We start from the raw sequence: 144,179 nt of genomic DNA, 5'->3' as shown, positions 1-144,179 counted from the left end.
CACTGTCCCTTTAGGAGGACATAACTCTGGAACGCTTCCATGGATCCCGGTGATTCTCACACTGTTTTCTCATGACATATTGTACTTCATGATGGTGGTAACATTTCTTTGATACGACTTGCATTTATGTGTGAGAAAAAAAAACTTGAGAAAAAAAAACAAAAATTTGCCGAAAATTTCACAATTTTCCAACTTTGAATTTTCATGCCCTTAAATCACAGAGGCAGGTCACACAAAATACTTAAGTAACATTTCCCACAAGTCTACTTTATATCAGCACAATTTTGGAACCCATTTTTTTTTAGGTTATAAGAAAAAGTTATAAGGGTAAAGGTTGACCAGCGATTTCTCATTTTTACAACACCTTTTTTTTTTTAGGGACCGCATCACATTTGAAGTCACTATGACGGGTCTATATAATAGAAGACACCCAAAAGTGACACCATTCTAAAAACTGCACCCCTCAAGGTGCTGAAAACCACATTCAAGAAGTTTATTAACCCTTCAGGTGCTTCACAGGAATTTTTGGAATATGGAAAAAAAAAATAATATTTACCATATTTTTCAGATTATAAGTCGCTCCAGATTATAAGACGCACCCCAAATTTTGAGGAGAAAAATAGGAATTTTTTTTTTTTTTAATAAAATGGTGGTGCTTCTTATAATCAATGCATCTTATTGCTTACCGGGGGTGGTGGCTGCGGTGAAGCGGGGACCCAGAGTCACTGCTGTAGGTGGCAGGAGTGGGGTGATGCTGCAGGCCGGGAATATGGGGTGTTCCGATGTGCAACGCGCCGGCTGCGGGTGTCCAGTGTTGCTGCGGGTGCCCAGCGGTGCTACAGGGGTGTCCAGCAGTGCTGCTGCGGGTGTCTCCGATGCTGCGGGTGCCTGGCGGTGCTACAGGGGTGTCCGGCGCTGCTGCTCCGTGCTGCTGCAAGTGTGTCCAGTGCTGCCGGGGTTCAGCTGACAGGCCAGAGCCACGGCAGTTCCATGGTTTCCTGTGCGGTGGACTCCGGGAAAATGGCCGCCAGGGGGTGGCACGTGCGCAGATGGAGATCTCGTGAGAGGAGATCACTTTGATACCTTACAAAATTTTTGTGCAATGAGGAGTTGCACAAAGACTATGATTTTGGCGTTTTCATGCCAGTTTGAAGAACCTCTGTCTTAATGGGAGGAGATGGGGAGGAGCCATGAAGGAAAGATGGCTACACCTGTCCATTCATTAATGCTGCCAACGTTTGTTAAGCCAGAAATGATACTCCAGTCCCTTACTAGAGTAACACTTCTAGCGTGGCTTGTGCTTCCTGATTTTGGCACATCTTATTCCTGCACAGCCCTCATTAACACTGGTGTATGAAATGCCAATCCTTATGAATCAGGGACATAGTGTTGCACAGTGACTAGATAATTAGGGTCATTCAGTGCCAAAATGAATAATATTATTAATCTCTGCAAATAAAAATAATAAATATTGTGAACTCGAAAAGGGTCATGCCAAATAAATAGGATCTGATATATCGTATCATACCGAACACAAATATTACATCTCGATTGTGCAAAGTCCATATTACTGGTGTCATCCAGTGCCAACCTAATGCTGCTGTACAGTGACCGATGAGCTCTATATACAGTGTCTGATAAGCACTATATCCTGTGAGTGATGAGCATTACATACAGTGACTGATGAGCACTATATACAGTGTCTGATAAGCACTATGTCCTGTGAGTGATGAGCACTACATACGGTGACTGATGAGCACTATATACAGTGACCGATGAGCACTATATACAGTGACCGATGAGCACTATATACAGTGACCGATGAGCACTATATACAGTGACCGATGAGCACTATATACAGTGACCGATGAGCACTATATACAGTGACCGATGAGCACTATATACAGTGACCGATGAGCACTAAATACAGTGACCGATGAGCACTATATACAGTGACCGATGAGCACTATATACAGTGACCGATGAGCACTATATACAGTGACCGATGAGCACTATATACAGTGACCGATGAGCACTAAATACAGTGACCGATGAGCACTATATACAGTGACCGATGAGCACTATATACAGTGACCGATGAGCACTATATACAGTGACCGATGAGCACTATATACAGTGACTGATGAGTGCTATATATAGTGACTGATGAACACTATATACAGTGTCTGATAAGCACCATATCCTGTGAGTGATGAGCATTATATACAGTGACCGATGAGCACTATATACAGTGTCTGATGAGCACTATATACAGTGTCTGATAAGCACTATATCCTGTGAGTGATGAGCATTATATAGAGTGACTGATGAGCACTACATACAGTGACTGATGAGCACTACATACAGTGACTGATGAGCACTATATACAGTGACTGATGAGCACTATACACAGTGACCGATGAGCACTATATACAGTGACGGATGAGCACTATATACAGTGACGGATGAGCACTATATACAGTGACCGATGAACACTATACACAGTGACCGATGAGCACTATATACAGTGACCGATGACCACTATATACTGTGACCGATGAGCACTTCATACAGTGACCGATGAGCACTATATACAGTGACTGATGAGCACTATATACAGTGTCTGATGAGCACTATATCCTGTGACTGATGAGCACTATATACAGTGTCTGATAAGCACTATATACAGTGACCGATGAGCACTATATACTGTGACTGATGAGCACTATATACAGTGACTGATGAGCACTATACACAGTGACCGATGAGCACTATATACAGTGACGGATGAGCACTATATACAGAGACGGATGAGCACTATATACAGTGACCGATGAACACTATACACAGTGACCGATGAGCACTATATACAGTGACCGATGACAACTATATACTGTGACCGATGAGCACTTCATACAGTGACCGATGAGCACTATATAAGTGACCGATGAGCACTATATACAGTGTCTGATGAGCACTATATACAGTGTCTGATGAGCACTATATACAGTGACGGATGAGCACTATATACAGTGACGGATGAGCACTACATACAGTGTCTGATAAGCACTATATCCTGTGAGTGATGAGCACTACATACAGTGACTGATGAGCACTATATACAGTGACTGATGAGCACTATATACAGTGACCGATGAGCACTATATACAGTGACCGATGAGCACTATATACAGTGACCGATGAGCACTATATACAGTGACCGATGAGCACTATATACAGTGACCGATGAGCACTATATACTGTGACCGATGAGCACTATATACAGTGACCGATGAGCACTATATACAGTGACCGATGAGCACTATATACAGTGACTGATGAGTGCTATATATAGTGACTGATGAGCACTACATACAGTGACTGATGAGCACTACATACAGTGACTGATGAGCACTATATACAGTGACCGATGAGCACTATACACAGTGACCGATGAGCACTATATACAGTGACGGATGAGCACTATATACAGTGACGGATGAGCACTATATACAGTGACCGATGAACACTATACACAGTGACCGATGAACACTATACACAGTGACCGATGACCACTATATACTGTGACCGATGAGCACTTCATACAGTGACCGATGAGCACTATATACAGTGACTGATGAGCACTATATACAGTGTCTGATGAGCACTATATCCTGTGACTGATGAGCACTATATACAGTGTCTGATAAGCACTATATACAGTGACCGATGAGCACTATATACTGTGACTGATGAGCACTATATACAGTGACTGATGAGCACTATACACAGTGACCGATGAGCACTATATACAGTGACGGATGAGCACTATATACAGTGACGGATGAGCACTATATACAGAGACGGATGAGCACTATATACAATGACCGATGAACACTATACACAGTGACCGATGAGCACTATATACTGTGACCGATGAGCACTATATACAGTGACCGATGAGCACTATATACAGTGACTGATGAGCACTATATACAGTGACTGATGAGTGCTATATATAGTGACTGATGAACACTATATACAGTGTCTGATAAGCACCATATCCTGTGAGTGATGAGCATTATATACAGTGACCGATGAGCACTATATACAGTGTCTGATGAGCACTATATACAGTGTCTGATAAGCACTATATCCTGTGAGTGATGAGCATTATATAGAGTGACTGATGAGCACTACATACAGTGACTGATGAGCACTATATACAGTGACTGATGAGCACTATACACAGTGACCGATGAGCACTATATACAGTGACCGATGAGCACTATATACAGTGACGGATGAGCACTATATACAGTGACCGATGAACACTATACACAGTGACTGATGAGCACTATATACAGTGTCTGATGAGCACTATATCCTGTGAGTGATGAGCATTATATACAGTGACGGATGAGCACTATATACAGTGACGGATGAGCACTATATACAGTGACCGATGAGCACTATATACAGTGTCTGATAAGCACTATATCCTGTGAGTGATGAGCATTATATAAAGTGACCGATGAGCACTATATACAGTGTCTGATAAGCACTATATCCTGTGAGTGATGAGCATTATATACAGTGACTGATGAGCACTACATACAGTGACCGATGAGCACTATATACAGTGACGGATGAGCACTATATACAGTGACGGATGAGCACTATATACAGTGACCGATGAACACTATACACAGTGACCGATGAGCACTATATACAGTGACCGATGACCACTATATACTGTGACCGATGAGCACTTCATACAGTGACCGATGAGCACTATATACAGTGTCTGATGAGCACTATATCCTGTGACTGATGAGCACTATATACAGTGTCTGATAAGCACTATATACAGTGACCGATGAGCACTATATACAGTGACTGATGAGCACTATACACAGTGACCGATGAGCACTATATACAGTGACCGATGAGCACTATATACAGTGACGGATGAGCACTATATACAGTGACGGATGAGCACTATATACAGTGACGGATGAGCACTATATACAGTGACAGATGAACACTATACACAGTGACCGATGAGCACTATATACAGTGACCGATGACCACTATATACTGTGACCGATGAGCACTTCATACAGTGACCGATGAGCACTATATAGTGACTGATGAGCACTATATACAGTGTCTGATGAGCACTATATACAGTGTCTGATGAGCACTATATCCTGTGAGTGATGAGCATTATATACAGTGACTGATGAGCACTACATACAGTGACCGATGAGCACTACATACAGTGACTGATGAGCACTATATACAGTGACTGATGAGCACTATATACAGTGACTGATGAGCACTATATACAGTGACGGATGAGCACTATATACAGTGACGGATGAACACTATACACAGTGACCGATGAGCACTATATACAGTGACCGATGACCACTATATACTGTGACCGATGAGCACTTCATACAGTGACCGATGAGCACTATATACAGTGACTGATGAGCACTATATACAGTGTCTGATGAGCACTATATCCTGTGAGTGATGAGCACTACATACAGTGTCTGATAAGCACTATATCCTGTGAGTGATGAGCACTACATACAGTGACTGATGAGCACTATATACAGTGACTGATGAGCACTATATACAGTGACCGATGAGCACTATATACAGTGACTGATGAGCACTATATACAGTGTCTGATGAGTGCTATATACAGTGACTGATGAACACTATATACAGTGTCTGATAAGCACTATATCCTGTGAGTGATGAGCATTATATACAGTGTCTGATGAGCACTATATCCTGTGACTGATGAGCACTACATACAGTGACTAATGAGCACTATATACAGTGACTGATGAGTGCTATAGTGACTGATGAACACTATATACAGTGTCTGATAAGCACTATATCCTGTGAGTGATGAGCATTATATACAGTGACGGATGAGCACTATATACAGTGACGGATGAGCACTATATACAGTGACCGATGAGCACTATATACAGTGACTGATGAGCACTATACACAGTGACCGATGAGCACTATATACAGTGACGGATGAGCACTATATACAGTGACCGATGAGCACTATATACAGTGACCGATGAACACTATACACAGTGACCGATGAGCACTATATACAGTGACGGATGAGCACTATATACAGTGACGGATGAGCACTATATACAGTGACCGATGAACACTATACACAGTGACCGATGAGCACTATATACAGTGACCGATGACCACTATATACTGTGACCGATGAGCACTTCATACAGTGACCGATGAGCACTATATACAGTGACTGATGAGCACTATATACAGTGACCGATGAGCACTATATACAGTGTCTGATGAGCACTATATACAGTGACTGATGAGCACTATATACAGTGACCGATGAGCACTATATACAGTGTCTAATGAGCACTATATACTGTGACCGATGAGCACTATATACAGTGACCGATGACCACTATATACTGTGACCGATGAGCACTTCATACAGTGACTGATGAGCACTATATACAGTGTCTGATGAGCACTATATACAGTGTCTGATGAGCACTATATCCTGTGAGTGATGAGCATTATATACAGTGACTGATGAGCACTATATACAGTGGCTGATGAGCACTATATCCTGTGAGTGATGAGCATTATATACAGTGACTGATAAGCACTATATACAGTGACTGATGAGCACTACATACAGTGACTGATGAGCACTATATACAGTGACTGATGAGCACTATACACAGTGACCGATGAGCACTATATACAGTGACGGATGAGCACTATATACAGTGACCGATGAGCACTATATACAGTGACCGATGAACACTATACACAGTGACCGATGAGCACTATATACAGTGACCGATGACCACTATATACTGTGACCGATGAGCACTTCATACAGTGACCGATGAGCACTATATACAGTGACTGATGAGCACTATATACAGTGACTGATGAGCACTATATCCTGTGACCGATGAGCACTATATACAGTGTCTGATGAGCACTATATACAGTGACTGATGAGCACTATATACAGTGACCGATGAGCACTATATACAGTGTCTAATGAGCACTATATACTGTGACCGATGAGCACTATATACAGTGACTGATGAGCACTATATACAGTGTCTGATGAGCACTATATCCTGTGACTGATGAGCACTATATACAGTGACTGATGAGCACTATATACAGTGTCTGATGAGCACTATATCCTGTGAGTGATGAGCACTACATACAGTGTCTGATAAGCACTATATCCTGTGAGTGATGAGCACTATATACAGTGACTGATGAGCACTATATACAGTGACCGATGAGCACTATATACAGTGACTGATGAGCACTATATACAGTGTCTGATGAGTGCTATATACAGTGACTGATGAGCACTATATACAGTGTCTGATGAGCACTATATCCTGTGAGTGATGAGCACTACATACAGTGTCTGATAAGCACTATATCCTGTGACTGATGAGCACTATATACAGTGACTGATGAGCACTATATACAGTGACCGATGAGCACTATATACAGTGACTGATGAGCACTATATACAGTGACTGATGAGCACTATATACAGTGACTGATGAGCACTATATACAGTGTCTGATAAGCACTATATCCTGTGAGTGATGAGCACTACATACAGTGACTGATGAGCACTAAATACAGTGACTGATGAGCACTATATACAGTGACCGATGAGCACTATATACAGTGACCGATGAGCACTATATACAGTGTCTGATGAGTGCTATATACAGTGACTGATGAACACTATATACAGTGTCTGATAAGCACTATATCCTGTGAGTGATGAGCATTATATACAGTGACTGATGAGCACTACATACAGTGACTGATGAGCACTATACACAGTGACCGATGAGCACTATATACAGTGACTGATGAGCACTACATACAGTGACGGATGAGCACTATAAACAGTGACGGATGAGCACTATATACAGTGACGGATGAGCACTATATACAGTGACGGATGAGCACTATATACAGTGACGGATGAGCACCATATACAGTGACCGAAGAACACTATATACAGTGACCGATGAGCACTATATACAGTGACCAATGAGCACTATATACAGTGTCTGATAAGCACTATATCCTGTGAGTGATGAGCACTATATACACTGACTGATGAGCACTATATACAGTGACTGATAAGCACTATATACAGTGACTGATGAGCACTATATACAGTGACTGATGAGCGCTATATACAGTGACTGATGAGCGCTATATACAGTGACTGATGAGTGCTATATATAGTGACTGATGAACACTATATACAGTGTCTGATAAGCACTATATCCTGTGAGTGATGAGCGCTATAAACAGTGACGGATGAGCACTATATACAGTGACCGAAGAACACTATATACAGTGAACGATGAGCACTATATACTGTGACTGATGAGCACTATATACAGTGAGTGATGAGCACTATACACAGTGACCGATGAGCACTATATACAGTGACCGATGAGAACTATATACAGTGATCGATGAGCACTATATACAGTGACTGATGAGCACTATATACTGTGACCGATGAGCCCTATATACAGTGATCGATGAGCACTATATACAGTGACTGATGAGCACTATATAAAGTGACCCATGAGCACTATATACAGTGACTGATGAGCACTATATAAAGTGACTGATGAACACTATATACAGTGTCTGATAAGCACTATATCCTGTGAGTGATGAGCATTATATACAGTGACTGATGAGCACTATATACAGTGACCGATGAGCACTATATACAGTGACTGATGAGCACTACATACAGTGACTGATGAGCACTATACACAGTGACCGATGAGCACTATATACAGTGACGGATGAGCACTATATACAGTGACGGATGAGCACTATATACAGTGACGGATGAGCACTATATACAGTGACCGATGAACACTATACACAGTGACCGATGAGCACTATATACAGTGTCTGATAAGCACTATATCCTGTGAGTGATGAGCATTATATACAGTGACTGATGAGCACTATATACAGTGACTGATGAGCACTACATACAGTGACTGATGAGCACTATACACAGTGACCGATGAGCACTATATACAGTGACGGATGAGCACTATATACAGTGACGGATGAGCACTATATACAGTGACCGATGACTATATACTGTGACCGATGAGCACTTCATACAGTGACCGATGAGCACTATATAGTGACTGATGAGCACTATATACAGTGTCTGATGAGTGCTATATATAGTGACTGATGAACACTATATCCTGTGAGTGATGAGCATTATATACAGTGACGGATGAGCACTATATACAGTGACGGATGAGCACTATATACAGTGACCGAAGAACACTATATACAGTGACCGATGAGCACTATATACAGTGACCGATGAACACTATATACAGTGTCTGATAAGAACTACATCCTGTGAGTGATGAGCACTACATACAGTGACGGATGAGCACTATATACAGTGACCGATGAACACTATTTACAGTGTCTGATAAGCACTATATACAGTGACTGATGAGCACTATATACAGTGACCGATGAGCACTATATACAGTGTCTGATAAGCACTATATCCTGTGAGTGATGAGCATTATATACAGTGACTGATGAGCACTATATACAGTGACTGATGAGCACTATATACAGTGTCTGATGAGTGCTATATACAGTGACTGATGAGCACTATATACGGTGTCTGATGAGCACTATATCCTGTGACTGATGAGCACTACATACAGTGACTGATGAGCACTATATACAGTGACTAATGAGCACTATATACAGTGACTAATGAGCACTATATACAGTGACTGATGAGTGCTATATATAGTGACTGATGAACACTATATACAGTGTCTAATAAGCACTATATCCTGTGAGTGATGAGCATTATATACAGTGACGGATGAGTACTATATACAGTGACCGATGAGCACTATATACAGTGACCGATGAGCACTATATACAGTGACCGATGAGCACTATATACAGTGTCTGATAAGCACTATATCCTGTGAGTGATGAGCATTATATACAGTGACGGATGAGCACTATATACAGTGACTGATGAACACTATATACAGTGACTGATGAACACTATATACAGTGACTGATGAGCACTACATACAGTGACTGATGAGCGCTATATACAGTGATTGATGAGCGCTATATACAGTGACTGATGAGCACTATATACAGTGACTGATGAGCACTATATACAGTGATTGATGAGCGCTATATACAGTGACTGATGAGCACTATATACGGTGTCTGATAAGCACTATATCCTGTGAGTGATGAGCATTATATACAGTGACTGATGAGCACTACATACAGTGACTGATGAGCGCTATATACAGTGACTGATGATTACTATATACAGTGACTGATGAGCACTATATACAGTGACTGATGAGCACTATATACAGTGATTGATGAGCACTATATAGTGACTGATGAGCACTATATACGGTGTCTGATGAGCACTATATACAGTGACTGATGAGCACTATATACAGTGATTGATGAGCACTATATAGTGACTGATGAGCACTATATACGGTGTCTGATAAGCACTATATCCTGTGAGTGATGAGCATTATATACAGTGACTGATGAGCACTATATACAGTGTCTGATGAGCACTATATACAGTGTGTGATAAGCACTATATCCTGTGAGTGATGAGCATTATATACAGTGACTGATGATTGTCTATGGAACTGATGGAAATAGCCAAGCACAGCAGCTCTATAGATAATGAAGAGAGCAGAGGCCAGGCATGCACAACTCTGCTCCATTCAGGTCCAGACTGCAGACCTCAGAATCTCTGGGGGTGGGGATAGTGGTTGGATCCTATGGATCGGAGAGAACCTAATTATTTGGTGAATAACCTTTTAAAGAGCCAGGTTGATTTTCCTATTCTTCACAATTACAGTATCATACATGAACCAAGAACTAATATGTTTACATACATATATATATACAGGCTCAGTCTGGCCCACTGGAGAACCGGAGGATTCTCCGGTGGGCCCAGGCACTGACACCTGCTGGCATACTGGTGAGCAGCTGCCTAGGGCCCCCACTGTTGAGGGGCCTCCAGCCAGTGGCTATGGGGCCCCTGAGTCAAGGGGGCACACCCTGTGCCAGGGTAGCAGCAGCTGGAGACAGGATCCTGTCCCTGCTGCTAAAGCGAAATGAATATTCACGCTTCCCCACGCCCCTATGGAGGTGATGGCCAATGATAGTGGTGGGAGAGGCAATGATGGTGGAGGGGGAGGCAATGATGGAAGTGATAGCAATGATGGTGGGGGGAGGCAATGATGGAGGTGATGGGCAATGATGGTGGTGGGGGGAAGGCAATAATGGAGGTGATGGGCAACGATGGCGGTGAGGGAGGCAATGATGGAGTTGATGGGCAATGATGGTGGTGGGGGGGCAATGATGGAGGTGGGCAATTATGGCGGTGGGGGAGGCAATGATGGAGGTGATGGACAATGATCATGGGGGGAGGCAATGATGGAGGTGATGGGCAATGATGGAGTTGATGGGCAATGATAGTGGTGGGGGCAATAATGGAGGTCATGAAATAAACAATGATGGTGGTGGGGGAGGAGGCAATGATTGAAATGGTGGAATGGGCAGTGATGAGGTGGTGGGGGAGACGTTAATGATGGAGGTGGTGATGAGGACAATGATGGGGTGGAGAAGGGCTGCATTATACTTTATGAGGGGGCTACACTATATTCTGTGGGGGGACTGCATTATTCTCAGGGGACTACATTATATTCTGGGGGGCTGCATTTTATTCTGTGGTGGGGCTGCATTATTCTCTCAGGGGACTACATTATATTTGGGGGGGGCAGCATTATGCCCTATGAGGGGGCTACTTTCTTTCTTTATTTTTTTATATAGCGCTAACATATTCCGCAGCGCTTTACAGTTTGCACACATTATCAAACTGTATACTCCATGGGGGGTTCATTATATTCTGTGGTGGGGCTGTATAATAATAATAAATTTTATTTCTATAGCGCCGACATTTTCCGCAGCACTTTACATTTCAGAGGGGACTTGTACAGACGATAGACATTACAGCATAACAATAATCACATAGATCATAACAGATACCAAGAGGAATTAGGGCCCTGCTCGCAAGCTTACAATCTATGAGGGAAAAAGGGGAGACACGAAAGGTGGGTGGTAACAGTTGCCCTGATTGTATGGACCAGCCATAATGTTAGGTGTGTAACAGTACAGACACAGAGGGCTAATAGATGCATAAAGCATGTGGGAACATGATACGGGGAACCTGGTTATGGTAAAACTTTTGACTGTGCCACACAGGGATAGTTAGGTTAATGTGTTGAGGCGGTAGGCCAGTCTGAATAAATGAGTTTTCAGGGCACGCTTAAAATTGTAGGGATTGGGGACTAATCGTATTGACCTGGGAAGTGCATTCCAAAGAATTGGCGCAGCACGTGTATAGTCTTGGAGACAGGAGTAGGAGGTTCTGATTATCGAGGATGCTAACCTCAGGTCATCAGCAGAACGGAGGGCGCGGGTAGGGTGGTAGACTGAAACAAGGGAGATGTAGGGTGGTGCTGAGCCATGGAGTGCTTTGTGGGTGAGGGCAATAAGTTTGTACTGGATTCTGGAGTGGATGGGTAGCCAGTGTAATGACTGGCACAAGGTAGAGGCATCGGTGTAACGATTGGTGAGGAATATGATCCTGGCTGCAGCATTCAAGACAGATTGGAGGGGGGAAAGTCTGGTAAGAGGGAGACCGATTAGAAGAGAGTACAATAGTTACAATAGTCCAGACGAGAATGAATAAGAGAAACAATAAGAATTTTTGCAGAGTCAAAGGTAAGAAAAGGTCGAATTCTAGAAATGTTTTTGAGATGCAGATAACAAAGCGAGCCAGTGATTGGATGTGGGGGGTGAATGAAAGCTCGGAGTGTCGGGTATAGGTACATTAGTAGCGGGAGGAAACACAAGGAGTTCAGTCTTTGACAGGTTCAGTTTCGATAGAGGGAGGACATGATGTTAGACACAGCGTTTAGACAATCGCCGGTGTTTTCTAGAAAGGCTGGCGTGAGTGATGTCAGGAGAAGCGTATAATTGGGTGTCATCAGCATAGAGATGGTACTGGAAACCAAATCTACTGATTGTTTGACCAATAGGGGCAGCGTACAAGGAGAAGAGGAGGGGGCCTAGAACCGACCCTTGCGGAACCCCAACAGTAAGAGGAAGATGAGAGGAGGAGGAGCCAGGAAAAGATACAGTAAAGGAGCGGTCAGAGAGATAGGAGGAGAACCAGGAGAGAACGGTGTCCTTGAGGCCGATGGAGCGGAGCATATATGAGGTTCTGCATTATACCCTATGAGGGTGCTACATTATATTCTATGGTGGGGACTGTGTTATATCTTATGAGGGGGCTGCATTATATTTTATGAGGGGGGGCTACATTATTTTCTATGAGGAGGCTACCCCTCTATGATTCTATCCCAACCCCTGCTACATAATTAAGACGTGTACTTTTTTTTATATCATACCCGGATATTAGCGTGTTTTACCACACAATTGGTGGTCTTGTATTTATTTCTATGTAGCTACATAGTGGGCCCCAATAATGATTTTCTCTGGTGGGCCCAAGGTGCTCCAGTCCAACTCTGTATATAAATACTTACACACACACATACACTCATAGATAGGCATGTACAGATACACACACACATGCATAAACACACACATAAGCCACTGTGGGGGATGGGGACAGAGCAGAGAGAACTGATATCAGCCCCCTCCCCTGACCTACTCTGTGATGCTGCTGGGAATGTAACAGTGGAGGGAGAAGACACAATGTAAGTCCTGCTCTTCCTCCACTATTGTCCCCTGTGTGCTGTGTGGTCTGGACTCCCTGACTACAGGTGATCACTCACCATTGTTGCACACCATGCAGGAAGCCAGAGCAGCAGCCAGTGAGAGCTTTCATCTGTCAGGCTGGGAAGGCGTTCATTGGCCAGTGTCTCTCTCTTCCTAAATGACACGCCCTCTTTTTTTTACTGGAAGCAGAGGGAGAGAGGAGGGAGACAGTGGGGCCCTGGTGTCATGCAGCACTGGACCCCTTGACCGAGTGGCTGCTCCTGTGGACAGTACACCTCTGCCTGCAAGTGCCCCCATCCTCCTCCGGCCCGGTATGGCTGCCCCTGTGCGTGTGTGTGTGTGTGTATATATATATATATATAATGTGTGTCTGTACGTATGTTTTATGCATTCCTTCACACAAATATACATTATATATGCTTATGTACATACATACACACACATATCGCTCTGTATATATAACAAATATACTGCACATATGAGGTTCTGCAGCAGCTGTGTATTGTGAGGTCCTGCAGCTGCTGAGGTGTGTATTGTGAGGTTCTGCAGCAGCTGAGGTGTGTATTCTGAGGTTCTGCAGCAGCTGAGGTTTGTATTGTGAGGTTCTGCAGCTGCTGAGGTGTGTATTGTGAGGTTTTGCAGCAGCTGAGGTGTGTATTGTGAGGTTCTGCAGCAGCTGAGGTGTGTATTGTGAGGTTCTGCAGCAGCTGAGGTGTGTATTGTGAGGTCCTGCAGCTGCTGAGGTGTGTATTGTGAGGTCCTGCAGCTGCTGAGGTGTGTATTGTGAGGTTCTGCAGCAGCTGAGGTGTGTATTGTGAGGTCCTGCAGCTGCTGAGGTGTGTATTGTGAGGTTCTGCAGCAGCTGAGGTGTGTATTGTGAGGTTCTGCAGCAGCTGAGGTGTGTATTGTGAGGTCCTGCAGCTGCTGAGGTGTGTATTGTGAGGTTCTGCAGCAGCTGAGGTGTGTATTGTGAGGTTCTGCAGCAGCTGAGGTGTGTATTGTGAGGTTCTGCAGCAGCGGAGGTGTGTATTGTGAGGTCCTGCAGCTGCTGAGGTGTGTATTGTGAGGTTCTGCAGCAGCTGAGGTGTGTATTGTGAGGTTCTGCAGCAGCTGAGGTGTGTATTGTGAGGTTCTGCAGCAGCTGAGGTGTGTATTGTGAGGTCCTGCAGCTGCTGAGGTGTGTATTGTGAGGTTCTGCAGCAGCTGAGGTGTGTATTGTGAGGTCCTGCAGCTGCTGAGGTGTGTATTGTGAGGTTCTGCAGCAGCTGAGGTGTGTATTGTGAGGTCCTGCAGCTGCTGAGGTGTGTATTGTGAGGTTCTGCAGCAGCTGAGGTGTGTATTGTGAGGTTCTGCAGCAGCTGAGGTGTGTATTGTGAGGTCCTGCAGCTGCTGAGGTGTGTATTGTGAGGTCCTGCAGCTGCTGAGGTGTGTATTGTGAGGTTCTGCAGCAGCTGAGGTGTGTATTGTGAGGTCCTGCAGCTGCTCAGGTGTGTATTGTGAGGTTCTGCAGCAGCTGAGGTGTATTAGGTACAATGTATTGTATCTTTTTCAGAGGATTTCAAAATCCTTGACTTTTTTTTTCTTTTCATAACTCACAAGAAAATCAGCTGAAAATCTGTTCCAATATCCACGATTCACCGTGGATTTTACAGATTTCCCACCATGCTATCTTGCAGCATACCAAACTGGTGTGAGCCCAGACTGATTAGTAGAGTTATTCGGGATTAATATGGCGGTATTCTGTCCTCATGTAGTGTATGTGGTGCTGCACCTCTGTCCTGTTCAGGTCACTGGAGCTGAGAGGCAGCAGTGGGTATAATCCAAGGATGCTTTATGATTCAAGAAAGCAGAGATTTTTTTTTCAAATAAAAAATGGAATAAAACGCAATCAAAAAGACCAATCTAAATAAAAATGGTAGCTCTGAAAACGTCATCTTGTCCCACAAAAACCAAAGCACCATACAGCGCCATTAGCGGGAAAATAAAGTTATAGCTCTCAGAATAAAGCAATGCAAAAATAAATTATTTTTTCTATAAAATAGTTTTGTGTAAATGAGCCAAAACATAAAAAAAGATATAAAAATAGCAAGTCCCACATAGTTCCGTCATCTGTTAACAGAAATATAGGGGCTTCCACGTTTCTGGTAGTACAAAGACTCTGAAAAAGAGCTATAGCTCCTCGCCCCCAAAAGAAATTCAGCAAATTCTGCACTTCCAAATCCAAATCTCCCCTCCCTTCTGAGCCCCAGTGTGCTTAATCCACATTTAGCGCCCACGTTTGGCATTTCTATAGTGATGAGAGCCCATCTAATTTACAGGTGCGTGTTTCCAGAAGCTCGGGCTGGGCATAATGTACTGGTGGTGACTGCAACATAGTAAGGACTAAAACGTATGGGCACCACAATGGCAGTTAGCAATTTTCACTCAGCAACATCCACTGTTGCTTGATTTTGGAAAACACCCAGAGTCTAAATCGTCCCCACACCTGTAGATAAATTTCCAAATGGAGTCACTTGAGGGGGGATTCTGCTCTTCTACCACCTAGGGGATCTGTATATGGAGTCTGCAGACTATTCTAGGAAAATCTGTGTTCTAGGCGGAAAATAGCACTCCGTCCCTCCTCGAGTCTCGCCGTATGACTAAGGCTACTTTCAGACTAGCGTACTGAGGCGCAGGGCCGCCGCTAAGCCCCGCCTCCTCTGGTCAGCTCCTATGATCGCATGATGCTGCATGCGATCAGCATACCCTATATTTAGCATTGGGTACGCTGGCTGTGCGCTGGTATGATTTTGCCGGCGCTTGCGCACTTTTGGCGCTGCGCCAAGCACACAAAAATGCAGCAGAGTGCGTTTTTGTGCGCTTGGCACCGTGCCAAAAGGGTGCAAGCGCCGGTAAAATTATGCCAGCGCACGACCAGCGTACCCAACGCTAAATATAGGGTACACTGCATACAGCTCAGCCTGAGGTGAGGGGTGGTGTGGAGACGCGGCACCGGAGCGCTGAGCGGCCTCGTGGAGAGTGCTGCGGCGCTGGAGGAAGACGGGCGCCATCTTTATATATCCCCCTGAGTACAAGACCCGGAGATCCGGACCGCAGGAGGCCCTTGGTGGAGGTGTGAGACCGCAGAGCAGGGAGCGGTCTCGCCTGTTGGAGCACAAGGCGGTGAGAGGAAACCCCCGGTGTGCTGTCTGTGTGGCCTACGGGGATTGCTGTCGCTGCATGAGCTGCATGAGGGGGAGGAGGGTGCTGGCTCTGGGCCAGACAGGTTGTTGACGGCCCCCGGCGTTGCTGAGACTTTCTGCAAGGCCTGAGCGGGGGATATCGCTCCCCCCACATAGAAGTGCTGCTGTCTGCTGATATAAACGCAGCAGTGGAGAGTTGGCGCTACCCTGTCTCTGCCGGCTCCAGCGGATCCCCGCGGATGTTTCCAATTTTTAACCCCTCACCCTCCAAGTTACATGGGGTTATTTTTATATAGCAAAATGCTGTACTAGACTTTTCTTGACGCACGGGTGGTAAATTTTAGGCACGCTTCAATTGAGCAAAATGGTCAAAACTAATAAAGAGCGTGCAAAACCGCTGACTGCGGAGGCGCATCGAAGCAAACAAGGTGAAATGGATAAATTTTTGAAAAACAAATCTGCTACGTCTAAGCCTAATGCTAAAAGGCTCCCTGTAGAAGTTGTGGAGGAGGAGCATGCCGAGGACTCAGATTCCAGTGACGATGCTTCTGGCAGCGATGTCACTCAATCAGACTCTGGGAAACTTTCTAGATCGTTTTTTAAAAAATTATTAGCACAGGCTATGAAACCATTGGTTAATGAAATATCTGGTATGAGAGCGGACTTGTTACACATTGGTAATAGAGTGGAGTCTTTGGAGTCCTCTCAGTCCTCTATCATTAGCCACTCCAATGCTATGAGAGAACATCTAGATTATCACAGAATACAGCTTAACAACTCTTTTCTGGCCCTTGAGGATCAGGAAAATCGGAGTCGCAGAAAGAACATACGGATAAAAGGCTTGCCTGAAAGTGTTTCCACAGAGATATTGGAAAAAGCTACTAAGGAGATCTTTGCCCTCTTAATTCCACAAGAAACATGTGACCGAATTGTAATAGAAAGGGTGCATAGATCTCTTAGACCAAAGCCGAAACCAACGGAACCTCCGAGGGATGTGATTTGCGGCCTACTGAGCTATTTGGATACCAATGCTATTTTGTCCGCTTCAAGAGACATTAAAAATCTTTCTTATGAGGGATCTGCTATTCATCTTTATCAGGATGTTGCGCCGTCGACCCTTGCAAAAAGAAGAGTCCTAAGGCCCCTCCTGGAGGTGTTACGCTCGCGTAAAATCTTATATAAATGGCTGTTTCCGTTTGGTATATCTATACAAGGAGATGGTAGGCAAATAATGGTTCGGACCCCTGAAGATTTACCCAAAATATGGGACGCTTTTGGCATTGCCCCTATGGACATTCCTTCCTGGCTTCCTCTAGACATGGATCATCGTACGCCTCCCCCTGTTCATGCTTTTACTGGAGGACAGGGGGACTGGGTCTTGGGAAAGAGACGCTCGACTCCCAAAAGAGGGAAATCTGGAACGGAAAAGGAGATACCCCCCTGAGCTTTCTTGTGCTTCTCCCGGTTGTATTTGTTTTTTCCACACTGGAGCCGGACCCCTCGGCCCGTTCGGACATGCTTTATCCTATTTTAGCTTGCTAAGTTTGACATTTATTCAGGTGTTGATATCATTCAATTGCCGTATAAGTTAACATATGCCACTCGTGTGTCAGAAATGTTTTTTCCTGTTCTGTTATGGGAGGTATTTTTGACCCCCTGCCTCTGCCACAGACAGGTAGTTGGTTCTTGTTGTATTTCTCATGTTTTATCTTAATAATTTTTAGGTTTTTTGTTATTTTTCTTATCTCTTTGTTTTTTTCTTTTAATTTCTGTGGTTTGATGACGGAGGAATCCTTTTTATTACCTTCTTTAACAAATTATGGGTGATAAGGTGAACTTAGCCACTATAACTGTGGCCTCGTATAATGTAAAGGGCTTACGCTCTCCGAATAAGAGAAGCCAAGTGATGAATCTTTTGCACTCAAAGAAATCTAGTATAGTTTTCCTGCAGGAGACACATTTTAAAAAAGGGAGAGTCCCAGATATGTCTAGATCTCGCTACCCGACCTGGTATCACAGTACGGGCGGTTCAGCGTCGGGTGGAGTGAGTATTGCTATAAAGAAAAATGTTCCTTTTATTTTGAGCGATTGTTTATCTGATTCAGAAGGCAGGTACATTATAATTAAGGGCTTTTTGGCTAACACTATTACCTTGTGTAACTTATATGCCCCAAATAGGAACCAGATAGGTTGGCTGTGTAAAACATTGAATGTTCTGGAACTTTTTACTGAGGGTCTGTTGTTGGTGGGAGGGGATTTTAATGTATCTTTGAACCCAGCCTTAGATACTTCAACGGGCAGATCGGCTCTTTCTCAGAGGGCGCTGAGACGATTACACCTTTCATTACAAAAATTGCATCTGATAGACCCTTGGAGAACGCTTTTTCCTCCGGGCAGAGATTACACTTTTTATTCCCATCCGAATAATAGCTATCACAGAATTGATTACCTACTGGTACAAACAGCTAATCTCCAATTAGTTAGAAAAGCTAATATAGATATCATCTCTCTCTCGGACCACGCTCCCATTTTTTTTGACATAGAGATAAAAACTCTACCACGGCCGGCTGGGTCGTGGTCACTGAATGAAACTCTTTTGGACTCGGATTCTCACATTGAAAAACTGACAAGTACTCTTGACTTCTTTTTTCAGAATAATTTGCACTCAGGCCCGCCCTTGCCTATGGTGTGGGAATCTCATAAAGCAGTAATGAGAGGGGAATTTATAGCCCTAGGCTCCTGTTTGAAAAAGGAGCGATCAAAAAAGGTTGTGTCTATTCTACATCAAATCAGTTCCTTCGAGAGGTTACATAAGAGATCTCAGGTAAATAAAATATTGTCAGAACTGACAGATCTGAGAACCTCATTAAAAAACCTTTTAAACATTAAATCAGCAAAAATTTATATGAGAAGTAGACAGAAGTTTTATCTCCATGGCAATAAGAGTAGTAAGCTTATGACATCCATACTTAAGAAACAAAAGGAAAAGACGTTTATTAGACAACTTAGAGCTTTAGATGGCTCTTCAATTCTCGGGACTGCAGATATTGCCAGGGAGTTTAAAGACTTTTATGAAAATTTATACAATTTAAATACACCTGATAGCATGCAGGAGCCAGTCACAGCCTTAGCAAAAATGAAAGAATTTTTGACCTCGTTACATCTCCCTAAAATAACTCTTGAAGGTCAGTCCTTATTGACTGCCCCAGTTACCCCTACAGAGATTTTAGACATTCTTTCTACTATTCCGAACGGAAAGGCACCGGGCCCAGATGGTCTTCCCATTATCTATTATAAAAAGTTTATAAAACCACTGTTACCTCACCTAGTGTCTTTGTTTAATTCCTATTTAGCAGGCCAGCTCCCCCCTAGACAATCCTTGGAGGCATACATCACAGTCCTCCCTAAGGAGGGTAAAGATCCCAATCTGTGCACTAGCTACAGACCAATATCACTGCTTAATGCAGATATCAAGATGTGGGCTAAAATATTAGTGGGCAGATTAAGCAATTTCTTACCTAAGCTAATTTATGCAGACCAAGTAGGCTTTGTAAGAGGCAGGGAGGGGAAGGATAATTCTACTAAAGTCATTCAGTCTATAATGTTTGCTAAGACTCGGGGTATGCCCTTGATGCTCTTGTCGACGGATGCTGAGAAGGCTTTCGATAGAGTGAGCTGGAGGTTTATGGAACAAGTAATGATTAAGTTTGGCTTCCCTCCTCAATATATAACAGCAGTCCTCTCGCTTTATTCACAACCGACGGCCAAGGTCAGAGTCAACGGCACCCTGTCAGATAGTTTTGGGATTAGCAACGGGACTAGACAGGGTTGCCCCTTGTCGCCTTCTTTGTTCATTTTAGTTATAGAAACTTTGATACAAAGCATCAGACAAGATCAACGTATAGAGGGGTTGACGGTGGGTCAGAGGTCACTTAAGACTCTAGCTTTCGCAGACGATTTGCTTTTCCTTATCTCCAATCCATCCCAGGCCTTTCCAATTATTCTTCAAGCCTTTCATCATTTTGGTCTCCTTTCTAATTTCAAAATCAATTTGTCAAAATCTGAAGTGTTAAACATTGGTCTCCCTCACTCTCAGACCTCCACCATTCGTACGCAGATTCCATTCTCTTGGGCCACTAATTCTATTAGATATTTGGGAATAATGATAACTAGAGACCCCACTAACCTATTCCATGATAATTACACTCCTTTAATTCAAAAGGTCAAAAACCTGATGCAGAAGTATAGCTTACCCACTTTATCCTGGATGGGTCGTATTAATGTGTTTAAGGCATATATAATGCCCATTATACTATATACCATGAACATGGTTCCGATTCGGATTCCCCTGACATTTTTTGGAACATTAAAATCCCTTATTGGAAAATTTATATGGAAAAATAAAAGGGCTAGGTTACCTTATAAGTTTCTTTCTCGTCCTCTCTCTTTTGGAGGGTTAGGGGTTCCAGACCTTCTTTTATATTATAAGGCTATCCATCTCAGTAGATGGTTAAAGGTGGTGTCCTGTGCTGAAAGGGAGGAGGGGGATAGTGTTGACTGGGCTTTACTGGGCCCGAGAGGTTTGCCGTATCTCTGGACTAGGGCTAAGCCGCCGGCCTCTCTTAGGTTGGATGATGTAACTACAACTACGTTGCGTATTAAAAGATTGGTAATGGGAGAGTTCCCGGAAGATACTTTCCCCTCCACATTGACACCGATTGGCTCAATTCCCTATTTGTTAGAGCAAGACTTTCAGGATCCATACAATTTATGGTCCAACCTCCCTAGAGAAACGTTAAATAGTTTTTATAGTAATAACACTTTGCGGGAGGGATCTTGGCCACAGGGGGCATCGGTCCAACCAACAAATTTTCTCCAGAAACAACACATCAAACGCATACTTTTACAGTTTGGAAGGAGATTCCCGTCTAAATCTAATTGGTCCTGGCTAGATATTATGATTAAACTTCCATCCCCACGGCAGAAAATTATATCCCGCATTTACTCACATCTCATCTCTCCGAATGTACATTCTAAACCCTCATTTATACACTCGTGGGAAATTGAACTTAATATCACGTTTACAGAAGATCAAATATCTAAAATGCTGTCAAATGCTAGGGGTTTTTCTAGATGTGTACTTTTGCAGGAGAATTCTTATAAAATATTAACTAGGTGGCATTTAACTCCAGCTAAGTTGTTCCAGTTAGGCCTCGTGGATAATGATGATTGCTGGCGATGCCTCAATCCTAGAGGACATCATACGCATATATTCTGGGAATGTCCTAGATTGCGAATTTTTTGGGAGGGAGTTGAGTTAGTTCTCAAAAAATTAGGATTAATAAAGGTGGATCTTGGAGCCACGGAAGCTCTCCTTTCATGCCCGTCAAAAGATTTTTTACCAAAAAAACATGGGCTTCTTCCACTGATGTTGAGTGCGGCGAGACAGTTGATAGCTACCCATTGGAAGGATGTAGCTCCTCCCACGTTGGGAGAATGGTATACGAAAATAAATCAGATTTATCGTTTAGAGGAGCTGTCTAGCTGGGAAATTTATAATCATAAAGCTTTCGTGTCGACTTGGGCCCCTTGGAATAGGTACTTAGAAGACAATCCACTTTAGGAACATTCTGGAGTTTTTTGTTTTGTTAGGCTCTACTGAATTGGGTGGCTTCTGCTTTGGGGCTCCTGGCCTTACTACCCCATATTAGATAGCTCAATTGTAATACATGGAGAAGCGTTATTTTTTGAAGTGCACCCATGCAATGATTGTGCTCATGTTGTCAACCACATGTTGTTATTGTTAATGTTGTTGATATTGTATATGAATATGTTCCCTTTTCCCCTTCCCTTTCTTTTTTCCTTTCCTCCCCTACCTATTTTTTCCTTATTTTCTCCTCCCTTCCCGCCCTAAACCAGACACTATTTAATATGTCGCCAACTGTACCTGAGAATTGGTGTTGTGTTTAATGGTGATGTTCAAAAACTTAAAAAATTCTAAAATAAAGAATTTACAAAAAAAAAAAATATAGGGTACACTGATCACATGCAGCGTCATGCGATCATAGGAGCTGACCGGAGGAGGCGTGGCCGGGAGCGGGGCTTTGCGGTGGCCCTGCGCTTCAGTACGCTAGTCTGAAAGTAGCCTAAGCAATACTTGTACAACCACATATAGGGTGTTTCCACATTCGGCAAAAAGTATGGGACAACATTTGGTGCCATTTTTACCTCTTTCCCAGTGTGAAAATGTGAAATCTGGGGCTAAAACAATTTTGGTAGTAAAAATATTTTTTTTCTTCACTGCTTAATGGTATAAAATTCTGTGACACACCCGTGGTGTCAATATGATCACTGAACCCATAGATGAATTCATTAAGAGGTGTAGTTTGTAAAATGGGGGTCACTTAGGCTACTTTCACACCAGCGTCAGTACGGGCCCGTCGCTATGCGTCGGGCCGACGTACTGACGCACGTTGTGAAAGCTTTGCAAAACGGGGGCGGCGGATGCAGTTTTTCAACGCATCCGCTGCCCCATTGTAATGTCCGGGGAGGAGGGGGCGGAGTTTCGGCCGCGCATGCGCTGTCGAAAATGGCGGACACGACGCACCAAAAAACGTTACATGTAACGTTTCTTTGTGCGTCGCAGCCGCCAAAACCCGACGCATCCGTCACAAGACGGATGCGACGTGTGGCCATATGTCGCAATGCGTCGCTAATGCAAGTCTATGGAGAAAAAACGCATCCTGCAGGCAACTTTCCAGGATGCGTTTTTTCTCCAAAACGACACATTGCAACGTACGTCACACAATGCTAGTGTGGAAATAGCCTTATGGGGGAGTTCTTCTATTCTGGCAATTGAGGGACTTTGCCAATGTGACATGGCAACCTCAAACTAGTACAGCAAAATCTGAACTCCAATTCTTTTCTTCTCAGATTTGCACTGTGCCTTAAAAGTAGTTTTCAGCCACATGTGTGGTATTGGTATACTCATGAGTAGAGATGAGCGACTTTGACTCCGGGAGGGTCGAGTCGGGTTTTGGACCACCTGACTTTACCAAAAGTCGAGTCGAACGAAATCGGCCGACTATCGGCAAAAGTCGGAGTTCCAACCGAAACCCAACCCCAATGCAAGTCAATGAGGAAAAAAGTCGGCAGTGAGTGGAGGACAGTAAACGCACCTACAGTGCCCATTTCAATGGCAATAACATCAGTTCTTATTACTTAAGCTTGTCAACCTTAATTTACTTTATACTAATTGTAACGCATTGAAAACTGGGGGTTATTTGGCTAAAGTTGAGGGGGGGGTACAGCCCAGTTAGGGAGGTGGAAAAACTGGCATATGTTGAGGTGTAGGCTGGACGTTCAGCAGCTGCAAATGGTGGAATTGGAGAAGTCCGAGGAAGGGGAGGACAAAGCGAGCCATTTTTCTATCAACTTATGTGTCATCAGGGGAAGGTGGGACAAAATCCTTTGAAACCCATGCATGGTTCATTTCAATGAAGGTTAGATCATCAACATGTTGGGTCGACAGACGGGTCCTTTTTTCTGTCAGGATTGATCCAGCAGCACTGATGACTCTTTCTGATAGCACACTACCAGCAGGGAAAGCGAGCTCCTGTAAGGCATATTGTGCCAATTCAGGCCAGGTGTCAAGTTTAGAGGCCCAATATTCAAAGGGGAATGACCTGTGAGGGAGAACATCGATAGGGGAGGAGAGGTAATTTTGAACCATAGTTGATAACTGCTGTCTCCTGTCTGTTGCAATCGATTCAGTATTACCAGTCGTATGAGCGGTACTCGAGAAATCAGTCCACAACATGGTCATGAAACCCCTGTCTCCAACGCCACTTCGGCTGTGTGCACCACGAACACCTCTTTTATGTTGCCCAGTACGACTCGTGGTAGAACCTGCACAGCTGCTGTGTGCTGGGAATGCCTCTAACAAACGGTTTACCAGAGTTGCTTGTTTGTTCGCCAATATTAGCTCTAGGTTCTCCTGTGGCATGACGTTCTGTAATTTGCCTTTATAGCGTGGATCGAGGATGCTGGCCAACCAGTAGTCATCATCCTTCATAATTTTTGCAATGTGGGGGTCCCGTTTTAGGATCCGCAAGAGATAATCACACATGTGGGCAAATGTTCCAGGTGTCAATGATGCACTGCCAGTGGTGGGTGGAGGAGCACTTCCTGCCAAATTCACATACCTCCAGTCACACACAAACCCTGTACCTGACCTTGGCAAGCCAACAATTTCTCTTGCCCCCTGAGAAGCATCCTCCTCCCCAAAATAATCATCCCCCTCATCCTCCTCTTCCTCCACCTTGTCTGCTCAGGGAACGGTCCTGGACAATGCCTGTCATCAAGGCTTCCCTCCTCCTCCGCTGCAGACGCCTGCTCCTTAATGTGCGTCAAAGTTTGCATGAGCAGACGCATAAGTGGTATGCTCATGCTTATGATGGCGTCGTCTGCGCTTACCAGCTGAGTGCATTCCTCAAAACACTGAAGGACTTTACAGAGGTCTTTCAGCTTTGACCACTGCACACCCGACAACTCCATGTCTGCCCTCAAACTGCCTGCCCGTGTATCCTCCCACAAATGCATTACAGTCTGCCTCTGTTCGCACAGCCTCTCAACCATGTGCATGGTGGAGTTCCACCTTGTTGCAACGTCTATGAATAGGCGGTGCTTGGGGAGGTGGAGCCTCTGGATACGGCTGGGACTGGAGTCTACGGGCGAGTGACGGATATGCACAGTCTTTGCACCTTATGGAGCAGGGCTGGTAACTCCGGATAATTATTTATGAAGCACTGCACCACCAGGTTCCAGGTGTGAGCCAGGCAAGGTATGTGTCTGAGTTTTGCCAGGGATATGGCCGCCACAAAATTACGTCCGTTATCCCTGACTACCTTGCCTGGCTCAAGATGTAGACTGCCCAGCCATGACTCAGTTTCTCGCTGCAAGTAGTCGGCCAGTACCTCCACGTAGTGTCTGTTGTCGCCCAAAGACATCATCTTTAAAACAGCCTGCTGACGCTTACCACTAGCTGTTCGACAGTGGGACACCTCGTGTGTAACACTGGCAGCTGCGGATGGAGTGCTCGTGCGACAGCGCTCTGTCGACGAGCTTTCGCTTCTGGAGGAGGAGGAGGCGGAGGGTCGAACGCCTACAGCCAACTGTTGCCTATACCGTGGGCTAGGCAGCACTGTCCCACCACCGCTGTCCCCTGTGGACCCTGCATCCATCACATTCACCCAGTGCGCAGTGATGGACACGTAACGGCCCTGGCCATGCCTACTGGCCCATGCATCTGTTGTGAGGTGCACCTTTCCACTCACTGATTGTTTGAGTGCATGGACAATGCGGTCTTTCACATGCAGGTGGAGGGCAGGGATGGCTTTTCTAGAAAAGAAGTGCCGACTGGGTGGGTCATAGCGTGGGACAGAGTAGGCCATGAGCTCTCGGAACACTGCACTTTCAACCAAACGGAAGGGCATCATCTCTAATGAGATCAGTTTGGCAATGTAGGCGTTCAAAGCCAGTGTACACGGATGAGTACTTTCTTGTCCTACACAGTCTCTGCTAGGGTGAGCTGGACTTGAGAGCTGCATATGGTGGAACTAGCGGTGGACATGGCAGACTGAGACGGGGTTGGTGATGGTGGTGGTGATGGCCTAGATGCAGTCTTTCGTTGGAAAAACATTGTGATTCCCTGACTGCTTTGACCTTGCGACGACAACTCAACATTTCTTGCTGATGGTGTGCTAACCGGTGGGCTTACAGTGGGGGAAGCGATATAGTGTTGCCGGCTAGCTTCATTCGGAGCAGGTGCACGTGTGCTACCTGAGATTTTGTAGTCCGTCCACGCTTGCAAGTGCATGGTGTTTACATGTCTAAGCATGCAACTGGTATTCAAATTTCGGAGATTTTTCCCTTGGCTCAAGGTCCTTCCACACTTCTTACAGATAACCTTTGCCTCATCAATAGGATTTTGGTAAAAGTGCCACATTGCACTCTTCCTACTATGGTAAAAATTTTCAGGGCTTGCACGCTGTGCTAATTTGACTGTCTGGCCAAGCTATCCTGCAACTTTTTGTTTTTTTAACACGTTTTTGGACTGCTACGGGCGTGCCAGATAACCGCAGCTGCGACTTCGATGCCTGCTGCTGATCCTCCTCTTCTTCTGAGCTATTGCCAGCGGCACCCTCTTCCCCCAATGGATGCCAATCTGGGTCAACAACTGGGTCATCCATCACCTCCTCTTCAATTTCATCTGCACCTTCCTCTGTGTCACCGTGTAAGGTGGTATAGTATGCGGGAAGGGGCACCTGAGTTTCATCAGGGTCAGAATCTGGCTCAGTAGACTGCGAGGGCAATGCAGTGCTCTGGGTGAATGTACCAGCAGAATCATCCATCAGCGGCTGTGCATCAGTGCACTCCATGTCAGATTCATCTTGGACTGGGGAAGTCAGGATTTCACTTGATAACTTAGGCATGGTATGTGAAAAGAGCTCCAGGGAGTAATCTGAAGTGTGGCCTGCCGCATCCTTCACTTTTGGTGGGGGTGAAGGACACAAGGAAAGGTGTTGTTCCTGACCAGGAGCCTGCACTGTTTCGTCAATGTAAGCCTAAACCTGTTCCTGATGCTCCGGCTTTAAAAGCGGTTTACCTACTCACAGAAAAGAGAGCCTTCCAGGCCTTCTGGAGGCAGACGATGACGCAGGCTCAACACCTCCTGCCTTAGGTGCTATTGTGCTTTTGGCACTACCAGCAGATGCACCACCACCACCATCAGTACCAGCTGGCCCCCTCGCCCACGTCCGCGGCCCCTTCCACCATACTTCCTCATGTTTGAGAAAATGTACCAAAAATATCAGCAGATATATGGTACTGTATGAGGAGCGTACAGCTGTATACGGTGTAGGGAAAAATTTCAATCTCTGTATATATTTCCGGAGTCACACACAGACGATCACTCAGTATGAATTTGACCGTAATACAAACAGCAGATATACGGTGCTCTATGAGGAGCGTACAGCTGTATATGATGTAGGGGAAAATTTAAATCTCCGTATTTATTTACGGAATCACACACAGACGCTCTCTCAGTATGGATTTCACCGTAATACAAACAGCAGATATACGGTACTGTATCAGAAGCGTACAGCTGTATACGGTGTAGGGGAGAATTTAAATCTCCGTATTTATTTCCGGAGTCACACACAGATAGTCAGCATGTATTTGTCCGTGATGCCAGCCAGTATACGGTAGTTTGTGAGGAGCGTACAGCTCTATACGGTGTGGGAAAAAATGAATAGTCGGTAACTGTGCAGAAAAAAATAATAAAAGTATTAGTGCCATGTAAAAAGCAGTCTGCACAGCAGTGTACACACAGCAATCAGGCAGCCTAATAACCAGCGCCGCTGCACACAAGAAAACCCTCCCGTCACTGCACACTAACTGTACAGCACAATTGCTATCAGCACAAGCACATAAGAACGTCTTATATCTTTACAGCCCTAAAGCCCGCGTTACACACTGCGATATCGCTAGCAATATCGCTGTAAAGTCACCGATTTTGTGACGTTACAGCGATATTGCTAGTGATATTGCTGTGTCTGATACTTACCTCCGACCGGCTCCCCCGCTGGTTATCGCTGATCACGCGAGAAGCTGCTGGACCATTCCTCGTCGGTCACTTCCTGCGGCGCCGACGAGCGACGCATGGAGCCGGGCGGGAGGACGCAGGATCGCCTCATCTGACAGGTAAGTAGCGATCCCCGTCCCCAGCGATGTCGCTGGTGAGATCTACCTGTGTGGCAGCTCACTAGCGACCACCTAGCGATGCACCAGCGATCCTGACCGCGTCATATCGCTGGTCGGGATCGCTGGTACATCGCTAGGTGTAACGGTACCCTAACTCTCTTCCTACTGGTAAACAGCAACCTCTCCCTACTGTTAAGATCGGCAGAAGTAAAATGGAAATTGGAGGTCAGGGCTTTTATAGACACTATGCCTTTCTCTACGATGGTGGTGGACGCTGCACATGTCATCTTGTTGCCCACAGTGTACGTCCTTGCTCACTGGCTGAAAAAATGGCACCTGCAAGCATTCTGGGAAATCCGACGTTGGCGCTCGTTTTGCCGACCGCATGGCCGACTTCACGCTATGGTCGGGTTTCGGTCGGCGAAATCCGACTTTGGCACAAGGCGGCGACTTATGAATCTGGCCGACCTGTTTCACTAAACTCTACTCATGAGAAATTGCACAATAAATTTTTGTGTCTATTTTTCCCGTGAAAATAAAAAAATTGGGGCTAAAAGATCATTTTTGTGGGGAAAAAATAAATTTTTTTTTTCATAGCTCAAGGTTAACTTCTGTAAAGCCCCTGGGGGTTTACATCACACATGTAGATAAGTTCCATGGGGGGGTCTAGTTTCCAAAATGGGGTCACGTGTGGGGAGTTTCGACTGTTTAGGCTCATCAGTGGATCTCCACGCGACATGACATCTGCATCCTTTCGGAGCCTTTTTGTGCACTCAAACAGTAGTTTCCTCCCACATATGGGGTATCTGCTTACTCAGGAGAAATTTTGCACAACAAATTTTGGGGTACATTTTTTCCTGTACCCATTTTGAAAATAAAAAAAATTTGGGGCTAAAAAACATTTTTGTGAGGAAAATGTGATTTTTTTTATTTTCACCTATGAACGATATAAACTTCTATGAAACACCTTGGGGTTCAAAGTACTCAATACCTTTCTTGAGGGGTCTAGTTTCTAAAATGGGGTTACTTATGGAGGGTTCCACCCTTTAGACACATCAGGGGCTCTCCAAACTCGACATGGTGTCTCCTAATGATTCCAGCAAACTTTGCATTCAAAAAGTCAAATGGCTCTTCTTCCATTCTGAGCCCTGCCATGTGCTCAAACAAGCACAAATATTTCCCAAAACAGATGTCAAAGGTTTGTTGGGGAAAACTCTAAGGTTATGTGCACACGTTGCAGATTTATTGCGGATCTGCAGCAGATTTTCTGCTGCGGATCCGCAATAAATCCGCAAGTGTGTATCAAAACAATGTTAACCTATGGAAAAGAAAATTTTCTGTGCACATGCGGATTCACAGCGTTTTATTTTCCACAGCATGTCAATTCTTTTTGTGGATCTGCAGCGTTTCTGCACCCATTGACTCAGGCAAAACCGCAGATGTAAAAAAGATCGGGATGAAAACGCTGCAGATCGGGAGGACAGAAGTGTGTGGGCGGAGTGTGGGCGGTGACTGCATGCCTGTGTGCGGGCGGGGTCTGCGGGTCTGTGTATGTGTGTGTCTCCATTGTCTGATGGGACTACTTCTCCCATCCGGCAATGAATGCTCACAATGACAGCATTGCCGCTGATGGGAAAGTAGTCTCATCAGACAATGGCTGAGTTCAGTAGTAAAAAAAAGAACATACAACATATAACATACAGAACATACACTTAACATAAAACACATAATATAGAGTATATACTTACCAATCACCTAGTCCCCAATGCCCTCGTCTCCTTTAATAAAAATAAAAAAACAACCTATACATACCTTTCCGCCATAGTCCAATTATTAACGAGTGTCCCACGACGATCTCCCATGTAGAACACTGACATTGGGTGATGTCAGTGCTCTACACGGCCCCTACGATGAACTGACAGCGGAGGTAACCCGCTGGGGTGTATATCCCTCCACCACTGGGAGAGAGAGGTCACTTAAGTTCATTCTCTCACTGGCAATGCTGTGTGAGAAAATTCCCACGCAGCATTGCCTTAAAGTGAGAGAATGAACTCAGTCAGTGCATCGTGAGAGCCCTATAGTGCAGTGACATCACCTGATGTCATTGTTCTATAGGGGAAATCGCCGTGGGACGCTCATTATTAATTGGACTGTGTCAGATAGGGAGTATACTATTGGTTTATTATTTTACTTTTTATTACAGGAGAACGAGGGCGTGGCATGGATTAGGCGTGCAATACAAATATGGAAACTTTGTAGTGTTTTATTTCATTAAAATACTTGAGTGTTTTTTTAAACCCGTCATACTATATGATTAATAATGGATAGTCGTCTTATTGACGCGACTGGGGGCCGATGGTTATGGCCTGGGAAGGGGGTAATATCCATGGTCCCTTCCTAGGCTATGAATATCAGCCAGCAGCTGTCTGCATAGCCTTTCTGGCTATTAATTATAGTGGGACCCCACATCATTTTTTGGGGGGCCCCTTATTTTAATAGCCAGTAAAGGATATTCAGACAGCTGCAGGCTGATATTCATAGCCTGGGAAGGGGCCATGGGTATTACCCTCTTCCCAGGCCATAACCATCGGCCCCCAGTCGCTGGCTTTCCCTCTCTGGATGTGAAAATCGTGCGGGAGCACACACAATTTTTTTTTCAGATACTGCATTTAAGGCCGGGGTCACACTTTACGAGAAACTCACACGAGTGTCGCACCTCAATACCAGGCACTGCTGCCAGCACTCGGGACCGGCGTGTGCGGCAGCATGTATTTCTATCTATATCGATAGAAAAAAAATCTGCTTTAGGCTAGGATCGCACTTGCGAGAAACTAGCACGAGTCTCGCACCTCAATACCTATCTGTATGTGTAATGGAGTGTGGGTTGGACAAATGTAATAGAGGAGGTTGGACAAGAAACATTACAAATTTTTTATTTTTTTTGTTAAATAAGATATCTTTATTTAGGTTACGAAATCCGCAAGAAAAAAACGCATGAAAATCCGCATCAAAAAAGCACGGATTTTTATCTGCGTTTTCTGCCAAGAGGTGCAGATTCTCTACAGAAAATTCCGCAGACCAATCTACGTGTGCACATACCCTTAAGGCGGCAGGCCGGGATCCAGGGTCCTCCTGAGTTTCCTGCCATAGCTTTTTGTTTCATTCAAATGTCAACGGATAGTTCGCACTGATGAACACTGAGCCTGCAGGACAGCTTGAATATGCTGCATTGCAGCCTTTCATCAAGTTTTCTCTGCTATACATGTCCAGGGAGATTAGCTACAGTTCCATGGGTTGTAAACTTGATTATGCTGTGCTGTGGACAAAGGAACATCAAGATCTATGAAGATGGACTTGCAACCTGAAGATTGTTGATATTGTTTAAGTCCTTAGACAGTTCTCTTCTTTCTGTTTTCCATCCTTAGGCTGGAGTCACACTGCCGAATTTCTCATGCGATAATCGCATCTAATAGCACGGACTGGCCGGCACCTCTCCTGACCTGAGCATGACAGCGTGATGGATTACTATGCAGCTGTCAAGCTCAGGTCAGGAGAGGTGCCGGCCAGGGCAAGTTTTACGATCCGATTCACGGACGAAAAATACACCAGTGTGTCTCTGCCCTTAGTGTGGCACACACAGACACACAATGCAAAGATTGAGTCAACTTATCCAGTTTTTATCTGGTTTCAGGTTTGATCTTCATATTGAGTTTGAACGAGTATAACACGCTTGAAACAAAGTTCTTTACCCTCTATTTTGGAAAGATGGCAACAATTTTGTCTGGCCAATTTTGGGGGTTTTGTGTGAAATTATATCCAATTTGCCTCTTTTTTGTTACAATACACAAACAGGAAATATACATGTGGAGAACACAACACGTGTAACTGCATGGGAGAAATGTTTTTTTTCTGGAACAATTTCAAGGGTGCCAACACTTTCGGCCATGGCTGTATTTGTACTTACAAAGGACTTTTCTTGTTCGTCTTATTGGGGAACACAGAACCATGGGATTGTCTATTACCACCTGAAGGCTGATAGTATTGCAATTAAATAAAATTATTTCCTCCCCAACAGACCATACCCTGCCGGCTTTCTCAGTTTAGTGTAGTGTCAGTTGGAGATATGGTCTGTCTCAGACCTTAGGTTAGGCGCTAAACACTTTAATTTTGTTTTTCAGATGGATGTCTAAAGGTAAGAGTGTAAATGAGGTCCATAAGCCAAATTACTCTTGCTGCCACCCCACATAGCCTCAGCATAGAGCAGAAAATAAAGGTATCCGAAGCTTTAGGAAAGCTAAGTATAGCCCTTTCTTAAGCCCGTTTCCTCACTCCCCCTCCCTTCCTCTATGGCCCTAAGGTGGCGGTTACCTGAAGATATGTTTGGTTCCTCAGTCTTAGTAGGTCAGGGTTAGACTGGCGAAGGATGGGAGTGGGGCATAAGTAGCAGCAGCGTCTGGATTGCGGAGCTGGTATAGGTGCTGTCCCGACATTTAGCATGGCCATTTGAGCACTCCGACATTTTGCGGGCAGGACGTTGCAGCTAATCACTGGACTGGATGTTTCCAGTATTCGGAGGCTGTATTCCTATTATAGCAGCCGGGCTTGCAGCCTATCAGTGGCAGTGTCTGTGCGCCTGGTTCTCGCCCCTCTTCCTGTCTTTGGGGTAGATGTGAGGCACAGAAACATCTTGGAGTCTTCCTCCATGTGGGGTCGCAAACTCACAGGGGACAATTACTGCAACATGGATGTGGTAGGCTGTTGGCTACTGGCAGCTGATTCTAGACACTAACATTTTTTGTGTCCCTGTTTAGTGGACTCTATTTTTTTATTTTTGCCTTTTTCTCAATCACTCATAATGTTGAGTCTACAGAATACCGTGCATGCCCATTAGCGCAGTCTGCAGTAGTCACTAATTATGCTTATGTGACTTGTATTTGTAAGTTTTCCACATCTATGGCTTGTTGTACCGCCTGTACCCCCTCCTGCTTCCTTGCTTTCATCCACAAAAGGAACCTCTATGACAGCTGAGGAGAATGTGACCTCTTCAGCCTCGGTGCACGATTTAGCTTAATCTGTAGCCGAACTAACCAGGGTGTCCAGGACACTGATTATAGTTGTGGAACGATTGTCAGTGACTGCTGCCACCCTGGGAGCGCTGATCGCCGCTGTGAGTGGATCGGATCCTCCAGCCACCACAGATTTATAAGGCTGGTAAAGAAAGCAGCCCAGAGAGCAGCGGGATTCTTTCTCGTCCCAGTCACCTTCACAGGGGAGGCGCCCAAATTCCTATTCCTCTTTCCAGAGTTTTTCTCCCTCAGAATCCAGTTCAGAATTGTAAGGATAACGCAAGATATGATTTCCACGGAACATCCCAGAATCTTCTATTCTCTACACTACAGATGAGACTTTTGCCTGTCAGCCCCTGCAACCCCCATTCCTCACCCACATTGTAGCTCTGTGCCTGCATCTGTAAAAGGACACCAGATGCTTCCTGTGCCAACCTTCCCCCTCCTCAGCTAAGGAATGTTAATTAGCTAAGTGGAAAGAATTTCCTTTGTCAGAGAAAGATGTGGCCTCATAGGTATATATGGGAGATATTAGCGAAGTCATAGCTCGGACCCTGTTCACGACAGAAAAATGGAATGGACATTTCTGCGACGTGCTCCGATCCGGCTTCACGACGGTGGTTCTTGCTAAGTTGCAGCCCCAACAGAATCCGAGAAATGGATTTCTCCTAAACGGTGTGACATAATTACTGCATGTTTGGTTTTGAATTATTGTCTTCGACAGGCTAAAGAAAGTGATACTATGTACGTGTTTATACGAGGTACCCTCTGCGAGATATAGTTATTATAAATTTTGTAGTCAGAATTGTAACTCCACGAGCAGGGGGAGGACCATCACCAGACGGCCCCTTTTATGATGTCATGACCCAGAACTATAGAGCACACTCACTGAGTTGGGAGGGCACTCTTGCTGGAGATTCCGTGCTGCTAGGATCCCAGATGCAGGGAGACATATGGCCCCGCCTCCCCACATGGCTAGCCTAAGTCCATCTAAGCAAATGTAAGTGTTAAACTGTTTGTTTGTTTTTTTAATCCCATTTATTTTATATTTGCATTGTACATATCCAATGTCTCAACTTTGTAAAACCTTTTCATCTTTGTAACATTGCCCGTCTTTGGGATTAAACTGTAAAACTTCTTAGCTCTGTCTCCATGCTCTAAAAACGAATTTACGTGCCTTTAAGATAATTACGCTACTGAATCGGGTTGGCTTCGAACCCCTCTATTAAGTTTATAAATTAATAAGAGAAAATCTGGAGCTGGTGGCAGCGAAGTGTGGTCTGGGTACCGGGTACTGCTGTGATGGAAAGGGATTTTATAAGCTAATTGGGTGGCTGCGGCCAGAGCATTTTATAATTCCCTCACTGCAGTGCACTGGGTGGCCAGACCTCATTGAAGCAGCCGACTGGTGACCAATTATCCCAGGTGTAGTGCCCTGACTGACCTGAGGGTAAGGGGGCGCCGGAGAGCTGCGAGTTCCAAAGTGGAACTGAAAAGTTTCGTGAAGTATTGTGGGCAGCCAAAATAAACCCCCCTGCGGTAAATTGTAAGGGCAAGACTGGCTTGCTGGGTTTTTTTAATCACAAGGTGCCAGCGGTGCGATAACTAAGATAAGTCCACCCTGTGCCTGTGATAGCCGTGTTGGCAGTACGTCGCGTCCCTCCGTCCGTGACATACCGGTGTCAGCGGCGGCATCGTGACATATTGGTGTCAGTCGTGGGATAATTAAGATTAGCCCCCTGTGCATGTGATAGCCGTGTGTTGACAGTGTGTTGCGTCCCTCCGTCCGTGACATACCGGTATCAGCAGCGGGATCGTGACAAGAATTCATCCTGGATCCAACGCCCCCTCGAACTGACAAATCGAGTGTGTGGCAGGGTCCGCTTTTCAGGCAGCAGGTTTTGCCCTTTATCCAGCTACTTGGTTTTCCAAGGCGGTAATGGCATGGGCTAGACCATGGGTCTCAAACTACATTCCTCGAGGGCCGCAAACCATGCATGTTTTCAAGATTTCCTTAGCATTGCACAAGGTGCTGAAATCATTATCTGTGCAGGTGATTAAATTATCACCTGTGCAATGCAAGGAAATCCTGAAAACATGACCTGTTTGCAGCCCTTGAGGAATGCAGTTTGAGACCTCTGGGCTAGACATTTGGGACAAAGTTTGTTGGCTGGGCCCGGGATCTCGGCTTAGCTACGATCATTCACATGCAGGGAAGAATCTCTGTTCAGCATCCTTAGATGCCGCAGAATGCTCTGCCCAGGTGGCAAGCAATTGTGTTACAATTCCCATAATATGCAATAGGCTGTGGCTCAAGGGATGGAGGGCGGACTTGACTTCAAAGAAATATTTGATGGGTTTACTTTTCCAAGGATCTTGCTTATTTGAGACCGGGTTAGACAAGATGATTTCTGACGAAACAGGCAGGAGAAGCTCCCTGCTTCCTCACTTCAGTGAAAGCAGTCCCTTTCAGAGGCGTTGGGCCTTGCAGGTCCATCCCTTTCACCAGTTTCCTGCCCCGGATGAGTAATGTCAGCAGGTTAGACTCCCAGGCCAGCAATAATTAAGAGCGACAACTGCGGGAAGCCCCTCTGGGTCAAGAGCTAGATCCTTCAGGTCCAGAGGTGGTAGATTTGATGCTTGATGGGCAGCCCCCAATCGGGGTTTCTTTCAGAGTGGATGGCTACTTCCTCCTTTTTCAGGAGGCATGGCTGGGGTCAGTCAGCGATCTTTGGGTCAGGGAGATCATCTTTACGAGTTACAGAATGGATGTCGCCGCTCTACCTCACAAATAGTTTCTTTTATGCTAGCCCTCCCGGGTCTCGCAGATTAAGAGACAGTTTCAACTAGGCTATACAATCTCCCCTGCTTCAAGCAGGGAGGTAAGTGGCCCCACTTCAGAGCGCTTCAAGGATACGGCCTATTTTAGGCACCTGAACAGATGAGTTCAGCTTCATCACCTCAAGATGGAGGTGCTCCGGTTAGCGGTCGCATCCATAGAAACCATAGTTTTTTTCAGTTGATATTCAAGATGCGTTCTTGTATGTGCCAATTTTTCCAGTCCATCAGCAATTTCTTCTCTTTGTGGTCAATCAGGATCACTATCAGTTCAGGGCCTGGTCTCGGTTATGGCAGTACTACGGTCCAGGGGAATAATTGTTTTCCCCTATCTGGACGACATTCTTATCAAAGCTCCATCCTTTGCGCAAAATCTAGAGACTACAGATCGCTTTTCAGACTGTGGAGCGATTCAGTTGGATTGTCAACAGGACAGAGTCTGTTTTAGTTCCAACATAGCTGTTACCATTTCTGGGAATCTTGCTAGACATCGTTCAGTTATCAATATTTCTTCCTGAGGAGAAGAGATTATCTTTTCAGTCTTCCATTCGAACTTTAAAACCACTGGGCAGACATTCCTTTCGTTTTTGCATGGGGGTTCTGGGAAAGATGGTAGCGACCTTGGAGGTGGTACAGTTTGTTCAATTTTGGTCAAGGCCTCTATAGAACATGCTCCTAACCTCTTGGGACAGATCAATACAGTTCCTGGATCGGCGTATTAATGTTCCCCTTCATTGCTGACAATCTCTCTGGTGGTTGTTGATGTCACTCGAACTCGAGTTCGCTTTTTTCGTGCCATGCAGTGGCAGGCGCTCATCACGTATGCCAGCCAATCTGGCTTGGGAGTGATTTTTCGCCACTTGACAATCCAAGGGGTTTGGAGCAGACAAGATAAACTACTCCCAGTCCCAAGCTGGAGCCCAGAGCCATCTGCCTGGCTCCTTTACATTGGCAGCTCTTACTCTAGGGGTTATAAAAGTAGAAGATTCCGACCTTCACATTAGTTAATGCTCTTTAACCCCTTCCTGACATGAGACGTACTATCCCGTCCATGGGACCCGGGCCCCTATGCCCATGGACGGGATAGTACGTCTACCGCGATCAGCGGCGCCCACGTGGTGAGCGCCGCTGATCGCGGACGGGTGTCAGCTGATTATCACAGCTGACACCCGGCACAATGTGTCAGGGGCAGTCACGGACCGCCCCCGACGCGTTAACCCCGTGCACACTGCGATCAAACACGATCGCGGTGTACCGGGAGTTAAAGGGAAGATTCGGCAGGGAGGGGGCTCCCTCCGTGCTTCCCTGAGCCACCCACGGCAGCGCAATGTGCAGCGCTGCTGCGGGGGGCTCCTTTCCTCCAGGCCCCCGAATCCAAGATGGCGACGGAGGCCTTCGGGGGCCTGCAGGAAGCTGGTTTCCTCAGTGCCTGCAAAGCGCAGGCAAGAGGAAGTCTTCTTCAATGCCTGTGACAGATTGCTGATCTGTCACAGTGATCTGTGATGTGACAGATCAGCGATCTGTCACAGGACAGTGATGTCCCACCTGGGACTATGTAATAAAGTAAAAAAAAAAAAAAAAAAAAAAAAAGTGTAAAAATAATTTAAAAAAAAAAATAAAAAAAAAAAAATCGCCAAATAAATTAGTAAAAAAAAAAAAAATATTCCCCAATAAATTCATTTTTTGAAAATAAAAAAAACCCAAAACAATAAAAGTACACATATTAGGTATCGCCGCATCCGTAACGACCCGCCCTATAAAACTGTCCCATTAGTTAACCCCTTTAGCGAACCCCTTAAAAAATAAAAATAAAAAACGAAGCAAAAAATAATGATTTATTATCATACCGCCAAACAAAAAGTGTAATAACGCGCGATCAAAAAGACGCATATAAATAACCATGGTACCGCTGAAAACGTCATCTTGTCCCGCAAAAAACGAGCCGCCACACAGCATCATCAGCGAAAAAATAAAAAAGCTATAGCTCGCAGAATAAAGCGATGCAAAAATAATTATTTTTTATATAAAATAGTTTTCATTGCATAAAACCGACAAAACATAAAAAAACGACCTAAATGAGGTATCGCTGTAACCGTACTGACCCGAAGAATAAAACCGCTTTATCAATTTTACCGCACGCGGAACGGTGTAAACGCACTCCCCCAAAAGAAATTCATGAAACGCTAGTTTTTGTTCATTCTGCGTCCCAAAAATCGGAATAAAAAGCGATCAAAAAATGTCATGTGCCCGAAAATGGTACCAATAAAAACGTCAACTCGTCCCGCAAAAAATAAGACCTCACATGACTCGGTGGGTCAAAATACGGAAAAATTAGAGCTCTCAATATGTGGTGATGCAAAAACTATTTTTACAATAAAAAGCGTCTTTCAGCGTGCGACAGCTGCCAAAAATAAAAACCGCCATAAATAGTACATCAAACCCCCCGTTATCACCCCCTTAGTTAGGGAAAATTCATAAAATTAAAAAAATGTATTTATTTCCATTTTTCCATTAGGGTTAGGGTTAGCGCTAGGGTTAGGGCTGAGATTAGGGTTAGGGCTGAGATTAGGGTTAGGGGTGTGTTGGGGTTCGGGTTGGAGTTAGAATTGGGGGTTTCCACTGTTTGGGCACATCAGGGGCTCTCCAAATGCAACATTGCGTCTGATCTCAATTCCAGCCAATTCTGAGTTGAAAAAGTCATATGGTGCTCCTTCCCTTCCAAGCTCTGCCATGTGCCCAAACAGTGTTTTACCCCCACATGTAGGGTATCAGCCTACTCAGGACAAATTGCAAAACAATTTTTGGGGTCCAATTTCTCCTGTTACCCTTAGGAAAATAAAAAATTGGGGGCAAAAATATCATTTTTGTGGAAAAAAATGATTTTTTTATTTCCACGTCCAAGCGTTATAAACTTCTGTGAAGCACTTGGGGGTTCAAAGTGCTCACCACACATCTAGATAAGTTCCGTGGGGGGGTCTAGTGTCCAAAATGGGGTCACTTGTGGGGAGTTTCAATAGTTTAGGTACATCAGGGGCTCTCCAAACGCACATGACACCCGCAGACCATTCCATCAAAGTCTGCATTCCAAAATGGCACTGCTTCCCTTCCGAGCCCCGACGTGTGTCCATACAGTAGTTTTCTCCCACATGTGGGGTGTCAGCGTACTCATGACAAATTGGACAACAACTTTTGGGGTCCAATTTCTCCTGTTACCCTTGGGAAAATGAAAAAATTGGGGACTAATTGATCATGTTTGTGGAAAAAAATACGATTTTTTTATTTTCATGCCCTGGCATTATAAACTTCTGTGAAGCCCTTGGGGGTTTAAAGTGCTCACCTCACATCTAAATAAGTTCCTTAGTGGGTCTAGTTTCCAAAATGGGGTCATTTGTGGGGGGTTTCCACTGTTTAGGTACATTAGGGGCTCTCCAAAGGCAACATGACACCCGCAGACCATTCCATCAATGTCTGCATTCCAAAACGTCACTACTTCCCTTCCGAGCCCCGACGTGTGCCCATACAGTAGTTTTCTCCCACATATGGGGTATCAGCGTACTCAGGACAAATTGGACAACAACTTTTGGGGTCTAATTTCTCCTGTTACCCTTGGGAAAATAAAAAAAAATGGTGACTAAAAGATCATGTTTGTGGAAAAAATACGAATTTTTTATTTTCACGCCCGGGCGTTATAAACTTCTGTGAAGCACTGGGGGGTTCAAAGTGCTCACCACACATCTAGATAAGTTCCATGGGGGGTCTAGTTTACAAAATGGTGTCATTTGTGGGGGGTTTCCACTGTTTTGGTACATCAGGGGTTTTCCAATCACGACATGGTGTCCGATCTCAATTCCAGCCAAAAACGTCAAATGGCGCCGCTTCCCTTCCGAGCTCTGCCATGCACCCAAATAGTGGTTTACCCCCACATGTGGGGTATCAGCGTACTCAGGACAAATTGCACAATAACTTTTAGGGTCCTGTTACCATTGGGAAAATAAAAATTGGGGTGAAAAGATCATTTTTGTGGAAAAAATATGATTTTTTAATTGTACCGCTGTACGTTATAAACTTCTGTAAAGCCCTTGTGGGTTCAAAGTTCTCACCACATATCTAGATAAGTTCCTTGGGGGGTCTAGTTTCCAAAATGGGGTCACTTGTAGGGGGTTTCCACTGTTTAGGTACATCAGGGACTCTCCAAATGTGACATGGCGTCCGATCTGAATTCCAGCCAATTTTGCATTGAAAAAGTCAAACGGCGCTCCTTCGATTCTGAGCTCTGCCATGCGCCGAAACAGTCGTTCCCCCCCACAAATCAGGTATCAGCGTACTCAGGACAAATTGCACAATAACTTTTGCAGTCCAATTTCTCCTGTTACCCTTGGTAAAATAAAAAAAATTGAACCTGAAGTATTTTTTTTGTGAAAAAAAGTTAGATGTTCATTTTTTTTTTTTAAATATTCAAAAAAATTCCTGTGATGCACCTAAAGGGTTAATAAACTTCTTGAATGTGGTTTTGAGCACCTTAAGGGGTGCAGTTTTTAGAATGGTGTCACTTTTGGGTATTTTCTATCCTATAGACCCCTCAAAGTGGCTTCAAATGTGATGTGGTCCCTAAAAATAAAATGGTGTTGCAAAAATGAGAAATCGCTGGTCAATTTTTAACCCTTATAACTTCCTAACAAAAAAAAATTTTGGTTCCAAAATTGTGCTGATGTAAAGTAAACATGTGGGAAATGTTATGTATTAAATTTTTTGTGTGCCGTATCGCTGTGATTTAAGGGCATAAAAATTCAAAGTTGGAAAATTGCGAAATTTTCAAAATTTTCGCCAAATCTCCATTTTTTTCACAAATAAACGCAAGTTACTTGAATGCAATTTTACCACTAACATGAAGTACAATATGTCACGAGAAAACAATGTCAGAATCACCGGGATCCATAGAAGCGTTCCAGAGTTATGACCTCATAAAGGTACAGTGGTCAGAATTGTAAAAATTGGCCCGGTCATGAACGTGCAAACCACCCTTGGTGGTGAAGGGGTTAATGAAAATCCACTCACAAGACATTTAAGGCCTGTTTCACACTTCCGTTTTTTTGACGGAAACTGATGCAAACGGATCCGTTTTTAAAAACGGATCCGTTTTTTTGACGGATCCGCGGTAACCGTAATGGAAGTCTATGGGACAAAAAAAACGGATCCTGCAAAAAATGGCGGATCCGTTTTTTTACGGAAAACAACGGATTTTGACGGATTTGAAAAAACGGAAGTGTGAAACAGGCCTAAGCCCACCCAAGCTTTTGTCAAATGTGGAATAACAATTAAAACACAAATTTATAAACCATATTCCCAGAAATGACATTACATCCTTAATTTAATTTATGAACATCACAATGAACATCAATGCATTATACATATTAAGGTGAAAATATAATCATACAAACCATCCACTATTATAAAAGTCTGCCAACCATACTATTAACCTCTATACTTTTAATTTTTGTTGATTTATTTATATTTATATTTTGTTTTCACTTTTAAATTGTTTTAGCTGTGCCATCATCTGATAACGGTGGATTCTGGGTCAGTGTAGGAGAGGCTAAGCACAGCGCCTGCTTTTCAAATCCCTGCTTTTGGTCAGCTTTGACCTATACACCCCTTCTCATAATTGCAGCTTTTCAAATCCCTGCTTTTGGTCAGCTTTGACCTATACACGCCTTCTCATAATTGCAGCTTTTCAAATCCCTGCTTTTGGTCAGCTTTGACCTATACACCCCTTCTCATAATTGCAGGACTAAACTCTAATTACGATTGCTGCTATGCCACCTTCATCTACAGGCACCTATAGCCCTGTATCTATACTTACTCATTCCTACAGAAGTCGGGCTGATGAAGGTCCAACTGGGACCGAAACATCCTCTTTTTGTCACTGCCTGATTTCCTTATCATAAGTTGAGTGCCAAGTTTCTTACTTCGATATTTATGACAAGATCCCAGGACCCCCAGATGATCGCAGTTTTTGCCCTGGTAATCTCTTGGTCCCAAAGCTCACTGTGCCTTACCTTTTTCCACTTCTACCCAGACTCTTCAAAGTCAGGGTAGAGGGTTTTCCAGGCAATCTACTTGCTCCAGATTGATCACATCCGAATAGCAGGCTTTCCGACTTCAATCTCCTGGCGGATGTCTCATAGGCTTTCCCGGACTGCCTGGACCATTTGTCCTTCCATTCAAATTTAAGGGAGCTCAATTTGACAGCGTGGCTGGTGAAGCCGCTATTTGAAGGACAGCAGATCTGTCTGAATCATTCAGCCATACTATGAATAGCACTCAGAAGCCATCCTTGCGAGTCTACCATCGTACTTGGAAGGCTTATTTTCATTGTTGTGACTTGACTAGTACTTCGCCTATAGCTTTTTCCGTGCCAGTGCTGCCCACCTTACAATTCAAGTTGGAAGCAGGGCTGGAGCTTTATTTCTTCAAGGGTCAGGTGTCCTCCCTGGCTATTCTTTTTCAAAAAGATTTAGCATCTTTTCTTTTGGGGGGTGATACATGTTAAGCCACCCTATTGGACTCCCCTGGATCCATGGAATCTAAATCTTGTTTTGGAGGCTCTTCAGTCTCCGCCTTTTGAGCCTATCAGAGATCTCTAGCAATCACTTCTATAAAGGAGGGTCTCGGAGCTTGAGGCTCTCTGTCTGGTCATGCCCCCTACCTTATTCTTCATCAGGATAAGGTCATGTTGAAGTCACTTCAGTCTTTTCTCCCAAAGGTGGTTTTGAGTTTTCACCTTAATGAAGATATTGGCATACATCATCTCATCCTGTTAAGAAGGCTCGACACTGTTTAAACACTGTTATAGAGTCCTGAAATATTATTTATCGGCCACTGCCTCATTAAGGCATTTGGACTCATTGTTTGGGTCAAGCCGCTTCTAAAGTGACTACTGCCCGCTGCACTGCTATTATCTAGGCCTATAAGGTTAAGACCAGGGTGGCAACATCTAGGATTAGGGCGCACTCTACGTGTGGGGGCTTCCTAGGTAGATCACATCAGACATCAGCCTTGCAGCTCTGTAAAGCAGCTATTTGGGCATCGGTGCATACTTTCTCTAAGTTTTACAGAGCGCACAATTTTGCCACGGAAGATGCAAGCTTTGGTAGGAAGATACTGCAGTCAGCAGTAGCCCAGACTTCCGCTAAGGTTACGGCGGAAGAGTAGGTGGTAACGGTATATTTCTTATTATCCCACTCTAGGGACAGCTTTAGGACATCCCATGGTTCTATGTCCTCAAATAAGATGAACAAGAAAAATACATTTACTTACTGTAAAATCTGTTTCTCCTAGTCTTCATTGGGGGGCACAGCTTCCTCCCTTGGTTGCCCGGTTGGGAGTACAGTTATATTTCTTCTTGACTTCATTAGTTTCTCCTAACTTCTTTCTCACAAAGCTGAGGAAGCCTGGCTCCAGCAGACAAGGCATAGTCTGCTGGGGAGGAGCCAATTTTATTTAATTGCAATAATAGCATTAGCCTCCAAATGGCAGAAGACTATCCCATGGTTCTGTGTCTTCCAATGAAGACTACGAGAAACAGATTTTACAGTAAAGTAAAAAAAATCCATTCTTCGCAAAAAGTTTTTCATGTGGAGTTGGACATACAGTGTAATAATGGTTGCAAAGTGGAATAAAATATTGTTTTGTTACTTTATTTCTCAAAAATACTGTCACGATCCATATTTGGATCTGTGGCAGACTGGTTCTCAGATTAAAACTTTTTCCTTTCAGGCCATCAAGGCTAATGTCATTTTTTTCCACCCACTGGCTTGCTGGTGTAATTGCATTGCTGCTGGGTTAGCTGATGTGGGTGGTGACCATTTTCACATCCTTTAAAAGGTCACCTGATGCAGCAGCTAACTGTCGGTGTTAGTTCATTCTACAGAGACCAAGCTACAGGAAGGATCTCGCTGGGTGCAGTGGTGCTTTGCAGAGTTCGCTTGTCAGGTGACTCACTCTGCTGTGCAGCAGAGGGAGCTAAGTGTTGCATTTTTTGCTTACCCTGTCCCTTTTGGTGTCTGTCCTTACTTTCTGTTGTATTAGTGCAGCGGTGAGACCAGTGCTCTTACCTGCCAGTTCCCTACTTAGGGATAGGAGCAGGGCAAGTGAAGGATTAGGTATCCTGCTCGGCGACGGGGTGAAAGAACCCGTATAGGGACGCTAGTAAGATCATGGCATATCATCAGGTAAGTGCAGGAGGTGTCCATTTCCCCCGTTCCCCATCGACAGGACCCACGGTTGTTAAAGTTTCCCTGGTGTTCTCTTGTGTGTTGTGCAGTCCGTTGACCGACCTTTCGTGAGGTCGTGTCACACGGCTTCGGTCTCATCGTGACAAGTACCCAATGAGTTAACTTTTATTAAACTCAGGTGGGTGTTATCCTTGTATAAGTTGGAATCTGATAAGTATGGGCCTCAATGTAAAAACACTAATTTGGATTTAACTATTGTTAGCTCGTTTAATTCATCAGGTGCCAAATACTTTGATGGCTTATTTCTCTGTAACTGAGAGGCGAAATAAAAACAAACATTTTGTTACATTCTGCAGCCACTATTACATTGTGTGCCCAGCTTAACATGTAAATTTTGATGAAAGGTCCTCTTTAATAATGTCCACTTCGACAAGATCAAGTATTTGAAAGGTGGAGAGACTTGATAAGAAATTGGAAGAACGCACAGGTAGGCTCCCAAGCTCATGTCAGCAGATGTAATAAGTTATGTATGTTGGAGCTTTGAATGATGAAAGAAATCAGTGGACAATGTCAGTGATGCAGCCATTGTGTATAACATTTGTGGGATGAGCTTTGTGTTAGGAAATAAATGGAAGTTTATGGACATCTTCAGAAATAGCAAAAGGCGTATGATTTTCTCTACACATTTCTCTTATGAGTAAAGGAAGAGATAGGTAAATCAGAGGCTCCGCTTTTCCAAATTCCTTTATTGAACATGGAAACAGAAATATTGCACACAGCGATGTTAAGTGGAACACTGATCGGTTTGTCATCAGATGAAATGGTCCACCGTTAGAGCTTCATATTAAAATAAAGGCACTGACCTAAGATGACCACTGGGCACACAACATTCGAGTAAACGTGTAATGGTCAACCACTAGAAAGGGTAAACCCCAGATGGTTCTGATGTTCTTCCATTTACGTTTTGCCCTAATCCTCAGCCATCTGACGGCCTTTACAAGCTATTGCTGCAGAAAACAGATGCAACGTAGTTTTAGAAATGGAAGTCAGGATAACAGCTCATAAGACACGGTTCCCAATCCACATATGCATTATGAGAGCAGTACTAGATTGTGCCTGGCGAAATCTGCCATTATGTAACTGACTGATCTAATATAACGTTATTGCTGTTGGAGAGTTTCTCACATTATCCTATAGATGGGAAGACTGATCCCAATGTCTGACATGTGTAGATTAATCCCTGTGTTATGAGATGTTCTGCAGCCATTTAATAGACCATTGTGCTTCATTTTTCACTATTTTCAAAATCTCTGCTTGATAATAGTGATTGAGAATGTTCTTATTTTCATAGCCAGTCAGAAACCTCTTCCTGACCATGCTGTAGGAAATCACCCAACTCCAGAATGAGTCATTTTCCTTGTATTAATATATGTATCAGCAAACCTGCAGGACCTGTCAAGACTGGATACAACTATAACAAACCCTCAGCTGTGTGAAGTGCCAGGCAAGACAAAATTCAGCCTTTGGGTCTAAACAGTAATTAGGAACCTTGAAAATAGTGAAGAGCTGAAACACAGTAAAGTTGCAGAATTTCTCATACCGTGGCATACGCGGCTTCAATAGTAAAAAGTTGGTCACACTCGTCAAACACTATGTTTGACGAGTGTGACCAACCTGTCAATCAGTTCTCCAAGTGATGCTACAGATCGCTTGGAAAACGCTAGCAATTCTGCAAGCTAATTACGCTTGCAAAATGCTAGTTTTTCCCCGGGAAAATCGCGGGAATCTAAAATACGATTTTCCCGCAGAATGGAATTCCGGAATTCTCGCGGTAATTTCCGCTACGTGTGAACCCAGCCTGAAGCTCAAGAATGAGCCCTAACATAAATTGAAGATGACACATTAAATATGGTGAATTTTACAGCTCATGCAAATGTCTGTGAAGCCCGGTGAGAGCACAGACCGCAATATGAGAGCACGGAGTGTCTGCGGATCTCTGGACCAAAGCTTAGCTGCCTTAGGCACATGAGGCTGTTGAGCTGGAAGACAAGCTGACAGTCTGTTTACTACAGTCCGTGTTCACACAGAGACTCAAGGACATCTGCATGAGTCATTAGTCAGTTAGGAGGCCATACATGTAGCGGCAGCGAGCCGTGTAGCAAAGAACTGCAATTTGCAATGTGCTTGTGGGGCCTGAGACCCTCCCATCATTACAAGCATTGGCTCCTGAAAAGTCCACACGGTGACTGCTCCTTTGTGCGCGGACCGCAGGTAATTACCAATCAGTAACCTTTTACAAAGCCTCACTGGATCTAACCTGTGACCCATTAACTATTCATCTCCTCAGGTTTATCGTTCCTTCCTGTCCAATCTTTGTTACTCCTTAAAACTAAATTGTTTTTCAATAACATTTAACTGAAGAACAAAACTCTCTTCTCTGGTGTGTTCATCCCCTTCCATCAGAATGAGTGTGTTCATCCCCTTCCATCAGAATGAGGAATGTGCATAGCGGAGGTCCCATTATAACTGCGCTCAACAGCTCATTTCCAGACGGGTGCCAGGACTGCGAGCCAGTTCTGAAATCCAGGGAGCCCCCAAACTTTGGTAGATTTCACACTTTTTTCTCCCTCAGACGGCCTTCCCTAAAATCACCTGAGCGTGTATGGTGTCAGCATCTACCTGCTCCATTTCCTGCAGTCCTGTCACCTGTAGGCCAATGATACTGCCGTCCTCAGTCTGCACCGGGAGGACGTGATACTGAGACAGGGCATCAATCTCCTCCGAACTACTGATCAAGAAGTGGACCTCAGCCTCCTGTTCTGCAGGAACCACCTGCCAGGCAAACTCTTTTTCCAGTGGCCCCGGGCTCCACTCATTCTCCAGCAGACTCGATTTATTGTTCTGAAATTAGAGGGATCAGCATAATGTCCGTTACAATCTTAGTTACAAGTACTGAATGAGGACTCCTTTTAACCCCTGATAATAGAGCCTAGAATGACTATACAGGTATGGGGCAGCCCTCACCTCAGATATTCATCATCAGAAGGGTCAACTTATGCCATTTCTCTGGCCATCAGCATATGCTGCCTCCGGTAAATCAGCTTGGGGAATTTGTTAACTCTCAGGGGGTATACATCATCTACACCAAAATATTATGATTGCTTAACTTCTTCACACCAATTTCCGTTTTTGAGTTCCCGTTTTTTTCCCTCCCCTTCTTTCCAGAGACATAACTCTTATTTTCTGTCCACAAAGACATATGAGGACTTGTTTTTTGAGGGACAAGTAGCTCTTTTGAATGACACCATTCATTTTAACACCTAGTGTGCTGGAAAATGGGGGAAAAAATTCAAAACGCGGTGAAATTGCAGGAAGAAAAAACCCACAATTCTGAGATTGTTTTTTGCGAATTGTTTTTACGGTGTACATTTATTGGTAACATTGACCTCGCAATAGGATTCTCCTCAAAAACAGGATTATGGCGATACCAAACGTGCAGTTTTTATTATTTTACTGGTGAAAAAAAATCAGATGCCTGCAAAAAATTTTTGGTGGTTGTGTTGCTATTTTTCAAGACCTAAAACATTTTTATTCTTCAGCCTGAGGGAGCTGTCTGATTGCATTGTTCCACCCACAACTGTTAGTGGCAGGTCCTGGCTATAATACACAGCCATCACATGACTGGTCTGGGACGGGATCGCTGCAGGAGCCCACGCCATACACCCACTTCCAATTGCAAAGTACATGTACGGCGGAGGTCGTGAATGGGTTAATCAATACTTTCTGCGGCACCTTAGGAAATGTTTCCACCAGAAACATATTTAGGACTGCTGTTCTCCGCACAACCCTCACAAGGTAATCATGAAATCTAACAGTCTTCATACTCACATTTCTCATCACCACTTTCCTCTTGATCCTGAGCATATTAGACTTCGCCGTCTTCTCTTTCTGATGGTCCTTTTGATGCTGTCTCAGGACAAAGCGCTCATGAAAAGTGGCAGGGCAGAAGCGACACTTCAGTGCATACTCTGTTTGAGAATGCTGTTTGCGAATGTGAATCTCTGCAAGATAAGTCACAATGAAAAATATCAGGACTGACTATGGAAGGCGATAGTGGAGGTGGTAGCCACGATAAAAATACACTACTCAAAAAAAAAAAAAAAAAAGGGAACACTCAAATACCACATCCTATATATGACTGAATGAAATCTTCCAGATCCAAATCTTTATTCACTGCATAGTTGAATGTGTTGAGAATAAGACATAAAATGTAAATCAAAATGAATATCCCATGTAGGTCTGGATTTGGAATTATACTCAAAATCAAAGTGGAAAATCAAAATTCAGGCTGATCCAACTTAGGTGGAAATGCCTCAAGACTGTGTGGCCTCAATGTGACTGTATGAGCTCTCTACAACGCCTGGGCAGGCTCTTGGTGAGGCGGCGGATGTTCTCAAGAGATCTCCTCTCAGACTCTCAGACCTGGATTAAAGTATCAGTCAACTTATGGCCAGTCTGTGGTGCAATGTTGCGTTAGTGGATGGAACGAGACATGATGTCCCAGATCTGCTCAATTGGATTCAGGTGTGGGAAACTGGCAGGTCAATCCATAGCATCAATGCCTTCATCATGCAGGGACTGCTGACACACTTCAGCCACGAGGCCTAGAATTGTCATGCATCACAAAGAACCCAGGACATAGTGCACCTGCATATGGTCTTACTATAGGTCTGAGGATGTCATCCTGGTAGATAATGGCAGTCAGGGTACCTCTGGCTAGCACATGGTGGGCTATGTAGCCCTCCAAAGAAATGCCTCCTAACACCATTACTGACCCGCTGCCTAATCGGTCATGCTGAAGGATATTGCAGGCAGCAGAACATTCTCCACGGTGTCTCCAGACTCGGTCATATGTGCTAAGTGTGAACCTGCTCTCATTCGTGAAGAGCACAGGGCGCCAATGTAGATTCTGCCAATCTTGGTGTTCTCTGGCAAATGTCAATCGTCCTGCATGGTGTTAAGCACAACACCCACTTGTGGACATCGGGACCTTAATACCACCTTCAATGAGCCTGCTGGAGGTCATTTTGCAGGGCTCTAGCACTGCTCCTTCTGTTCCTCCTGCTGCTGGGTTGTTGCCCTCCTTCAGCCCACTCTACGTCACCTGGTGTACTGGCGTGTCTCTTGGTACCTGCTCAATGCTCTGGACACGGTGCTGACAGACACAGCTACCCTTCTTGCCACAGCTCACATTGATGTGCCATCCTGGATGAGCTGCACGATCTGAGCAACTTCTGTGGGTCGTAGACACCACCTCATGCTACTGTACCTCTAGGGGTGAGCAACGACAAAATGCAGAAGTGACTAAAACAACTGCCAAAAAGGATGAGAACAGAGAAGTTATCTGTGGTCACGCCCTGCAAAATCTCTCCTTTAAAGGGGTTGTTTTGTTAATTGTTTATTATTTCTACCTGTTGTCTGTTCCATTTGAACAATTGATTCACAATCGGTGTTGCTTCATAACTGGACAGATAGAATTCACAGAAATGTGATAGACTTGGTTGCACTGTGTTGTTTAAGAGTTCCCTTTATTTTTTTAAGCAGTTTAAAATGGTCAGACATCTATCAAATGTATGATTATCTCTGTTCTCCCTGCAGACAAAATTCCGCTTTTCTAACTAAAGTTCCTGATAAATGGTGAATAAGATACTCACTTAGGCCAACCTTCCCAGTCAGGACGGTGTCACACAGGGGGCAATGTAACTTGGGCAACTCTTTTGTGTGTTTCCGCAGAACGTGCATTTCCATAGTAGACTTTTGGGTGAACGTAATCTGACAGATGGAGCATGAGAATGGACGTTCACCTAAGGAAAATAAAAAGTTATCAATCATGAAAAATGCACAAAAAATTAAAGACCCAGCAAGTAATCACTCTCATAGTATCACAGAAGTTGGAATATCATCACAGTATAATAGTCTCTCTTCTTTTGACTTTTTAAAGGCTGAGAATACCCTTGTTGCACCTTGTCAGAAGGCTTTTACCTTGCATGCTTCTATGTTCCCCATCTTACTGACCTGTATGCGTCCTCTTGTGTCTAGTCAGCTTGAAGGCATCTGTGGTGGCATAGTTGCACTGATCGCAATGGAAAGGTTTGTAATCATTGTGAATTTGTATATGTGTGATCAGGTCTTCAGCCTAAAGAGATGAATCACACAATTACAATACAGTGATGCACTTACAGGACCCCAATCTGTGCACTAGCATTACACAATATATTATATGTATGCCCTGGTACTTTATCCTTTCTTTTAGCATTATGATAAATATTCGGTTATTCAGAGAACCGTAAGGTTTCCGAAGACAGATCTCCTGTGCAGCAGCCACACCCAGGCAGCCGCTATAGGACACCAGTGGACAAAGAGAAGCTATCCACCAGGCCAGTGGGGATGTAGTTAAATCTTGCCTTTCTCCACTATTCCCATTTACTAATAGTGATGAAGCAGGAGCAAAATATCATAATATCAGGAATCTTCAAAATCTAATTGCACAAGGAAAGACTAGAAGCAATGGGATGAAACTGAATGGGAGGAGACACAGATTAGATATTAGAAAAAACTTTTTGACAGTTAGAGTGATCAATGAGTGGAACAAGCTGCCACGAGAAGTGGTGAGTGCTCCTTCAATGGATGTCTTCAAACAGAGGCTGGACAGACATCTGACTGGGATGATTTAGCGAATCCTGCTTTGAGCAGGGGGTTGGACCAGATGGCCCAGGAGGTCCCTTCCAACTCTACGATTCTATGATTCTACTAATACAAATGCTTCTCACAAAATTAGAATATCATCAAAAAGTTAAACTAATATATTATTTATGAAGTTTTAATAATAATGCAATAATGCACCCCCCCAATCCTGATATGCATGGTCCCCTCACCCCCCCAATCCTGGTATGCATGGTCCCCTCACCCCCTTTCCTGGTATGCATGGTCCCCTCACCCCCTTTCCTGGTATGCATGGTCCCCCTCACCCCCCTTTCCTGGTATGCATGGTCCCCCTCACCCCCCAATCCGGATATGCATGGTCCCCTCACCCTCCAATCCGGATATGCATGGTCCCCTCACCCTCCAATCCTGATATGCATGGTCCCCTCACCCCCCTTCCCTGGTATGCATGGTCCCCCTCACCCCCCAATCCTGATATGCATGGTCCCCTCGCCACCCTTTCCTGGTATGCATGGTCCCCTCGCCACCCTTTCCTGATCTGCATGGTCCCCTCACCCCCCAATCCTGGTAAGCATGGTCCCCTCACCCCCCAATCCTGGTAAGCATGGTCCCCTCACCCTCCAATCCTGGAATGCATGGTCCTCTCACCCTCCAATCCTGGAATGCATGGTCCTCTCACCCCTCTTTCCTGGTATGCATGGTCCCCCTCACCCCCCTTTCCTGGTATGCATGGTCCCCCTCACCCCCCTTTCCTGGTATGCGTGGTCCCGTCACCCCCCTTTCCTGGTATGCATGGTCCCCTCACGCCCCAATCGTGATATGCATGGTATCCTCACCCCCCAATCCTGATATGCATGGTACCCCTCACCCCCCAATCCTGGTAAGCATGGTCCCCTCACCCTCTAATCCTGGAATGCATGGTCCTCTCACCCCACTTTTCTGGTAAGCATGGTCCCCTCACCCCCCTTTCCTGGTTATGCATGGTCCCCCTCACCTCCCTTTCCTGGTATGCATGGTCCCCTCACCCACCTTTCCTGGTATGCATGGTCCCCTCACGCCCCAATTGTGATATGCATGGTCACCCTCACGCCCCAATCGTGATATGCATGGTCCCCTCACCCCCCCAATCCTGATATGCATGGTACCTCTCACCCCCCCCCCCCAATCCTGATATGCATGGTACCTCTCACCCCCCCCCAATCCTGGTAAGCATGGTCCCCGCACCCTCTAATCCTGGAATGCATGGTCCTCTCACCCCCCTTTCCTGGTATGTATGGTCCCGTCACCCCCCTTTCCTGGTATGCATGGTCCCCTCACGCCCCAATCTGGATATGCATGGTACCCCTCACCCCCCCAATCCTGATATGCATGGTACCTCTCACCCTCCAATCCTGGTAAGCAAGGTCCCCGCACCCTCCAATCCTGGAATGCATGGTCCTCTCACCCCTCTTTCCTGGTAAGCATGGTCCCCTCACCCCCCTTTCCTGGTATGCATGGTCCCCCTCACCCCCCCTTTCCTGGTATGCATGGTCCAGTCACCCCCCTTTTCTGGTATGCATGGTCCCCTCACCTCCCTTTCCTGGTAAGCATGGTCCCGTCACCCCCCTTTCCTGGTATGCATGGTCCCCCTCACCCCCCCTATCCTGGTATGCATGGTCCCCCTCACCCCCCTTTCCTGGTATGCATGGTCATCCTCACCCCCCTATCCTGGTATGCATGGTCACCCTCACCCCCCCATCCTGGTATGCATGGTCACCCTCAACCCCTTATCCTGGTATGCATGGTCACCCTCACCCCCCTATCCTGGTGGTATGCATGGTCACCCTCACCCCCCCCCATCCTGGTATGCATGGTCCCGTCACCCCCCTTTCCTGGTATGCATGGTCTGTTAAAATAAAAAATAGTTATATACTCCCCTTCCGACGGCCCGCGATCGTCACTCCACATGCCCGGCCTCGTGGTCCCAGTAATGCTTTGTGCGAAACACCACTGATGACGTCGCGCTCTCGCGAGAGTGACGCCATCTCCGGTCTAAGGCGCAAGACATTACTGGGACCGCGAGGCCGGGAGCGTGGAGTGGTGATCGCGAGCCGTCGGAAGGGGAGTACAATCTTTTTTATTTTAATTCTATTTTTTACAGATGCGCTGAGCCTGATTGAGCACTGCGCCTGCCGCTGATTGGTCACGACCAATCAGCGGCAGGCGCTGCTTACCGTTACAAACAGCTGCGCCTGTCGGTTACAGACAGACATGAGAAGACATTATATATATATATATATATATATATATATATATATATATATATATATATATATATATATATATATATATATATATACACACACACACACACACACACACACACACACACAAAGAGAGAGTCATTACGGAGTGATCTATTTCACGTGTTTATTTCTGCTAATGTTGATGATTATGGCTTACAGCCAATGAAAACCCAAAGTCATTATCTCAATAAATTAGAATAATTAACAAAAAACAGGCTTCCTAAGCGTTTGAAAAGGTCACTCTGTAATGACTCTATATAATATATGAGTTTCACTTAGTGTATTGAAGAACTGAAATAAATTAACTTTTTGATGGTATTCTAATTTAGTGAAACGCACTTGTATATTACACAAACTTCTGGGTAATCTCTCATGACAGAGTCTCAAACTAAACATCGTGATCTAGGCCATGATGAGACAATCAGATCCCAGAAACCACTTCTTTCTATAAAAGGAGAACACGCTAGTCCGATATCGCTAATGCAGGTTGTAAAACCTCATATCAGCCGTGATAAAGGAATATTTTTTTATGAAAAGCAGCATTCTATAGGTTTGTTTTTTGTTTTTAAATGCAGCGGTGCAGTGGTTTTTCTAATGTACAGTTTCCTGCCTCTAGTCTCATACTCCCCAGCCACCATTTTCATCTTTTCTCGGTGCTGCTCCTTTCAGTCTCCTGCAGGTTGTGACTTGCCGGATTGCTCCAGCGTTTGCTGGGCGATCCAGAAGTCACAACTCCATGTAAGTCTATGAGAGCCAGAATGAGGCTCTCAGACGTACACAGAGAGCTTGTGACCCTCTGATTTCTGGTCACTCAGAAAGTCATGGTCGCAAGATGGCGGCGTGGGAACAGAGCGGTGCAAGGTGGTGCTGAAGACAGCAGGTGGTAAGTATAACACAACAGTCAGGGAATCACTTAAAAATAACCTGTCAGCAGGTTTTAGCTCTATAAAATAAAGGCATGGCCATAATGTCACTGTGTTGCTGATAAATATGATGATACCCGATGTAACGGGATCTGCTCACCTTATGAAGTTTTCAAAAAATAATATCATGGGTTTTGGGGCGGGACGTAGGGGCAGGGTCTTCTTATGGTTCTCCGCCTTCCCCATCCATCAGCTTCCTCTGTTTATTGTACAGGTCACTGATTATTCTGGCTCCTACTAGTCAGTTTCCTACTCCACACTGATGAGGGGCAATACCCCGAAACAGCTGTCTGTGGATGGATACCATGTTTTAGCATAGGTGGTTTCCTTCATTGGAGACTGCCCTTCCCGTGGTTGTTCCTTCCCGGTGAAAGACCTGGCTAGTCATTGCTTGCGTTGAGAAACATGTGATGGTGTCTCCGCGGCTGTTGATTTACTGATTATTCAGTGACCTGTCAACTTTTTAAAATTCTGCGCTTCCACCATCATTGTGAACGAGGCGCGTGTGCAGTTTGAGTAGGTGTATTGTGTGCAGGGACTTCAATAAAATGGTGCTGAATACGGCGCATGTGCAGATCTGGAATAATCAGTGACCTGAACAAGTAGCAGAGGAGGCTGGTGGGGGGAGCACAGGTAGAACGAGAAGAACTTGCCCCCAAATCCCAGAAGATGTCATTTTATGAAAACTTCACAAGGTGAGTATTCAGCAGCCACTCAGCGGATCGCTTCACATCAGGTTTCAGATTAATCAGCAACACAGCACCATTATGGCCATGCCTTTAGTCTATAGGACAAAATTCTGCTGACAGGTTCTCTTTAAATACTTTTACTTACTGTACAAAAAAAAGCAAAACATAAAAAAAACCAAAAAAAAACAAATACAAACGTCACCACTACTCACCTCTGCAGTTTCGTGTTCACAGAATGGGCACTTGAACAGGTTTTCTGCTTTATGCGACTTTTTATGCTTTGCGAGCTCCAGACCGGTGAAAAAAGATTTGTCGCAATCTTTACATCGATGAAGTTTCACCTCTGTCAGGAATAACGGCAACAGCTTATATATCACACCGACAACAGCGATGTCTTCTCTATATGGCTGCCTATACATGGAGCCGTAGTGCTCAATTACTAAGATTCTTTGCCTCTGTGGCTTCTACAAGTACAGTGCATGGTTTTGTGATGCGACCGAAACCTGCACTGAAAATATTGGAGTATTATGTGATACTGTGTGCGCACGGGCGCCTTACATGAAATTATATGTCGTTCTTATATCAAATCTAATTGGCCCAATGTACAACAATATCTCAGGTCAGTGAATTTTATCAATAAATTGCCAAGACTCTGACTTACCAATTTGATCTTCAGGGTTAATAAATTGAAGCCTCCTTCTCTTCGGCAGGGCTGTGGGCAGAGCTGCTGTGCCCTGAGAATCGCTGTTTTGATTCTCAGCCTTTAAAGACAAAAGCAGAGAGATCATTACAGCTGCGATATAGCACATTATCACTTCTCTTACCCCAGTAGACAAGTCATAGGACCAGATTTGAGGAAGGGGATCCCATGTGCTATACATTACATCATTCCAACCTATCCTGCAGTTGCTTATTTTATCTACATTGTCCTTCGCATTATCAGCCTCTGTCCACAGTTTTTGGCAATCCCTCTAGATTGTAAGCTCTTCTGAGCAGGGCCCTTAAGTCTATTGTTTAACCACTTCACCTCAAAAGCTAGTTTTCACCTTCATGACCAGGCCAATTTTTACAATTCTGACCAGTGTCACTTTATGAGGTAATGATTCTGGCATGAAACCCCGAGGGATCCATTCACCATAATAAGGGAGAAGCATTACCCTGGACTTTTGTCTGGTCTCTGCTCAGTGGTGTCCTCCTTTATAGAAGTGCACAAAACTATGGCAGACTGCACTTTTATGCACATCCAAAAAGACAGAACATAGGCCAGACGGCGTCCACAGTGCCTCCAACTGCCTCATTAGAGGGAATCTTCTGCCGGGGGTTCCATCTGAATCACATATTTCAGAGATTTACACGAAAACCCCAGTGTAAGCGTCCATTGCAGAATAAAAATGAGCCGAACCTTACTGCGATCTTTGGGAGGCAGAATGAACAAATTAACAGCAGGTGAAAAATTGTTTATATTTTTTACGTCGTTCCTTATGCGGAATAAGTGATTAGACAACTTTATTCTTCGGGTCGGTGCAATTACAGCGATATCAGATTTGTATTTTTTTTTAGGTTTGGCTGCTTTCACACTTTAACGCTTCACTGGGGGACACAGGTAACCAAGGGTGTATGCTGCTGCCACTGCGCAAGTTAGCTTCTCCTCAGCAGTATACACCCACCAACTGGCATGAAGCTAATCAGTTTTAGCTAACTGTCAGTAGGAGGCAGACACGGGGTTGTTCTCAGTCCCGGTTCTGCCTTAGGTTATTTTTTTTTTTATCAACGATTTCCATTTTGCAGGTTCAGCTTGTGATTGGGACAACAGAGTGGAATTGCGTCACTCCCCTAAAGACCAAGAGCACAGTGTTGGATTGCTTCACTACTGTTGTCTCCCCATTCTATCTGGCAGAAACCTATTCCCCTAACACATCAAGAGTGTTCAGGGCATCCACAATGAGGACAGTCGGACTGGTCCTCGCCACCAGAGTCAGACGAGGACGATGGGATGATAGCCCGAAGATTTGCGTCCAGCCGCTCCATGATTTGCAGCCAGGTTCTCGAAGTCCGTCTCCTCTATCAAGTTTCCGAAGGATTTCAGATCTTCAGGACAGGTATATCCATCCAGGACGTGAGGGGGCTCCTGTTAATAGATCATCATCACTATTCCCCAGACATGCAGGAACTATTCTAGGTCTCATCCCTCTTAACAAGTGAACTCCTGTCAGCGGGCAAAATAACTTTAATTCCAGTCTACCGTGCCCCCCCCTCCACAGCCATTACCAAGAAATGTAGTCCCCGGCCACATTCCAGGCCTTCTTCCTATAATGGAAAACACTCCAGTCAGCCCAGCCGATCATGTGCGGCCAAGACAACCGCTCCCAACCAATCAGGACGCTCCTACCTCCGAGCTCAAGGGATCCCTGAGTGTTCTTTTCACAGCTCCATTTCCTCCGGCAAATGGAAACTTTGCGCTTTTTGCTGGCTTTAACCACACTACCTGGCACCATTTTCAGCTACTGGCTTGTGTCGTACAACAATAGGCACAGATCTGGTTCCCGCAGCACAGCTTCACCCGACACTCCACACATCGACGACTCAACACTGCTAGAATCAGGATCCATGGTTTGAGTAAGCTCTGCCCTGGGAGGGCAGTTCTTTTCCCAGCTTCACTCCACTCACACATTCTATGTCTAGACCCAGGGATCCTCACTCCCATAAACTCCCATATACTCCTATTGTTCATTTCCCTTGTTCCACTTGTAGTAAGTTTCCCTGTTGTCAGACCTCATCGCTGTGCCCTAACTACAACCCATCAAATATGCCAATCCAGGAGCTCCCCACTACTTGTGACAAGTTTGCACCACCGCCCCCCCCCATAGACACACCTGAGTGGGCTGCATCCCTCTCCCAGTCAGTAGCCGGCCTCACCTAGGAATCCTAGAATGACTGCCCAGCCCTACTTCCACGTCGGTCCCCCGATTGCTCCCCTTGGTGTTACGGACCCCGTGGCTCCTCAATCACTAAAGGTAAATGCAGGCATCCTAGGGGGTTCTAAAAAGCATGCCTGCAATAACTCATCATCTACGACCTCTAGGATCCCATCTCTCTCCCTCCTCCCTGAGACTCCAACTCTGCTGAAGTCATAACCTCAATCTGAGTCATATTCTGGTCTAGACTCCAAACAGATCAATAAACTAGGAGACATGGTAAAAAGTCTAAATTGTGTGGGGTGGGGCGGTAGTGTGTGTGTGTGGGGGGGTAAATTTTAATGTCCGTTTTTTATTATGTCTTTAAAGTGTTAAGATCTAGCACATTTGATACTATTAAAGGAAGATAGATGCTTTATTAATGCATACGGTTTGGACATGTCTCAAAGCAAGAATGCAGGTTCCCTGGTCTATATTACAAGCTATCAATTGACGGTATACGCCTTACTATAATCGCAGTTCAATCAGGAACCTAAAAGATATAGGTTTATAAAAAGAGGGATTTTTGGTACTTACCGTAAAATCTTTCTTGGAGCCTTCATTGGGGGACACAGGTAACCATGGGTGTATGCTGCTGTCGCTAGGATGCGGACACTATGCAAAAAAGGAAAAAAATAGCTCCTCCTCAGCAGTATTCATCTACCTACAGGCACAAGGCAACTCAGTTGGTGTTAAAGCAGTAGGAGAAGTAACCAGAAACTCAACATATGTACCAACCCAAAACAATGGCACATCGGCCAACACGGTACAACATTAAGAGAGGGTGCTGTGTCCCCCAATGAAGGCTCCAAGAAAGATTTTAAGGTAAGTACCAAAAATCCATCTCTTTCTCGCTTCATTGGGGGACACAGGTAACCATGGGATGTCCAAAAGCAGTCCCAAGGGTGGGAAAAGGGAAAGATATGTATGGAGAAAAGAACTTAGGTCAGCCGGTGGGAAACCGCCACCTGCAGTATTTTCCTACCCAGGCCTGCATCAGCAGAGGCGTTAGTATTAACCTTGTAAAACCTCACAAAGGTGTGTAAGGACGACCAGGTTGCAGCCTTGCAGATCTGCAAAGCCGAAGCCTGATGACGAACAGACCAGAAAGCTCCCACAGCCCGGGTAGAGTGAGCCTTCACTCCCGGAGGAGGCAGTTTGTCCTGAACGTGGTATGCTTCCAGAATCGCTGAACGATTCCAACGAGCAATGGTGGATTTAGAAGCTGGGAGCCCCTTTCGACGACCTTCAAAAGACAACAAACAGGGAATCGGACTGACGAAAAGAAGCAGTCCTAGAAAGGTAGACTCGAATAGCCCTGACCAAGTCCAACTTGTGGAGGGACCTTTCCAGGGGATGAACTGGAGAAGGATACATAGAAGGAAGAACGATGTCATTGTTGATGTGGAAGGCAGAAACTACCTTGGGCAGAAAAGAAGGAACAGGTCGGAGGACTACTTTAACCTGGTGCAGGATCAGGAAAGAACGGCAGGACAATGCTGCCAGCTCGGAGACCCTCCTAATAGACGTGATGGCAACCAGGAAGTCCACTTTCCATGAAAGGAGAGAGAAGATAATCCTGAATTGGCTCAAAAGGCGCACGCTGAAGGGCACCAAGGGCAAGATTAAAATCCCATGGATTAACTGGAGGATGGTAAGGACACACCAGGTGAGCGACGCCCTGAAGAAAAGTCTTCACCTGGGAAAGAGAAGCCAGATCCCTCTGGAAGAGGATAGACAGAGCGGACACCTGACCCTTTAGGGTACTGAGTGAAAGGCCCGAGTCGAGGTCCGTTTGGAGAAAACTATGGACGGAAGGAAGGGAAAAAGAAATAGGAAACAAACTGTTTCCTCACACCACCGGAAGAAGGCCTTCCAACATCTGTGGTAGATGCGTGATGATTCAGGTTTTCTTGCCCTAATCATGGTCTGGATGACCTTGTGAGAAAACCCTGAATCCCTCAGGACCGCGGCCCTCAACGAACATGCCGTTAAACGCAGAGACTGAACTCGGGTGGAAGAGGGGGACTTGTGAGAGAAGTTCTGGATGGTCTGGAAGCCTGCAGGGGAGAAGGTTCACTAGCTCCACATACCAGGCCTGTCTTGGCCAATCTGGAGATATTAACAGAACGGGGACCCCTTCTGCCTTTATTTTTTTCACGACTCTCGGAATCAAGGAGAGAGGCGGAAAAAGATAGGGCAGCTGGAACAGGGACCATGGAATCACTAGGGTGTCGCAGCCGATGGCCATCGGGTCCCAGGACCTGGCTACACACCGAGGAACCTTGTAGTTCGCTCGAGAAGCCATTAGGTCGACATCCGGAATGCCCCACCTCTGACAAATTTGAAGACGGACGGGTTGCGAGACCACTCGCCTGATGACTCAGAAAATCGGCTTCCCAATTGTCCAGCCCTGGAATGTGAACGGCTGATATGGCGGGGACATAGCATTCTGCCCAATGCAGAATCTTTACCACCTCTACCATAACCTGCTTGCTGCGAGTCCCGTCTTGGTGGTTTGTAAGCCACGGCCATGGCATTGTCCGACTGAATGCGGGCTGGCTTGCCTGCGAGGAGGGACTGCCAACGGAGGAGGGCAAGAAGGATTGCCCTGATCTCCAAGGGATTGATTGAGAGGAGGGCTTCCTGAATGTTCCAGCGCCCCTGCGCTGTGTGATGGAGGAAGACAGCCCCCCAACCCAGGAGACTGGCATCGGTGGTGATGACCTGCCATCGGAGAGGGAGAAATGACCTCCCGCGCAGGACTGAGGCGGATTGCGCCCACCAAGTGAGGACTGCCTCACATTGAGAGGTAGAAGCACTGGATGGTCTAGGGAAACTGTTCTCTTGTCCCAGGTAGACAGGAGGGACAGCTGGTGGGAGTAGGTGTGGAACTGGGCATAAGGCACGGCTTCCATGGAGGCGATCATCTTCCCCAGGACTCTCATGCAGAACCGAAGGGGAGGAGGGACTGGGTGCTTTAGAGATTTGATTCCCTAGCAGAGAGATGAGAACTTGGCCTTTGGAAGGAAGACTCGAGCTTGGATTGTGTCGAAGTCCATGCCCAGGAACACCAGACGCTGAGTTGGGATCAAGGAAGACTTCTCATTATTGATTATCCAGCCTAGACAGACCAGAGTGTCCAGAGTGATCTGGAGGCTCTGATCGCAGTCTCGGCGAGATAGGCCCTTGATCAGGAGATCGTCCAAGATAAGGGATTATGAGAATCCCCTTGGAGCGAAGGATAGCTATGACCGCTGCCATGACCTTCGTGAAGACTCTGGGGGCGGACGCCAGGCTGAAAGGGAGTGCCGTGAACTGGTAATTGTGTTCCTGGATCGCGAACCGAAGGAACTTCTGATGCTGCGCACAAACAGGAAAGTGAAGGTAAGCATCCTGAATGTCTACAGAGCAAAGGAACTCTCCCGGGCTCCATGGTGGTCATCACCGAGCGTAAGGACTTCATTCTGAAGTAGCAAATCCGAAGGTGGCGATTCAACTGCTTGAGGTCCAAGATCGGGCGGAGCGAACCATCCTTTTTCGGGACTACAAACAGATTGGAGTAGAACCCTGAAAACCATTCGTGCCAAGGAACGGGTACAATTACTCCTGTGTTTAGAAGGAAAGACGGCCTGGAGAACCCCTGGGACTTGAGAAGGCTGTTTTGGTGGGAGAGACAGAAAAACGTCGATTTTGTAGCCGGATGTAACGATCTCTCTGACCCAGGCGTCATCGACCACTTACAACCATGCCTCCCTTAAAAGAAGAAGCCTGCCTCCCACCCTGGAAAGATTTCCAGGTGGGGGTGACCCATCATTTAGAGGAGAATCTATGACTGCGAGACCCAGAGGGCATTGAGGGGCGGCCATTAGGCCTCCAGTGAGGGGTAGGTTTGAAGGATGGTTGCCTTCTTTCCCTTTGTGCGGAATTACGGTCCTGCTGGGAGGAGCCGCCTGAGGAAGAGAAAGGTCGGAAGGAGCGAAAAGGCAGGGGTCCTTTTCTATTGAAGGGACGTCTTGGCCTTGACTGGGGCAGAGAGGTTCCCTCCGGTGACTTCCGAAATGATCTGGTCCAGCTTGGACCCAAAGAGCCTAGAGCCCTGGAAGGGCAGGCTAGTGAGAAATTTTTTTAGAGGCTGGGTCTGCGTTCCACACCTTTAACCAAAGGACGCGGCGAATGGCAATAATGTTGCTGCTTGCTCTTGCGGAACAGGCGGTCGCATCCAAGGAGGCATTCAAAATATATTTACCAGCGTGAGCAATCTGGTCTACTAAATCTGCTAGCTCATCTGTAGGAGCCGCAGCTGCGATGCCCCTGCGAAGTATTTTGGCCCAGGCAGATATGGCTTTCGCCACCAAGGTGGAGGCGAAACTAGGGCATAGAGAAGCGCCAGCCGCCTCAAAGGGTGATTTGGTCAAAGACTCAGGCTAGTTTCACATTAGCGTTTGGAGGCGCAGCGGACGCTCTGTGAAGCTCCGCCCCCTGCCGTGCCTCCTCTGGTCAGCTCCGCCTATGGGTGCATGCCGCTGCATGGGTCATTTTGACGGTGCGCTAACCTGCGCCAAAACGCAACGTGTTGCATTTTGGTGCGGCCGGCGGAGCTGACCGGAGGAGGCGTGGCAGGGGCGGAGCTTCACGGCGAGCATCCGCTGCGCCTCCAAACACTAATGTGAAACTAGCCTCAATCTGTCTATCCGTAGCATCCTTGAGAGACGCTGCATCAGGAATGGACAGGACTGTTTTTGAGGATAAGCGTGAGACAGGCGGATCCACCTTAGGGGATTCAGACCATTTGCTGACAAGGTCTGGACTAAATGGGTATAGAATGTCCAGTTGCTTTCTTCCCAGAAAACATTTACCTGGATGTTCCCAATGTCTAGAGGTATTAGCCTAAAACTCTGTGATTGGGTAAGGTTCTGGAGGGACGTTTGAATGAAATGGAATCGTCCTGAACAGCCGCTTCTTCCTCTTTTAGTTCGAGAGTTTGAATAATAGCCGAGATAAGGCTATATACCAGGTCCTGCGGCCTGTAAGCTTGGTCTGCATCATCGATTTAACAGTTCCTTTATTGTAAAAAGCATCCAGTTCAACACACTTCTTGAACGTTTTCAGTCATACAATTGATCCTGGTATTGCCAGTAGTAACCGGTGTATGCGTCCACAAATTTGCGCTGTAATTTATTCAGGAAGTATGTCCTGTGTTATACGTAACAGGCATATATGTCCACAATTAAGTCGCAACATCTCCCACATCAGCGGCACACATGTCCGGACACAGGCCAAGTGCTAGTCCCCTGCACCCAGGGTGTTTTCTTACCAGTACGTTACTTTTTTGAGTGCCAAGCTTTTTTACTATATTCGATAGTTGGTTGGATACCTGACTTGTGTACCTTCCTCCCATTTACAGAGTGCCGTGTTTTTTCTGTTTTGGTCTGCATCAGTGTCAGACTTAGACTGAGAAGTCACGTCCGACCCGACGTCCTCCTCCGAGGAGGGGGGACAGGTAGAGAGAGCCATCCTGGATGCTGCAGTGGGGCCCGGTGAACTAGATGAGGAGCTAGACAGAGCCCACTTCCTAGATCTTCTTCCCGATCTGTCCAAGTGAAGGTCGTGGTCAGGTGCGTGCGAATCACCTTGGGAGGCGTTCGGAGCACTGGTGGCGGCAGATAGATGTGGCAGACGTTCCAGGACCTGTACAAGGGACTGGGATATTTTAGTCAGGTCAGAGACCCACTGAGACATAGCAACAGCCCACTCCGGAGGTAGGGGTGTGCTCTCATCCCGGAGTGCTCCTGAGGGGCAGACATGGTGGGAGGATGGACAGAAGGGAGACGGCTGACTTGAAGGCCACTTTCTCTTACAGCGAGCGCAAGCGTAATGAATCACCGTAGGTTTAGGACCAGAAGCCCCTGCAGGGTTGGGCATAGGTAGAGCCTGTGCGAAACTGCAGCAGGATGCTATGAAGGTGATAATGCTGAGGGGTGCTATATACTAGTATGGGAGAGGGCAAAGCCTACCAGATACCAGCGATAATGCAGCCGCAGAGCGCAGGTTAGCTGTGTCCCCCTGATCGTAGACCGCAATGAGACGAGTACGCAGGTTCACTGAGGGCGCTGTGGGAGCTCAGTTTCCAAGATGGATGCTGTGTCCCCCGTGGCCACGCGACGAGCTGATGCGAGCAATGGGCGGGGCTAACGTGCAGAGCAGCCATGGCTTATGAAGTAAAAGAGCCCCTGTGATTGGATGAAAATGAAAGTTGCTGACATGTTAACACTGTGTTGTGCACACGCAAAATGTCGGCGGGGACCGCACGCTCAGAGAAAAAGGGCGCAGATTTAAAAGTGATTCCTATGAGTGAAGGTGGATGGGATGCTAGGGCCTATATGCTGGTAAGGGAGGTAGCTATGTGCTGCTGCAGGGGGACGGATGGGGGACATACATACTTGCTATGTGTGTTCAGCTCCTCTTCAGAGATGTGGCTCGCATCAGGAGCCCTTGGGAGAGAGCGGGTCCTCGGAACGAAGATCCTCCTTCCCGCACCGACTCCGGGACGGTGCAGAAGATGGCATCAACCCCTTACAAGAAGTGGGGGAGGCCACCACAGGTGACCACCGTCTTCCTCTCAGTCCTATCCGAGGAGAGGGGTAAGGAGGGGAAAAGGCAAGGACTGGCCACCGACAGTCACCCTGAAATACCCATAAGGGTGACAAGGGACAAAGTCTTGCCTGCGGGTCCGATAGTGGGCGATGTGGGTGAAACCACACTGCTCTCTCGGTCGCATAAATGTGGGAAAACAGGGTGAGAAGTTGCACCCTGTTACCCTAAAGGCCCCATCACACTAAGCGATCTCGCAAGTGAGATCGCTGTGTGTGACGGAGATCAGAGACTGGCCCCCCTGCCGGTTATCACTGATTGTGCTCGAGCGGGCTGGGCCATTTTTCGATCGCTGGTCTCCCGGCTGCCCAGTGCGCATCGCTGCGTGTGGCAGCGAGAGACCGGCGATCAGCGACGCTGGTTGCTAATGTAAACGTCGGGTATCAAGGAGCCGCGCTGTTTACCTTGGAAACCGGCGTACACGCTGGTTTCCAAGGTAAACGTCGGGTATCCAGGAGTCGCGAGGCTCCTGGATACCCGATGTTTACATTAGAAACCAGCGTCCAGCGTCGCTGGTCCTGATCGCTGGGGCTGTCTATGTGATAGCTCACCAGCGATCAGCCTAACGATGTCCCAGCGATCCCATCATGTCGGATCGTTGGTGGGATCGCTGGGACATCGCTTAGTGTGACGGGGCCTTAAGTCATGAATCTGAAAAACAAAGGGGAAAAGATAAAAAAAACACACAAAAAGACCTGTAAAAGAAACAATGCAGATCTGGTGGTTAGATCCAGGTCCGCCTCCTACAGACACAAAGCAAAAACGGTGTTGCCTTGTGCCCGTCGGTGGGTGTATGCTGCTGAGGAGGAGCTATTTTTTCCTTTATTGCATAGTGTCTGCAGCATACACCCATGGTTACCTGTGTCCCCCAATGAAGCGAGAAAGAAATTGTGGTCTTTTCCTTCTTGCCCTTTGCTAGATCTGTATCTCAATTATCTTTTATGTCAAGGATATATGTATTGATAGCATGTAATCTTCACTAAAGAATGGTAACACACACACAAGCGTTTCCTAAGAAGAAAACGCAGGGACATCTATCCTTTTACATCTGATCTGCTTCAAAAATGGGCAGTCTCCCCCTCAGTGGACCGCCCCTGTCTCCCGGCTCTCCACTAACACTACTCTTCCACTCTCTGATGTAGCATCCTTAAAAGGAGACCACTGATCAGCAAACCGAAGTCCTCTCCAAATCAGCCTTCGATGCTGCACGCTCAGCCCGTCCTTTGCAGCAACATGGGTAGCAAAGGCAGTCTCGGCCTGGGTAAAACACCTCCGCCAGGACCAGTAACCGACAAGACAAATCTCCAGCTCATCAGGAGATGAAGAGCCCTTTCTTCAAGCCAGCCCCCACCTTGTGCCCTTGAGTCCATCAGCGCCGGTCTTCCAGACCAGGATCCAACTGAATTTCCTCAACATGACAGATCGCACCCAACTGGGAAGCCACTCAGGGTGGACAGACGTCTCCCATTATTTCCAGAAATGGCTTAGACTTATCTTTGGGGTCATCTGAAGGCAACTGTCTATGCTGTGAAGATACGAGATGTGCAGCATCTGAAACAACGGATACTGGAAGCCTGTGCTAGCATTTCTTCTGCGGTGTTGCTATCAGTGTGTCAAGAGTGGGACAAGGGGGTGGCATTGACAATCCAACACAATGGGCAGCACTTTGAACACATTTTATAAGTGGTCATAAACTTGTAAATAACTCATGAAAGAATAAAGTTACGTTAAACCCAAGCACACCATTCAATAAGTTTGATGTGTCACATGACCCTCTTCCCATTGGAAAGAAAAAAAAGTTGGATCCAAAATGGATGTCTTCAAAATGGCCACCATGGTCACCAACCATCTTGAAAAGTCCCCCCCCCCCCATATACTAATGTGCCATAAACAGGACGTTGATATCACCAATCATTCCCATTTTATTTAGGTGTATCCATATAAATGGCCCACCCTGTATACAATTTCAGAATGAAGTCCCTTTGCTCGGTAACAGCTTCCATGGAACCTGAGGAATTCCTATGCTCCGTGGACATGCAAGATGACTATCTACATATTCCCATTTTTCCTTCTCACAAGAGATTTCTTCGGCTCGTGGTACAGCAATCGCACTTTGTCCACAGCACTGGCATTCGGCCTAGCTACAGCACCCAGAGTCTTCACAAAGATAATGTCAATAGTTATGGCCATTCTCGGATCTATCACGTGGGATTCGTTCCCTCAGAGGCACATCTCATTCGCTCCATTTCTGTATGAGCGCCCTAGGCAGGATGGTTAAGTCAATGGAAACAGTTCCATTCGCATCTCCTTCAACTTTTTTCTACTTTCGAGATGAGACAAGTTGTCTCACTCCTTGGATCGACTCATCACGCCCCCTGCCCGAATAAAGAAGTCCCTAGAATGGTGTACTCCATTTCCCCTAGTCCAGTGTGGGAGCTCTTTTTGGCCACATCGCTGGATAATCGCTACAAAATATGCCAGTCTTCTCTGTTGGCGAGCATTTTTCGGAACCTAACAGTCCAGAGTTGATGGACACAGGAATCAGCTCTTCCCATCAACCAGGGCTGTGGAGTCGGAGTCGGAATAAAATGGACCGACTCAAGACTCCTAAAATATATAATAAATTGGGTACAGTAGTTCAATGAAGAAAGTGCTGAATATTTTTTCATAGGAATTTGGGAAAGTTATGAAATGTCCTATAAATGGCTGTTCTATTCCTGATCTAAGGCTACATTCACACACAGCGTTTATGCTGCGTTTCTTGAAGATAAGTGTTTCAGCTGCAAAAGCAGATCAGCTTTTTAAAAAACCGCATCACCTGAAAGATTTTTGAGCTCATAATGTTTTCAATAGCAATAGCAGATTAGAAATCTGCTCTATCCATCCATTTATCCATATCTGTCTATCCATATCTTATCTGTACCAAAAAGAATGAAAGCCGGGTAGCACACAGACTAACTTTTTTTTTTTAGCACCCGTCAGGTACACCTCATAGCTGCCCAAAAGGACGCCCAGGACAGGCATTGCTCGTCTTCAGTAACACATCAACGTCAATTGATAGTTGGAATAAATAGACTGCATTCGCCACATCTTCTTAAGCTACAGGCTTTATTTTCAAGTGTAGGGGAGTGCAGTATGAGGTTCTGCAGCAGCTGAGGTGTGCAGTATGAGGTTCTGCAGAACAGTATGAAGTTCTGCCCCCCCTAGGTTTTTCCTTAGTGGAAAAAGTTCTGCAAGATTATGAACTGAAAAAAGAACAGGTTCTTGCTATTGCAACGGACAATGCTTCAAACATAAGTACAATTAAACTTATGAATGAGAGTAATGAACAACAGCTAGAAGAAAATTTAGGATTCAGTATGTTTGAGATGGGAGGCCACAGTGCTGTTCATGTAACTGAGGAACAAACAGATATTACAACAGAAGAACAGCAAAATTATACTGTAGAAATAGATGATCTTGTTGAAGCTGCTTCACACCACTTTCCTATTCACCACATGCACTGCGTTGTGCACACGCTCCAGCTGGCAATATGAGATAGTCTGCAAGAGGGACATGCTGGAAATCTGATTGTAAAAGTGAGGAAATTGGTTATTGCCACAAGAACCCCTAAAATTGATACCATCTTGAAGAGACGTGCTGGAAAAGGGGCAATTGTCGATCAAGCCACTCGGTGGGGCAGCATTTATTTAATGATTGAGCGATTGCTTGAACTAAAACCGTTTCTTATAGATAAGGTAACCCTAAATGAAGGTCAATGGACACAGGTGGCTGAATTGAAGGAATTGCTTAATCACCCATTTACCGTGACTAAAAAATTACAAGCGGAGGATTTAACTCCTGGCATTTTCATAAGGGAGTGGAAGAACTTGCTATTTTGCCTGTCCCAAAGAGGAGATTTAATCGCAGATGGCATTTCTGCTTCAATGAAACGGAGAGAGACACAGCCATTAGAAAATAAAATTCTTCTGGCAGCTGTTTATGTGGACCTGTGTAACCGTATACTGCTTGATGATCAACAGCTTACTAAAGGAAAAGAAGCTCTGACTGAGGTAGCAGTTAGGATGAGTGGCCTACTGGAGGACTGCCAGGCACAAGAGAACTCGGGTCCTGACAGTGCTACTGCTTCAATATCTTCATCCTCATCAGATGAGGAGTTTGACTTTGACAAGTATTTGGATGACATGGAGCAGACAAAGCGTTGCCGCAAGGAAAAAGATTTCACTCCGTCTCCTATAGCAAGCAGATTGACCATATTTTAGCAAAATGTTTCACTTGCTCTCAAAGAAACAGAAAAATTCAACCGTTCATCAAAACTGACTGTACATGAGGCAATTCCTTTATACCCGGAAATTGTTAGAGATGTTGCCCATGTGGTTATGGCTTTGCCTCCAACCCAAGTTAGTGTAAAGAGGTTCTCTAGCCTTAAAATTATTAGGTCAGACTTGAGGTCATCTATGAAGGAGGATCTCATGGAGGCAATTCTATTTCTTAGAACAAATTCATAGACTGCACAAATGTTATTTAGTATGTTTTTGTTGAAAACTTTTTTGCTACTTACATAGTTTATTACATAGTGTTATATATGTAATCGATATTACATAGTGTATTACATATTTACAATTTATTACAGTTTGTGTTCTAAAGTTGTATTCCAATAAATATATATTACGTTCTATCTAAATATCTTGATCATTGCATCATAAAAATAATTAAATGTCTGATGTTCACATTGTACTACAATAAATTTTTCACTTAAATATAAGCAATATATGTGGGAGTTGGAGTCGGTGTAAGGGAAATTGAGGAGTCGGGAGTCGCAGGTTTGGCTTACCGACTCCACAGCCCTGCCATCAACATTCTGGAACTCCATGCAATCTTCATTGCTCTACTTTCCTGGCAGGATCTCCTACTCAGCCATCCGATTCGGGTCCAGACTGACAATGACACGGCAATGGCATACATAAACCAACAAGTAGGAAGCTGTATTTTCAGAAGTTATGTGAATTCTGTTATGGGCCGAGCAGAACGTACTGATGATCTCGGCAATACACATCCCATGAGTGGAGAACTGGGCTGCCAATTTTCTCAGCAGAGAGGGTCTCGACACTGGCGAATGCTCTCTTAAACAGTCTTCTATGAGATTTGTCTCAGATGGAGGATTTCGAGCATTGACTTGATGGCATCCAGACCGAATCACAAGGTTAAACGCTTCGTCTCCAGATCACGCGACCTGCTAGCAATCAGCACCAATGCCCTGATAATTCATTGGTCTCAGTTCTCCCTCCCGTACCTTTTCCCTCCCTTGCCACGGATACCCAGAGTGGTCAAGAAGATTAAGACGGAAAGAGTGCTCATCATTTTCATTTGGAGGCTCCAGACTGGCCCAAAAGACCCTGGTACGCTGATGTAATCAACCTCCTCACGGATAGTCCGTGGAAACTCACGGACCTTCTCTCACAGGATCCTCTCTTCCACCAGAATGCTCAGTCGCTCAATTTAACAGCATTGGCTGTTGACTGCGGTTATGAAATCTGCAGATTTCTCCGATCAGGTTGTTCAGACCATGATCAGAGCTAGGAAGCCTTTTTCTCACATTTACCACAGTGTTTAGAAAGCGTTTTTTTCCACCGATGCGAAACTAATCGGATCTTCCTAATGGTTTTTCATCTGCCTTCTGTTTTGTCCTTCCTACAATCAAGTCTGGAATCTGGCCTGTCCCTCAAGAATCTAGCTTCTCTATTGCAGATCAATACCTTTTTGCAGGGAGTCGTACACTCTTTTCCCCCCTACCAGTCACCGATAGAAACTTGGGACTTCAATCTAGTACTTGATGTACTTCAAAAGACGCCATTTGAACCTCGACAAGAAATTTCTCTTTCACTCCTTTCCTGGAAAGCGGTTTTCCTGATCACCATCACTTCTGTCAGACGAACTTGCAGCTCTTTCTTGTCGTTCTCCTTACCTAGTGTTCCACCAGAACAAAAGTAGTGTTACGTCCATATACCATCCTGTCTCCCTAAGGTGGTTTTTGCATTTCACCTCAATGAGATATTGTTCTTCCTTCCCCTTCTCATCCTCGAAAGCGGTCCCCTAAACTGGATCTGATAAGAGCCCTCCGTCTCTACATTTCCATGACAGCACCCATCAGACGTGTGGATTCGCTGATCATAATTCCTGAAGGTCCACGGAAAGGCTGGGTGCCTCCAAGTCTACTATTGCCTGCTGGGCTCATGCTGCCATTTTGGAAGCCTACCAATTAAGGGACAGAACTTATGGCCACCGCACACTTCACTCGCACAGTGGGGGGCCTCCTGGGCCGTCTGCCACCAGGTGTCAGGCTTTCACATGGTGTTCCATTCATGCCTTTGCCAAATTGCCATGCAAATCTTGGTAGAAAGGTCCTGCAAGATGCAGTAGCCCGAACTCTAACTTGGGGTTAATACTCCCCTTTTCCCACCTTTGGGACTGCTCTTGGACAACCGATGGTTTCCGGTGTCCCACCAATGAAGCGATAAAGAAATGAAGATTGTGGGTACCTACCGTAAAAACTCTTTCGCAGAGCCTTCATTCAGAGGACACAGCACCTGCTCTTGTATATTGTTGGTTCTGGTTAAGTTATGATTGTTGTATACCTGTTGCTTCTCCTATTGCTTTCTCACTAACTAATTGTACTGGCCTGGAGAACCATATTACTAGGTCAGTTTTACCATATAGTGAACATGGTAAATAAAAAATCCCCAATAAAACAAACTGTGGAATTAATGTTTTTTTGCAGTTTCACGGCATTTGACATTTTTTCCCCTCTTTCTAGTACATCATTTGATAAATTGAGTGATGTCATTCATTATTATTATTATTATTATTATTATTATTATTATTAAAGCTAACATGAGTGAGGTGCTACATTTCCTTCCTACACCAAAAAACACCTCCCAAAACCTGTTTGACTTCATTAAAGACTTGTGTCCTACTTAAGGGACATGTTTGGTTTCATTAAAAAGAAAAATTGCAGCAGTTGGCTTTTACAGGCTGATTCAAGTTTTATGAGATCTGTGGTAAAAAAATCACCTGAGATGAGCTCTGAAAAAGAAAGCTGAAAGTTACAAACTCCCTGTCACACTATTACGGTGCAGTCAGACAGCTGTATTAATTGCAAAAGGATCGTATTATACAGTAAACCTTGGACTGACCATCAGGTCTCCTGACCTAAGTGTGACAGATGCATAGAAATACAGTACATGCTGTCTAACTCAGGTCAGGAGGGTTGATGGCCAGTCAGAGGACTGCAATGCGATCCTCGTGTGAGTAATTCGGCAGTCTGACTGCACCCTTAGTATGAGCTCCCTAAACGATTCTCAGTTAACTCATTCTGTAGCCATAGAAGGCAGAGTTCATTTTTTTTTTTACTGAAACACATTTACAAAATTGAGATTTAACTCCAAATAAATGGATTTAAATAATTAAAGAAAAAAAATCGTCCCAAAGGTGGACAACCCCTTTACAAGTCATTATAGTCGTCAGGCACCGACTACACTGGTTATCTGTGGCTTTCGCAACAAACAGACCTTTACAGTTAGGCCTTATCTCACAATGTCTGTTCAGCACACATTAACATACCTGTTCTGGTTCAGTTAGTACAGACTGATCCAGGGTGCCATTCACAGCAATAACGATAGACCCGGATGTGGAGTGCTGCTCCATTAGTGGCTGCAAAACATCCCCCAGATCCTGCAGCTCAAACACTTGAGCATGAAGTTCTGCAGCGTCCAACTGCTCAGTGCTCTGCACCACCAGCGCCTGCACGATGCTTCCGTCCTCTGCCTGCATGGGGATGCTGTGCAGCTCTGTCACGGTGCGAGGCTGCTCGTTCCCATCAAGACTAACAAACATCTGTGTCTCCTCATTGCCAGGGAGAATGTTCCATGTTAAACAATTTTCTTTAGCTGAGGTCTCTGCATCTTGCTCATCCATGCTGGCATCTCCCTAGTGAAAAGCGAAAATTAGAAGTGCACAATTGAAGAACAATGTAAACATTGAAAAAAAAAAAAATTATCATAAGATATTGCAATCAGCCTCCATTTACAGCCTCACCTTCCTGTCCCTGGCCTTTCCAGCTCGGTTTTCTTGTCTCTTATTCCTGTGACTCTGCTGATGCTGCCGGAAGATGTAACGCTCGTGGAAAGTCTCTGGGCAGAAGCGACACTTTATCGGGGTCTCCAGGTAGGAGTGCTGCTTGCGGATATGAACCTCTGCAAAAAGTGTTTATAACACGGACTTAAAAAGTGGTTTCCCAATAATCCATAAAGGAAAAAAAAACAAAAACATGTGAACACTATATAAGAATCCAAAAAAGAAAGTCTATATACAAGAAACTAGTACTCTGGCGCATAAGCTGTTCTAAGCTATTGTTCCCGGTTATCGACATGAAGCCGAAACGAGAGCCCTGACAAACGCCGACGGCTGGTGAAAGTACTTACGTACGTCATTTTTCCCAAACAGAGCGGCATTGCAGATGGGACAGTGTTCTTTTGGTACATTTTCTGTATGTTTCCTTAAAATATGCATCTTCATACTGTTTCTCTGTGTAAACGTGGCCTGACAGAAGTTGCATAAGTATGGCTTCTCACCTGGAAGAAAGTAATTTTTTTTTTTCACACCAATTCCTATGCTGCAAATAAAAAGGAAAACCTAGAGTTGTACAATAATTGCATACAATTGTCTCTGCCATCGCGTGACCACCATTTTTAAGTCATGCTAAAAGAAGGGTTTCTCGATAACTTTACAAAAACTGGAAATATCATGTAGTACAAGCTCACACGTCATTTACAAGTGTTTCTCACTTTCTTAGAATATAAACAACAAGTAAATTTACTCCAGTTCTTCAATACAAAAAGTGAAACTCATTATATAGAGTCATTATAATCAGAGTGTTCTATTTCAAGTGTTTATTTCTGTTAATGATTATGGCTTACAGCCAATGAACACCCAAAAGTCATTATCGCAGTAAATTAGAATAATTAACAAAAAAAAAACCTGCAAAGGCTTCCTAAGTGTTTAAAAAGGTCCCTTAGTCTGTTCCAGTAGGCTCCACAATCATGGGGAAGACTGCTGACTTGACAGACGTCCAGAAAGCAGTCATTAACACACTCCACAAGGAGCGTAAGCCACAAAAGGTCATTGCTAAAGAAGCTGGCTGCTCACAGAGTGCTGTATCCAAGCATAATAATGGAGAGTTGAGTGGAAGGAAAATGTGTGATTGAAAAAGGTGCACAAGCAACTGGAATAACCGCAGCCTTGAAAGAATTGTTAAGAAAAGGTCATTCAAAAATTTAGGGGAGATTCACAAGGAGTGGACTGCTGCTGGAGTCACTGCTTCAAGAGCCACCACTCCCTGACGTATTCAGGACATGGGCTACAATTGTCGCATTCCTTGTGTCAAGCCACTCATGAGCAATAAACAACGCCAGCAGCGTCTTACCTGAGCCAAGGAGAAAAAGAACTGGACTGTTGCTCAGTGGTCCAAGGTGTTGTTTTCAGATTAAAAGTAAATTTTGCATTTTATTTGGAAATCAAGGTCCCAAAGTCTGGAGGAAGAGGGGAGAGGCACACAATCTAAGCTGCTTGAGGCCTAATGTGAAGTTTCCACAATCAGTCATGGTTTGGGGAGCCATGTCATCTGCTGGTGTAGGTCCACTGTGTTTTATCAAGACCAAAGTCAGCGCAGCAGTCTACCAGAAAATTTTCGAGCGCTTCATGCTTCCCTCTGCCAACAAGCTTTTAGGAGATGGAAATTTCATTCTCCAGCAGGACTTGGCACCTGTCTACACTGCCAAAAGTACCAATAGCTGGTTTAAAAAAAACAACAGTATCACTGTGCTTGATTGGACAGCAAATTCACCTGACCTTAACCCCATAGATCTCTATGGGGTATTGTCAAGAGGAAGAGGAGAGACACCAGACCCAACAATGCAGATGAGCTGAAGTCGGCTATCAAAGCAATCTGGGCTTCCATAACACCTCAGCAGTGCCACAGACTGATCGCCTCCTTTCAAATCATTTTTCAAGCTGGTGTCATGAAGTATTCTAATTTACTGAGATAATGACTTTTGGGTTTTCATTGGCTGTAAGCCATAATCATCAACATTAACATAAACACTTGAAATAGATGACTGTTGGTAATGAGTCTGACTCTATATGAGTTTCACTTCTTGTATTGAGGAACTGAAATAAATTTACTTTTTGATGATGTTCTAATTTAGTGAGAAGCACTTGTATCTGAGAATAGATCTGATGAACAGCAGCAAATGTATGTGGCAGTGAACAACAAGGACTCTCTAGGATCAATGCCCTTATTTCACTACCCTTCAAATGCTTGAAGGAATGGATATAGGCTGGGGTTTCAGGAACAAAAAAGGATCTCCTAAAGCTTTGGCAGGGGGAGGCAGTCTATCCCCAACCCTTGATGTGGTCTTTGGGTCTGAAGGAATAGGAAAAACTTTATTTGAAGCCCTCTTTTTACAGAGAGGGTTGTGATAGCGTACCACAAGAATGCAGGCTATCACGATCTGGGGTTTCAAACTAAGGTCTACTTTGTGTTCTGTTCCATTTACTGCAATGCTACATGGCGATCTGATCTTGAAACGTGGGTTTAACAAATTTTTTTTAGTACACTCTTATAAAACTCACTATCACAGACCTGTGTGCGTTCTTATATGTCTCTTCAGTTTGAAGGCATCGGTTGAGGCAAAAGAACAAAGGGTGCAGGTGAAGGGGCGTTCACCGGTGTGCGAGCGAATATGAATTTTCATCCTAGTCGCCTGAAAAGACATTAGCATCAAATCAATTTCCTTTAACCTCTTATCGACGTTGGATGCACTGGTATGTCCAATATTGGCTCCTTGACTTTGATGCAGGCTCAGAAGCTGAGGCTGCATCTTTCCAGACAGATGATAGCCATGTTACTTAGCCATCATCTGCAACTAACAGCCCTGAGTGGAGAATGTACTCCTATGAAAGCCAGCCCGTGATATTTACTATATACAGCAATACTGTGGTATTGCAGCACCGAGAAGAAGCAATTGAACAATTGCAGGTTTAAGTCCCTTTAGAGGACTACAAAATACAGTACAAAAATGTAAACGGTTAAAAATATGATTTTTTTTAAATGCTTATATTAAATTAATTTATTGTTATCACCATTTATTAAATATGAATCATTTTCACTCATTAAAAGTTAAAAATACATGTTGTGATATCCCTACATTTGTAAAAGTCCAATCTGTTATAACATAAATTAGGGATTTTTGTGTACTCACCGTAAAATCCTTTTCTCCGAGCCATTCATTGGGGGACACAGACAGTGGGTGTTATGCTGCTTGCCACTAGGAGGACACTAAGTAAACCAGAAAAAAGTTAGCTCCTCCCCTGCAGTATACACCCTCTCGCTGGCTGAGATTTCTCCAGTTCGGTGAAAAAAAGCAGGAGCTTAGAGTCAACAAAAACCATAACTATATCACAACCTAAGAATGCTACAATGAGCCAGTAGGCTAAACAGGGTGGGTGCTGTGTCCCACAATGAATGGCTCGGAGAAAAGGATTTTACGGTGAGCACACAAAAATCCCTATTTCTCCTACGCCTCATTGGGGGACACAGACAGTGGGACGTCCTAAAGCAGTCCCTGGGTCAGGAGCATACATCTGCTAATACCCCATGTACCACTGAGTCAACACTGAGATACTGCCGATTGCAGGATGCGTCTGCCGAGAGCTGCATCTACAGAGGCCTGAGAATGAATTTGGTAATGTTTTGTAAAAGTATGCAGACTGGACCAAGTCGCAGCCTTGCAGACCTGTTATGCTAAACTTACAAAAGAAAAAAACGACCATAGGTCCCAAGAATTATTGTTTATTAAGTCATTATATAAAGATTAAAAACATTCCATTAAAATAAATGTGTAGTACATATACTGAACAAACAAAGGGTCATGCTATCCAGATATGAGGCATACGATATATATATAAAGATGTGTAAAAATAAGTGATAATTAAACAAACCATAGGTGTTATTGTTTATAATAAAAATAACATAATAATGAACAGTATACAAGTGCTCAACCAAATATAAAACAACAACGGTGTGTAATCATATATCACGATATGCCAATAGTGCATATGTGTAATAGCACAAAGAAAAAAACACAATGTGTCGCCGTGAAATAAGATGAAAATATCCATCAACCAGGAAAGGAAACCATGTGAAAAAAATAATAGATAAAAGTGGTAATATCATACAACCTCTCCTGGTCTCCTGGGATAGCAACCCGGTCCCGACGCGCGTTTCGGCGCTAAGCCTTCATCAGGGGGTGGCGTCTCACAAAAATAGATGAGTATAAATACTGACACTAACCAATGACAAATGTGGGTGTGTACAAAGAGCCAATCACTACAGGGGGCGTATGCAGGGATTAAAAAACGTCATAACGCAACTGCGCAGAAGCAAGAATTGAATGCTGGTATCACACTCATCAAACTCATTCTCAGTGTAAACCGGAAGAAAATGTCCGCCAACCGGAAGTAATCGTTACCCAGCAACCAAACGCATAAGTTTGTAATGTAACTAAAACAATACAACCCATATACAAGAACAACATAGTTGCTGGGGAGCGAAACGGTCACATGACCGAAAGGGAATAACCAGCATATAAAATTGGCATAACCAGGTGACCACCAAAAGTCCGTTAACCGGAGATGGCTGTTATTCAGCAACCGGGTAAATTAACATGTGACCAAAGCCGCCAAAAAAAGCGTCATGGTTGCTAAGAGATAAGTGGTCACATGACCGGAGCAGAAATAACCAGTAACAAAAATACCGTCACCAAATAACCGGACACATATATTCAATGTACAAAAACCATGTCACCAAGTCCAAAATCATACAGGATTATTAAGTGACAGAGAATCATGGGCTCGGAAGGAGACGTAAATCACATAAAACAGGCGGTCACTTGGCGGAAACATTAAGGCTAACATGTCATCTCAAACCAGAGTTGAACTGCCATAAAGCTGTCATATGTCAATAAACATATAAACAAGGAATACCTAACAAGAGTAAAAATAAGTGGCTAATTATAAAAATAATGGAAACGTGCAAATCTTGACCCACGCAGAAAACGACGCGCATGGAGCAGGGAAGGCGGGAGCACGGGGGAGAGCGCGTCAAGCCGAAAACCGGCAAAAAAACCGCGACCCCACCAGGGCAAACCGCATACCACTGCCACCTGCGCGTACCTGCATGGGGCAAAGATACCACGATCCAAAAAGAGAAAATACCAATTGATCATATAATATGCATGAAGTGCAAAAATATTTATTTATACATATTGAGTGATAGCATGACCCTTTGTTTGTTCAGTATATGTACTACACATTTATTTTAATGGAATGTTTTTAATCTTTATATAATGACTTAATAAACAATAATTCTTGGGACCTATGGTCGTTTTTTTCTTTTGTAAGTTTGGTTGTTGTCAACACGACTGTCCTATAATATAGTCCAATACTTACCAGCGATTTATTATCACTTATTTATATTATTATTTAAATACAGGGCAATTTCACTGTTTCTCCTTACTTTGTTCTTTTTTCAGACCTGTTATGCTGAGGCCTGGTGCCAAATGGCCCAAGACGCGCCCACTGCCCGGGTAGAGTGCGCCTTAATCCACGCTGGGACAGGCGCCTTCCTGACACGGTAGGATTCCTGAATCGCCAAGCGAATCCACCTGGCTAGCGTTGCTTTTGATGCGGCAAGACCCTTCCTATGCCCCTCTGGAAGTATGAACAAGGCATCTGGCCGGCAGAAGGGAGCGCCCTAACCACATCCAGGGTGTGGAGGGCCTTCTCAATGCGATGGACTGGCGCCGAACAAAAGGAAGGCAAAACAATTTCCTCGTTGAAATGGAAAGAGATGACCTTGGGCAGGAAGGATGGGGACGTCCTGAGAACTACCTTGTCCTGATGAAAATTCAAGAACGGAGAATGGCAGGACAGGGCTGCCAATTCCGAAACTCGTCTGATTGACGTAATTGCCATTAGAAAGACCACCTTCCAAGAGAGGACGGTCAGTGACACGTCCTGCAGCGGTTCGAAAGGAGCCTCCTGTAAGGCCCCGAGAACCAGGTTAAGGTCCCATGATTCCAATGGCCTTCTATAAGTAGGTGCCACATGGGAAACTCCCTGAATGAATGTCTTGACCTGAAGTTAGGTGGCAATTTTGCGTTGGAAAAGCACTAAGGCCAAAATTTGGCCCTTGAGCGAGCTAAGCGCGAGGCCCGATTTTAATCCGGATTGAAGGAATTCCAATATGGCCAGAATGGAAAAACCAGAGGAAATCGACCATGATCCTTGCACTATGAAAAGAAGGTTTTCCAGGTGCGGTGATAGATGCGCATGGACACAATTTTCCTAGCACTAATCATGGTGGAAATCATGGTCATGAGAGAACCCAGCCTGTGCTAAAATCCAGGATTCAATGGCCACACCGTCAAAGACAAGGACCCGGAGTTCTGGTGGTAAATCGGGCCCTGTGAGAGTAGATCCATGCGATCTGGAAGTCGCCAGGGGACGTCGGCAACTAGTTGTATTAGTTCTGCATACCATGCTCGGCGCGGCCAATCTGGCGCAACTAGGATCACTGGTACTCCCTCCGCTCTGATCTTCTTGATGACCCTCAGAAGCAAGGGAAGAGGGGGAAAGATGTACGGGAGCCGGAACCGGTGCATTGGCAGAACTAGGGCGTCCGCTCCGATGGAGTGTGGATCGGGCGAGGAACCTTGTGGTTTAGTCTTGAGGCCATGAGATCCACATCCGGAGTCCCCCAACGATGACAAATCTGCTGAAAGACTCCCAGATGAAGAGACCACTCTCCCGAAGCAATGTCTTGGCGACTGAGAAAATCTGCCGCCCAATTTTCTATGCCCGGGATGTGGATTGCTGAGATGGGCGAATGGTTGGTCTCGGCCCAATGGAGGATGTGACTCACTTCATGCATGGCCATCCTGCTCTGGGTACCTCCCTGGCGGTTGATATACGCTACAGTCGTGGCGTTGTCGGATTGGATCCTGATGGGGTGACCTGCGAGAAGATGGTGGAAACTCTGTAGAGCTAATCTGATTGCTCGTATCTCCAAAATGTTGATGGGGAGACGTGACTCTCGGGTTGACCAACGACCCTGTGCCGTGTGGTGACGAAAGACCGCACCCCAGCCGAGAAGACTTGCGTCGGTGGTTACTACCAACCATCTTACTGAGAGAAAAGACCTCCCTTGATTCAGGGAGGACCTCAGTGTCCACCACCTGAGGGCTTGCCTGACCCGCAGGGACAGAAGGATCCGACGGTCCAGGGAGAATGGGTTCTTGTCTCAAACGAACAGCAACGCATGTTGTAAGGGACGGAGATGGATCTGTGCAAATGGAACTGCTTCCATCGCAGCCACCATCTTTCCGAGAACGCTCATGCTGAAACGAATGGAGTGAGAAGCTGGTCGGGAAAGAGTCCACGCTGCCTGTTGTAAGGCTTGGGTCTTTTCTGGAGGGAGAATGACCAACCCGCAGGAAGTGTCCAAGATCATTCCTAAAAAGGAAATCTGCTGAGCCGGTTTTGGGAAAGACTTTTCGAAGTTTATCTTCCACCCCAGGCGAGAAAGTGTATTTACTGTTATATCCGCGGATTCCTTTCAGGCTGGATGGGATGGACCCTTGATGAGCAGGTCGCCATGACCTTGGTAAAGACCCTGGGGGCGGTGGCAAGTCCGCAGGGCAACGAACTGGAAGTGTTCCTGGTGAATTGCAAAATGCATGTGAAGGTAAGCAACCTTGATGTCGATGGATGCTAGGAACTCTCCTTTTTCCATGGAAGTGACAACTGATCGGAGAGATTCCATTCGGAATCGCCGTACCTTGACAAACTGATTTAACAGTATGAGATCCAGAATAGGTCGCATCGTCCCGTCCTTTTTTGGAACCACAAAAAGGTTTGAATAAAATCCCCTGAACCTTTAGTGATGAGGGACCGGAATGATGACTCCGTCCCTTAGTAGAGCCTGAACAGCCCAAAGGAAGGCTCTTGTCTTTTTCTTGGGGGGAAAGGAAAGGAAAAACCGAGTTGGAGGGGTTGAAGAAAATTCTATCTTGTATCCGGAAGACACCAGCTCCCTGACCCACTTGTCGTGGACGACCGCGAGCCTGGTGTGGCTGAAGGAAAGTAGGCAACCGCCTACTTTGTCGGTGTCCGCCGGATACCGCAACAAGTCACTGGGTAGATCTATGAGATCTGGCTCCCCTAGATCCAGAAGCCCTAGGCCTGGATTTCCAAGAGCGGTTAGGTCTGTATGAGACCTGGGAGCCTCTGTCTCCACGCGGGGACCGATCCGGAAGAGAAGGTAGAGGAGGACCAACTGGAATTGTTGCGAAAAGATCGAAAACGCGTCGGATGTTGGTGGCGAAACGGCCGAACAGCCTTTTGTTGAGGAAGGAATTTACTTTTTCCCCCGGTAGTATCAGAAATGAGCTGGTCCAGTTTCTCTCCAAAAAGACGACCCGTTTGAAAGGGGAGAGAAGTCAATGATCTTTTAGACGTGGTTCCAGTCGCGGAGCCAAAGGGCTCATCTAATGGAGATCGCATTAGCGGCAGTATGAGCAGAGCAATTGGCAGCATCAAAAGAAGCATCCACTACAAAAGTCCGCTGTGTGAATTATCTGTCTGGCAACAGTGGTTGCCTCCGGAGGAAGAATGGTGCCCTGGAAGGAAGAAATCAAGACTTCTGCCCAAGCGGCCATTGCCTTAGTGACGCAAATTGCCGCGAAAGATTGAAAACGCGCTGTTCCTGAAGCTTCAAAAACTGAACGAGCAAGGTAGTCAATTTGACGATTGGAGGGGTTTCGGACTGAGGAGCCCTCAGAAACGGATAGGAGCGTATTAGAAGCAAGATGCGATACAGGAGGGTCCACCGGAGGGGACTGTAACCAATCCTTCATTAGGTCTGGATCAAAAAGGGTATTAAGCCTGAGTAGACTTTTGCCCTGTGAACCGCTTATGTGGACGATCCCTATGTTTCTGGACAATTTCCTTACACTCCGGTTGGCTGGTATATAACCTGCGCACACGCTTGGTTTTCTTAAATGAGATAGGGTGTGCTGGAGCGGGAATATTTTCCTCATCCAACTTCAGAATCCTGTTGACTGATTCTCTAAGAGAATCAAGCGACTCTTGATCAGTCGGGGGATTCTGAGGGGCTGACGTGTCAGATTCGAATTCAGAGTCGTGCTTGCTGTGAACCTCAGGAGAGGGAGAGACAGGAGTCGCCGATGCTGAGGCGCAAACGGGACTAGTGGACGGTTCCCGGCTGAAGCCAGAGCCCTCCTCGGGAGGTAAGTACGCTTTCTGACTTAGAGTCATCCCGGAGGGAGAATATAGCCTGGGTGAGAGACTCCACCGGCTGACAGGGACGCAGCCCACTCAGGGGTACTAAACGCAGGAGGCCCGTCAGCAGCAGCGGCGAGTGCATTTGAGCGCAGGCCGGGTCGCAGACCGTGCATAACGGATTAGTCTGTGCACTGGGTAAGGCAGACTTGCAAGTGGTACACACAATAAAAAACACAATGTGCTTCTTAGCAGCCCGTTTAGCCTCTGCTGTGAATTCATTTTCTGGTCTGCCTCTGGTTTCTGGTGAGGGAGCTGGTTGTGCTGACAGAGAAGTTGTGAGTTCTCTTTCCGGGCTCCCTCTGGTGGTGGCAGGAGGTAGTGAAGCTGATCTAATTAACAGAGACGTGCCACCTGATAATGAGGAAGAGGATTGGACATCTGGAGTCTCAGACTGGATTTAAGACAGCCGACTCCCTATTCCAATGCTGGTGATTTTTTCCTGCCTCCTGAGGTCTTAGTTTCCAGCTCAGTTCCTGCCTTCTCAAGCTAAGTTGATTTTGCTAATGCTCACATTTGATTTGGTTTGGCCTATTCAGTTTTTTGTGTGGTCTTTGTAGTGTGAATAATATAAAAAAAGCCTATTTTGAGTCCATATTGAAATTACTGTATATTGAAATATTGGAACCTGAAATGTCAGCATTTGAAGGCCTCATGTCCAGTTCTTGAAAACCAGGGTTCATGAAGTCAGACCCACAATGGCTATTGAGATGCAGCTTTAGTGTTGAGTATACTAAAAGACAATGCTTGTTGAAACAGTATGTTTAATCTAGATTACTGGAAAGAATTAACCTTTGTGTATGCTGTTGACTTACTTGAATTTTAAGAGCAGTGAATGGTGTGAGTATATTGACAAGGCATCGCCTGATATTTGTGTCTTAAAGCATATGGGGGTTAAAAGTGGACCGGGCATATAGACAATTGCACTTTATTGTACATAAGGCCATAGAAATATGGCTGGGGAAGCCTAATGTAGAACCAGGAATATAGTTGGCGATCTGAAACCCATTATAGTGTATCCAATCTTAAAGATCTCTTTAACCCCTTACCTACAATGGACGTAATATTCCGTCCATGTGACCCTGGACCTAACTACCATGGACGTAATATTACGTCCCAGCGATCAGCGGCGCCCACGTGGTGAGCGCCGCTGATCGCGGCCGGGTGTCAGTTAATTATCATAGCTGACACCCGGCACAATGTGTCAGGGGCGGTCACGGACCGCCCCCGACACGTTAACCCCTTGTACACTGCGATCAAACGCGATCGCGGTGTACCGGGGGTTAAAGGGAAGCATCGGCAGGGAGGGGGCTCCCTCCGTGCTTCCCTGAGCCCCCCACGGCAGCGCTGCTGCAGGGGACTCTTTCCCTACAGGCCCCCAGATCCAAGATGGCGACGGGGGCCTGCAGGGAGCTGACTTCCTCACTGCCTGCAAAGCGCAGGCATGAGGAAGTCTGCAGCAGTGCCTGTGACAGATCGCTGATCTGTCACAGTGATCTGTGATGTGACAGATCAGCGATCTGTCACAGGACAGTGATGTCCCACCTGGGACAAGGTAATAAAGAGAAAAAAAAAAAAAAAAATCGCTAAATAAATTAGTAAAAAAAAATATTCCTCAATAAACCCATTTTTTCAAAATAAAAAAAACCAAAAACAATAAAAGTACACATATTTGGCATCGCCGCGTCCGTAGCGACCCGCCCTATAAAACTGACCCATTAGTTAACCCCTTTAGCGAACCCCTTAAAAAATAATAAAAAAAGAAGCAAAACATAATGATTTATTATCATACCACGGAACAAAAAGTACAATAACGCGCGATCAAAAAGACGCATATAAATATCCATGGTACCGCTGAAAATGTCATCTTGTCCCGCAAAAAACGAGCCGCCATACAGCGTCATCAGCAAAAAAATAAAAAAGTTATAGCTCGCAGAATAAAGCGATACAAAAATAATTATTTTTTACATAAAATTGTTTTCATTGCAAAAAACCGACAAAACATAAAAAAAGACCTAAATGAGGTATCGCTGTAACCGTACTGACCTGAATAATAAAACCGCTTTATCAATTTTACCGCACGCGGAACGGTGTAAACACACCCCCCAAAAGAAATTCATAAAACGCTGGTTTTTGTTCATTCTGCGTCCCAAAAATCGGAATAAAAAGCGATCAAAACATGTCACGTGCCCGAAAATGGTGCCAATGAAAACGTCAACTCGTCCTGCAAAAAATAAGACCTCACATGACTCAGTGGGTCAAAATACGGAAAAATTATAGCTCACAATATGTGGTGATGCAAAAACTATTTTTACAATAAAAAGCGTCTTTTAGCGTCTGACAGCTGCCAAACATAAAAACCGCCATAAATAGTAAATCAAACCCCCCGTTATCACCCCCTTAGTTAGGGAAAAATAATAAAACTAAAACAAAATGTATTTATTTCCATTTTCCCACTAGGGCTAGGGCTAGGGGTGTGTTGGGGTTAGGGTTGGAGTTATAATTGGGGGGTTTCCACTGTTTGGGCACATCAGGTGCTCTCCAAAGGCAACATGGCGTCTGATCTCAATTCCAGCCAATTCTGCGTTGAAAAAGTCAAATGGTGCTCCTTCCCTTCCAAACTCTGCCATGCGCCCAAACAGTGTTTTACCCCCACATGTAGGGTATCAGCCTACTCAGGACAAATTACAAAACAACTTTTGGGGTCCAATTTCTCCTGTTACCCTTAGGAAAATAAAAATTTGGGGGCAAAAATATAATTTTGCGGAAAAAAATGTTTTTTTTTATTTTCACGCCCAGGCGTTATAAACTTCTGTGAAGCACTTGGGGGTTCAAAGTGCTCTCCACACATCTAGATAAGTTCCGTGGGGGGTCTAGTTTCCAAAATGGGGTCACTTGTGGGGTGTTTCAATAGTTTAGGTACATCAGGGGCTCTCCAAAAGCACATGACACCCGCAGACCAATCCATCAAAGTCTGCATTCCAAAACGTCACTACTTCCCTTCCGAGCCCCAACGTGTGCCCATACAGTAATTTTCTCCCACATATGAGGTATCAGCGTACTCAGGACAAATTGGACAACAACTTTTGGGGTCCAATTTCTCCTGTTACCCTTGGGAAAATAAAAAAAATGGGGACTAAAAGATGTTTGTTGAAAAAATATGATATTTTTATTTTCACGCCCGGTCGTTATAAACTTCTGTGAAGCACTGGGGGGGTTCAAAGTGCTCACCACACATCTAGATAAGTTCATTATGGGGTCTAGTTTCCAAAATGGGGTCACTTGTGGGGGGTTTCCACTGTTTAGGTACATCAGGGGCTCTCCAAAAGCAACATGACACCCGCAGACCATGCCATCAAAGTCTGCATTCCAAAACGTCACTGCTTCCCTTCCGAGCCCCGACGTGTCCCCATACAGTAGTTTTCTCCCACATATGGGGTGTCAGCGTACTCAGGACAAATTGGACAACAACTTTTGGGGTCCAATTTCTCCTGGTACCCTTGGGAAAATAAAAAAAATGGGGACTAAAAGATGATGTTTGTGGAAAAAATACGATTTTTATATTTTCACGCCCGGACGTTATAAACTTCAGTGAAGCCCTTGGGGGTTCAAAGTTCTCACCACACATCTAGATAAGTTCCTTGGGGGGTCTAGATTCCAAAATGGTGTCATTTGTGGGGGGTTTCCACTGTTTTGGTACATCAGGGGTTTTCCAATCGCGACATGGTGTCCGATCTCAATTCTAGCCAAAAACGTCAAATGGCGCCGCTTCCCTTCCGAGCTCTGCTATGCGCCCAAATAGTCATTTACACCCACATATGGGGTATCAGCGTACTCAGGACAAATTGCACAATAACTTTTAGGGTCCTGTTACCCTTGGAAAAATAAAAATTGGGGGTGAAAAGATCATTTTTGTGGAAAAAATATGATTTTTTAATTGTACCGCTGTACGTTATAAACTTCTGTGAAGCCCTTGTGGGTTCAAAGTTCTCACCACATATCTAGATAAGTTCCTTGGGGGGTCTAGTTTCCAAAATGGGGTCACTTGGGGGGGGGGTTTCCACTGTTTAGGTACATCTGGGGCTCTCACAACGCGACATGGCGTCCGATCTGAATTCCAGCCAATTTTGCATTGAAAAAGTCAAACGGCGCTCCTTCCCTTCTGAGCTCTGCCATGCGCCGAAACAGTGGTTCCCCCCCACATATCAGGTATCAGCGTACTCAGGACAAATTGCACAATAACTTTTGCAGTCCAATTTCTCCTGTTACCCTTGGTAAAATAAAGAAAATTGAACCTGAAGTTTTTGTGAAAAAAAGTTAAATGTTCATTTTTTTTTTTTAATATTCAAAAAATTCCTGTGACGCACCTAAAGGGTTAATAAACTTCTTGAATGTGGTTTTAAGCACCTTAAGGGGTGCAGTTTTTAGAATGGTGTCACTTTTGGGTATTTTCTATCTATAGACCCCTCAAAGTGGCTTCAAATGTGATGTGGTCCCTAAAAATAGAATCATAGAATCATAGAATCGTAGAGTTGGAAGGGACCTCCTGGGCCATCTGGTCCAACCCCCTGCTCAAAGCAGGATTCGCTAAATCATCCCAGTCAGATGTCTGTCCAGCCTCTGTTTGAAGACTTCCATTGAAGGAGAACTCACCACTTCTCGTGGCAGCCTGTTCCACTCATTGATCACTCTAACTGTCAAAAAGTTTTTTCTAATATCTAATCTGTGTCTCTTCCCATTCAGTTTCATCCCATTGCTTCTAGTCTTTCCTTGTGCAAATGAGAATAAAGTTGATCCTTCTACAATGTGACAGCCCTTTAGATATTTGTAGACAGCTATTAAGTCTCCTCTCAGTCTTCTCTTTTGCAAACTAAACATTCCCAAATCCTGCAACCTTTCCTCATAAGACAGGGTTTGCAGACCGGTCACCATTCTGGTCGCTCTTTTCTGAACTTGCTCCAGTTTGTTGATGTCTTTTTTAAAATGTGGTGCCCAAAACTGGACACAATATTCCAGATGAGGTCTGACCAAAGAGGAGTAGAGGGAAATAATGGCTTCACGTGATCTAGACTGTATGCTTCTGTTAATACATCCTAGAATTGCATTTGCCTTTTTTGCTGCTGAATCACACTGTTGACTCATATTCAGTCTGTGATCTATTAGTATACCCAAGTCTTTTTCACATGTGCTGTCACTTAGCCCTATTCCTCCCATTCTATATATGCTTTTTTCATTTTTATTGCCCAGATGTAGTACTTTGCATTTCTCCCTGTTAAAAACCATTCTGTTAGTTGCTGCCCACTTCTCCAGTTTATTTAAATCTTTTTGAATCCTCTCTCTCTCTTCTCTAGTATTAGCTATCCCTCCTAGCTTTGTGTCATCAGCAAATTTAATCAGTTTACCCTCAATTCCTTCATCTAAATCGTTGATAAAGATGTTGAACAATACAGGGCCCAGGACAGAGCCCTGTGGTACCCCACTTGAGACATTCTTCCAACTGGATGTGCAGCCATTTACGACCACTCTTTGGGTCCGATCACTAAGCCAGTTATGAATCCACCTAACAGTTGCCTTGTCCATTCCATACTTAGTCATTTTTTCAATAAGGATTGTATGAGAGACTTTGTCAAATGCTTTGCTGAAGTCAAGATATACTATATCTACAGCATTTCCTTGATCCACCCAATCAGTGATACCGTCATAGAAGGAAATTAAGTTAGTCTGACATGACTTATTAGTTACAAACCCATGCTGACTCTGTTTAATCACTTCATTCTTATCCAGGTATTGACATACATGTTGTTTAATAATTTGTTCAAAGATCTTTCCTGGTATAGAAGTCAGACTCACCGGCCTATAGTTGCCTGGGTCCACCTTCTTCCCCTTTTTGAAGATAGGAACAACATTTGCTCTTCTCCAGTCTTCTGGCACTTCTCCTGTTCTCCAAGAATTTTCAAAGATTATGGAGAGGGGTTCAAAAATTTCTTCTGCTATCTCCTTCAGTACTCTGGGGTGTAATTCATCTGGACCTGGAGACTTGAATTCATTTAGGTTAGCTAAGTGTTTCCTCACTATCTTTCTGTTTATAGATATCCTGGATTCTTCTATTCCCTTAATAGGACAGTGAATAACAGTTGATGTTGCATTTCCTTTCTGAGAGAAAACAGATGCAAAATAGGAATTTAAAAGTTCAGCCTTCTCAACATCCTGTCTTACCATTTCATCATTTTCATCCTGTAAAAATCCTATAGCATCTTTGACTTTTCTTTTACTTTTGACATATCCCCAAAATCCTTTATTATTGCTTTTGACATCTCTTGCAAGCCTCAGTTCATTTTCAGCTTTAGCTAATCTGATTTGTGCCCTGCAGTTTCTGCAGACAGCATTATATTCTTCTTTAGATATGCCTCCCTCTTTCCATTTTATAAACATTTTTTTCTTCCTTTTTAGCATGTGCTTAAGTTCTGTGTTCATCCATCCTGGTTTCCTTAAATGCTTCCTATTCTTCCCTCTTTTCGGAATTGTTAACAACTGTGCTTTGAGAATTTCATTTTTCAAGATTTCCCATCCTTCCTGGACATTTTTGTCTTTAAGGATATCCAGCCATTGGATCCCTCCAATTCTCTTTCTGAATCCCTTAAAATCTGCCTTTCTGAAATCTAACCTTGACGTCTGAGTCTTCACAGGTCTTCCACCTCTAGTAATCCAAAATTCTAAAATAGCATGGTCGCTACCTCCTAGGGTCCCAGCCACTTTTACCTCCTCAACCATTTCCTCCCTGTTTATAAGGATTAGATCCAAGGTAGCAGTTCCCCTTGTTTTCTCCCTTACCTTTTGGAAGATAAAGTTGTCAGCAAGAGAGGATAAGAATTTCCTTGACCTGTTAGTTTTGCCTGAGAGAGATTCCCAACAAATGTCTGGATAGTTGAAATCTCCCATGACAACTATGTCATATTTTTTGGAGAACTTGGCCATCTGATGCATAAAGAGTTCATCTATATCTTCGGCTTGCACAGGCGGCCTGTAGTAAATGCCTACAATGGTGTCCTTTCCATTGTTCTGTCCTTGTATTCTTACCCAAACAGTTTCCACAGAACTCCCAGTCTCTGAAGCTTCAATCTCTGTGCAGATATACGCGTTTCGAACATACAATGCGACACCCCCTCCTCGTTTATCAAGTCTGTTTCTTGCAAATAAGTTGTATCCTTCTAGTCTTGTATTCCAATCATGTGTATTGTCCCACCAAGTTTCAGTGATTCCAATTACATCATATTTCTGTTCCTGTGTTAGTAGTTCCAATTCTCCTTGTTTGTTGCCCATGCTTTGTGCATTAGTATAGAAACATTTTAGTTTGTGATTGGTTTCTCTTTCTCCAATATTTTTATTAATTAGATTCTTTCGTCTTTGTTCTTCCTTTCCACTTCTAATAGCACAGTTCTCAATAGCATTTGTCAGGTGTATGGCTTTTTCTGGTCTTTTGCTTCCCTTCCCATGTTGTTCTAGTTTAAAGCTCTCCTTACAAGTGTAGCAAGGCGACTTCCAAATACATGCTTTCCAGTCTTCGTAAGGTGCACCCCATCTCTAGCAAGTAGTCCATCGTATAAGTAGTTCACTCCGTGATCCAGAAATCCAAATCGTTGCTGACGGCACCATCGACGTAGCCAGTTGTTCACCTGCAGAATCTTATTCCACCTCCTTGTTCCATGGCCATCCACTGGGAGGATGGAAGAGAAGACCACCTGCGCTCCCAGTTCTTTCACTTTCTTGCCTAAGTCTTCAAAGTCTCTGCAGATGATTTCCAGGTCGTTTCTTGCGGTGTCATTTGTCCCCACATGTAGTAGCAGGAATGGGTAGTCATCTGTAGGTCTGAAGAGTCCTGATATCCTGTCAGACATCTTTAATTTTTGCACCTGGAAGACAGCACATTTCTCTTGTAGTTATATCCGGTCTGCAGATAGCGGCCTCTGTTCCTCTCAGCAGGGAATCCCCCATGACCACCACTCTCCGTTTCTTCTTCACAACATTTTTCTTTCTCCATCCAGGAGGACTCTGAGGGCGTACAAGGTTGCTGTTTGTTGGCAAAGTCTTATCCTGATGTATTTCTTCATCGTTTTCCTGCGTGAGAGCCTGGTACTGGTTCCTGAGCAGTATGGGTGCTGACTGCCTCCTGATCCTCCTGCTTCTCTGGGTCACATGTCTCCATTCCTCTGTTTCTTCAGGTGCACTTCGAATTTCTTCTCTTTCTGTAACATGAAGAGATAATTCTGCTCTGTCCAAGAACTCTTCACCTTCCTTAATGATCTTCAACGTAGCTAACCTCTCTTCGAGATTTTGCAACTTTTCCTCCAACAGGGACACAAGCTTGCATTTGTGGCATGTGAAGTTTGGCTTTTCCACTGGTAAATCTGTGAACATGTAGCAAGAAATGCAGCTCACCAAATGGCTCCTGGCCTCTTCCATCTTGAGATTTCTTAAAAACGATGAAAGATGAGCCAAATTTCCAATTTCCTCTTTTCAGCTGCAACGGCCAAAACCCAGTGATCGTTGAGCTCGCGGAGACTCTTCACTTATCCCAGAAGGCACTGGGAATATGCAAATGATCTCCTCAAGACTCTTCCCCTGGTTTTCCGATTTCCTCTTTTCAGCTGCAACGGCCAAAACCCAGTGATCGTTGAGCTCGCGGAGACACTTCACTTATCCCAGAAGGCACTGGGAATATGCAAATGATCTCCTCAAGACTCTTCCCCTGGTTTGCAAAAATGAGAAATCGCTGGTCACTTTTTAACCCTTATAACTTCCTAACAAAAAATAATTTTGTTTCCAAAATTGTGCTGATGTAAAGTAAACATGTGGGAAATGTTATGTATTAAGTTTTTTGTGTGCCGGATCGCTGTGATTTAAGGGCATAAAAATTCAAAGTTGGAAAATTGCGAAATTTTCAAAATTTTCGCCAAATTTCCATTTTTTTCACAAATAAACGCAAGTTATTTGAATGCAATTTTACCACTAACATGAAGTACAATATGTCACGAGAAAACAATGTCAGAATCACCGGGATCCATGGAAGCGTTCTAGAGTTATGACCTCATAAAGGTACAGTGGTCAGAATTGTAAAAATTGGCCCGGGAGTTAACGTACAAACCACCCTTGGTAGTGAAGGGGTTAACTGTAGTCTGAAATATATCCAATATATTTTGTGCTAGGGTTCTGATCATAGTATATTGTTGGAAAGAAACTATGTCCTGGTTTATACCCCAGTGTATGATTTACGCTTATGTGTAAATATTAGAACAGGAGTAAATAGTCCGAAGAGGCAAGTTTTGTTTGATGTTATTTATTCATGATAACTGGCAACTGTAATGTGATTAGTTTGTCTGATGTTCCAACTTGTGTATTTTCATGTTTACACAATATTATATCGTGTAAACCTTTGTTTAACCCCTTAACGACCGCCGATACGCCTTTTAACGGCGGAAGTTAAGGGTAGTAAAACCACAGCGCCGTTAATTCACGGCGCTGTGATTTAAGTGAATAGCGCCCCCCAGTGTCGGATTTTCTCCGGGATCTCGGCAGCCAGGGGTAGCCGAGACCCCAGAGAACATGAAATCGGTCGGTTCTTACCGACCCCGCTTTTGCGATCGCCGTTATTAACCCTATAACGGCAACCGCAAAAAAAAACAAAAAACCAGCGATTTTACATTTAATTTCTCTTTCCTCTGATGTGATCGCACATCAGAGGAGAGAGAAATAGGGTCCCCGATCCCCCCCCCGGTACCTCTCTGTGGCTCTCCGTCCCCTCCCGGTGGTCCCACGTCCCGCCGGCGTCCTCCGATGGGCGCCGCCATCTTGAAAATGGCGGGCGCATGCGCAGTGCGCCCGCCGGGAATCTGTCGGCTCCGGCTGGCAGGTTCCATTCATTATTTTGATCACTATGATAAAAGATCATAGTGATCAAAATAAAAAAAAAAATAGTACATACCCCCCCCGTTTATCACCCACTTATATAGGAAAATATAAAATATTTTTTTTTCAGTTTTCCATTAGGGTTAGGGCTAGGGTTAGAATTAGGGTTAGGTCGAACTAGGATTAGAGCAAGAATTGAGGGGTTTCCACTATTTACCAACTTTGGGGGTCTAAAAATTGGGGTCTAAAAAAATCACTTGTGGAAATAAAAAAGACTTTTCACGGCTCTGCGTTTATAAACTTTTGTGAAGCGCTTGGGGGTTCAAAGTGCTCACCACACATCTATATAAGTTCCTTAGGGGGTCTAATTTCCAAAATGGGGTCACTTGTGGGGGGGGTTTCCACTGCTTAGGCCCATCAGGGGCTCTGCAAACGCAACATGATGCCCGCAGACCATTCCATCAAAGTCTGCATTCCAAAATGGCACTCCTTCCCCCCTTCCCAGCTCTCCCATGCGCCCAAACAGTGGTTCCCCCCCACATATAGGGTATCGGCGTACTCAGGACAAATCGCACAACAACTGTGTGGGTATGATTTCTCCTGTTACCCTTGTAAAAATAAAAATTTGGGGGCGAAAAATCATTTTTGTGGAAAAAAATTGATTATTTTCACGGCTCTACGTTATAAACTTCTGTGAAGCACGTGAAGGTTCAAAGTGCTCACCACACATCTAGATAAGTTCCTTAATGGGTCTAGTTTCCAAAATGGGGTCACTTGTTGGAGTTTTCCACTGTTTAGGCACATTAAGGGCTCTCCGAACGCAACATGGCATCCGATCTCAATTCCAGCCATTTCTGCGTTGAAGAAGACAAACGGCGCTCCATCCCTTGCGAGCTCTGCCGTGTGCTGAAAAAGTGGTTTACCCCCACATATGGGGTATCGGCGTATTCAGGAGAAATTGTACAACAAATTTTGTGTTGATTTTCTCTTTTAACACTTGTGAAAATAAAAAAAATTGGTTCTGAAGTAAATATTTTTTAAAAAAAAAGTTAAATGTTAATTTTTTCCTTCCACATTGCTTTAGTTCCTGTGAAGCACTTAAAGGGTTAATAAACTTCTTGAATGTGGTTTTGAGCACCTTGAGGGGTCTAGTTTTTAGAATGGTGCCACTTTTGGGTATTTTCTGTCATGTACACCCCTCAAAATGACTTTAAATATGATGTGGTCCCTAAAAAAAATGGTTTTGTAAATTTTGTTGTAAAAATGAGAAATCGCTGGTCAACTTTTAACCCTTATAACTTCCTAACAAAAAAAAAATTTTGCTTCCAAAATTGTGCTGATGTAAAGTAGACATGTGGGAAATGTTATTTATTAAGAAATTTGTGTGACACATCTCTCTGATTTAAGGGCATAAAAATTCAAAGTTTTAAAATTGCAAAATTTTCTAAATTTTCGCTATATTTCCGTTTTTTTCATAAATAAACACAAGACTTATCGAAGAAATTTTACCACTAACATGAAGTACAATATGTCACGAAAAAACAATCTTAGAATCAGCGGGATCCATTAAAGCGTTCCAGAGTTATAACCTCATAAAGGGACAGTGGTCAGAATTGTAAAAATTGGCCTGGTCATTAAGCTGCAAACTGGCTCTATCGCTAAGGTGTTAAAGCATATAAAAAAGCTGGTGAAGCAGTCACTGAAAATAGAAACTTTTGTGGACCTGTGTAAGGGGACGCTCTTCGCAGTGTAGATCCTAGGAAGCATTCTCTGTCTTCGCTGACCGCTTCTCCAGCTGAAGTATTTCCGGACAGATGATGTAAATGCCCCTAGTGAAGACTCTTTCTCTTCTTCTTTCTGATGTGAGTATATGTACCAAAACCTTTGTAGTTTGAATATATAAGTATACGCAATATCATACTATTTTCTATTTCCCGTAATTGCTATATCATATATTCCATTAATTTGGTGTTTTATCATTGAAATTAATCATTGTATAATAAAATTGTGTCATATCCAAGTGGTGCCTTCTTTAAAGCCGTATCCGAACCTTATTGCTAAACAGTTGGCAATACAGTTTGGACTATTCAGCCCGGCTGGGGCTGTGCTGAATTTCCACTCTTATGTCACTGTATGTGCCAGTTTGCTTTTTGTCCCTTATTAGATTGGCCTCTTTTTGCTCTGTTCTCAGAATATGCCAGAGTGCTGATATAGTGAGAGAAGTCTAGTGACTTCAGGGTATTTTTTGCTATCAGAAGTGTTGGACATTTTTGCAGGGTTTTTTTGGCGTGATTGCAGACAGTATCTTTCCTTTCCTGTCCTTTCTAGCTAGTGTGGGCCCCATCGTTTGCTCAGCCTATTTTCCTACCTGTGCTCGTGTTTTCATCTTGTCTCACCATCAATACATGTGTGGGGGCTGTCTATTCCTTTGGGGTCTGCTCTGGGGCAGTTTAGATCTCCCCTTTTCTTGCTTTAGGCTTATTTAGTCCTCCGGCTGTGACGAGGCGTCTAGAATCATCGTAGGTACGCTCCACGGCTGCTGCTAGTTGTGTGGTTAGGATCAGGGGTCTGCAATCCGTGTAGTTACCAACCTCTCTGGTTTTCTGTGACTTGGCTTGGTCTTGTTTTCGTCCTCGGTGACCCATTCATAACTGCCTCCTTAGATTGAGACATAGCGTTCCTGAAAGGGTTAACGGCAGAGTCTGTCTGCAGCTGCAGGGAATGTGCCGGGAAGGGGTTAAGCTTTAATCTGAGGACAGATGCAGCTTACCCACGGTCCTGTGCTGTGTCCCCCAGGAGGAAAGCGGTGGCCCTGTGGTGTCACCCGGTATTCGGCAGAGTGCACTCCTCACAGCTCGTGTCCACAGCAGGCTGAGGTAAAAGACATGGCCCCCCGAGAGTAGAATTGCACGGCGGCTCATAAGGAATGAGAGACGCAAAGAGGAGGGTGCGGCAACGTTAGCGCGGGCGGCGCTATTCAAATTGCGGCTTAGTAGGCCGGAGAAGCCGGGGACTAAATTTTTGGCCTACCCGCGGTAAGCGCCGAGAGCGGGGGGGGGGCACGATGGGGCGCCAGTGCACCGGCACTGACACCAGGTCAGCGCTTCTCCCGGGGACCAGGACCCGACCCCATACCTCTACTCCAGTGCCCAGGCAGGCCGCGCTGTCCGGGGCCATCCCTGCAGGTCATCTCATCCTCCTGGGCTGATGTAGCAGAGCTGAAGGAGTTCTTAAAGGGGTATGCTCAATCGATCCTCCCTATGGCAAGGGGATGGAGAGCTATGGGCTGATTCAGGGCATTTGGAAGCGCTGTTCCAGTCTTCTCCATTGCACTCCATGCGTTTGTCCTCATATCCGTGGATTACCGGGACTGTAAAGATCATCGCCAGAGGAATCAGCCCCAATCGTCGCAGGAAAGTGTACAGGGAGGTATACTCCGCGTGCTTGCCTGTTGTTGGTTCGGGGGCAGAGCGGGCCGCAGAAAGGAACCGTCGCCCCCTTCGCTCAGTTAATTAAAAAATAAAAATTTACAGAAAAATCAAAAATCAAATAAAAACGGTGAGGTCTGAAACCAGACCCAACTGCCTCCTACAGACACTAAGCAAGAACTGGAGAAATCTCATCCAGCGAGAGGGTGTATACTGCAGGGGAGGAGTTAATTTTTTTCTGGTTTACTTAGTGTCCTCCTAGTGGCAAGCAGCATAACACCCACTGTCTCTGTGTCCCCCAATGAGACATAGGAGAAATTAAATTAACCTAATTGTAAACGGCATAATAAGGTTAAAAAAAAAAAAAATTATATATATATATATATATATATATATATATATATATATATATATATATATACAGTGTTCCAAATTATTATGCAAAAAATATTTCCTCATATTTTCTCTAAATTACCTATATGAATTGCAGTCAGTGTTATTTTCCAGTCATCTAATATTCTAGTATAATTGCAATGTTTTTGAACAAACTGCCTATGAAAACAGTATATTTTTAAAAATAAGAAATTCAAAATGCATGTTCCAAATTATTATGCACAGCAGAGTTTTCAACCTTTTTATTTTTATTTTGAACAAAAAAATGGTCAATTGTGAAATTATAAGCATTATCAGCTTATTACAAAATGAAATCAAAGTTTTCAAGTCAAAACTTTATTCTAGGTGATGTTACATTTGCACATAGGACCCCTTGTTCGAAAGAAGCTTCTGAACTCTCTCGTCCATTGAATTTGTCAGTTTTTGGATGGCTTGTGCTTCAATTGTTTTGCATGTGGACAGAATACCCTCCCAGAGCTGTTGCTTAGATGTGAACTGCCTCCCGCCATCATAGACACTCCTTTTGATGATGCTTCAGAGGTTCTCAATGGGGTTGAGGTCAGGGGAAGATGGTGGCCACACCATAAGTTTGTCCTCCCATAGCAGCCAGAGTTGCAGATGTGTTATTTGCAGCATGATCTTGCTGCGGAAAGCACGGTTCTTCCTCTTGAACCATGGCAGGAAGTGCTGTTTTAGAAACTCCACATAGATTATGGAGTTCAGCTTTACCCCTTCAGGGATCCTAAAGGGGCCGACAATCTCTCTCCCCATGATTCCAGCCCAAAACATTACTCCACCGCCTCCTTGTTGGCGCCTTAGCCGTGTTTTCATGGGGTGTCCATCAACCAGCCATCCTCCACTCCATCCATCTGGACCATTGAGCGTTGCACGGCACTCATCGGTGAACAAAACAGTTTGGAAGTCAGTCTTCATGTATCGTTTGGCCCACTGGAGCCGTTTCTGCTTGTGTGCAGTGGATATAGGTTGTCGACATGATGGCTTACGCACAGCTGCAAACCTCTGAAGGACCCTGCATCTTGTTGTACGGGGGACGTTGGAGGCACCAGCAGCTTCAAAAACTTGTCTGCTGCTATGACAAGGCATTTTTGCAGCTGCTCTTTTAACCTGACGCAATTGCCTGTTGGAAAGAGTCTTCAATTTTTCCTTATCAGCACGCACACGTGTGTGCTGGGAATCAGCTACATACTTCTTGATTGTGCAATGATCACGATGAAGTGTCTTGGCAATGTTGACTGTATTCATGCCTTGACCTAAATACTCCACAATTTGTTGCTTCTCAGCAGCCGACACATCCTTTTTCTTTCCCATTTTGGCAAAAAATGTAGGCTGCTTAATAATGTGGAACAGCCTTCTTAAGTAGTCTTGCCTTTATTTGGACACACCTGCCAAACTAATTTGCACAGGTATCTGCAATTGCTTTCAGTGATATAAAGAGCCCTGACACACATCACCATCAATGAGTTTAAATGACAAACAAAAAAATTCTAACCTTATCACTCCTAATCTCTTTTTGCATAATAATTTGGAACACAGTATATATATATATATATATATATATATATATATATATATATATATATATATATTATATATATATATATATAGCAAAACAACACATAGACCAGCTAACCTCCGAGCTCTGGATGGTAAATACCTGTTTCCTCTGTGTTGCACGGACCAAGACTGGGAACAAGTCCAACAATGTAGAAATCAAGGCAGAAAAGTCCAGCAAGCGGAAACTTCAGGCGGTATAATAAAATCCAAGAATTTTTATTGCAGATAATTTAAAAAATCCAGAGTTCAGTAACAAGATGCAGTCATAATGCTGAACAGACTACGCGTTTCGGCGGTAACAACTGCCGCCTTCTTCACGGTCTCAAACGATTTTATTATACCACCTGAAGTTTCCGCTTGCTGGACTTTTCTGCCTTGATATATATATATATATTATATATATAGATAGATAGATAGATATATTAAAAAAAAAAAAAAAAAAAAAGACAGTTTTTCATTCGCCACAACGCCGCAGGTGTAAAATAAGACATCAGCTCAATGAGCAAAAAAAATAATTATGGCTCATATTCACTTGCGAGAGTCCCACACGATTCTCGTGAGAGTCTCTCGCATGAACACCCGGCACTGGGACTGGAGCGTGCGGCTGCACAGAAATACATATAGTCACACGCTCCAGTCCCAGTGTCGGGTGTTCATGCGAGAGACTCATGAGAATCGCGCGAGTCTCTCGCAAGTAAGAATGAGCCCTTAGAAGAAGGATAGGTAAAAACAAAGTGTGGATGAAGCAGTTCAAACTTGAATGTATGCACACAAATGGATTTATGTGCAGTAGATTTATAATATAAGCCTCACGGAAGAAGGAAACCATGTCTGTGAAAACAACTGGAGAATACACTGGCAATAAAAAATGATTTCATAATGAATAGACAATGCTCAGAGCCATATCGCACATACCTCAACACTTGCATAATCACAGTAGCAGCACTGGAAAGGTTTCTCGAGGTCATGTACAGACCTGGTGTGTCTCAGGAGATCTGCAGCCGTCCTATACGCCATGTCACATTCACTGCACTTATGAGGTTTGATTCCTGAAACACAAGATTGTATTTTAAAGATCACCCGTCAAACTGGACCTGTGCTGCAGTTCCCTGCGGAGCAGACTGGCTTAGGGAAACACTGTTCATAAATTGGAGTTTCCATTTTTTCCTCCCCTTCTTCCAAGAGCCATAACATTTTAATTTTTCCATTCATAGTCATATGAAGGCTTGGTTTTTTTTTCGGGGGAGGGATGAGTTGTACTTTTTAAAGCACCATTGATTTTTTCCATATAGTGTATTGAAAAATGCGAAAAAAAAATTCCAAGTGAGGTGAAATTGCACAAAATTTGCAATTCCACTATTGTTTTTGGAGTTTTTTATTTTTTTTATTTACCATGTTCACTATATCATCAAACTAACCTGGCAATAAGATTACACAGGTCAGTGCGAGTACGCAGATACAAAACATGTATAGTTTTTTATTAAAAGGTGTTTTCCCCCCAAAGACCAAAAGTTCATTTTAATCAATACATCTTGGAATAACAGGATTTTTGGTTGCTTACCGTAAAATCTGTTTCTCGGAGCCTACATTGGGGGACACAGGAACCATGGGTGTACGCTGCTGCCACTAGGAGGCTGACACTATGCCCATAAGAAAATTAGATCCTCCTCTGCAGTATACCCCACTGCACCGACTGGCGCTGAATTAGTCAGTTAGGGAGAAAGCAGTAGAAGTAGTAGAATAGAGAACACAACTCAACTATAATACACAAAACCAACGACCGAAGTTGTGAAAAATGAGAGGGTGCTGTGTCCCCCAATGAAGGCTCCGAGAAACAGATTTTACGGTAAGCAACCAAAAATCCTGTTTTCTCCATCGCTTCATTGGGGGACACAGGAACCATGGGACGTCCCAAAGCAGTCCCTGGGGAGGGAAAGCAAACTTCCATCAGGCCAGCAGACTCACCACCGCTGCCTGCAAGATCCTTCTCCCTAGGCTGGCATCCGCCGAAGCGTAGGTGTGGACCCTGTAGAATTTCACAAACGTGTGAACAGATGACCAGGTTGCAGCTTTACAAAGCTGCAGTGCCGAAGCTCTGTGGTGCACCGCCCAGGAGGCACCCACTGCCCGAGTGGAGTGAGCCCTAACCCCTGGAGGAGGCACTCTGCTCTTGGCACGGTAAGCCTCCAAGATTGCCGATCTAAACCAGCGAGCAATAGTGGCCTTGGAGGCTGGCAGGCCCTTTCGTGCACCATCCGGTATGACGAAAAGGGAGTCTGTCTTCCGGAACGCCTCGGTCCAAGCCAAATAGAACCTCGAGGCCCTGACCAGGTCCAGTCTGTTCAAGGAGTGTTCCCGGGAATGAGATGGAGCCGGGCAAAAAGAAGGTAAAACGATGTCTTCATTCAGGTGGAAAACAGATACCACCTTAGGAAGGAAGGCTGAGGTCGCAGTACCACCATATCCTGGTGAATCACCAAGAAAGGGGGACGACAAGGGCCGCCAATTGCGAGACATGCCGGATGGAAGTAATGGCCACCAGAAAGGCCACCTTCCAAGAGAGAAAGGATAGGGAGACCTCCCTGAGAGGTTCAAAAGGGGGACCTTGTAGGGCCTCTAGGACTAGTTAGATCCCAAGGATCTATAGGCGCTCGAAACGGCGGTGCTGTGTGAGCTGCCCTGTTGTGAGTTCATTCTCTGGTTCACCAGTTGTGAGTTCCCCTTCTGGACTCCCTCTGGTGGTGACGGGAGGTGGTGCAGCTGGTTTGATCGGCGGAGATCTGTCACCTAAGAATGAGGATGACTATTGGATCTCAGGATTCTCAGATTGGATTTAAGACAGCCGACGCCCTATTCAGTTGCTGGTGATTCCTTCTGGCTTGTCAGCTCTTGGTTTTCAGCTCTGTTCCAGTCATCTAAAGCTAAGTTTTTCTGCTAATGTTCACACTTGATTTTGTTGGTCTATTCAGTTTTTTGTGTGGTCTGCCAGCCCCGGCTGGGGGCTGAGCTGAATTTCCACTCTTATTTATCAGTATTTTGCCAACTGGCTTTTTGTCCCTTACTAGTTCGGTCTCTTTTTGGTCTGTCTCAGAATATTTCAGAGTGCTGATATAGTGGGAGAAGTCTAGTGACTTCAGGGTTAATTTTGCTATCAGAAGTGTTGGACATTATTTTTGAAGGGTTTTTTGCAGGTTGCAGTGTCTTCCCTTTCCTGTCTAGTTAGTTTGGGCCCCATCATTTGCTCAGTCTATTTTCCTGCCTGTGTTTGTGCCTTCATCTTGTTTCACCGTCAATACATGTGTGGGGGCTATTCCTTTGGGGTCTGCTCTGGGGCAGTTAGTTTTCCCTTTTCTTGCTTTAGGCTTATGTAGTCCTCCTGCCATGACGAGGCATCTAGGTTCATCGTAGGCACGCTCCACGGCCACTGCTAGTTGTGTGGTAAGATCAGGGATCTGCAATCTGCATAGTTACCAACCACTCTGGATTTCTGTGGCTTAGCTTGTTTTGCTTTTTTCTCCTCGGTGACCCATTCATAACACTGCCCCCTGCAGAAAAGTCTTGACCTGCTGACGAGAAGATAACGACCTCTGAAAAAGAAAAAGCACGGAAAGAGCCGAAACTTGGCCCTTTAGGGAACTAAGGGCAAGTCCAGCGTCCAGGCCCACCTGGAGGAAAGCCAGAATAGAAGGGAGCGAAAAAGACATAGGCGAAATGCGATTGGATTCGCACCACCCAAAATAGGCCTTCCACGTTCTATAGTATATTCTGGAAGACTGTTTCCTAGCACGGGTCATGGTGTGAATTACTTGGTCTGACGGGCCCGATTTTCTCAGAACCGCGGTCTCAGCCACGCCGTTAAATTGAGAGACCGAGAATTGGGGTGGCAGATCGGACCCGGAGGCAGTAGATCCGGTCTGTCTGGAAGTCTCCAAGGCGCATCCGCGAGAATGTTGACAATGTCCGCAAACAAAGCCCGCCTGGGCCAATCCGGCGCGAGGAGAATGACTGGCACCCCTTCTGCCTTGACCTTCTTCAACAGTTTGGGGAGAAGAGTAAGGGGAGGAAATAGATAGGGGAGTGCGAACTGTGACCAAGGAATGGTTAGAGCATCCACACCTACCATGAGAGGATCGCGTGCTCTGGACACGAACCGAGTCACCTTCCTGTTCAGACGGGACGCCATAGGGTCCACGTCCGGGCTTCCCCATCCCCGACAAATTTGGTGAAAGACCTCCTGATGCAGGGACCATTCCCCTGCCGCGAGGCCATTGCGGCTGTGAAAGTCGGCGGCCTCGTTTTCCACGCCGGGGATGTGTATCGCGGATATCGCTGGAACTGAGGCCTCTGCCCAATGAAGGATCTTGGATACCTAGGCCAAGGCAGTCCCTCCCTGGTGGTTGACATATGCCACCGCCGTGGCATTGTCCGTCTGGATCTGAATTGGCAGACCCGAGTTGCCTGTGCCAATGAAGAAGGGCCAGAAGAATTGCCCGTATCTCCAAGACGTTGATCGGGAGGGCTGCCTCTTGCGACGACCAACGCCCTTGGACAGTCAGATGGCGAAATACCGCACCCAAGCCAAGGAGGCTGGCGTCCGTCGTCACCACCTGCCAATGCACCGGAAGAAAAGACCGGCCCTGGGAGATGAGAGGTGATGTTAGCCACCAATTGAGGGACAGTGACTCGAAACGAGAGTCGGATTGGACGATCCAGGGAGGACACTGATCTGTTCCACTGCGCCAGAATGGCTTGCTGAAGTGGTCTCGAGTGGAACTGGGCGAAGGGAATCGCTTCCGCCGTTGCTACCATCCTCCCTAAGACTCTTATGGCTGAACGGAGAGAAGTGGGTCGAGGACTCTGAAGCAAGCGAACATCCCGCCGGAGAGTTACTCTCTTCGGGAAGGAAAGCCTTCGCCTGACGGGTGTCAAAAAGTAGGCCTAGAATCCCAAGACGTTGTGTTGGGATCAGGCAGGACTTTTTCCTGTTGATAATCCACCCGAATCAGGAAAGGGTGTCGCAAACGATGGCGAGACTTTCGTGAGCCTGGGGCAGCGACGGAGCTTTGATGAGGATGTCGTCGAGGTATAGGAAGAGCACGAGACCTTTGTGTCATGATCCATGCTGGATCATGACAGATAAAAGCACATGTAACCTTTTTTTTTTTCCTTAAGCTATGTGCCTAAGTTTGGTTTTGCCCCGGTGGCCATTAGGATTATTACACAGTGGTGTTTTTTGTTCTAGTTTGCCCCCGGTGGTGGTGAGCGTCATTGCACTCTGGTTTCTTTAGTTTAGTGCATGTGATATAAAGCAGGTGTGATTGCTGGCTCTTACCTATAAAAAAGAGTGTCAGGTGTTGCAATCACTGTTGGTGATAGTGTTCATTTCAACCATCCGTGGTGGAGGAAGGATCTAGAGAGGTCCTGGCAGTTCAGTCAGAGCCCTGTTGTGGAAGGAGTCAGAGGGGATTTCCTTGCAGCTCTGACAGAGCTTGGTGGCAGCTATTCAGGAGGAAAGCTGCATTCTGGTGGTGGACTCTGTTGCTGGGAGCAAGAGCAAAGCTAAGTGGTGTTTCCCTGTCTGTATTTTTCCCTGGTGTGTATTAGTGCAGCGGTGGGGCCAGTGCCTGCATCACCCAGCTCCCTAGCAAGGGATAGGTGTAGGGTGTGCTAGGGTGACAGGTATCCTGATCGGTGCCCGGTGCGGAACCGGCCTAGGGAACGTTAGGAGTGTGAGGGACACTGACTCAGGGGAGTGCAGGAGGTCTCCACGTCCCCGTTCCCTATCGCAGGGCCCACCGTTGTAGCCGTTTCCCCTTTCCCCGTGAGTTGCTGTCTTAGTTAGCGGCCTGCTGGTCGCGTCACACACTCTGATCCTTAAAATGGCCATCAGCGCTGCCATGATTTTCATAAAAACCCTGGGAGCGGTGGCGAGACCGAACGGTAGAGCTACAAATTGGAAATGCTCCTGATGTATCGCGAAGCGCAGGAATTTCTGATGTCCTTGGAAGATGGGAACATGTAGATAAGCGTCCTGAATGTCTATGGAGCACAGAAACTCCTGTGCCTCCATGGAAGCGATTACTGAACGAAGGGACTCCATTCTGAAGTGTCGCAAGCGGACCCTTTTGTTTAGTAACTTTAGATCAAGAATGGGCCGAACCGTACCGCCTTTCTTTGGTACTACAAACAGGTTCGAATTGAAACCCGTTAAGCGCTCTGCTTCTCGAACGGGGATAATCACCCCCGAATCGAGGAGAGAGGCGATGGTGGTATGGAAGCCTGGGATCAGAGAGGGATCTTTTTGGGTCGGGATTCGAAGAATCGATCCCAAGGACAAGAAACAAATTCTATTTTGTATCCTGAGGATACAATTTCCCTGACCCAAGCGTCTTCCACCGAGGCGAGCCAGACGTCCCTGTAAGCAAGAAGACGGCCACCCAAGCGGTGGGATGCGCTGGGGTTTTGACGCCAGTCATGCTGAGGAAGACCTTCCCGGTCTAGACCTGGTGGATCTACCTTGGGAGGAATTGGAGCGCCAGGAAGGAGTGGGCCTAAAGGAAACTCTTTTCCTATCTTGGCGCGCTTGTGGCCTCCGTTGGTTAGAAGGCGACTGCAGTCGCAAAACGACGAAAGGGTCGAAAGGGCCGAAACTGACGTTTCGGAGGAGGCCGACGAGGCTTGGACTGGGGCAGAAGGGAGCTTGTGCCCCCAGTGGCGTCCTTAATGATCTAGTCTAGTCTGTCGCCGAAGAGGCGCAAACCCTGAAAGGGTAGGCTGGTGAGGGACTTTTTTGCCGATAAGTCCGCCTGCCAGGCCTTAAGCCAAACTGTGCGTCGAATAACCACAACGTTGCTAGATGCCTGGGCTGCGCAAGACGCAGCACCTAGGGAGGCAGATACCAAATATTCGCCCGCATGGGAAATCTGGTCGGCGAGGTCCGCCAGTTGCTCTGGACGAGCCCCGGCCAGAATGCCTTGTTGGAGATCCTTAGCCCAGTTGGTTATGGCCTTAGAAACCCAGGTAGAAGTGAAGGCCGGACTTAGGGCCGATGCCGCCGCTTCGAAGGCTGATTTCGCAAAAAATTCTATGATTCTGTTGTTAGGATCTCCTAGCGACACTCCCCCAGAGATCGGAAGGACAGTGTTGTTAGATAGTCTGGAAACCGGCAGGTCTACGACAGGAGAAGTTGACCATTCTGCGGTAAGCTCCGGCGAGAAAGGGTATAAGACGCCAAGGCATTTCCCTCTTTGAAAGCGCTTGGTCGGATTCTCTCTTTCCCTAGTCAGAATCTTCTGAAACTCAGAATGAGGAGCGAAGACCTTGGTAGGCGGTTTAGACCGCCTGAACGAAACACCCTGATCTGCAAGTTCCATGGGCGAGTCCTTGATCTTAAAGGTTTGGTTGATCGCACCAATGAGGCTCTGGACCATATCCCTCATGTCTGCGATTTGGTCCGAGTCCAGCTCCAAAACATCCTTGGAGGGCGCGTCCAAGAGAAAGTTTCGCCTGGTTCAGGAGGATCTTGCCGACCCGGGCCGCTGTGACGGGCTATGGGGCGAGACGGCGCGAGAAGACAAATCGGAGCGGTGCCCCTGTCTGGATCTTTTGCGGCTAATGTTGGTAGGCTCAGCCAGAGCTTCCTGTGGCCTGCTGGGCCCTGCATAAGTCTGCAGGGGCAACTTATCAAGTACAGAAACCAGGGTCTGAGACACCTTGGTGAGATCTGCCACAGATTGAGAAAGAGAGGAAGCCCACTCTGGAACAGGGGTCTCACTCTCACTTGGGCCAGCCGGAGGCTCCAGAGTGGTAGGATCAATGGGGTTGCTGCAGTCCTGACAGAGGGGAGAGGCCTGGCCTGATGGAAATTTGCATTTGCATGCAGAACATGCAAAGTGACTGACCACAGCTGAGGAAGAAGAGGAAGTTGGGGGGCGAGAGCGAAGTGGCTTAGAATTAGACATGGTGAGCTAACCCATTAAGCGGCGCCAGACGGTCAGGGGACCAAGAGCTGAGGATGGTGTCAGTCTGCAATGCAGAGCTACTCACAGCACCTGTGAAGCGACTTTCAGCTATTGCCCGGCTCGCTTGGGAATGGCTCCCGTAGACAGGGAAGGCGACCGGCTCTCAGGCAGAAGAAAATGGCGGCTGCCTGGGAGAAGACACGCTCTGCAGAGAAGATGGGAGGAACAACCGCGCCTGGACGCTCCCCCCTGCAGAAGTAGTGGGTGGCAAACGTGGCCGGAGAAGGTGGGTGGAACAACCGCGCTTGGACGCTCCCCCTGTAAAAGACCCGCTAGGAGCCCATAGGACGGCTGGGGGGAGAGGGCGGAACCATTCGCCGCCCCTAGTACCCTTAATGTGGCGGTGGGAGGTACGAGACGGGCGGGAGAAAGCCCGCCCGAGCGAGGGGGCGTGGTTTCGCCCAGCACAAGGCCCAAATAGAAGCCGGGGCCTAAATTTGAAGCGGCGGCCGCCGGAGGGGCACGGTGCGGCGCGGAGGAATCCCGCCAGCCGCACTGTCGCAGCGCTATGAGGGCACGGGGCTGGAGACGCCGCAACATCCGATTCCTAAGCCATCGCTTGCTGACTTAGGACCCCTGGAGCAGTGCTGTCACCGGGCTTCCCCTGGAAGGAAAAGTACCACAAATCCAGGTTGCTCTGTCGCGGCGCTGAGAGTCCAGGGCTGTGGACGCTGCAACGTCCAATGTCTGACCCAGTGTTTGCTGCATTAGGACCCATGGAGCAGCGCTGTACCTTACATCCAGAGAGGAAATAAGACATCCATACCCTTCAGCGGACGTCCGTGCCTCCATCTACCGACAGGCTCTGGTGGGCGAGTGGGTGTTAGGCAGAGGCTAGGATCTTTTTAGTTCTTGATCCTGCCGGCTAGACCTATGAGGATACGGGGTGGCAGTAAACGCCGTACTCAGTCTCTTTGTGGGAGTACAGATGTGACTGTTCACTCTGTATCCCTCCGGAACCTGCAAGGGAACGATGCACGCTGAGGCAGATAGGGGTCTAATGAAAGACCCGTGTCCACCTCCTACTGACACTAAGCTAAACTGACTAATTCAGCGCCAGTCGGTGGGGTGTATACTGCGGAGGAGGAGCTAATTTTCTTATGTGCATAGGGTCAGCCTCCTAGTGGCAGCAGCATACACCCATGGTTCCTGTGTCCCCCAATGAAGCAATGGAGAAAATAATAATTTCCACAATTGGATGTGTTCAAAATGTTCCAGTGCTGCAATAATCTTATAAATGTGCCCCTGCTGTGTACTGTGTAATGGTTGTGTCTGACGGTACAGGGATATGGTCTGATCATACCACATCTCCTGGGCAGGGGAGGAAGCAAAGGAGAGAATACAGACAGGACAGCAGAGGATCACAAATGAATTTGTGATGTAAAACATTGTTGGAAATCAGACAGTGAAATGTTTTACCTCACAAAAAGAATCATTTGTGATCCAATTAACTTTGGCACCCTGAGCTGACATTTTTAATGATACCATTTTGAGTTAGATACAATGTTTTGAATGTCTGCTATTACAATGTTGTGGCGGCCCCCCCACCCAAGACTTTGTGAAAGAAATGTAATAAATCTTCACTGCATGATTAATAAAAAGCACTTATCAGCATATGGAAGTACAAAGAATATGGCAGTATAGGCGCTTGTCCCCCCCAAAAGGAGTAGTGGTCTGTTGCCCCAGTCAGTAAAGTAAAAGCAGGCTGAAAGCTCCCTGGTACTATCAGTGCACTTGAACGGAGACATCCAAACGCAATGACACACCACACCAGAGCACTTCCAGCCTGACTTGCACATGTCCTGGTGCATCAGACCTCCACATTCTTATTTGGGGGGAAACAAGTGCCTATACAGCCATGGCACTACTTCCATATGCAAAAATCTGCTAACAGGATCCCTTTAATGCATGTAAATAGTAAATTGATGCATGTCAGAGATTGGACTTCCACCAACCATAAGGTGGCAGCCTATCCTAGTAATATGCCATCCTTTCAATGCTTTGAAAAAAAAAAAAAAAAAAAATCTAGTCTCTAAATAGACGAAAAGTTGGTGCCGCCGCCTTACGTACCCATGTGGACATTGATGTGAAGCCGCAGTTCTGTAGCGGAGGCAAAAGTTTTCTCACAGAGATTGCATTTGTGTCTGTCTGAATGTTTCCGCATGTGTCGCCTCATTGCTACCAGGTTACAGGAGCTGAACTTACACACTCCACAGCTGTACATAGTCTTCATTTCTGGTAAGAGAGGACGACAGTAAAATAAGGGAATCAAAGCCATTTTTCCTATGATAAACTATGTGGTATATTGTGGAATTTCCACCATGAATGAGGTACAGGCCACGCCTGCTTTTAAGATCAGTGGGGGCACTAATAATTATAATCAGTTATTCTGGTTTTAATTTCAGAAGCAGAAAGGATATTGTCTGCCATGTCTACACCCATACCAGTATTCTCTGTGGTTACAGGCGTCTCTGCGGCTGACTGTACTGGTTCTGCGATTTCTTGAGGATCTATATTCATTTCTTCCATGGTGGTGTCAGTCTCCTGGGGTACATCCTTCAACAGATAAAGAAAAAAGTAATTTTACAAAACATTGACTTAAAGGTAGGTTATTAAAATGATGGCTTATCTGTGGGATGCATCAATATGAGATCAGTGGGGGTCCGATACCTGGCACCCCTATGCATCAGCCGATTACTACTCCAGTAGTGGCTGGATATAAGTGATGTTAAGGGCAGCAGTCACGTGCATGGCTTAGTGGCCAACTGGTCATTTCTCTCACCGATCTATCCCTACAGACAAGTCATTAATGGTTAAAGCACCACTCCAGCAGTTATTTCAGGGCTGGAGTGGTGCTACTAATCTAGATCTTCCTAATCTCAAACTTACCAGCCGTAATTTTCATCTGTTATTGGTGTCGCTCTCCAGCAGTTTGTCACCTGCTAGATCAATCCAGTGTTTGCTGGGTTATTCAGAAGTCACTTCTCACTTTACGTCTATGAGAGCCAGAATGAGGCCCTCATAGATTTAAGCCCCTGTCACACACAGCGAGATCGCTGCTGAGTCACAAGTTTTGTGAAGGAACAGCGATCTCACTAGCGACATCGCTGTGTGTGACACGTACCAGCGACCGGCCCCCCCCGCTGGGTATCGCTGATCGCGCTCGAATGCCCTGGACCTTTTTTTGATTGTTGGTCTCCCCCTGGCCAGCAAGCATCGCTGCGTGTGGCAGGCGGGAGACCAGAGATCTGGACGCTGGTTTCCAATGTAAACGCGGGTAACTAAGGGCGCATGTCACTTAGTTACCCGCTGTGTACGTTAGATACCATCGCGCTGGTGCAGGGAGCTGGTAACCAAGGTAAAAAGCGGGTTTCTAAGCGCCGCGCGGGGCTTAGAAACCCGTTGTTTACCTTGGTTACAGGGCTGTGGAGTCGGAGTCGTGGAGTCGGTGCTCATTTTGGTGGAGTCGGAGTTGGAGTCGGTATAAAATGGACCGACTCCTAAAATATATAATAAATTGGGTACAGTAATTCAATGCAGGATGTGCTGAATATTTTTTCATAGGAGTTTGGGAAAGTTATGAAATGTCCTATAAATGGCTGTTATATTCCTGATCTAAGGCTACATTCACACACAGCGTTTTTCCTGTGTTTTTTGAGGATACGTTTTTCAGCTGCAAAAGCTGATCATCTTTTTAAAAAACTGCATCACCTGAAAGGTTTTTGAGCTCATAGATAATGTTTTCAATAGCAAAAGCAGATTAGAAATCTGCTCTATCTATCCATTTATCCATATCTGTCTATCCATATCGTATCTGTACCAAAAAGAATGAAAACCGGGTAGTACACCAATATATATTCTGTTCTATCTAAATATCTTGATTATTGGATCATAAAAATGATTAAATGTCTGAGGTTCACATTGTACTACAATAAATTTTTCACTTAAATATAAGCAATATGTGTGGGAGTCGGAGTCGTGGAGTCGGAGTAAGGGAAATTGAGGAGTCGGAGTCGCAGGTTTGGCTTACCGACTCCACAGCCCTGCTTGGTTACCAGCTCCCTGCACCAGCACGCTGGTATCCAACGTACACAGCGGGTAACTAAACGACGTGCGCGCTTGTTACCCGCGTCGTCGCTGTCCTGATCGCTGCCGAGATCTGCCTGTTTGGCAGCTCACCAGCAATCATGTAGCGACACAACAGCAATCCTGACAAGGTCATATCGTTGTCAGGATCGCTGGTGCGTCGCTATGTGTGACAGGGCCCTTACACTGAGACCTTGTGAATGTTATCTCTGACTTCCGGTTTGTCAGAAGTTGAGGGTTGCATGATGGCGGCTTGGGACCACAGCAATATCAGGAAGAGCTGAAGACAGTAACTGGTAAGGCTTAGGTCAGGGAACTTGCATTAGTGGCACCATTGTAGCACTGAAATTACAAAAAACAAAACACTGGAGTGATGCTTTGAAGAGGTTGTCCACTACTTTTACACTGATGACCTATCCTTAGCTAACGCCCGGCACTTCTGCCGATATCAGTATCAGGAGCTGCTGCTGGCCGGGAGTAGTCACTTGCTGAGCTGCTCCGTCTACTTGTAGTGGCCAAGGCTTGGTACTATACATCCGCCTGCTATTAAAAATCAACAGGAGACGCAAATGTAGTACCCTGTAGGGCAGCACGGTGGCTCAGTGGTTGGGCAGCACGGTGGCTCAGTGGTTAGCGCTGCAGCCTTGCAGCGCTGGAGTCCTGGGTTCGAGTCCCACCAAGGACAACATCTGCAAGGAGTTTGTATGTTCTCCCCGTGTTTGCGTGGGTTTCCTCCCACACTCCAAAAAACATACTGATAGGGAATTTAGATTGTGAGCCCCATCAGGGACAGTGATGAAAATATGTGCAAACTGTAAAGCGCTGCGGAATATGTTAGCGCTATATAAAAAATAAAGTATTATTATTATTATTATTACCCTGCAGCAGCCACTACAAGTAGATGGAGCAGCTCAACAAGTGAGTACTCCCAGCCTGCAGCCGCCACCGATAACAGGTGATCAGCGGAGGTGTCGGACCGATCAGACAATGATAACTTATCGTAACGATAGATCATCAATGAAAAATAGTGGACAACCTACTTAAACATCAACTAAATGTTCTTCTGGTTCGTCATACTTAGCAGGCGCTTGGTTTGCCTGCAGATCGATGGGGGTCAGAGTCCTGAACCTTATGCTTTCTATTGAATCCATACCTCACTCTGTGCGCTAGTGACTGCAGCGCTGCTTACTTCTCGGGGAGTCTAATGTGCGATTGGTGGGGGTCTCAAAACGCAAACCCTTAATCTGCAGGCAATTCAAGTGCCCCCTTAAATATGAAAAATCTGGAAGAAAGTTTAGTTACTCTTCAATGTCCTGGACAACTCCTTTACAGGTTGCTTTGAACCTACATCTCCCAAAAGGCCCTAGCAGCTGCAGTTGTAGTGCTGCAGGTTCCCGATATTCTACAGGTCTCTGCCTACCTGGCCTTGTTCCTGGCCCACTGCCTGCTCGTCAGTAACATTCGCACAGGGCTCCTCGCTCTCCTGGTGCGGGGGATCACCCCGGAAGTCCTCCAATTCACGTATATCAAACACCTGAGTGTACATGGCGCCGTCCTCGCTGTCACCTCCTTGCTGAATGCCGGTGACCTGAACGCCGACGATGGCGCCATCCTCTCCTTGCATGGGCGTGACATGGAATTCGGACACGTTACTGAAGGCCTCATTCCCGTCCAGCATCTTGTAGACTCTGAATGCCAGATCCGCCTCATCGTGAGTGGCCGGGGTTGGCATAACAATGGCACCCTCCTGCTGAGGGGAATAGGTCTCCTGTCTGTGAACCTCCATCCTGTCAACACAAAACACAGCTCTCAGTCCTGCAACAACCCTACACTCCTTCAGCAGTCTGCCCGCACGAACACAAGCACAGAGGGTCACACATTTACGCACATATGTAAGGTATGCACCATTCACACCTGCACACACTCCAGTCACTGACTCCCCCAGGACGAGGAACTATCTGTGGGTCACTACAGCCTCACATGTAAAGCAGCGCTCCACACAAACCGGAAGTAACTGCTACTTCCTGTGAATGGAGTGGACCGCTGACGTCACCGGAAGACCGCAGCACGTGATACCGCGGTCAGCTGTTGTGACTGTGCTGCCGTGCGCATGTGCGACAACACAGCCTGTGGTAAGATTGGCGTACACTGGGCGACGCGGAAGCGTCTCTTGTGTGCCGACGATACGCACTTTGCCCCTCCTCATTGTAATATTCATAGTATTAGCAACCAAAGCTTTTCCAGGACCGAACCATAGCGCTCTGTGTGGTTGGTGATGTATCAGAAGTGATGAAAATAATTGGAGAAATTTGTAACCATATTAACCAATCAGATTCCACGTCTTATTTTTTAGATGGTGTCTGGAAAATGAAACCAGCGTCTTGATTGGATACTATGGAGGGCTGCTCCGTTATATCGTAATCTTCCCCCTTATTGGTTTGGCCACCATTGGAGACCTTTTTTTTAAATATTAGTAATATTTTAGCAATTGAGTTTAATTAAAAATGTTGAACTGTTTGCTCTCTGTAGCCGCTGTGTTGTCTAATGCTGGGTACGGAGTGAGGCATCTGAGGATCGGGCAGATGGAGAGTTTGTAACATTTGTGTTTTTCTGATCTCGCAGACCACATCATAGTTGAATATGTATTGTCAAATGGTGCAAACAAAATGTTAAAAACCCAGTTGGCAAAAATTATTTTTTTAGCCCCAAATACATAAATTGTAAGTTAAGAAAAAACGCCCCTTGAAGTGAGCTGGACGGTAGCTTTAATTCCTGCAATTAAGGATGTAGCATCAATCAGCGTCTCTCAGGTTCTTCCCCAAAAATTTTTAATGCATCTTAGGGTGCAGTGAAGTGACCAGAGAGGAACATGCAAGAAAGAGCCTCATAGGATTGGCCCTATAGCGTCCGGATCCTGATGTCTCCTGCACTGCCCTGACCTTGCCGTCCTCTACACCATTCTATTTCTGGTGTTTCCAACACCTCTTTTCCCCATACTCCTGATTCCTACACCAACTTGTCCCCGTTGACCTCAGTGTCAGTTGGACAAACATTGTAACACACTGCCACCTGCACCACTCTCACTGTGCTGCCCTCTTCACTAATCATTCTGAGCTTCCTCGTTACATCTCCCTGATCCAGGTGCTCCCTATACTTCTCTCACTGAGGTTCTTAATGCACTTCTCTGTTGCAATACAACACCTCATTGACCCTGGTTCACCCTCTACCACCCTGACAGGGGGCCGCTATACCACCATGACCCAGGTACCCCCTATACTACCATGTCCCTGGTGCCATAAAACATCCCATTTCTGCTGCCTTATACACTTCTCTCACCAAGGTTCTTAAATCACACCTCTGGTGCAATATAATACCTCCTTGACCTAGATGCACCCTATAGTACCCTGACCCAGGTGCCCCCTATACCACTATATCCCAGATGCCATCAAATACCATACTATTTATGCTGCTCCTATATCTCTTTCACCAAGGTTCGTACACCGCATCTCTGGGGCTATACAACACCACCTTGACCCAGGTGCCCCCTATACCACCATGTCCTAGGTGCCTCCTATACCTCCCTAACCCAGGTGTCCCCTATACCTACCACCCTGATGCAGATGCCATGACACAATCCCATTTCTGCTGCCCCCTATACCTCTCTCACTAAGGTTCGTAAACCAAATCTCTGGAACCATACAACACCACCCTGACCCAGGTGCACCTATACCGCCATGTCCCTGTTGCCATAAAAGTGCACCACATTGTCCCTGATCACCTCAATGCAGCATGTAAATGTAACAGGTTTTTTTTCTGCTGTTCTTCAAGTCATGGAAAATGTCATGAGGTCAAAAAGTGCCGCCAAAACACATAAACCCCCATTTATTATTGCTTCAGTGCGGGGTTTGTTTTGACTAGTTTTGATTTACACACACAATATTATTCTTTTAATTTGTGCCTTTTTTATTTTCTACTTTTTCATGTGTTTTCTTTTTCTCTGTTGACCATTATGGGTGTGTTTTTTTTTTTTTTTAATCCAGATCTTTGCAGCCGATTCATTTTTTTGTGACTTTTTAAAGTCACAATTTTTTTGCACAAGTGTTCCCCAGTCACTCCCAGAGTGATCATTTTTTATACAGCCAAATTTCTTGCGCAAATGTTAGAGTTGCATGCAACATTTGTAACGGGTCATGCGACTTTGCTATAAAAGGATTGAAGGTAATAAAAAAAGTCATTTTGCACAAAATTAATGAACGCCTGCGCATCATTTTAAAGAATTTGTTGCAAAATATCACCGCTAGACCAAAAAAGTTATATAAAAAAATGCCAAATGATGAATTGGGCTCTTACTGTTTTTACTTGTGGACTTTGTGCAAATTCATGAAAGTGGCATACAGCGGCCGATTCTTTAAGACTCGCATCACTCTGTGTGACTGCAGACTTCTGAATCCTATTGCGGGCAGAGTCGAAAACATAAGTGTGCAGGCGATGTTATGATTTAGGTATTTTTAAAAATAAAAATCCAAGGAAAGAGACAAAGCATCGGCACCGTTGTTACGCCAATATATTCCCTGCACTCAAAAACACACAACGCATTTATGCCCTAAGAACGAGTGCTTTATCCTTGAAATAGTCAATTTCAAAATCCAAGCAAAACAAAAGTAAGGATGGATGGCACTCACCATTCGTAAAATCCACCTTTATTGCATAAATAAAATCTTCAGCAGGGGAGCAGTGTGCATGGTTAGAGAATGACGGCCGTTTCGTGCGGTTGCGCTTCCACGCGAAACGGCCATCGTCCTCTAACCATGTCCACTGCTCCCCTGCTGAAGATTTTATTTATGCAAGAAAGGTGGATTTTACGAATGGTGAGTGCCATCCTTACTTTTCTTTTGCTTGGATTAAAAATATAAATGCTTACAATCAAAACTGTTACTCTAAAAAAGAGCTAAAAGAATGATAAATCAAGAGCGTAGTTGTTTTGTTAGTGCACTACAGACGTTATAGAAACTTACAAAAAATGTTATAAATGGCCCAAAAATGAATCAGTTGTGTGTAATCTTGGTGTGTATGAAAGTCGCCTAACACGGGATTCTTTGGCCTCGGAAGTTATCGTCTACTTATTACAAGACTTCTCCCGTGCTTCCCCCATACTCTGGAACTCCCTGCCGCAACACATCAGACTCTCACCATCAACGGAAACCTTCAAGAAGAACCTGAAGACCCACCTGTTCCGACAAGCCTACAGCCTGCAATGATCCTCGGTCTACTGAACCACCGCATGACCTGCTCTACCCTCTCCTACTGTATCCTCACCCATCCCTGTAGACCGTGAGCCCTCGCGGGCAGAGTCCTCTCTCCTTCTGTACTTGTGTGTCCATTGTCTTACACATGTTTATTATACTTGTCTATATTTCCCCTTTTCACATGTAACGCACCATGGAATAAATGGCGCTATACAAATGCATAATAATAATACTTCCTGGCAGTGCAGCCGGGGCGTCACACATTCCTCTCCACTAATCGGAATCTGGTACTTTATTATCTCAAAAGTTAAAGAAAAAAATAAACACTGAATGACGAATCTACCCGCAGTGATTCTCTGCTGGGATGCTCAGGGTGTAAGTCCTCTCCTCTCTGTTCTTCAGAGCCGTGTGCTGCACTGAACATGTGAAGACACAACCATCATCCTCAGCTGCCGGTGTAAACCTCAAGAAACTCCACATTGAATGGACGCCACTGGCGTTTGTGACACACAGAGATTCACAGACACCTGCATCCAGCTTGACGCCATCTTTGGACCAGTCCACCACTATATCCCTGGGAAAGAAGTTACTGATGCTGCATCTCAGGAGCAGTTCTTGTCCGATGATGGGAGGCACAGGATCGGCGGAGATAAACTGCACCACCGGGGGTGTTCCTGGGGACGGCAAACAAGAGAATTATTATGGCGGTTTCATACACTGTACTGTGTCATCTGATAATCCCATAAATTCCAGATTGGTAGAACGTTGCTGCCTTGTTCGGTTACCTTGCACGTTGATTTCGTAGGACAGCTCCTCTACGCCCCTCAGGCTTCGGTGACTGATCTGACAAGTATACCTCACCCCATCCTCCTCCTCAGTTACAATCAGATCTGTCTGGCTCCAGACGCTGTAATAATCATTTTCACAGGGGAACGGCCCGAATTGTGCGGCTCCACTATGGATTTGGCCGTTTCTCAGCCACGTTACTACTATTGGCTTGGGATAAAACCTTTCCACAGTGCAGCTCAGGGTCAGTTTGTCCCCTCTCCTGGGGTCTTGCGGCCAGCTGATTATGTAACTTTTCTTAGGACGTGCTAAGCAGAGGTAAACAAAATATATTTATTTTTTAATTTTTTTATATCACTACCATTTTCAAGATCTCTGCTTGCTGTTAGAACATGGGATCTTTTATTATTAAGAATGTGCTCACGTTGAGTTTTCGGAGCAGAAACTCTCCTAGGCTAAGTACACGCAAAGTTTTTTGAGTGGAAACTAATCAGAAACTGATCCAAATTCTCCTCCAAATCTGAAAACTCCTCAAAAACTTAGATTTTTTGCTCGGTGGCTATGTGCATACGGCTTTTGTTAGACGCTAGTGTTTTCCCTCACAGAGCCGCAGTGGAAACAACCTAAAAAAAAATGTGTGCACATAACCTGAGAGTTCCCGCAGGTTCTCACTGAGCAGAGGCCTGGGTGAGATGATACTACGTGATCTTCTCCACACCTACCTGCTACACTAATGTGGCTCACCCGTCTGGCTGCAGCGCCCAGGGCCTTGTGCCGCACCACACACACTAGCGTCCCGCTGTCATCCTGGACTGACGGGGTGTATGACAGCTTGGAGGTGGCATTAAACAGGCTGCCATGTTTGCTGACCTCCGGCTGCTTTGCGTGGCTGGTAAGATCGGTCGCAGCCTGGAGCAGGGGCTCATCTTTGCCAAGACCACTTCCCACAACTTGGTCGCTTTTTTCAATGTACCAGCAAATGTTCAGTGCTTTAGGCCTGAAGCCACTGATATTACATATGGCTTCCATCCTCTCATCCGCCAGGATCAGCTCCGGCAGGATAATCGCTGACACGTCTGGAGTCACTGGGAAAATAAAGCAAAGCTGTCATTTATTATACACTGACTCCAGCTGCAGACCACCCATCACATTATAAGGGCGCAGGTTACATCAGTGCAAGAGCGGAGCCATATAAGACACAGGAGTGCACTACAATCAGCAACACCCCAGGAGGACATGTCTGATAACAGAGCAGTAACTGTAGTCACCTACTGTATAGTGTCCACCTGGTCTGAAATGGCTGATAACAGAGAACAAATGGTGTATTCAACCAACATATAGTATCTACCTGGTCTGCAATGGCTGATAACATAGGGTAATAGTCTGTATTCACCTGTCCTGCTGTCAGGCTGAGATGACTGATAACAGAGCAATAGACTATATGGGGCTCCACCAGTTTTGATTATTATGGCCCCCACATCCTGCCTCTTCAGTATAATGTTGGAGTAAGGGGGGGCTCGTGTTGAGACCCCGGATGAGCGGAGGAATATAATTACCTGAGGCCAGATATTTCCAGTATAAAATCGCAGTTGTCACGATGAGCGCCATCACCAGGATGAGCGCACTGACGATGAGCGCCACCCTGTCCGAAACCTGCGCCACTGCCAACAGAGAGAGCTCAGGGTTACTTCCCTGTCGGGGCTCAGGGGGATACCATAGGAAATATCCTACACACTGTTAGGATTCCTTACGATATCTGGTTGGAGGGATTTGCCTACTTACGGTTACACAAAGTTTGTTAAGATTTGGAAAACTGCACTGAGCTCTGTTGTCCACCTCCGGGGACATTCCATTTTTTTGATCAAATGCATGTGCTTGGGGCTAAAAAATAATTTTTGCTATTCAGTTTCATTAAAAATTTTGGACCATTTTTCTTTTAATGGCTCTTTGCTTCCCGCATATTCAACTTTGATGTGGTCTGTGGTCATAAATCAGGTGAAAGGAGCTCAAAAGACAGTTACAAGACTTACAAACTCACTGAAGGATTCTCAGATAGCTCATTCTGCAGCCAGCAATGGATAGTGCAACACAGAGGTTAAAGAAGGCAAATTTTTAATGAAACCCAACTGCAAAAACATGTATTTTGGTAAAAATAAAAATTGTCCCTAAAAGTGGACAACCCATTTGGAATAGGCCCAGTGCTTTGTCTCATTGCTACCATACAATGATCTCTGTATGACGTTGCACTTACCAGTGAGGTGAATGGCGGTGTCTATTCTCAGAGGTCGCGGCAATGACTGGTGTCTGACCTCACACCCGATCAAGGTGCCATCGTCTTCCTCAGTAAACAGTATGGAGACCTGACTGTCCGCAGTGAAGGTCCCGTTTTCACCCTGGAACGGGACCCCTGAGCAGACGTCCTTTGTCAGGACCGTTTCTCTTTTCGCCTTCTTCATTATCCACTTCATATCGAGATCTTGAGGATAGAAATGACTGAGCTTACAAATAAAGGTCTTCATCTCTCCGCTGGTCACACGAGGGTCCACCGGGAGCAATCCGATGGTGGGCTGTGCTGTACACAATATCAGTAATATAAGTTATATCTTTAAGATTATACCTAGATACAATATCCAATCCTGGCCTTACATATTAGACTTCATACGATAAATGCTCACTGTTCCTCTTCACTCTCCCCCACACACATGCATGATCAGTTCAGCTGAGCGTGCACGTGTTTTCAATAGGAATAAACTACAGCCAGACTTCTCTTGCAGCAACTTATCTTCCCTAAGGACAAAAGGACAAGGCATATTGAAATCCAGCTGCCTAGTCTTTCCCCCAACATTTTCCATTAGGGAACATTTGGGAGGCCCACATGCATGTTAGGTGATCAGTGAGTCCCATGAGAGTTGGTGGATAAAGCCGACATTAACCTAATGTGTATGGCCAGTTTAAAGGGAATATGTCGGCAGGTTTTTGCTATGTAATCTGAGAGCAGCAGGCTATATGGGCAAAGACCCTGATTTCAGTGATGTGTCTCTTGCTGATCTGGATGCTGTTATCGTAATACAATCCCTGTTTTCTCTGCTGCAGAGCTTGAATGCTGAGCCCTGTGTAACCCCACCTACACCACTGATTGGCAGGTTTCTGTGTACACTGTTTATTGACAGAAAGCTGCCAGTGATGGGGGTGTGGTTGGACCAGGAGGCCCAAGACACCTAAGTCTTGTACTGATAACCATTGTTTTATCAGCAGGAGATTATTTTGAAGCAACAACACACAGCCTAATAAATGACACATTGCTAGAATTAGGGTTGCCACCTCGACATCTTTCTACTCTTGGATTACATAGCACAGATCTGCTGACAGATTTCCTTTACGTTACATCATGTGTTATGCTCCAGTTACATCCAGAGCTGTATTCACAAATCTGCTTTACAGTTAGCTCTCAGGTTACCAGTTGTATCCTACTGGATAATGGACGAAGAGGGCAGTGATATGGGAGGGGAACATGCAACCTTAAAGTTAATCAGCCACTTTTGGCATTGTGGGAGATTTAAGCCTGATTAATCATTTTCAATTTTTTTAAGTCATTTGTCTTTTTTCTCTTGTGTGGTATTCTTTGACGTGTTTTCCACCAAATTCTTCAAAAAGACGCATGTGTTTCACGTCTCTTCTTGCGCAAAATTCTACATGCTCTTTATTTTTGACGTTACCCTCCTTTGCAAGTTTTTACTACAACAGTTTGCAAGTTTCTGCTAAATGGTACAGTATTTGTGCAACAAGTTTCAGACATACATAAAATCCCGCTAGGAGGACCGGAGCACATTTATGCCAAAATTTTGAGACTTAGAAAAAAAAATTGCAATTGATGAATCAGTTGAAAAGATTCCGAAAGCCCTAACCCTGTCCATACTGTAATGATAAACATAAAAACAACAACTAGCGAACTGTAAGGTAGCGCTTGTCATTCAGGTAGGGGATACTCGCTAGGCAGCCGATAAGTCAGGTCTGGCACAGGTTTCTCAACATAAACTCAGTCCATTCGGTTTATTATGCAGCATAAACCATCAAACAGCAACAGAAAGTTCATATCAACAGCATAGTGTCCATGACAGAGCTCCCCTCTGTTAATCCCGTGGACACACAGGCTTTGCTATGTCCGGTACACAGGCCCTCTAGCCTCACAGTTACATCCCTTGTTCGGGTTACTTTCTCATAGCTGCTTCTTAGTGCAGACGTTCATTCCCTTCCAGGGAACTATCAGACATATGCAGCCATTATACACAGCCTCTCCACATGCTGTCAGGAAGGCAGCCACATCAGCCCAGGTGAGACCTTCCATACGGACCAACCGGGTCCAAGCATTCACTCATGTGACCTACCCTGGCCACCTTATATGGTCCGTAGCCACGCCCACCGGATCACATGGCTATGACCTCATCACAGGTCCTTCAAGCATTCATACACATATACTTTACTATGGCGTTCTAGACACCCGCCCCTAGGTGGGTTTGTAGGTGATTGATCCCACCCGTCTCATCAATCACCCGAAGGCTTCTTCCTAACACATTGGAACGAAAGATCAGCTCTGCTGATCAACACATAATCAAGCCTTCATCCCAAGGCCACCCACCTTGGGATACATAACGGTCGTTTAGGACCCTGCTCCTGTTACCACTCTGGACATGGCTATCCGTCCGTCCTGGGACACCCACACAGCGCCCCCTAGCGGACACAGTGGTCACTACACCACAGAACATAAAATAAAGGCGCAAATAAGGAGAAGAATAAACCCAAATGAAAAAAAGGCGGAAAAACACCAAAATCTAGCTAAAAAAACGCAAATTCAATAATGACATAAACCCTTTAGTGTACTGTATATTCCAGTGCTGCATTCATAGTTTTGCAGGCTTCAGTGCTGAAATCATATAGCAAAATTGAAAATGCGCCATATATTAGGTCAGGAAGTATTTTTTTCTCTCCATCTCAAAACCCCTCCATTGAGTTAAAGATGAGAAGACAGTAGGATACCCCTTTTTGGGACTGGTGCATAGTGCCACCAATGCTCACCTGCGAGTCTAAGGACCAGTGAAGCTTCCCCAACCTCTGGAGATATTAGCACAGTACAGGTGTACTCGCCTTCATCCTGCAGCGTCAGGTTGGGCAGGTATAAGGAGGCATTTCCCGTCTCCAGGAGTCGGTGATCGATGGAGCTCTCTGGTCGCAGTGAGTTGATTCTAACACCATCAAACGTGTACACCGGCCTCACCGCATCACCGCTGCTCTTCACCGTCCACTTCACAGCCACGTCTTCAGCTCTGATGGGTTCCAGGAAGGTGAAGTGACAATGGAGTAAAATGTCTCCATCCACCAGGACCAGAGGCTGCGGTGGGGATGTGGTCACTTCCAAGCATTCTGGAAGGGAATATGTAAGAGAGCGTCTCTTACTACAGGTGTCACCCTCACCTCTAGCCCAGGTCCTAACGGCCATGACTGCAGGTGACATAAGTCAAGGGGATAGGCCAGATTCACCATGAGGTCTATACACACCTGTCAGGGCACACAGAACACTAAGGACCACAATCCTCGCCATAAGCTGCTCAGGAGTATCCCTGCATTCACATACCTGGACTCTGCTCACCTGGGAGGAGACAGGAAGTAGCGGCACAGCCTGGATCCCTGGCAATACTGTATACAGTACTATATGTGGAGATCACATCTGTATGGGCATGCATAAGTAATCATACCCTCACCCTGCAGCCCATAGATATTGTATGTTGCTATAAAAAAAAACATACACAATACCCCCAACAGGAAAACATGGTTCTAACTAGAGGCATAACTAGGGCAAAACTTCAGAGTGGGCACTTCACCAGGTAAGCTCTACAGTGGCATACCCTAATAGTGGGTATAGGAGAAACCTCAGCAGATGACCATGGTATTACTGAAAATAAATCACGGTACAACTGCCACCAGTGATATTACCGCCACATGGTGACCATATAGTGGTAAATACCAGTCCTGCAGAACATATAAGGGATTACAGTACAGTTACAGATAGTGACTTACAGATGACATATTCTCTGATGGAGCTGTTCACTTTTCCATCTGGCCCAGACAGATATAATGACTTCTTTCAGTCAAGACTCGTCTGCAGAGATTACCACAAAGACACATCTGCCATTTTTCCAGCCCCATCACCATCTATATCAAACCTGCAAAAACTCCTTATCCTGCTGAATCCCCAATACCGAGCTACTTCTGCCATGTGTCCTTATTACTGCACCTAATATTTGGCACAAAAGTAGTGCCAAACATATTGTCGACCACTATGCCATTACAAATTAAAACCCCTTCTTTGTTCTCTCTAGTTGGTAAAATTGACCCCTAGGATATATTAATACGTCATGCAAGTGCCCTAGAAAACAGTGCTCACATTTTGCCCCCTAGAAAGTAATAATGCCTGTGTGTCCCTTTGTCAGTCGCAATACTCAGAGTGCTCTTATAACAATAAATGCTCAACTAACATTTAGTGCATTGAGCCCCCCCATGTATAGCTCCCCTACACACAGTATGATGTCCCCACAGTTCCCCTATACACAGTATAATGGGCCCACACATCTCCCCTATACACAATATTGTGTCCCCACAGGTACCCTATTGACAACATATTGGGCCCACAGCTCCCCACTATACAGTATGGTGTCCCCACAGCACCCCTATACACAGTATGATACCTCTACAGCTCCCCTATACACAGTATGATGTCCCCATAGTTCGCATATACACAGTATGATGTCCCCACTGCCCCCATCTACACAGTATGATATCCCCATAACTCTCCTATACAGAGTAAAGTACACACACAGCTCTCTATACACAGCATAATGGGTCCACAGCTCCCCTGTATACATTATGATGTCCACATAGATCCCTATACATAGCATGAATTCCCCACAACTCTCCTACAATGTAATGCCCCCAAATTGTAGCCCCCACAGTGTATGATGGTATCCACAGTAGCCCCCACACTTTATGATGGGGTCCACAGTAGCACTCACAGTTTATGATGCCTGCACACTGTATAATGGCCCATTAGTAGCCCCACACTGTATAATGGCCATTTAGTAGCCTCAAACACTGTTTGATGGACTTTGCACTGTATCACTGTATCATACCTCCACGCTGTGCCCCTCACTGTATTGTGTCCCACTTATTAGCTCCCTCTGTGCATGATGGCCCCCTTAGTAGCCCCCACTCTGTATGATGACCACCTATGTAGCCCCAGTACTGTTTGATGGCTAACTTAATAGCTCCAACTCCGTATAAGGGACCCTTAGTAGCCTCCATTCTATATGAGAGCTCCCTTAGTAGCCTTCATGCTGTATGATGGCCCTTTTGTGGCCCCCATTCTGTTTGAGGGTCCGGTTAGTAGCCTGCACTCTGTATGATGGCTCCTTTAATATCCCAACTCTCTTTGAGGACCTTTAGTAGCCCAACTCTCTTTGAGGATGCACTTAGTAGCCTCCATAATGTTTGATGGCCTCTACATTGTATCATGCTCCTACAATGTACAATGGCCCCACATTAGCCCTTCTATATATTATGCCCCCCACAGTAGTCACCAAACTATATGATGGCCTCTACAGTAGTGCCCACTCTGTATGATGACCCCCTTAGTAGCCCCTATGCTGTATGTAGGCCCGCCTAATAGTCCTCACTTTGTATGAGGGCCTCTTTACCCCCTACTCTGTATGAGGGCCCCTTAGTAGCGCACACTCTGATAGCCACATTAGTAGCCCCCATTCTCTATGATGGCCCTCTTAGTAGCCCCACTGTGTTTGATGGCCCACTAAGTAGACCCCACTCTGTATGATGGCCTCTTTAGTAGAGTTGAGCGAGTTTGCTCAGGTCCCTGCTTATTTGGCAAGCTATAGCGCTTACCAAATAAATTGCAGAGGGAACTCGGCTTCCTGGATGGCTCCTGATAATTAGCAGTTTGGCACCGCAGCTGCATGTGTCGCGGCTGTGTGACAGGCATGACACATGCATGGAGAGCCTGTTTGTTGGGCTCTCTATGCATGTGTCGTGACTTTCTCACCGCCGTGACACATGCAGCTGCGGAGCCAAACAGCTGATTATCGGGAGTGATCCAGGAAGCCGAGTTCCCTCTACAGCTTATTCACTAAGTGCTATAGCTTGCCGAATAAGCAGGGACCCTAGATTAGACCCACATACATCCCCTTGGTGAGATCATGTGGGGGCTTATTGTGGGATGTGCTAGAATTTTATGAGATCCCCAACTTACAGGATATCTTCGATCCTGGAGGTTCTTCGGCAGTAAATATTGTATCACGATTTTACTTTCACATAGAGATGAAACATGGCCTGGATAGTGTCATCCATCAGATCGTTATAAAGTTGGAGGGGTTCTGCCGGCCGTACGATTATGTGAGTTAATGCATTATGTTAGTCCCTCCGCTATGGAGCCAAAAATGTATCTCTGATAATTATCTGTTCAATGCAAATCCCAATATTTGTCAATGACCACTGTCTCCGACTGGTCTCAGAAAGATCCATTGCTCTTTAGTTTTGAAGTGTACTTCCCCACCACTGCGTAAACAAATCTCAGCCTTGGTGTTTTCTTCCCAGCAAATCTACCTGATGTAATTACCTGGTCACTACAGGGGCCCCTATCTCAATGGAGATGGAAGTGTCAGTTCTCCCTCATTAATCCCATATGTTCAATGTGAGTGTGATATGTCCCCTCTCTGGAGATATCTTTACAATTATAGTATTACTGTATGACAGTGCTATAGAGATCAATAGCAGCCTATGTGCACATAATGAATAAATAAGCTATTGAACCACCACTGATTGGTACTGAACACAATCGGCCAGTGTAAACTCAAAGGGGCTGTCCAGGGAAAATCAATTATCATCTATTAACATTAGAGTTGAGCGAAACGGGTCGAACAATTTCAAAAGTCGCCGACTTTTGGCAAAGTCGGGTTTCATGAAACGAAACCCGACCCTAGGATGAGGTCGGCCACGAGGTCTGCGACTTACGCGCCAAAGTCGCGTTTCAAAAGTTTGTTTAGCGCTCTTTTTCAGCCAATCAGGATCCACGGACACTGTGGGCAACGTGATGACATAGGCAGGGGTCGCCACCATCTTTCAGAAGGGCATGCAAGTGATTGGCTTGCTTTGGTGGGCGTCACAGGGGTTATAAAAGGGCGTGCACGCCGACCGCCATCTTACTTCTGCCGATCTTAGCATAGGGAGAGGTTGCTGATTCTGTAGGGAGAGCGTTATGCAGGGAAGAAGACAAAAAAACTGCTTCTGCTGCTAGCGATTTTGCCTGTGCAACACACCAGTCACTGTGTGTGCAGTGCAAGGGGAGGCTATATTGTGGTGGATCAGCGGTGTTGGTTGTTAGGCTGCCTTCTAAGGCTTCCTGACAGCTGCATTGCTGTTTCCCCACTGCTCTGCAAACTGCTTTTTTAAAAGCAATCCCAATTTTTTTTTGTCCTGCTAAGGTACTGAGCGTGCATTTATTCACACCATACAGCGGTGTACGCTCCTCACACAGTACCGTGTAACAGCTGTTATCACAGCCACAGTGAAGCTATCTGTGTGTCACTGTGGAAGGATAAGTGGAGGACTTGTTCCGTTCTTACAGACCTACACTCTAGGGAGATTCCTATTCTGCCCAATTCTACAATTCACTTTTTTCACACCTGTGCCATCGAGCCTGTGACATAGCGCTCTGATATTCAGTGGGCCTCACACAATCCAAAAGTGTCCAGTGTCCACAAGTGTCTGCAGAAATTCAAAATCTCCCTTATCCTGTAGTCACTTTTTTCACACCTGCTGCATCGAGCCTGTGACATAGCGCTCTGATATTCATTGGGCCTCACACAATCCAAAAGTGTCCAGTGTCTGCAGAAATTCAAAATCTCCCTTATCCTGTAGTCACTTTTTTCACACCTGCTGCATCGAGCCTGTGACATAGCGCTCTGATATTCATTGGGCCTCACACAATCCAAAAGTGTCCAGTGTCCACAAATGTCTGCAGAAATTCAAAATCTCCCTTATCCTGTAGTCACTTTTTTCACACCTGTGCCATCGAGCCTGTGACATAGCGCTGTGATATTCAGTGGGCCTCACACAATCCAAGTGTCCAGTGTCCACAAGTGTCTGCAGAAATTCAAAATCTCCCTTATCCTGTAGTCACTTTTTTCACACCTGTGCCATCGAGCCTGTGACATAGCGCTGTGATATTCAGTGGGCCTCACACAATCCAAGTGTCCAGTGTCCACAAGTGTCTGCAGAAATTCAAAATCTCCCAGAAATTCAAAATCTCCCTTATCCTGTAGTCACTTTTTTCACACCTGTGCCATCGAGCCTGTGACATAGCACTGTGATATTCAGTGGGCCTCACACAATCCAAGTGTCCAGTGTCCACAAGTGTCTGCAGAAATTCAAAATCTCCCTTATCCTGTAGTCACTTTTTTCACACCTGTGCCATCGAGCCTGTGACATAGCGCTGTGATATTCAGTGGGCCTCACACAATCCAAGTGTCCAGTGTCCACAAGTGTCTGCAGAAATTCAAAATCTCCCAGAAATTCAAAATCTCCCTTATCCTGTAGTCACTTTTTTCACACCTGTGCCATCGAGCCTGTGACATAGCACTGTGATATTCAGTGGGCCTCACACAATCCAAGTGTCCAGTGTCCACAAGTGTCTGCAGAAATTCAAAATCTCCCTTATCCTGTAGTCACTTTTTTCACACCTGTGCCATCGAGCCTGTGACATAGCACTGTGATATTCAGTGGGCCTCACACAATCCAAGTGTCCAGTGTCCACAAGTGTCTGCAGAAATTCAAAATCTCCCAGAAATTCAAAATCTCCCTTATCCTGTAGTCACTTTTTTCACACCTGTGCCATCGAGCCTGTGACATAGCGCTGTGATATTCAGTGGGCCTCACACAATCCAAGTGTCCAGTGTCCACAAGTGTCTGCAGAAATTCAAAATCTCCCTTATCCTGTAGTCACTTTTTTCACACCTGTGCCATCGAGCCTGTGACATAGCGCTGTGATATTCAGTGGGCCTCACACAATCCAAGTGTCCAGTGTCCACAAGTGTCTGCAGAAATTCAAAATCTCCCTTATCCTGTAGTCACTTTTTTCACACCTGTGCCATCGAGCCTGTGACATAGCACTGTGATATTCAGTGGGCCTCACACAATCCAAGTGTCCACAAGTGTCTGCAGAAATTCAAAATCTCCCTTATCCTGTAGTCACTTTTTTCACACCTGTGCCATCGAGCCTGTGGCATAGCGCTGTGATATTCAGTGGGCCTCACACAATCCAAGTGTCCAGTGTCCACAAGTGTCTGCAGAAATTCAAAATCTCCCTTATCCTGTAGTCACTTTTTTCACACCTGTGCCATCGAGCCTGTGACATAGCGCTGTGATATTCAGTGGGCCTCACACAATCCAAGTGTCCAGTGTCCACAAGTGTCTGCAGAAATTCAAAATCTCCCAGAAATTCAAAATCTCCTTTATCCTGTAGTCACTTTTTTCACACCTGTGCCATCGAGCCTGTGACATAGCACTGTGATATTCAGTGGGCCTCACACAATCCAAGTGTCCAGTGTCCACAAGTGTCTGCAGAAATTCAAAATCTCCCTTATCCTGTAGTCACTTTTTTCACACCTGTGCCATCGAGCCTGTGACATAGCGCTGTGATATTCAGTGGGCCTCACACAATCCAAGTGTCCAGTGTCCACAAGTGTCTGCAGAAATTCAAAATCTCCCTTATCTTGTAGTCACTTTTTTCACACCTGTGCCATCGAGCCTGTGACATAGCACTGTGATATTCAGTGGGCCTCACACAATCCAAGTGTCCAGTGTCCACAAGTGTCTGCAGAAATTCAAAATCTCCCTTATCCTGTAGTCACTTTTTTCACACCTGTGCCATCGAGCCTGTGACATAGCGCTGTGATATTCAGTGGGCCTCACACAATCCAAGTGTCCAGTGTCCACAAGTGTCTGCAGAAAATCTAAATCTCCCCTGTCCTATAGACACCTTGTACCTTGTTTTACATTACTATATAGTTTGTAGGATTTTGTCTACATTTCTACCAAAAATGAGGAAGGCTGGTGGAAGAGGCCGTGGAATTGGGCGGGGGTTGGCAGCTGGTAATGATGGTGTTGGTGGTGGATCTGATGGTAGTGGCAAAAGCAAAATAGGACCGAATGCAGGAGGTGTTGAGCCTGCGTCATCGTCTGGCTCCATAAGGCTTCGAAGGCTTAGTTTTCTAGGAGTTGGCAAACCACTTTTAACGCCAGAGCATCAGGAAAAAGTTTTGTCTTACATTGCTGACTCAGCCTCCAGCTCTATCGCCTCCTCTCCTGAAGTTGTAAAAAGTAAAAGCACTGAGTCATCATTGGAGGCTCATGTTCATGAACCACACCTTTCCTTGTGTCCTTCACCACAACCAAGATTGAAGGATGACGCAGGCCATACTACTGATTACTCCATGGAGCTGTTTTCACATACCATGCCTGGATTATCAAGTGAAATGGTGAATTACCCAGGCCAAGATGAATCTGACATGGAGTGCACTGATGCACAGCCGCTGATAGATGATTCTGCTGGTACATTCACTCAGAGCACTACATTGTCCTCGCAGTGTACAGAGCCAGATTCTGACCCTGATGAGACTCAGGTACCCCTTCCCGCACACTATACCACCATACACGGTGACACAGAGGAAGGTGCACATGACATTGAAGAGGAGGTGATGGATGACCCAGTTGTTGACCCAGATTGGCATCCATTGGTGGAAGAGGGTGCTGCTTCCAATAGCTCAGATGAGGAGCATCCACAGCAGACATCAACATCGCAACAGCTGTTATCTGGCAGGCCCGGAGCACTCCAAAGACAGGTTCCAAAAATCAAAAGAGTTGCTGGACAGCTTGTCCAGAGGGTCAAAACATCACAGCGTGCTAGGCCGCAAAATGTCTGCCAAAGTAGGAAGAGTGCAGTGTGGCACTTTTTTGAACAAAATCCTCATGATCAGGCCAAGGTTATCTGTAAGAAGTGCGCAAAGACCTTTAGCCGAGGGAAAAATCTGAAAAAGTTGAATACCAGTTGCATGCTTAGACATTTAACCAGCATGCACTTGCAAGCGTGGACACAACACCAAACCTCAAGTGCCACATGTGCAACTGATCACAAAGAAGGTAGTCAGCAACGCTACATTGTTTCCCCCACTGTAAGCCCACCGGTTAGCACAGCAGCAAATGTTGAGGTGTCGTTGCAAGGCCACAGCAGTCAGGGAATCCCACTGTTATATCAACGAAATACTGAATCTAGGCTATCAGAAAGAACACCAACTCCATCACCATCATCAACCCTCTCTCAGTCCGCCCTGTCCACCGATACTTCCACCATATGCAGCTCTCAAGTCCAGCTCACCCTCCCAGACACTATGAGTAGGTCAAGAAAGTACTCAGTCTCTCATCCGCGTACACTGGGTTTGAACGCCCACATTGCCAAACTAATCTTGTTTGAGATGATGCCCTATCGGTTGGTGGAAAGCGCAGCTTTCCGCGAACTCATGGCCTATGCAGTACCACGCTATGACCTACCCAGTCGCCACTTCTTCTCTCGCAAAGCCATCCCAGCCCTCTACCATCATGTGAAAGACCGCATTGTCCATGCACTCAAGCAGTCAGTGAGTGGAAAGGTGCACCTCACAACTGATGCATGGTCCAGTCGGCATGGCCAGGGCCGTTACGTGTCCATCACTGCGCACTGGGTTAATGTGGTGGATGCAGGGTCCACAGGGGACAGCGGTGGTGGGACAGTGCTGCCTAGCCCACGGTATAGGAAACAGTTGGCTGTAGGCGTTCCACCCTCCTCCTCCTCCTGCAGAAGCGAAAGCTCGTCCACAGAGCGCAGTCGTACGAGCACTCCATCTGCAGCTGCCACTGTTGCACACGAGGTGTCCCCCTATCGAGCAGCTAGTGGAAAGCGTCAGCAGGCTGTGTTGCAGATGATGTGTTTGGGCGACAGACACACCGCCGAGGTGCTGGCCGAGTACTTGAAGCGACAAACTGAGTCATGGCTGGGCAGTGTACATCTTGAGGCAGGCAAGGTAGTTAGTGATAACGGCCGTAATTTTGTGGCAGCCATAGCCCTTTCAAAACTCAGCCACATACCTTGCTTGGCTCACACCTTGAACCTGGTGGTGCAGTGCTTCCTCAAAAATTATCCGGAGTTAACAGCCCTGCTCCATAAGGTGTGAAGACTGTGCGCACACATCCGCCAGTCGCCTGTACACTCCGTTCGTATGCAGAAGCTGCAGCGATTGCTCCACCTTCCCAACCACCGCCTCATTATCGACATTGCAACAAGGTGGAACTCCACCCTGCACATGGTGGAGCGGCTGTGCGAGCAGAGGCAGGCCATAATGCATTTGTTGGAAGTTACTCGGCCAGGCACTTTGAGAGCAGACATGGAGTTGACAGGTGTGCAGTGGCGAAGCTGAAAGACCTCTGTAAAGTCCTTCAGTGTTTTGAGGAATGCACACGGCTGGTAAGCGCAGACGACACCATCCTAAGCATGAGCATCCCACTTATGCGTCTGCTCATGCAAACTTTGACACACCTTAAGGAGCAGGCGTCTGCAGCCAATGTTGACGAGGAGGAAGAGGTGGAGGGAATCCTTGATGACATTCAGCCATTGTCTGCTCAGGGACCTCTCCTGGACGAGTTGGAGGAAGAAGAGGAGGAGGATGATGATGGGGATGATTACTTAGGGGAGGAGGATGCATCTCGTGGGGCAAGTGAAAATGTTGGCGTGGCAAGGTCTGGTACAGGGTTTGTGCGTGACTGGAGGGATGTGGATTTGCCAGAAAGTGCTCCTCCAACCAGCACTCGCAGTGCATCATTGACACCGGGAACATTGGCCCACATGTCAGATTATGCCTTGCGGATCCTAAAAAGGGACCCCCGCATTGCCAAAATGATGAACGATGACGACTACTGGTTGGCCAGCATCCTGGATCCACGCTATAAAGGCAAATTACAAAACATCATGCCACAGGAGAACCTTGACCTAATATTGGCTAATAAACAAGCAACTCTGGTAAATCGGTTGCTTGAGGCATTCCCAGCACACAGCAGCGGTGATGGTTTTCACACGAGCCGTACGGGCCGAGGGCAGCTTGGCAGAGGTGTTCATGGTGCACACAGCAGAAGTGGCGTTGGAGACAGGGGTTTCATGACAATGTTGTGGACTGATTTTTCAAGTACCGCTCACACAACTGGTAATACAGCATCGATGGAAAGTGACAGGAGACAGCAGTTGTCAACTATGGTTACAAACTACTTTTCCTCCCATATCGATGTTCTCCCACACAGGTCATTCCCCTTTGACTATTGGGCTGCTAAACTGGACACCTGGCCTGAATTGGCCCAATATGCCTTACAGGAGCTCGCTTGCCCAGCTGCAAGTGTGCTATCGGAAAGAGTCTTCAGTGCAGCTGGATCAATCCTGACAGAAAAAAGGACCCGTCTGTCAACCCAAAATGTGGATGATCTAACCTTCATTAAAATGAACCATGCATGGGTTTCCAAGGATTTTGTCCCACCTTCCCCTGATGACACATAGGGTGACAGAAAAATGGCTTGCTTTGGTCCACCTCTTCCTGGGACTTGACCTATTTCGCCTTTTGCATCAGCTGAATGTCCAACATCAACATATGCCACTTTCTAAAACTCCCTAACTGTGCTGCCTCCCCCCCCATGGCCGGGGTCACCACCTAGCGCACGACACCGTGCGAGTGCCGTTGCCCTGGACAGGTGGGTAGGCCAACTCTTGGGCGCGGGCACTGGCACAGGGTCCCTCATAGTGCAATCAAGTGTCTCTGACGGTGGTGGTGCACACCCGCCGTCAGACACACCGCCGTACTATGAGGGGCCCAGTGCCAGTACCGACGCCCACGAGTGGGCCCCCCTTGCTTGGGCAGGGCTCCAGCATTTGCAATCTTTACCTCTCCCTGCTCCTCCGCTGTGTAGTCTGGGCCGTCAAATCCATACTGTGCCTGACACCATCTGAGCCTGCCTCCTGATGTATAGACATATCTTTTGAATGTGTACGCTATCCATACATGTTATCCGGGGATACGATACCCTTTCTCACCTTTGTGCAATCACGTGCAAGCCATACTGGGCCTAACACCGTCTGAGCCTGCCTCCTGATGTATAGACATATCTTTTGAATGTGTACGCTATCCATACATGTTATCCGGGGATACGGTACCCTTTCTCACCTTTGTGCAATCACTTGCAAGCCATACTGGGCCTTACACCGTCTGAGCCTGCCTCCTGATGTACAGACATATCTTTTGAATGTGTACGCTATCCATACATGTTATCCGGGGATACGGTACCCTTTCTCACCTTTGTGCAATCACGTGCAAGCCATACTGGGCCTTACACCGTCTGAGCCTGCCTCCTGATGTATAGACATATCTTTTGAATGTGTACACTATCCATACATGTTATCCGGGGATACGGTACCCTTTCTCACCTTTGTGCAATCACTTGCATGCCATACTGGGCCTTACACCGTCTGAGCCTGCCTCCTGATGTATAGACATATCTTTTGAATGTGTACGCTATCCATACATGTTATCCGGGGATACGGTACCCTTTCTCACCTTTGTGCAATCACTTGTAAGCCATACTGGGCCTTACACCATCTGAGCCTGCCTCCTGATGTATAGACTTATCTTTTGAATGTGTACGCTATCCATATATGTTATCCGGGGATACGGTACCCTTTCTCACCTTTGTGCAATCACTTGCAAGCCATACTGGGCCTTACACCGTCTGAGCCTGCCTCCTGATGCATAGACATATCTTTTGAATGTGTACGCTATCCATACATGTTATCCGGGGATACGGTACCCTTTCTCACCTTTGTGCAATCACTTGCAAGCCATACTGGGCCTTACACCGTCTGAGCCTGCCTCCTGATGTATAGACATATCTTTTGAATGTGTACGCTATCCATATATGTTATCCGGGGATACAGTACCCTTTCTCACCTTTGTGCAATCACTTGCAAGCCATACTGGGCCTTACACCGTCTGAGCCTGCCTCCTGATGTATAGACATATCTTTAGAATGTGTACGCTATCCATACATGTTATCCGGGGATACGGTACCCTTTCTCACCTTTGTGCAATCACGTGCAAGCCATACTGGGCCTTACACCGTCTGAGCCTGCCTCCTGATGTATAGACATATCTTTTGAATGTGTACGCTATCCATACATGTTATCCGGGGATACGGTACCCTTTCTCACCTTTGTGCAATCACTTGCATGCCATACTGGGCCTTACACCATCTGAGCCTGCCTCCTGATGTATAGACATATCTTTTGAATGTGTACGCTATCCATACATGTTATCCTGGGATACGGTACCCTTTCTCACCTTTGTGCAATCACTTGTAAGCCATACTGGGCCTTACACCATCTGAGCCTGCCTCCTGATGTATAGACATATCTTTTGAATGTGTACGCTATCCATATATGTTATCCGGGGATACGGTACCCTTTCTCACCTTTGTGCAATCACTTGCAAGCCATACTGGGCCTTACACCGTCTGAGCCTGCCTCCTGATGCATAGACATATCTTTTGAATGTGTACGCTATCCATACATGTTATCCGGGGATACGGTACCCTTTCTCACCTTTGTGCAATCACTTGCAAGCCATACTGGGCCTTACACCGTCTGAGCCTGCCTCCTGATGTATAGACATATCTTTTGAATGTGTACGCTATCCATACATGTTATCCGGGGATACGGTACCCTTTCTCACCTTTGTGCAATCACGTGCAAGCCATACTGGGCCTAACACCGTCTGAGCCTGCCTCCTGATGTATAGACATATCTTTTGAATGTGTACGCTATCCATACATGTTATCCGGGGATACGGTACCCTTTCTCACCTTTGTGCAATCACTTGCAAGCCATACTGGGCCTTACACCGTCTGAGCCTGCCTCTTGATTTATAGACATATCTTTTGAATGTGTATGCTATCCATACATGTTATCCGGGGATACGGTACCCTTTCTCACCTTTGTGCAATCACTTGCAAGCCATACTGGGCCTTACACTGTCTGAGCCTGCCTCCTGATGTATAGACATATCTTTTGAATGTGTACGCTATCCATACATGTTATCTGGGGATACGGTACCCTTTCTCACCTTTGTGCAATCACGTGTAACCCATACTGGGCGTGAGAACGGCTGGCGAGCTGTTAAGCAAGCTACAGCACCTGTGGTTTGCACACGTAAGTTTTTCATTTTTTTCAGGAATGACGGTTAGGCCTAATTCCGGAACTGCGGTTGACCTGCACTTACTGGGAAATCATCGTTCGCGAGTAATAATTGTAATCAGTGCTCCCCATCACTAACGTTGTTCAGCGGGTTATCTGCGCCTGTAAGCGACAAACGCTGGCCTTTTCAGTGTAGCGCACATGCAGCCACGGACATGTAAGGGCATGACACACCAGTTATTGGCCAATCTCATGTGCCAGAGCCTCACGTGTCCCTCTAGTAAGCCGGACTCGGACCGCGGGGCATGACGGAGTCTCGTTCGTTAACGGAATTAAGCTTGCAATGTGTGCATCTGTTCTGTAGCTGGCATGGTTGAGGTTGCCCGTGTTGAGTCAAATTACGCCGTAGGCTCCACTCCTGGTGGTGCCCTTCTGGACATTCCTTTATGGTTCAGCTTTGCATCCATACTGCCCACGTAAAACAAACACTTTGCCTTCATGAACGCTGTTTGGAGGGTCATGACTCGTGGGAATAACGCCGCCCAATCAGTTAACCTGCTAGAGAGATCCTTCGTTGCTCCCAAGCATGACATCACACTCCCTAGGAGGAAGGTAATGCCACTGTGGCGACCGTACTCCTGGGGGCAACACAAGTGCACTGATGCCCAGCCACTGCTCGATGAATCTGCTGGTACATTGACCCAGACCACTACATTCCCCTCGCACGCTACCCGGCCTGAATCTGACCCTGATGAAACTCAGGTTACCCTTCCCATATACAGTTCCATCTTACACGGTGACAAAGAGGAAGCTGCAGATGAAAGTGCAGGTTCGGCCCACCCGCCATCAGACACACCACCGTACTATCAGGGGCCCTGTGCCAGTGCCGTCGCCAACGAGTGGGCCCCCCCTGCTTGCTCAGGATCACAGCACTTGCAAGGTTGAAATACTGTGCAGTGAGATGGAAGATGGGGACGAGGAGGAGTCCAGACTTCAGACTAGTACAAGGATTCCCTAGCGAGGAGACTTATTTCATTGTTTTCAATGTTGGGACAGCAATTTTTGGGGAGCACTATACTCTGGAGAATGATAGATGGGGCCCACCATACACTGGAACATTCCAAAGGTGGACATCAGACACTAGAGCAGCATTTACAGGGCCCATTATACACTAGAGCATTAGAAATGGGGCCCATTATGTTTGGAGCATTATTTGGGCCCATAAGACAGTGGAGCTTCATCCATGGGGACCAACATATACTGTAGCATTATGTGGAGCACATCATATACTGTTTCAAACATTATATGGGACCAATGATTCTGTATGGAGAAATAGATGGGCCTCGTCATGAGATGTAAAAAGTGAAGTATTTTTCATTGTACTATACCGCTATTTCTCTGCCGTATCGGAGCATGATGAGTTGTGGTATTATGTGTTAAAGGGGCGCTCTTTCGCCCAGGGCACATGAAAACCTGGAGCCAGCCCTACCCCCCCACAACTTTAGCCAAATAACCCCCATTTTTCAGTGCGTAACTTGTATTATGAAGTTAATTAAGGTTGACCAGCTTAAGTAAGAAGAATTGATGCTTTTGGCATTCAAATGAGCACTGTAGGTGTGTTTCCTGTCCTCCTCTCACTGCCGACTTTTATTCCCCATTGACTTACATTGGGTTTCGTGTTTCGGGACGACCCCGACTTTTCCCTATAATCGGCCGATCTTGCTCGACCCGACTTTTGGAAAAGTCGGGTTTCACGAAACGAAACTCGACCATAAAAAAACAAAAGTCGCTCAACTCTAATTAACATAGGTGATAACTTGTTGATGAATGGGTGTTTGACTGCTGAGACATGCAACGAACAGGGAAATCTTATCTCCAATAGAATGGAACAGCAGTCCGCATGCTTGACCACCGCCTACATTGATTCTCAAAAGCTGCACTCGTTTTTTCCGGCAGTCCCATAGAAAATGAATGCAGTATCTGTACATCATACAACTTTCCACTCCATTTTGTAACGGGAATAAAAGTTCATTGTTCTGCCCATAAGTGTAGGTCCCAAAATTAGCATATCATCAAAAAGTTAATTTATTTCAGTTCTTCAATACAAAAAGTGAGTCTCATATATATATATATAGAGTCATTACAAACAGGGTGATCTATTTCACGTGTTTATTTCTGTTAATGTTGATGATTATGGCTTACAGCCAATGAAAACCCAAACGTTATTATCTCAGTAAATTAAAATAGTTAAAAAAACACCTGAAAAGGCTTCCTAAGTGTTTTAAAAGGTCCCTTATTCTGTTTCAGTAGGCTCTGTTATGAGTTCATTTTCTCCTTCACCTCTGATGTCTGATGAACTCCCTCTGCTGGTGAAAGGAGGTAGTGAAATTGATCTGGATGGGAAGAACCTGTCATCTGAACAGGTGGAGTGTGATTGGACATCCGGAATTTCTGAGTGGATATAAGGCAGCCGACGCCCTGCAGGGTTGCTGGTGATCCTTTCTGCTCTGAGCTCTGGCATCCAGTTTAGTTCCTGTCTACTAAAAGCTAAGTTTTTGCTCTGCTATTTTTCCATGAGATTTTGTCTGTTTACTTAGTGTTTATGTTCAGCCTGCCCTGGTTGGGACGGGCTGAACTCCATTTTTGTCTCTGATCAGTTGATCTCTTTGCTCTGTCTTCAGAATATACCTGAGTGCTGTTATAGTGATTTTGAAGTCTAGTGACTTCAGGGCCTTTTCTATCAGACGTGTTGGACATTATTTTTGGCAGGGTTTTTTGCGGATTGCAGCCAGCATCTTTTCTGTCCTTTCCTATCTAGTTAGTTGGGCCCCATCGTTTGCTCAGCCTGTCTTTCTGTCTGTGTTTGTGTTTTCATCTGTTTTTCACCGACAAAACATGTTGGGGGCTGTCTATTGCTTTGGGGTCTGCTCTGGGGCAGTTTAGATTTCCCCTTTCTTTCTTTAGGCTTATTTAGCTCTCCGGCTGTGACGAGGGGTCTAGGGCACCGTAGGAACCCCCCACGGCTACTGTTAGTTGTGGTGAATAGGATCAGGGGTCTGCAATCCGCTAGCTACCAACCTCTCGGGTTTTTTGGACTTAGCTTGTGTTTTTGTTTTTTCCTCCTCCGGTGACTCATTCACAACAGAATCACCAGCCATACCGCAGATTCTAGGGTACTCAATAGCAGGAGAGAATTGTGTATATTTTTTCCTCTATTTCTCTGAGGCCGTAGGGGGAATTTTTTCTCAATGGAGATTAAGCAATTGTCTGATCATGTGGAGCAGCTCACTGCTGAAGTGCAGGGAATTTCCACCTATCTTGCTCATTCACATGCTGCTGAACCAAAGATCCCTACTCCTGATGTGTTTTTTTGGGATCGGTCTAAATTTTTGAATTTTAAGAATAATTGAAATTATTTTTTGCCTTGAAGCCTAACTCATCGGTGAGCTCCGTGCACCGGGTTAAAATTGTCATCTCTTTGCTGCGTGGCGATCCCCAGGATTGGGCGTTTTCTTTGAAACCTGATGATCCTATTCTAACTAATGTGAACGCATTTTTTCAAGCCTTGGGGTTGTTGTCTGATGAACCTAATGCTATTGATCAGGCTGAAAAGGCCCTGTTGGCATTGAGCCAGGGTCAGGATTCTGCAGAGTTGTACCGTCAAAAATTCCGAAAGTGGGCGGTCCTTACTACCTGGAATGATGGTGCCTTGGCAGCTCTCTTTCGGAAGGGTTTGTCAGAAACATCAAGTCGTGGTCCTTACTGACCACAAGAATTTGATTTACCTGGAGTCGGCCAAACGCTTGAATCCTAGACAGGCTAGGTGGGCCTTGTTTTTCACACGTTTTGATTTTGTGGTCTCTTTTCTTCCGGGCACTAAGAATGTCAAGACAGACACCCTCTCTAGGAGTTTCTTTGCTGATTCTCCTATTGTGACCAAGCCTGCTACCATCTTTGGTGAGGGGGTAGTTCTTTCTGCCATCTCACCCGATTTGAGACGTGCTCTGGAAGAGTTTCAGGAGGACAAACCTGAGCATTGTACCATTGGAAAATTGTATGTTCCTGACCAGTGGAGGAAGAGAGTAATGTCTGATGTTCATTGCTCCGCATTGGCTGGTCATCCAGGTATTTTTGGTACTAGAGATTTGGTGAGTCGGTCTTTTTGGTGGCCCGCCTTGTCTCGTGATGTCAGGAATTTTGTGCAGTCCTGTGGGACTTGCTCCTGGTCTAAACCTTGTTCTCGCTCTAGTGGGTCGTTGATGCCTTTGCCGGTGCCCAGGAGGCCATGGACCCATATTTCCATGGATTTTATCTCTGATATGCCTGTCTCTCAGAGAATGACTGTTATTTGGGTGATTTGTGATAGATTCTCTAAGATGGTCCATCTTGTACCACTCTGTTATGATGAGTCACCGAAGGAGGAAAAAACAAAATACCAGCTAAGTCCAGAAAAACCAGAGAGGTTGGCAGCTATCGGATCGCAGACCCCTGAACCTATCCACAACAACTAGCAGTAGCCGTGGGGGGTTCCTACGGAGCCCTAGACCCCTCGATCACAGCCAGAGAACTATATAGCCTAAAGACAGAAAGGGGAAAAACTAAACTGCCCCAGAGCAGACCACAAAGTAATAGGCAGCCCCCAACATATAATGACGGTGAAGCAAGATGAAAACACTAACACAGATAGAAAGATAGGTTGAGCACATGAAGGGGCACAAGCTAACTACATAGGACAGGATAGGAAAGCTGCTGTCTGCCACCCGCAAAAACCCTATCAAAATGAGCCAACCGGCTGATAGGAAAAACAGGCCCTGAAGTCGCTAGGCTTCAAAAGACTATACCAGCACTCAGGTATATTCTGAAGACAGAGCAAAATATCAACAGATCAGAGACAAAAATGGAATTCAGCTCACCCCCGGCCGGGGATGGCAGAACTCCCAAAAAACAAGGCAAAACAAAAACAAAACTAAAGAGTACAAAGCAGAGCAGAAAAACTTAGCTTTGAGATGCAGGAATCAGACTGGTCTCCAAGAATCCAGCAGGAAAATCACCAGCCAGGAAGAAGGGCGTCGGCAGCCTTATATCCAGTCCTCAATTCCAGCCACCCAGTCATCATCTAGTGCCCAGGTGTTTGATAATCAGTCTCACTACCTTCCTTCACTAGAGGAGGGAGTTCATCAGACCTCAATGGTGAAGGGAAAAATGAACTCACAACAGTACCTCCCCCTTGAAGAGGGGTCACCGAACCCTCATCCATGCCACCAGGGCGATCCGGGTGAGCCCGATGAAAGGCACGCACCAATCTTTCGGCATGAATATCAGAGGCAGAGACCCAGGAATTATCCTCCTGACCATAACCCTTCCACTTAACCAAATACTGGAGTCTCCGTCTAGCCAGACGGGAATCCAGTATCTTTTCTACCTCATATTCCATGTTACCTTCAACCAATAGAGGGTCAGGAGGTGCCACCACAGGAACTACTGGTTCAACAAACCTCTTCAACAAGGACTTATGAAACACATTATGAATTTTAAATGTGACAGGAAGAGCCAACCGAAAAGAGACCGGATTAATAATCTCCAAAATCTTGTAAGGTCCAATAAATCTAGGCTTAAACTTAGGAGAAGCCACCTTCATAGCGATATTTTTTGATGACAACCAAACCATATCACCCACCTTAAACTGGGGACCAACGGTCCTACGCCGGTTGGAAAACCGCTGGGCCTTTTCCTGGGAGAGAGACAACTTATCCACTACTTGGTCCCAGATCTGGTGCATTCTCTCCACCACAGTGTCAACACCTGGGCAGGCAGAAGGCTCCACCTGCCCTGAAGAAAATCGAGGGTGAAAACCAAAGTTACAAAAAAAAGGTGACATCAAAGTGGCAGAACTAGCTCTATTATTTAAAGCAAATTCGGCCAAGGGCAAAAATGAAACCCAATCATCCTGATCGGCGGAAATAAAACATCTCAAATACGACTCCAAAGTCTGGTTTGTTCTCTCCATCTGCCCATTGGTCTGAGGGTGAAACGCAGAGGAGAAGGACAACTGAATTCCCAGCTTGGAACAGAAAGTCCTCCAAAATCTAGACACAAACTGATCTCCTCTGTCAGATACAATGTTCTCAGGAATCCCGTGCAAGCGAACCACCTGTTGCAAAAACAAGGGCACCAACTCAGAGGAAGATGGCAACTTAGGGAGTGGTACAAGATGGACCATCTTAGAGAATCTATCACAAATCACCCAAATAACAGTCATTCTCTGAGAGACAGGCATATCAGAGATAAAATCCATTGAAATATGGGTCCATGGCCTCCTGGGCACCGGCAAAGGCATCAACAAGCCACTAGAGTGAGAACAAGGTTTAGACCGGGAACAAGTCCCACAGGACTGCACAAAATTCCTGACATCACGAGACAAGGCGGGCCACCAAAAAGATCGACTCACCAGATCTCTAGTACCAAAAATACCTGGATGACCAGCCAATGCAGAGCAATGAACTTCAGACATCACTCTCTTCCTCCACTGGTCAGGAAAATACAACTTTCCACTGGGACAACGCTCAGGTTTGTCCTCCTGAAACTCTTCCAGAGCATGTCTCAAATCGGGCGAGATGGCAGAAAGAACTACCCCCTCGCCTAAGATGGTAGCAGGCTTAGTCACAACAGGAGAATCAGCAAGGAAACTCCTAGAGAGGGCGTCTGCCTTGAAATTCTTAGTGCCCGGAAGAAAAGAGACCACAAAATCAAAACGTGTGAAAAACAAGGCCCACCTAGCCTGTCTAGGTTTCAAGCGCTTGGCCGACTCCAGGTAAATCAAATTCTTTTGATCAGTAAGGACCACGACTTGGTGTTTGGCTCCCTCCAACCAATGTCTCCACTCCTCAGATGCCCATTTCATGGCCAACAGTTCCCAATTCCCCACATCATTCTTACGTTCGGATGGGGAGAACTTTCGGGAAAAGAAAGCACAAGGATTCATTTTAGATGTCACAGGATCTTTTTGGGACAACACCGCTCCTGCACCAATCTCAGAAGCGTCCACCTCCACCTGAAACGGGAGTGAGACATCAGGTTGCTGCAAAACCGGAGCAGAAGTGAATCTTCGCTTCAGCTCCTGAAAGGAAGAAACAGCCTCCGGAGACCAATTCAGCACATCAGCACCCTTCCTAGTCAAATCCGTCAATGGCTTGGCAATACCAGAAAAATTAGCTATAAATTTCCGATAAAAATTAGCAAAACCCAAAAACTTCTGGAGGGCCTTCAAAGAAGTAGGCTGAACCCAATCATAAATGGCCTGTACCTTGGCCGGGTCCATTTCAATAGTTGACGGAGACAAAATAAATCCCAAAAATGAAATCCTCTGTACCCCAAAAAGGCATTTCAATCCTTTGACATACAGGGAATTCTCCCTCAAAATCCGGAACACAGTCCGAACATGTTCCACATGAGCGTCCCAATTCTTGGAGAAGATCAAAATATCATCCAGATAGATAATCAAAAATGTATCCACAAAGTCTCGGAATATATCGTTCATGAAGCACTGGAAGACAGAAGGGGCATTTGTGAGCCCAAAAGGCATCACTAGGTACTCAAAATGTCCCTCCGGAGTATTAAACGCCGTCTTCCATTCATCCCCATGCTTAATGCGAATAAGATTATACGCCCCCTGAGGTCAAGCTTGGTAAACCAGCAAGCACCTTTAACTCTGGAGAATAGATCAGAAATCAGGGGTAACGGATACTGATATTTAACAGTAATTTTGTTGAGGGCACGATAGTCAATACAAGGCCTTAATGAACCATCCTTTTTAGCCACGAAAAAAAACCCAGCACCTAAGGGTGAAGAGGATGGTCTAATATGACCCTTCTCCAATGCCTCCTTAATATAGGATCGCATAGCCTCGTGCTCGGGTATAGATAAATTGAAAGGCCGACCCTTGGGGAATTTACACCCCGGGTTCAGTTCAATAGCACAGTCATAACTCCTATGAGGAGGCCAAGGCGCAGACTCATTCTCACTAAATACATCATAAAAGTCAGCCAAATAGTCAGGAACATCATGTGACTGGGGAGAGGTGGAGAAAACAGGAGCATCACTAAGGGCACACCGACAACCTCAACTCACCACAGACAAAGATTTCCAATCCAGAACTGGATTATGGATTTGCAACCAGGGAAACCCCAGAACAATGGTATCATGCAAATTATGCAACACCAAAAATCTGCAATTTTCTTGATGGTCTGGGGCGACCCGCATTACCACCTGGGTCCAAAACTGAGGTTTAGTCTTCGCCAAAGGAGTAGCATCAATACCCCTCAAAGGGATAGGCATCCGCAGAGGTGTCATAGGAAATCCACAACATTTAGCAAAATCCAAGTCCATCAGGTTCAGAGCTGCTCCTGAATCCACAAAAGCCTTGGCGGAAAATGTGGACAGGGAGCAGATCAGAGTAATTGCCAGAAGAAACTTAGGTTGAACACCACCCACAGAAAACGTGTGTGCACAACTTTTCTCTCTTTTAGTGCAGACAGAAATAATATGCGAGGCATCTCCACAAAAAAAACACAGCTTATTATGCCTTCTGAACTCCTGACGTTGCGCCGTAGACAAAACTCTATCACATTGCATAGGTTCAGACATTTGTTCAACAGGTGGTAACATCTCTCGTGTAGTTTTGCGTTCAAATAAACACCGATCCACCTGAATGGCTAATGACATAGAATCGTCAAGACCAGAGAGAACAGGAAATCCCACCATAGTATCTTTTACAGTTTCTGACAAACCCTTCCGAAAGAGGGCTGCCAAGGCACCATCATTCCAGGTAGTAAGGACTGCCCACTTTCGGAATTTTTGACAGTACAACTCTGCCGAATCCCGACCCTGGCTTAATGCCAACAGGGTCTTTTCAGCCTGATCAATAGCATTAGGTTCATCATACAACAACCCCAAGGCTTGAAAAAAATACGTTCACATTATTCAGAATAGGATCATCAGGTTTCAAAGAAAACGCCCAATCCTGGGGATCGCCGCGCAGCAAAGAGATGACAATTTTAACCTGCTGCGCGGAGTTCCCCGACGAGTTAGGCTTCAAGGCAAAAAATAATTTACAATTATTCTTGAAATTCAAGAATTTAGACCAGTCCCCCAAAAATACATCAGGAGTAGGAATCTTTGGTTCAGCAGCATGTGAATGAGCAAGATAGGTGGAAATTCCCCGCACTTCAGCAGCGAGCTGCTCCACACGATCAGACAATTGCTTCATCTCCATTGAGACAAAAATTCCCCCTACGGCCTCAGAGATATAGAGGAAAAAATATGCACACAAAAAAAAAAATTCTGACACTTTTTTTTTTTTTTTTTTTTTACAATTCTCTCCTGCTATTGAGTACCCTAGGATCTGCTGTATGGCTGGTGATTCTGTTATGATGAGTCACCGAAGGAGGAAAAAACAAAATACCAGCTAAGTCCAGAAAAACCAGAGAGGTTGGCAGCTATCGGATCGCAGACCCCTGAACCTATCCACAACAACTAGCAGTAGCCGTGGGTGGTTCCTACGGAGCCCTAGACCCCTCGATCACAGCCGGAGAACTATATAG

General features: G+C 45.6%; 1 protein-coding gene, 1 long non-coding RNA gene and 1 gene segment (V, D, J or C); 1 reads left to right on the top strand and 2 right to left on the bottom strand.

Annotated features, from left to right (window-relative positions):
- Window positions 1–45,789: 45,789 nt before the first annotated feature.
- On the bottom strand, window positions 45,790–112,292 carry LOC141094692 (uncharacterized). Of its 4 annotated transcripts, none has more exons than XM_073580578.1 (16): window positions 112,156–112,292; window positions 111,596–111,962; window positions 108,534–108,645; window positions 108,160–108,324; window positions 98,984–99,117; window positions 75,991–76,111; window positions 73,772–73,921; window positions 73,386–73,543; window positions 72,912–73,277; window positions 59,175–59,252; window positions 56,345–56,444; window positions 55,896–56,026; window positions 51,139–51,259; window positions 50,778–50,927; window positions 48,952–49,124; window positions 45,790–47,964 (listed from the first exon to the last, which is right to left on the bottom strand). In XM_073580578.1, coding segments are annotated over exons 1-16 (2,601 nt in total). In that variant the 5' UTR covers window positions 112,158–112,292; the 3' UTR covers window positions 45,790–47,691. The 4 variants fall into 4 exon arrangements, with proteins under 4 accessions (XP_073436679.1, XP_073436680.1, XP_073436678.1 ...); XM_073580579.1 differs by having other exon boundaries at window positions 112,090–112,222; XM_073580577.1 differs by having other exon boundaries at window positions 112,064–112,199.
- LOC141094693 (uncharacterized) lies at window positions 112,213–114,775 on the top strand. The gene is made up of 2 exons (XR_012233153.1): window positions 112,213–112,307; window positions 112,529–114,775. It is a non-coding gene; the product is annotated as an uncharacterized lncRNA (long non-coding RNA).
- A 920-nt stretch (window positions 114,776–115,695) lies between these two features.
- LOC141094691 (Ig mu chain C region-like) lies at window positions 115,696–121,836 on the bottom strand. The segment is given in 7 exon segments: window positions 115,696–116,095; window positions 116,207–116,515; window positions 116,930–117,292; window positions 117,764–117,868; window positions 118,459–118,779; window positions 121,281–121,625; window positions 121,761–121,836. Coding segments are annotated over 7 exon segments (1,821 nt in total).
- Between the last annotated feature and the right edge of the window lie 22,343 nt (window positions 121,837–144,179).

The sequence above is a fragment of the Dendrobates tinctorius genome, unplaced genomic scaffold (genome assembly GCF_039654945.1).
Source record: "Dendrobates tinctorius isolate UK_male_01 unplaced genomic scaffold, ASM3965494v1 ptg000065l, whole genome shotgun sequence".
Classification (NCBI taxonomy): domain Eukaryota; kingdom Metazoa; phylum Chordata; class Amphibia; order Anura; family Dendrobatidae; genus Dendrobates; species Dendrobates tinctorius.
Note: the sequence above shows the minus strand (reverse complement) of the source record. Positions and strands in the feature narration are given on the sequence as shown.

Coding starts and splice junctions, on each gene's coding strand:
- LOC141094692 (XM_073580577.1), bottom strand. CDS start 112,083: ATGGTGCATACCTTACATAT. Junction 111,963..112,063: donor ATGGTGCATACCTTACATAT/GTGCGTAAATGT, acceptor TTGTGTTGACAG/GATGGAGGTTCACAGACAGG. Junction 73,544..73,771: donor GTTTGGGAAAAATGACGTAC/GTAAGTACTTTC, acceptor CACTTTTTGCAG/AGGTTCATATCCGCAAGCAG.